Genomic DNA, 144179 nt, shown 5'->3' with positions numbered 1-144179 from the left:
AAAATAATTTGTTTAGAACTGCCTTGAAATAACTAGCCTTTAAACAAATGTTTTGATTTTCACAGCTTTGACTGAGGAACCACACCAATGACGGGCTCAACCAGAACACTCCTGGAGCAGTCACGGAGCAGAGACAAGCAGCCAACGCCACGGAGTGAACCCCGGCAGTGGATGGGCCATCAGCCAGGCCTCCTTTCCCCCTTCAGACCTGCAAGCAGAACTACAGGTAATTCGAGGGTGGTGGGAGAGCCCTGGGCAACAATAAGGGGCCCCATCTGCTGAGCTTGGCTCTGCCCATAATAGCTTGGTGGCCTGGGGTACCCTTACCTGACTATTAAATAAACTGTTTGATGACCTAATTAAGTCCCTTTGCAGCATGAAAACTTGATTTAGGAGAATGGTTTTCAAACTTTTTCAGTTGAAAGTTCAGTCTTAGGTCTCTGCAGATCTTCTTGGGCCATATCCAAGGGTATGATTTACATTTGAAATCCTAAGGGTTCCCAAGGAACACAGATTGAAAATTACTGTCTTTGGATAATCATGTAAGTAATTAAATTGACACAAGTAAAGGTAATTAACTTTTTTTTCCACTTTTTTCTGTTTTGGTAATTAACATTTTTAAAAGAAGGTTTTGCAAAAATGTTGTATTTAAATTGAATTTGGATGACCTAACAATTGTTTCCTATTGATTTAAACTGAGTGTACAATGAGGAGTCCCCGTTTCCTTTCCAACTGACAATGGATTAGTAGAGGCTCCTAATTTAGTATTTTGTTTTTTTTGCTTCCCCAGCTTGCCACATATCTTATGAAAACAAAGAACTAAAGACTACTGTGGAATAATTTGGCAACTTACGTAAAGAACTTCTTGATTTCTGTTTTTGTAAATTCATTGGTTTATTTAATAATATATTAAATATGCAAATTAAAACCATAATAAGATACCATCATATGCTTCTCAAAAGGGTCAAAATTAGAACTGATAATGCCGAGTATTGACGAGAATGTGGAGCAGCTAGAACTTTCATATATTCCTGGTCAGAGGGTAAATTGGTACAATCGCTTTGGAAAATTGGCAGTATGTTCTAAAACTAAAACTGTGTCTGCCCTTTGATCCAGCAATTCCACTCCTGAGTATATAATCAAGAGGAGTGAGTGCCTGTATTCACCAAAAAACATGTTTGAGAATGTTCATAGCAGCTTTATACATACTAGTCTCCAAACTGGCAACAACCCAAAAGGCTAGTAACAGCAGAGTGGATAAATCATGGTATATTCATAAATAGAATTTAGCAATGAAAAACACAAACTATTGCTACATATAACATGGATGAATCTCACAGCCATAATGCTAAATGAAAGAAGCCAGACACAGAAGAGTACATAGCGTGTGACTCCATGTACAGGGAGTTCAAGGACAGCCAGAGCTAACTCATGGCGATGGAAGACAATATAGTGGTTGCCCTTAGGGGGAGATTGACTGGGAGGGGGCACAAGGAGCTTCTGGCATGTTGGAAATTTCTATATCTTCTTCTGAATGGCAACTACAAGGGTATATACGTATATAAAGATGTATTCAGCTGCAGACTTAAGGTGTATGCACTTTGTGTAATTTATTAATCAAAAACAAAAAATAAAAATAAAATAATGTATAAAATCTATCAAGCTAATGGGTAGTAATTGTTCTGTGTCCTAGAAGTGTCAAGCATGGCTCGTCTAGTGTTCCCTTTTGGATGACGCTGGCCTGCTCAAAGAGTCTGCCCAGGGAAGCAATGAGGTACTGTCCTAGGTGGAGGTGGGTGTGGCATCTACAGCACCAGGCCTGTCAGGACCTCGGCCAATGCAACGGCCTCTACTGGCATTTAGGCTGCAGGGAAGGGAGGGATGGGCTAGTAAGGAGCAAGGAGAGAATGGGGCCAAGAGCAGCAGAGATTCTAGGAGGGTTGACCATTCGGCCTGAGAGGCACAGGGAAGGGGGAGGGAATAACCATCCCTACCCTTGCTTGGCCTGCAACAACTCTTCCACTCTGGATCTTGTCCAGATGTAGAGTGTTCTTGTAGCATCTGCTCATGACAACCTGACTATCTTTGATTTTTCAACCAGGAGCCTAATAACAGCACGCTTTCCCAAGTGAAGACAGCTACCTTAGTCAGGTTCTAGCAGGAAATCGGTGACTCTTTCAAACAAGGTAATGGAAGAGAATTGAATGAAAGGATTGTTTGTAGAGGTGTGGACAGCTTCCAGGGACATCTACAAGATGGCTCACCTCCACCTGCACCCCACCCAGGACTGGTCTGCCAGCTACCGCCTCCCTTTCTGTAAGTCATGACCAGCCCTTTCCCTCCTCCATCCCAGTCCAGGTGGCCCTCCCATAGTGCCTCTGAGGGTGATGATGTGAACTTTGCCAATGGTTCTCAATCCCAGATGGGGAACCTTTGAACACATCAATATCTGGACCTCACCCCTAAAATTTCAAATTTAATGGGTCTCAGGTGGGGGCCTTGGTGCTATTTACAAGTTCTCAGGTAATTCCATTGTGACCAGACCAATTAATTCAGAGTCTCTAGGGTGCAGGATCTGGGCATCTGTAGTTTTTTATATCTCCCTAGGGTTAAAGAGCTCTGTTCTGTTTCTGTTTTCTTTCAAAATCTATTATTTTGGCCTAAAGTCAGGCTGTTTTCCTCAGATCTTCCCTTTTAATTTTCAAAGCGTATTTTGGAATTTAAAAAATATAATTGAATTTTAAAACTGAACATTGATTGTTTTTACCCTAATAACATTACTTGAGGCAAAATGAGTGTTTCTGGCGAGGAGGAAGTCAACAACAAAGGAATAAAGAAAAGAAAAGCAGCTATATTTAAATAGTTCTAATTTTATCTTCTTACACAAGCATGACTAGAAAAAGTCCCTGTCTTTTCCCTTCCACATCCTTCTCCTGAAGTGAACAAGGGGAGAACAAATTTTTATATCTTCTTCTTCTCCTTAATTTGGACTGGTTGGAAGATATAGTTGGGTCTAAGATTATGAACTAGTAATGAAAAACAACTGTACTTTGCAAGTTTCTGCTAATTCTCCTTGTCGTTATGGAGGGTCCTGAGTGAAAGGGTTGGCTATTTGGAAAGGTGCTGGCAGAGGCTCCATCCCTGAGAGACAGGAAGACCTGGGACAGGTTTGGGAAATGGAGGAGCAGAAAAGCAGAAGTAAAACTTCTGTGTGAATAATGTAGATATTGTCCCCTTTCTGGGAAGAGGATTTTTTTTTCCAGTTATGCTGCTGTAGGAAAATACTCCTCTTCCTTAACATGGGTTTCCACTGTACCATCTCCGAAAAGTATTTATCCATGGAAGGTGTATGTGTGGGCTTCTGTCTAAGAGTTATGGGAGAGGAGGGTTGGGCTGGAAGATTGCAGGAAAAAGGAAGGACCTGGGTGAGAGATCTCCAAGGGAACCAGTCTTGGGGAGCCAAAGTCTACTTTGGACTTTTCTGTTGAAGCTCCTTGGTGATATGATTTTAACTAAACTCACACTTGGGAAAAGGGATTCCTGTGGATTACCATTGTGGAAATAAATGAAGAACACCCACATGAGAACATCCAAAGGCTATTTATTTGGAGCTAGCTATAGCAAGGAAGTCAGCCACCATCACTGGTGTTTGGCAGAGATGCAAAAGCGGGCAGAGGAGTGGAAAGCTTTATGTTAGAAATAAGGGAAGGCTCTGGTTATGCCCTGATTGGAGGCTGCTGGCATAGGAGAGCTGGAGGCAGGCTAACTAGAGGGGTGGCATTCTATGTGATTAGTTAGGGGAGCATATTTGGCTTTCTCTGGTTGGTCCTAAGTTGGAAGTGGGGACAAAAATTAGGGAAGCTGTCAGTTATCGATTAAGCCATGGCTATTTTAAGTTGCTTGTTGCAGGTAGTGGGCCAGACTTTGCTGGTTTGGTTATAGCTAATAGTGGGTGGGAGTTCCCTAGTCATTGTCCATTTGGTTATTCAGTCTCTCACCATACTCCTTTGCACTGTTCAGGATAGATGTACAGAGACTAGGGCAAGACCAGCCTCTCTGGGAAGATCATGTGGCTTCTCTAACAAAGTTTATGGGATTGAAGAGAAGGGTTGAATTTGAGAAACCCAAAGTGAAGCTAAAACTAATCATGCCCATTAACTAACCCTTATAAAAAGTTTTAATATCCCCCCACCCCTGTGCCAGTTTGGATGTATTAGGTCCCCCAACACGCCATGTTCTTTGATGTAGTCTTGTGGGGTAGACATATTAGTGTTGATTGGGTGGGAATCCTTTGATTGAGTGTTTCCATGAAGATGTAACTCAATCAACTGTGGGCAAGATCTTTGATTGGATAATTTCCATGGAGGTGTTACCCCACCCATTCAGGGTGGGTCTTAATTGATTCACTGGAGCCATATAAAAGAGTTGACAAACAGAAGGAACTCAGTGCTGCTGCAGCCGAGAGAGTCATTTTGGAGATGGCCATTGAAAGTAGACTTTTGCTAGTCTGGAGTTTGCCTGGAAGAGACTAAGAGAATACCCCCAGACACTTAGAGAGAAACATCCTGGGAGAAAGCTATCTTGAAACCTGAACCCTGGAGCAGATACCAGCCACATGCCTTCCCAGCTAACAGAGATTTTCCGGACACCATTGGCCATCCTCCAGTGAAGTTACCTATTATTGATGCTTTACCTTGGATACTTTATGGCCTTAAGACTGTAACTTTTTTAACTAAATAAATCCCCTTTATAAGAGCCAATCTATTTCTGGTATTTTGCATTCTGGCAGCATTAGCAAACTGGAATCCCCCCACCCCCACCCCCACTTCAATTCTGGAACTGAATTTATTGACCAGTTTAAAAGAATTTTATTTTACCTAACCTTCTGTATTTCACCCTGACAGTCTAGTGATGATGACGTTGTAGGAGCAAAAAGGGACAAGCAGCAAAAGGAAGTGCAGCCTTCTTTGTCTCTCTCCTCCCTCTGCTCAAGCCAGTGTGGCAACAGCAATCTCAGCACAACAGAGACCAAGGTTCAGAAGTTCCAGGCGTGAGCACTATCAAAGCTGAAAGCTGGGAGAAACGCTGACAATGGGGGAGCCACTGCCGTGTGGACCAACTCAGGGCCCTCAGTGAGGACAGCCCCTTTCCCCAAATACCTATGAAGAAGGGCTCTCTGAGGCAGACGTGTGTAAGTGTGTAAGTCCAAGTGTATCAGTGGAGCAAATACCCAGAAAGCCTAACAATTTTACAGAATACCTAATTATTCCTGACTTTTTATTTCAGAAATAGTTTGCCATTGAAAATTATTTGGATAAGCTGACATTTCCTAGCATTGAATCTGTAAATAGCTCCTTTGCTGCCCCTTCTCTGCCATCACCTGACCCCCAACTTGAAGTGTAGAAATCCTTTTCAACTTTTAAAGTCATCCATAGTATTTGGCTTACTATTCCCTTATAATTCTTTGCTTGCTGTATGTTTGATGATATTTGTATTTACTTCTCTAAACCTTCACCGGACTGTAGTCTCCTTTTTATCCCCGGCACTGCTGGCACACGCACTCAAAAAACATTCAGCTGATCAGAACATTCCTAGGACAGATGGCACATTCATTCACAAAATATTAACTGAGCAGCTTCTTTGTGCCAAACTAGAAAATAGGTGCTGGAGACACTGCCCCTGGCCTCAGGGTGAGAGAGAAGCAGCCAAACAATTACAGTGTGTTAAGTGCTACATGATAGAAGTACAGAGTGCTTTGGGAACACAAATAAGGTAGTGATTTAATTTGATATTCAAGTCAGGGAAGGTTCCAAAGGAGAGGTACAATAGGAAGGATAAATAGAAGTTTTCCTTGCAGGGAAGGGGTGAAAGAACATCCATGCAAAAAGAAGTACAGAGTTGGAACAGAATGTGAAATAGCTCAGGTGATATAGCACAAGGTGGGGTGGAGGCAATGCAGATGGAGATGTGGTTAGCCATGTCTACAGGAGCCAGTTTTGCACTTATTTTATTAAATTTATTCCTAAACATTTTGTTTCTTATGCTATTGTAGATGGAATTGTTTTCTTAACTTCATTTTTGGATTGTCCATTGTTGTGTATAGAAATACAATGGATATTCGTATATTGATCTTGTACCCTGAAACCTTGCTGAACTAGTTATTAGTTCTAAGAGTTTGTTCATGAATTCCTTAGGATTTTCTGTATACAAAATCATCTCATATGCAAATAGAGGTAGTTTTACTTATTCCTTTCCAATCTGGAGGCCTTCTGTGGTGGTTTGGAGCTGTTGGGATGTTATGAACAGAAAAACAACTCCCAAATGATTGTTAATAAAAGAACTTGAGTCAGCCCAGAACTAACTCACCCCGATTCCTAAACTATCTTACTAGACGAGGTTAGATCTAACCAAAATTGGCCTGCCTGACATGTGCATAATTTAAACTTCAACCAATAAGTGACTGATATCTCATTACAATACTAGAGATCACGTCCATCATCATGTTAAGGCTGCCATTTTCTTACATACTTTCTGTGGCTAGATATGTAATCAGTCTGCACATGCCCTATAATTAGATGATCTCTAACTTTGTCATCTTGAGCCATTATACTTATTATCCTAAAACCTGCCCATCTTTTGATACTATGAAACTATCAGAGTTACTGCAGTTTGGGAAGACTGATTTTAGGCCTGTAAGCCATCTGTTTCAGTTTGCTTAAAGCTGCCAGAAGGCAATATACCAGAAATGGATTGGCTTTTACAATGGGGGTTTATTAGTTCACAAATATACAGATCTAAGGCCATGAAAATGTCCCAATTAAGGCATCAACAGGACGATACCTTCTCTGAAGAATTGCCAGTCGCATCCAGGGTTCCTCTGTCCATGGGAAGGCACCTGGCTGGCTCTGCTGATCCTTCTTTCCTGGGTTTGGCTTCTGGTTTCAGTGGCTTTCTCCAAAATGTCTCTGGGCGTTTCTCTCTTAGCTTCTCTGTGGGTCCTTCTTGCCTCTTCCGGGGAATTTTCTTTCTAAACTCTTTTTCCATGAGCACTCTTAAAGGACTCCAGTAAAGGATCAAGACCCACCTTGAATGGGCGGGGTCACATCTCCATGGAAACAACCTAATCAAAAGGTCCCACCCACAATAGGTCTGCCTCCACAAAATTGGATTAAAAGAACATAGGCTTCTCTGGGGGGTGCGTAATAGATTCAAATCAACACACCATCTGATTTCCTTTCTTCACATAGCAATAAGCTCTTTCTCCTTTTGAACCCCCAGTGTCATAGACTGGCTGTTATGCGCATCAGGCAGAGAACCCTGTGTTGGAAGGGTATCGATATTGGAGAGTAGAAATTAATGAAATAGAGAATCAAAACAAGAGATTTTAAAAAAAACTGTAAATTGGTTCTTTGCAAAGATCAACAAAATTGACAAATCTTTAGCTAGACTGATCAAGAAAAAAAGAGAAGACTCAAGTTACTGACATCAGAAATGAAAAGGGGGCTATCACTTCTGACCTTGCAGAAATTAAAAAAGGATTATAAGGAGAGATTATGAACATCTTTATGCCAATAAATTCTGAGAAAATTCCTGAAACTGACTCAAGAAGACATAGAAAACCTGAATTATCCTATAGCAAGTAAAGAGATTGAATTAGTAATTTTTAAACTTCCCACAAAAATGAGCCCAGGACCATATAGCTTCACTGGTGAATTCTACCAAACATTTAAAGAAGAATTAATACCAATCCTTCCCAAACACTTCCAAAATATAGAAGAGAAGGCAACACTTCCCACCTTATTCTACAAGGCCAGTATTATTACCCTGATACCAGAACCAGACAAAGACATCACAAAGAAGGAAAACCACAGGCTAATATCTTTTAAGAACATGTTTGCAAAATCCTTAACAAACTGAATCTAGCAAATATAAAGTGAATTATATCCCTTGACCAAGTGGAATTTATCTTAGGAATGCAAGGTTTGTTTAACATCTGAAAATCAATAAATATAATATACTATGTCAATAGAATAAAAAACAAAACCACATGATCACCTCAATAATCACAGAAAAAGCATTTGACAAAATTCAACACCCTTTCATGATTAAAACAATCAATTAACTAGGAAAAGGAGGGAACTCATTCAACTGATAAAGGGCATCTATGGAAAACCCACAGCTAACATCATACTTAATGGTTAAAAAAAACAAAACAAAACTGGATGCCTTCCTCCTAAAACAAGGAGCAAGGCAAGGATATCTGCTCTTATCACTTCTATTCAGCATTGTACTGGAGATTCTAACCAGGGAAGTTAGGCAAGTAAATAAGATAGAAGGTGTTTTAGTTTTCTCGTTGCTAAAGCAAATACTATGCAATGGGTTGGCTTAAGCAATGGGGATTTATTGGCTCACAGTTTTATGGCTTGAAGTCTAAATCAAAGTGTCATCAAGGCAGCTGATGCTTGCTTCCCAAAGACTGGCATTCTGGGGCTGGCTACTGTAGTGCATATGGCAGGCTCTCCTGGCATCTCTCTTCTCTTCTGGGTTCTGTTGACTTTCAGCTTCTGGCTGCTCCCTCTGTCACATTTTTCTCTCTGTGTGACCTTGCCTATAAAGCCTTCAGTGATAGGATTAAGACCCATCCTGGGCCACTCCTTATCTGAAGTAACCCCATCGAAAGGCTCTATGTACAAGGGTTCACACCCACAAGAATAGGTTAAGTTTACAAATGAATAGGGGTGGCTTAGTTCTGGGCTGACTCAAGTTCTTTCGTTAATAAACATTAGGCTTGTGATCATAACACTCTAAAGTTGTAAAACAGGATAAGGGGTACAAGTGGGCCAATCACCAAGTTTTTACAATCACAAAATAAAGGTTATCGAAGATCAAGACATCTGGGTTACAGTTCAGTGGGTTTCAGTAATTTCAGATATATCCTTTTGGCTATTTTACAATATACTGGAAAGTAAGAAAATGGCATCTATCTAATGATTCAGACATCCTAATTATTTGTTAATTCTTAATTTCTCAGTTACAATATTTATTATTTCCTTCTTTGTTCTGGCTTTACATTAAGTTTGCCCTTCTTTTTCCAGTGTTGGGTTAGGTTATTACCTTGAGATCTTCCTTCATTTTAATAGAGGTGTTTACAGTAATGTTTTCCTCTAATCACTGACTTAGCTGCATCCCATAAGTTTTGGAATATTGTGTTTTCATTTTCATTCATCTCAAAATAGTTTCTAATTTCCCTTTCATTTCTTCTTTGACCCATTGATTTACATTGTTTAATTTCTGCATATTTGAGAATTTTCCAAATTTTTTCCTGCTGTTTATTTTTAATTTCATTCCATTGTGGTTGAAGAACATACTTAGTATGACTTCAGTCCTTTAAATTTTACTGAGGCATGTTTTATGGTTTAACTCTTTCTTGGAGAATATCCCATGTACATGAGAAGAACGTGTATTCTGCTGTTGTTTGGTGGAGTGTTCCATTGATGCCTGTTAGGTCTAGCTGATTTACAGCATTGTTCAAGTCTGTCTAATATGGTAATCACTTTCTTGCCTTTAGGCACCTATGACTTATGCTCTTATCTTTATACATGCTCACATCTCCTCTGATAACTTTTTTATTTTGCTTTTTCTAGATTCAAGCCCTAAATTCAAAAGTAATAAATTTGTTAAAATATCTTTAGCCATTTTGACACTCCTCAGATGACTACTGGGTAGCACCAAGATTTGCTTCCCCTTTTTAAGGTAAGATGCTAGGGATTACTTAGACATGTTTGTTTTTTCCATATTTTGCTTAGCTCAGTCACTGAATGAATCACTAAAACACATGCTCCAGAGCACCCCCCCTCCTTGGGATCCAGATGTTCAATAGGTCTTTTCTTTATTACAGAAACCCTTGACTTTGGGCAACCTAACATGCTAAACACTTTTCATTGCATGGAAAATGCAAGATTGTGTTTAGGAGTGCTTATATACAAACTGAATACTCATCACAAGCCTATTGCCTATTGCCTACCTCAGCAAGGTTTATCCTCTTTGCTTATTGCTATAGCAGAGGCAACTAAGCTAGCTGATGTCTCAGCGGGCATTATTCTAGCCCCACTTCTCACTCTCTGCCCTCTTGCTCTTTCAAGGATATTGCTTCAAAGCAATGCATTTCACCTATGACATTTGTTCATTGTATGTTTCCCATGTAATTGATAAGTACTACTACAACCTAAATAAATCTACCCCGCCTAAAAAAAAGTGAGTAACATGATTGTTGAGCAGCTCTTCAAACTCTCAACATTCCCTGTCCTGACATATTCCTTTGGATAAGGCTGATATACTACTTTTTGATGGTTCGTATCTTAAAAATAATCAAAGTACATTTTGTGTTGTATGGCTGTAACTTCTTAACATTCTGCCTCTTAACAAGAGCATGCTACCTTACCTTGTAAAGTTTCAGGAAATCATAATCACTGATAGTAGATGTGCCTTTGGGTTGTTTAAGATTTTGTCATGAAAGCAAATGGGTTTTCTAACTTCCTCAGGCATCTTAATCAAAAATGGAAAATTAACTTCTTATTAGAGATAATTCAACATTGGAAAGAAATATCATTTTTTAAAAATTGAAGCATATACTAGAAATAATACTTTTAGAGCTAAAGGAAATGCCTAGCTATCTACTATGCAAAACAAGCAGCCCTTACTGATTTACCCAAAATTGGTATTACAAGGATAGTTGCCTAATCTGAGTTCATCAGTCCAGAAGGATTTACTCAAATAAAAGATGCTGGCTGTATCAAACTCAGGCAGCACTTTGGACTTTGGTTTTCCAAAGATGGCCACTTGGTGGCTACCAAGTACATCTCCAGACCTTTATTGCAAAAATGAGGGTGAGGAAATTTTATCCAAGAGGCTCAACAGGTAACTGAAACTTCCCTTATCTATAAGTATCAAAATCCAGGAAAAATATAAAAGTAGCACAGGGTTCAGAAGCCCACCTCATGAATCACTTGAACATTTACAAATAGATTCACTCAACTGTCCAAAGGACAAAGCTTTAAATATGTTTCACTAATAGTTGACAGTTTTTCTGGTTGGAACAAAAGCTTTCTCTTGCTAAAAGGATAATGCTTTAACTTATACGAAAAAGCTTGGGATTTTGTTTTTCCTGCCTGAAGCTTACTTTCTCTGGTGATGGAAGAACTCACTTGACAAGTGAAATACTTAAGGAACTATGTAAGGATCTTCAAATAAAACAGAAACTTCATTTCCATATTAGCCCTCAAGTTCTAGAAAGGTAAAACAAACTAAAGATATTTTTAAATCAAAACTGTCTAAATTTTTAGAAGAGCTTAATTTTTCTTGGCCTAAATTTCTATGTTTAGTCCTAATAATGATGTTATATATACCATAAAACCTCAAACTCTCACCATAAAAATTTATGTAAGATCTGTGAGGCTCAATTGACTTGTTCTTCAGAAGACTCCACTTTGTTACATTCCAATCTTGTCAGGTATTGTCAAAACTGATATCATGTACACAGTCACGTGCACAACAGTTGAAAGCTGTACTTCAAGAGAGACACCATCGGATACAGTCCTACGTGATATAAAATAAGGATATTGAGTACACCGAAAAGGACACCAAGATGTCAGCCTTAAAACCACACTGGAAAGGTCATTTCAAGTACTTTTAAGCACAAATATTGCTCTTAATCTTTAAGGTATATACTCACGTATTCATGATTCCCAGTATAAATGTGCTAAGAATCCTAAAGCCTAGGCACCCAGTTCTACTGGTAATGTATAATCCTGGGCCTTAGTAAAAAGCTTTTAGAAGGATATAACTTTTGGAAATAGATAGCTACTGCAAGAATTCATGGATCAAGAAGATGGTATGAGATGTAGACAGTTTCCACAGGGGACTTTCAGATTAATATCCCTGATAAGGACTTGCATTTTATTATTTGTCTCCTTGTCTTACTTTTATTCTTTCCTTTATGTGGGTCAAGGTATTAGATTGTAAAATGACTTCCATAGTCCTTTCTGTCCTTCTCCTGGCTGTCTCCTTTCCTAAAAACTCTTTGAATTCCCTAGATCACCTACCTCAAATAATTGCAATGGATGACAGTTTTTCCAACCAATGGATCTGCCATCCAGCCTTAGGCCCCTCTGCAGAGACCCCCTAACATATCCATGCGTCTTGACTAAACTCTAGGATCCCAAACATTAGCTGCTGCTTGTGACATTTCCAAGATCCTCAAAAGAATTCAAGGAATATCAGAGATTTTTTAAAAAAGACATGAAACTTACCCTCTAGGTTAAGTGTAGGTCAACTAGAAAACTGGGTACAAAGTGTGTACCAAATATTTCTTATTATATTTGGGATTATCCTCGTATTTCTTGAGTTTTTCCATTGTCTGATATCCAGATGCTTAAATGTTACCATTAGCTATTATCTCAAGCCAATATCCAGAGGATAAAACTGCATCAAGAAGGTACTAAAGTCTTCATGGTCAACCTGATTCCTCTTGGAGCTGAGTTTGACCATGATGGGGGAAAGAGGAATTATTAAGAGGGAAATGGGGAAGTTCTGGCTTAAGTGAGGTATAGATGCCAAGGGAAGGACATCAGCAGCCAATACCAAAGGTGAGCATACTACCTAACCTACAACTGAAATCACAAGGTTTCTTGAAAAATCACTGGTAACTGAAATTGCCTTCCCTGATATTAATACAGTCTGCTTAGGTGCAAACTGCTCCCTTGATGGTTTTCAGCCAGTCAGCATACCCAAGGACAAAACAAAGCAAAAACTCTCATAGTTCTGCTGACTGACTGAGGTTTTTCCCCTTGTAGACCTACCTTGCCCATTTGGTGACTATCTACTTATGACTTATCTCCCTCATATATGAGTAAATGTCAGCTGTGCTTTAAACTTAATCAAATGTCTCTGAAATATTCTTTGATGATGATGTGAACATCCAAGATAGGGAATAAAAGCTGTGAGACTGGTCTATAAGAGAATTAATGTTTGGAACATGCAGAGTTTGTGGTACCTTAGGGCCCTCAGGAGAAGATGCCTTGGCACTTAATTGAAAGGAAAGGTGGAGGCTGGAGCAGAAATTAGGAGTTATCAAGATTGAAGTAGTATAGAAGATTTCATAGTATATTACCCAGGCAAAAAAGATGAATCACTGCCAAACTATCTACACCCCATCTGAGGGCTGTCTGAGGAGTAACTGAAGAAGACTGAGTAGAGCTACCAGAGAAGAAGAAGGAAGACCTGTCTACAAGGACAACTTTTCACAAGGTTGGAGAGTTTCCTGGAGAGGAAACTGAGCCATGGTATGAAATGCTGAAGAGAAGCCAAACATTTTATTTTATCAAATCTTAAGTGCCACTGATTGATTCTAAGACTTCCTGATCTCTGGAATGTTAAAGATTGCATGCCTTAGAATTGATAACATTTAACAGAATGTGAGCTGAAAAGAAAGCATTGGATTTGGAAATTAGGAAGTCATTGGTGACCCTACTTAAAGAAATCCATTTCACTAGACCAGTAAATACAGAACTAGATGGCTGTGAGTTGGGGCAAATGGGAGGTGTGGAAATAGGGATAGTATGCAGACCACTATTTCAAGAAGTTTGCAGTGTTGGGAAATTGTGATGAGTTTTGAGAGGAGGCAGGATTTAAAGGAAGGTAATTTTTGGATGAGGAAGATTTGAACCGTTTGATGGCTAAGGAGAAGCAGCTGATGGAGAGGTAGAGATTAAAGGTACATCTGGGGTTTGTAGAATAGATTAGTAGAGGCAGGGAACAAGCTATGGGGTCAGTTAAGACTGGGTTCAAATGATAACTTTTCTACTTATTAGTTGTGTAACAGTTTTCACACTTAAACCTTCTGAGCCCTGGTCTCCTTATTTGTAAAAGTATGATAATCTTACCCTACCTCTTGGACTTACTGTATGTATTAAATGAAATTATCCACATAAAGTGCTTGGCACAGGGGCCAAGATATATTAAATGTTCATTGAATGGGATCTGCTGGTGAGAGGGCATAATTGATTAGCCAAGTCCAGGTTGAAAAAAGAGGGGATCAAGCTCACAGGTGGAGGAATTAGCCCTGAAAAGGAAGAATGACCCTTCTCTGGTGATTCTAAAAGATGTCCACAAATTCTTTGATACATCTTCCTTCAAAGGATGGAGCATAATCCCCCTTCTATTGTGTGTGGGTGGCACTTAGTGACTTGCCTCCCACTAATAGAATATGGTAGAAGTGATAATACGCAACTTTTGAAAGTAGATTATAAAAGCCATTGTGGCTCCTTCCGTATCAATCGGAGGAACGCCAGCTCAAATTTCATGAGAACACTCAAGCAGCCCTACAGAGATGCCCATGGGTGAGGAGCTGAAGCCTCCAGCTAATGGCCCTGTGAGGGATTCATCTTAGAGCTTGATCCTCTAGTAGCCCTAGTCCAGCCTTCAGTTGACTGCAGCCTCACGAAAGACCCAGAGCCAGAACTACCCAGCAAAACAACTTCCAAATTCGTGACTAGAGAAACTGTGAGAGAATAAATTTTGTCCTTTAAATTGGCTAAATATTGGTGTAATTTGATACATAGCAATTGGTAACTAATACACTCTTTCTCTGAGACAAATCAGACAATGATATGTGAAGACATGCATAGTATGGAAAGGAGAGAAGGTAGAACAAGGCCTAAAGGTCTCTATTTTTCCTGTAAAATTAAAACAGGAGGCATGTTGTCTGTTGACAGTGAGGAAGATGGGGGAGGACACTTAAGATCTGAAAAGAATTGGGACCACCATGTAGAAAATAAGAAAGGGAATTGACTAGGAACACAAACAATCTTGATGATTTTCTTTTGAGACTACCTTCTTTTATGCCAAACCCAAGCACAGAAATCACAGTTGCTAATGGAACTAGATCAGACTCTAGTAATAAACTTTGGTCTCCAGTGTGCAATTCAGAGGCAGGGCAGCCTGTCTGAGCTAACCCCAGAGACTGTCTGTGTGGCAAACTGCTGATGAGTGAGTTCAGGGCTGATGATGGCTCAGCTTCATCCTGGAAAAGACTCCCTACTGTCAAAATGATTTGCAATAGCTATATGCAGTTGAACTCATTATTTATGAAGGGGGATAGAATATCAGAGGGAAGCATTAGACAAATCAACAAGTTTTAAGTATTCTGCAACAAACATATTGCAGTAAAAGGGAACCCCGCAGTCTTTCAAATGTCTCTAGCTTGCATTATTCTTTCCTCCTTGGCCCAATTCCCCCACAGCTCACTCTCTCCCTCTCTGCCCTCTGGTTGTCAGCAGGGGAGTCCCGGGAAATCTCCTGATTTGGTCAGCCCTCTAACTTTATCTCAGAACAGGTTGAACTCCAGCACATAAAAATGGACCAAGCCAGGGCTGCCCTTCTTAAAATTGCACTATCTATTTATAGCCCCAGTTTCTCTAAACCCTACAGGCCCACTAGGAATTCTTTGCAGAATGACAAATCCTGTTCTCTTTGGAGCTTAACTTCCTCTCTGAGTTGATTCTGGAAATTTAAACTTCACTGGATACTGATGCCCTCTCCACTTAAGACAATAGGTTCCATTCATTCATTCACTCACTCAGTTATTCCATTATTTAGAAACCCATTTTTGAGTGGCTAGTCAATAACGGGACAAGGATGTACTAAATGTTGGGAATAAAAACACTTTTTTAATCTTTATTTTCCTAAGACCGTAATAGTATGGTCTTAAGTAGTAGCAAAATACGCTACACAAAGTAAGCACTCAATAAATATTTGTTGAATGAATTCTTATCCACTATGGGCATCATAGTCTAATAGGGGAAGGAGACAAGTAAACAAATAATTTAAGTTAAAATTGTTTTAGTGTAATAGTATAGGAACCTATCAAATCCTATAGAAGACATACCTACCTAGAAGTTATGGAAGGTTTGACAAAGGAGATGATATTTGGTTGGTTCTTGAAGGATGAGTTAGAGTTTGACATAAAAGAAAGTAAGAAAGGTCTTTGAAGGTAAGTCAAGACTACTCACAGGTATTATTTCTAAAAGGATTCTTTTGTCACTCCAGTCTAATCCTGATTTGCTAATCTAAACATTTACCAATATTTTGCTAGGTTTCAATTCTACTGAGTTCATTTTTGCTTTCATTCCTAACAGTGATAACTTGGCTGAGTCAAATGCAAAACAGCTCTACAAAAAAGGTGATCATTTTGACAGAGTAGATGAAATTAATCCAAGAAAAAAAAAAAAAAAGATGTGTTCTGTTTCTTCCTGAAATAATTGTATAATTTCTTCTCATTTCTAAGCCACATAGAAGATATTCTTACATAAAATGGTCTTATTGCCCAAACTTCCTCCTTGATACCTGGCTAAGAAACTGGAAAACATGGCCCGGTTGCTGGCCGTACCAATACTGGGTGTTATTTTCTCACCTTGGAACAGTTCAGCGGATGATCTGATATTGTACCCACTAAACTAAGGACTTGGAACGGCCAAATGCAGTGCTCTAATTTGCCATCATCAATTCATTAGTGATTAAATATATTGAGAAAATTCTTAATTGCATGACAGCATAGAAAATCACATAACATCAGGGAGTAGAATTTGGTAAACTAACAAACTTCTCTAAATTGGAATTTAGAAAAACTTACTTGCATCAAGGAGCATAGATCAATACTGACACATACTAAAATGCTTTAATGTATAACCTCAAGCATTTCATTCCAAGAAGCTACTGAAATTAAAACATCTTCAGAAAACTAAAGCTACTGGCCTAAAACCTTCTCTCTATATAGAATATAGTGTTTTCCAGCTCATTTTTTATGAAAAAAATATATATAGAAGCCATTTTTGAGGACCATACAGTGGGACTGATGTCCCACAGATGATACTTCAGGAAATATTGCTGTTGAAGCGTAATTATTGTGTTGAACACCCGAAATGTTAATGGAGCAATGGACACTGTAAGAAGAAAACTCCAGAGGAGTTAAGACGCAACACGTTAGTAGTGATTGATTTTCTCTTCCAACAACATCCACTGAGGTACTACTATGGGCAAAGGTTTTCACACTGCTCCTTTCAAAATGTTAATGCCTCAATTACATGAATGCAGTGTAAACTGGGGGTGGGGGTGGGGGTGGTGATCACTTAGGCAGACACTTTTAAACAATTCATCCCCACATCAAATCAAAGGAACCTGCTGTCCAATTAGCTACTGTGAGCAACCTGCCATGACTTCTCACAACTATTGATCATAAGCCCTTGGAAAAAAGTTTTTTTTCTTTAGGTGAAATTCATATAACATAAAATTAACCATTTTAAAGTTAACAATTCAGTGGCATTTAGTACATTCACTATGTTGTGCAACCACCACCTCTGTTTAGTTACAAAACAGTTTCATCATCCCCAAATAAAACCCCAAACCCATTAAGCAATGACTTCCCACACTCCCCCTTCTCCCAGGCCCTGGCAACTACCAATCTGCTTTCTATTTCTATGGATTTACCTATTCTGAGTATTTTATATAACTGGAATCATACCAGGTGTGGTCTTTGGTGTCTGGCTTCTTTCACTTAGCATAATGTTTTCAAGGTTCATCCACATTGTGGCTTGTATCATTACTTCATTCCTTTTTATGGCTGAACCATATTTCATTGCATACCACAACTTGTTTATCAGTCCATCCATTGATGTACATTTGGGTTGTTTCCTCCTTTTGGCAGTTGTGAATAGTGCTGCTATGAACATCTGTGTGCAAGTATTTGTTTGAATACCTGTTTTCCATTCTTTTGGGTATATGCCTAGGAGTGGAATTGCTGGGCCTTGGAAAAAAAGTTTTGCACTATAATTTTGTGGCATCCCAAGGTAAATCAAATAGAACATATGATTTAGATAGCTTGAGACATAGTTTTTAAAGCATTTTAAAAAGATACATATAAAATGCGCTATTCTCAGGAAGCTTAGAGAATGATCCACTGAAGCGAATTTCTTCTTTACACACAAAACTTACCTATTCCTCCCGTAAATAATTGTTCATTTTTAGTCAGCTATTTGAGTTTCTGTTACTCAGCTATATAGAGTTTCTATTGTCTTCTCAACCAGTGAGAGCTTAACAAAGACAATAAGCAGAGATGCCTTTTGGGAGCTCTATCATTGGGAAGTGTTGTATTTGTGTGAAAGCAGAGAATACTGAAGGAAAAAAAGTTGACACCAGTGCTAGATCAGCTACTCTGGAAAGATTTTGAAACATCCAGAGTTGTTTTAAAGTTAATTAAAGCACTTCATCTGAGTGTATGTCTCTGAGAAGAGTTAATTATTGATTAAATATTGTTGAATATGCTGAAACCATGAAATCTAAATATATTAATTAAGCAGGGAACTCAAGCATAGGTCTTAGCTTTTAATAAATGTCTACTAATGCTTAAACTGGGCCTCATTCCAAAGCCATTCTTCTTATGGGGTCATTAAGAAAACTCTTGGTGCTCTTCTAATTATTATACATGATAATTAAGAATTTACTGAGTTTAAATTTCTTTCTAGAAAGAAAAGAATGAGGACTATAACCAAGGGAAATATTGGGATTTTCATTTAAATAAATCTACATTCACGTTTGAGATTTTGTTATTTATAGTACTGCTATTGTTAGCAAGAGATACATGCAGCAAAATTTTCTTTTACACTTCACTTTTTTTTTTAAATTCAGTTTTTTTGAGATATATTCCCATACCATACAATCATCCATGGTGCACAATCAACTGTTCACAGTACCATCATATAATTGTGCATTCATCAACCCAATCTATTTTTGAACATTTTCCTTACACCAGAAAGAATAAAAATAAGAGTAAAAAATAAAAGTAAAAAAGAACACCCAAATCACACACACACACACACCCGTCCCACCCTATTTTTCATTTAGGTTTTGTCCCCATTTTTCTACTCATCCATCCATACACTGGATAAAGGGAGTGCAATCCACAAGGTTTTCACAATCACACTGTCACCCCTTGTAATCTACAATGTTATACAATCATCTTCAAAAGTCAAGGCTATTGGGTTGGAGTTTGATAGTTTCAGGTCTTTACTTCTAGCTATTCCAACATATTAAAACCTAAAAAGTATTATCTATATAGTGCGTAAGAATGTCCACCATAGTGACCTCTCGACTCCATCTGAAATCTCTCAGCCACTGAAGCTTTTTTATGTTTCATTTCACATACCCCTTTTGGTCAAGAAGATGTTCTCAATCCCATGATATCGGGTCCAGATTCATCCCCCAGAGTCATATCCTGCATTGCCAGGGAGATTTGCACCCCTGTGAGTCAGGTCCCATGTAAGGGGGGAGGGCAGCGAGATCACCCACCAAGGTGGCTTAGAGAGAGAGGGCCACATCTGAGCAACAAAGAGGCACTCAGGGGGAGACCCTTAGGCACAATTATAAGTAGGTTTAGCCTCTCCTTGCAGCAACAATCTTCATAGGGGCCAGCCCCAAGACAGAGGGCTCAGCACATCAAGCCATCAGTCCCCAATGTTTGTAAGAACATCAGCAACAATCCAGGTGAGGAAGTCCAACATGTCTGCATTCTCCCCCAGCTCTTCAGGGGTGGCCCCGAATAAATGTTTTTATTCTCCACCCAAATTACTTTAGGATGTGTTGCTATTTCATTCTAATCTGTACAGACCTACCATAGCTCACTTCCTATTCAAAGTTCCATGTAATTGTAGTGTTTGAACAAACGGACTGTAGAAGTTATATTGTTTAGAAAATATAGATCCTACACCAAATAAACATCTCTTCCCTTGATCTCACGTGGAATTTGAAGTTTGAACACAGTCATACACTTCACTTTTAACTGAACTTAATGTGTTACAAATAACATGAACATATAAGCTGAGGAAATGAATATATTAACTAAGATGCAGTTTGTCAGACTTTAACATCAACAGTAGTAAATCATGGGATTAGTACATGTCAATCTAACATAGATGTGGCATAGAGATGCTTCCTGAATTGCTGTATGGCCAGGACCTTCAGGAAATGACTATTAAAATTGGCAGTGGAATATAGCAGGCCGTTCTCCCAGAACACATGCATGGCCTTCTCCTAAACCAGACGGGGCAAATATTCTGGTTATTGGTTCTTGTATGCACTGCCATTTTAAAAGGCAAAGAGGGAATATCCAGAGAGGCTTTGTGAGATTCTGCAGCTGCAGGTTTCATAGAATGAGATTGCATTCTTCCATACAGCGAGGGTGACTTGATGTGGCCTATTATTTGATTGATGTATTATTGGGAGGCAGACCTACTTGGGAATGTGTATGTTCCACCTATTTTGTCTTTGGACAATTTATTTAGTCCTTACCCTCTGTGCAAGTTTGGATGTGTTATGTCCCCCAAAACACCATGTTCTTTGATGCAGTCTTGTGGGGGCAGATGTATTAGTGTTGATTAGGTTGGAACCTATTGGTACAGTGTTTCCATAGAGATATGACTCAATCAACTGTGGGTGAGACCTTTCATTGGATTGTTTCCATGGAGGTGTTGCCCGACCCATTCAGGGTGGATCTTATTTGGATCATTGGAGTACTTTAACAAGAGTCACACAGGCCCAGATGCAGAGCAGCTGCAGCTAAGAGAGGACAAAATGCCCCGAGAGCAACACTTTAGAGAACGCCGTTTTGAAACGCAACCTGGGAGCAAGCGGATGCTAGCCACGGACTTTCCAAGTTAACAGAGGTTTTCCGGACACCAATGGCCATCCTTCAGTGAAGGTACCTTGTTGCTGATGCCTTACCTTGGACACTTTATGGCCTTAAGACGGTAACCGTGTAACCAAATAAACCTCCTTTACAAAAGCCAATCCATTTCTGGTGTTTTGCAAACCGCAGCACTAGCAAACAGGAATACCCTCTGTTTATCCTTCTGAGGTTAGATCTCTAGATGTTGAACTAAAATTCCATATATATGCATTTTTTCCTGATTTTAATAAATTTGTAAGCTATATGTATTTTAAACAATTAAAGTAATTCAATATAGGCTTAAAAATTCAAACACTGCAAAAGAATACAGAATAAAAAAAGAAAGCTTTTTTTTCGACTTGCTTCCCCACTCCCCATCTCCAATTGCATTTCCCTTCCCATAGGTAAACACTAATTGTAACAGTTTAGTGTATACCTTTCCAAAGTGTATAAATATAGATATGGCTATTAATATAGAGATAGACACATCAAAGGAGACTATTTACTAAGCACTAAATAATAAATTATATTGGAACTACTTTTCGTAGTTACTCTCAAAACAAGAATATAAATTATCTGTCAGATGTTCTGAGGAACTACTGCCCACTGGAATTTTAATATATTCTCTTTTTCCCCCAGAACATTTCTGATTTCATATATTCTGGCATATTTCCCCGCCACATGACAGACCATAAGTTGGAAGGAGATGTGAATAGAAATACCACTACAGCTAATATAATTTACTCAGAATCCCATATGCTAAAGCATTAGTATAATTTTTAAAACCTTAAATTGGGGCTAAAAGGACAAGTGTCTCTTAGTAAATCAAGGAAAGTTGGAAAAAATTATAGAGAAAAAAGGATTTGGGAGCCTATGTGAAGGGTACAGATTTTTGTCTCTGGTTCAATTAAATCAGCAAATATTTATTAACCATCTATGCTGTGGGAATCACTGTGGACAGACAGAAATTCAAGGTGTAGTCTCTACCTCCAAAGAGTTTACCATCTAGTGAGAAATCAGGCTAGTCAGACAGAATAGAATCAGATAATAAAGGGCTTGCACAATAGCTTGAAGTTGATAAAGTAATAACAATAAATAGCTTCTACAGGCTTTTGCACAAAAGAGTGATAAAATGAAAGCAAATTTTAAAAATGTCTTCACTCCCTTCCATGCCTTTGTGTCCATTCCATAACTAGCTCAGGCTTTTATGACCTTCCCTTTTTCAGCAAACTTGTATCCAGCACTCTGCCGACTCACCATTCTACCCCTTCACAGGCTATCTTGCACAGTCACAGGATTGATTTTCCAAAGGTGCAGGAGAGCCCCCTTCCCTGCTCAAAAGCCAAAACTCCCCGTTGACCACCAAATGAAGTCTGAGCTTTTTAGTGTGAAATGCAGGGCTTTCCCATAAACCATGCTAGCCTCCTTCCAGACTTGTCTCCCATTTCCTAATATGAACCCTTTGCTCTATTGAAACTGAACTACTCTCCATTTCCCAAACACACCCCAGCGTCATCTTTGGGTAATTCCCACCCTCTTCATGTCCTCTCCTGCCCGGTAATTGTAATAGTAAAAGGGTGTGATTTGATGACAACAGGGATAGGGTGGAGAGTGTGAGAACATAGAGGCTTAGATAACTAAGATACAAAGGGAGTATCAGCAGAGCTTATTGGCTGATTGTATATAGGCTTTGAGGAAGAGATGAGTCAAAGATAACTAACTCATTTTAGCTTTTAGGCAGCAAAAGAAGGCAGTAAAGAGAATTCTTTCTCCATAACTTATTCCATATCCTTGTAATTGTGGACGGTAATTTATTTCATACTGCCTGTGTAACCTGGGACCATAAATAGTTGATGACAATATTTCCATACTTTAGATGACTAATGTAAATTTATTTTAAATATACAGGTATAATAAAATACTTTAGGAGCTAGAAGTCTTTAAGACACTCTAAAATAATTTTGTGGGATTAAATTTAGTAAGAATCTTTTATTTCATTACCAGCATAACATGGAGTATAAAGCTATGAGAAGAGCATCCTGTGAAACCTAAAGTTAGAAATTCAGCTGGACCTTGGAACAGCTGGAACCAGGCACTTAAATGTCTCCCTGTCCCCTCTTTGCTTTAGCTGTGGTCTATTTTCTTTTCTGTTGCTCAGATCATCTTCTGCTGTTCCTCATTCCATCCTTCTAAATGTGGCCAAGGCGAGCTGAAGAGTTTTACAAGTTACGGTCTAGGTTCCCAGAAAAGAACGGACCCAGGCCTCTTAGACTTAGGTACAAATTCTCGGGATGAAAACTAGAACTAACAGGAAAACCTGTGTTCTCTGATCAGTGCTTCTTTCCCCAGAAGGAAAATCTATTTACCAGACAAATTAGAAGGTTGTTTGGTAAATGTGGAATCACACATCCAATCCCTTATCAAGTCTGATCTATTCTGCCGTAAATATGTATTCCAAATCAGTCTTTTCTCCAGCTTCACTCCCATTACCCTAGTACAAAGCCACCATGCTCTCTTGTCAAAACCTCAGCAACAGCTTCCTTATTCATCTCTTTACTACTGTTTTACCCCCTTAGAATCAGCTCTCCACTCAGCACCCAGATTTATCTGTTGAAATGTAACTCAGATCATAACCCTGCCTGATCTCTTAGAATATATATATAATTATATATACAATTATATATATTATATTATATATATATTATGTGCTCAAAATTTTTAATGACGACATATACAATTCAAAAACTTGAAAGACCACTGTATTAAAAGACGGCATTTTGAATAAATATAACCAATGCATTCACTATCTTTATTATCAAGTGACTGAAAGCTAGAATTATTTCATCATACTCTTAATAGATAAGATAGAGATTATACTTGAAAGTGGGTTATTAATAACCAGTTGTGCCTAGATCACCATGGTTTTACAATTGTGAGAAATTTAGGAACCAGTAATGGTTAAGAGCCAGACCCCTGGGTAAGACTGCTTGGTTGTTAATCTCTGCTTCTGTCATTGCTAACCACAACCTGGGGCAAATTAGTTAACCTATTGCACCTCAGTTTCCTCAACTGTCAAATGACAATAATATTAGTACTTTCTGCATAGGGCTATTTTCGGGATTCAATGAAAGATATAAGAGTTTAGACCAGCACCTGGCATTTAGTAAGCGCATAATGAATATTAACTATTAGTAACCTGACTGGTTAAATTTGAAGGGAAAAAAAAATAAAACTAACCTTGCTACCTACCTCTCACTGCTGGGGTCAGTACACTGCAGTCTACATGGAGAAGCTAAATAAATGTTTACGGAAGTAAGGAAAGATTTTCAGTGCTTGAGGAAACATCAATGCTTAACTTCAGAAAATTTTTGCAAAATGGTATTGAGCAAAATCAATCGCCATTAAATTAAGCAATTAGTGAGAAGCACAGGAAGAGAAAAGAAATCAAATATTTTAATTTTATTTAATTTTAAATATCTAAAAGCAATTTAAAATGCAGAAGGACATTTTAAATCGTAATGCTCTGAAGCAGAAAACTTGAGACTTCATGGTGCATGACCTTGCCAAGAAAAGCAACTTGCTCACCTAAATGACCAAGAACATATTTCAAGTTCTGCCCTGATGTTTGGGGGTTGGGAAGAGGAATGAACTTTCCTATTTACACATTATCCAATAATAATGTTACTGTTTTTTAAGTGCTTACTATATGCCAAATGTTATACATATATCACCATTGTTCTTTTTCTGACTATTTAACATGAAAATATTCAAAACTACAGAAAATAACAAATAGGATGATATCTTGAATATCGATATATACATCATCCAGTTTGTTAATATTTTCCATATTTTTATTTTTCTGAAATATTAAAAAATGTAGATATCATTTCACCCCTAAATATATCAGTATGCATGCCTAAAAAGTACATTTTTCTACACAAGCACAATACCATTATCACACCTAACAAAAAAACAATAATCGTCTAATATTGTCTAATACCTCAGTCTATTATCAAATTTTTCCAAATGTCTGTAAAATATCTTTTATGTCTGGTTTATTAAACCAGAATCAACTAAGAACATGATAACTGCACTTAGTTCTTACATTTCTTAAGTTTCTTTTATGCTGGAACAGTTCTCTTTCAGTCCTGCCTTTTTCTTTCCTTAATGACACCAACTTATCTAAGAGATTGACCATTTGTTCTGCAGATATCCCACCTTCTGAATTTTTCTGATTCTTTCCTCTTGGTGTCATTTTATTCTTCTATCCTTACAGTTCCTGAAACAGGAAGAGAGATTTAAGACTTGATAATAGTGAGGTTAAAGGTGTTTGGAAACATATTTCACAGATGATGCTGGTGCATGGTCAAGAGGCCCATAATGTCAGGGTAGGTGGTTAGGGCCAGACTTCTTCATTGTCAGGTTATGTTATTCCCAGATAATCGACAAGTACTTTGTTGGGAGGATAATTTGGCATCAAGTAAATATTGTGTTCCCTATCACCCTTTCACCAAATAGGTTCAGGATCCACTGATAATTCTGGCATGAATCATTTATTTCATTAGGGGCTGCAAAATGGTGATTTTCTAATTCTATCATTCATTTTACCTCATTTAGCTGGCATGCTTTTGTAAGAGGACTGTTTCCTCATCAATTGGGGCTATTTGGTTCCCTGAAATAGAACTGCTAACTAGAAAGGCAGGATCAATGTTTATTTTCATAAATTATCACTTTTCAAATAAAGAGTTGGTGTCATGGTAACCACCAATAGTGGAATATGAGATTTTTAACACTTGTTTTTGTTTATTTGGCTTTCTCTTTTTGGGGAATGACTTTTAGATGTAATTGTAATTGTTCTTTTTGATGCTCAAATCGTCCAAACTTTGGCCAGAGGGAGAAAGGACCTCATTTTTCTCAAGATACTTCCTCAATTTCTGGCACAACATAGTCCAAGCACTTCTTCATTCCCTGACCTGGCATCAGCCACTTCTCCAAGGACTCCTGATACTTCTTAGTGGGGAGTGGTATTTAGAGATCAAACTCTGGGTGCCAAGGATAGTTATTGCTTCTAGGCCAGGTTCATATTCATATTTTCAAGTCAAAGTTAACAATATAGGGTTTTTTTTTTTGAAACTTAATTTTGTCTTTTTACTTGTGTATCTTTTCTTTTACACTGTTTTCGCTCCTAATAACATTAACAAAGTTATTCGTTTAATTCTGACACCAACCTTCTTAGGTAGGTCTTTGTAATCACAACTTACGTTATGATCCCCATTTTTGAAAGGAGGAAATGGAGGCCAGAAGTGCCCAAGATTAAGTGGCCATAAATAGGAGCGTCAGAATTTGAATCAAGGCACGTTACTTCCATCAGGGAAGGGAGCACCAAGCATGCCGAGGAGCTCCTCCAGGGAGCGAAGCGTCCTTACAGAAAGTACCGGGGAGATGAACAGGAGTGGGAATGCGGGAACGAGCGGGTGAAGTGAACAGACCACTCCTGACCCGCTCCTCTAAGCCGGGAGCACGGAATTGCGGGGCAAGGGAACTGTCGGGGACGTGGCCAGGGCCCAATGTTTCAGATCTGACCAGGGCTCACTTAAGGCGCAGACACTTTTGGCCAAGGAACCACAACAGCAAAACCCCGAGGCGAGAAAACAGAGCACGGACGTGACCTTCCCCGAACACCCACTCTACCTGCCCACAGCGGCCCCGCGGCTCATGCCTCGCAGCCCCGTCTCCACGTAGTGCCCGCCCGCCCTCCAATCAGAGGAAGCTGTGAGCAAGGGGGCGGGACACCAGAGAAGCGTATCCACTGAGGAGCCAGCCCCGCGTCGCCTCAGGACCGGGCGTTTCAGAGTCCAGGTGGTTGGCGGAGAGATGGTAAGGCGGCATCCAATGAGGAGAGCGCTGGCCTCCGGATGCGCCCGCCCCACTCCTCCTTCCCTAGTCTCGGAAGCGGCTGCGTGGCGGCCAGCGGGCTCCGAGCGGCGCTCCTGTGTGCTTCTCACCCGTGCTCCGGAGCCCCGGGCCGTACCGGCGTCTGGAGGGACATGGCGAGCCCGGGATGCGGTAACTGCCCGGGAAACGAGGAGGAGAGTTTTCTGTACTTCGCCTACGGCAGCAACCTGCTCACGGAGAGGATCCACCTCCGAAACCCCTCGGCCGTCTTCTGCAGCGTGGCCCGCCTGCAGGTCAGTGCCCTCTGGCGCGTCGTGCCCTTTTTGCGGGCGAGGGAGCCAGAATTCAGAGGAGTCGCTTACTCAGGGACATGCTTCGGCAGAGCTGGGCCGGGAATCCAGTTCTATCGGATACGAGTTCAGCAAGGCCCTCTTAATGATCTGCCTTTGCCCTCACGGCAAATTCAGCCCTGCAGCCGTTCCCTGCTTTGCGCTTGACCCTACCATGCGACCCCAGCCACGGGCTGTCAGGCTGCCCTGAGCTTTCCCCATCTTCACGTTGACACCTGCTGCTTGTTCTCCACGGCTTTGGCCTCCTCTCTCTTGTCCTCTAACCCACGGGCATCCTCACAGAACCCATTCAGTTAGCACGTCTGAGAAGCCTTGTCCGACCCAAGTCAGGGGATTAACTGCTGTCTGTTATGTATACACCTTTGTCATAGGAGTCAGCTGGTATTTTAGAACTCTGTTTACCCGTCTTTTGTTCCTACTCTGGGAGGTCCTGAAATCTGGAAGCATATCTGATTCACAGTATTCCCTGTCCTCGGTTAAGTCAGGTGGATGAACATACCATCCATCCTCTGTAAATCATTGCTCTTCAGTACAGTACAGTCATTCGTTTAAAAGAACTTGTTGTTCCAGCACCTATCTGGAGATACAAAGATAACTAAATAAAGTTGCTGCTTCCAGGACCTCCCAGCCTGTAGGAGAGACCTACAAATGATTTGTGTACAGATCATCTTGACAATGTTGAACTAGACCAACGTGGCCTCTGGAACTCAGCAGGGTTCTTAGTGGCAAGCAACAGAAACTGGCTGATTTAAGCAGAAAGAGAATTGTGTAGAAAGGCTGTTGGAGAGCTCACAAAATGACCAGGAAGGCAGGAACACAAAGCTGACAAAACAGGCAGGCATAAAGGGAGAGGCAGCAACCATGTCACGGCCAGCGTCACATGACAGAACCAGTCCAGAGAGCCGCTGCTGCACCACTGCTGAACTCGGTAAAGGTGGAGGCGGCATCGTGCATCACCGACACTGCCTGCATGGTCCCTGCCTGCCACTGGCACTGTATCCCCTGTAGTCTGTGAAACACAGATGTGGCCACCAGTGGAGTCCCTACTGTCTGTCACTAACTTCTATTTCAAAGCCTCTGGTTGGTGTCCTGATTGGCTAAGTCTCAGCCATATGCCCATGCTCTGGCTGCAAGTGGAGCCAGGAGAAACAAATTCTGGTCTTTGGAGCACTTCTAAAGTGGGAGATGGGCTCTGACATTTCCTATCCCCCCAACTTATAAGGTAGGGAACTCTCCAAATGTAGAAGAGAGTTCAGATGTTTATGGTAATAGGGATGGTGGTGGTGGTAATGGGGACAGGGAGGAAGAGAAATCAAATGGATGACTATTCAGTTATAGATATGAGCAGTCTTAAAATGGAGACATGCAAGTTGCCATGGGAGTGTGTGACTGGGGATCCGACCTGAATGGGATACTCAAGAAAGCTTTCCCTGAAAGTGTGACTTTTAAACTGAGACCTTGAGTTCACTGGGAAGGAGAGGCATGAACAAAACAAAAGGAACAGCATGTGCTAAGGACCTGAGGAAGAAAAAAGCTGGATCTTCCAGCCAGTGTGGCTGGAGTTCATTGAGGGAGGGGGATGTGGCCTGGGGACTGGAAAGGGAGGGAAGGGCCAGATCTTACAGGACACAGAGGCCAAAGAAGACTTTGGACTTTGTCTCAAGAGCATGAGAAAGACCCATTGCAGAATTTAAACAAATGAAAGGTCAGATTTTCATCTTTGAAAGCTCTTTGTGGTTGTAGAAAATGGATTGGAAGGGGGCAAGAGTGCATTGGGAAGCTTTTGCAGCAGTCTATGCTAGATAAAGGCATCTTGAACTTAGGGTTGTGGCTTTGGAGGGTTGGTGGGTTTGAAAGAAATTTAGGAGATAATATTGTAGGGCTTGGTAATTGAGAGAGGAAGGGGGAGACTTGATCAAGGATGACTCAGGTTTTTGGTGTAATAGAATGGATTATGCTGATGTTTACTGAGAGAAGAGAAGAATCAGGTTTGGAAAGGAGTAACATAAGTTCAGTTTGAAATCTGAGTTTGAGATGCTTGCGAGACATTCAAGAGAAAAGAAAAAAATTAATGAACATTTATTAAGTACTTACTATGTGCTAGGCCCTGCTCTAAGCACTTTTGAAGCCCGGAAGATCTGAGATGGATCAGATTATTAGGTAGTATTTGATGGGGATGAAATTGTCTTGGGCAAATTCCTGAATGAACAGAGAAAAGGACCTAATCTGAGTCCTGAGAAACTCCAACATTTAAAGATCCAGTAGTGGATCTTTGTAATTTGTAATTACAAATTACAAACAAGTTTATAATTTTTACATGTTTTTATATAGCAAAGGGAATCGCGGAAAAGCCTGAAAGTCCCCAGAAGCTATTGAATAGATTAAGAAGAGGAATGACAGTTTCCATTGTGTTTAGCAATAGGCAACCTGTTCCTATTGTGGATCATAACTTTTATCCAATTTATTTCTATCTTGCCAGAGGATACTGATCCAAGGAAAACAGCCAATACGGCAACTGAAAGTACTATTGACTCTAGCCAACCTTTTTCCTGAAATATCTGACAAAGTTTTTGAGAAAATGAAGGTAACAGGGATGAAATATAAACCTGAAAGGGACTTTAGAGTTATCATCTAGTCTACCTTTTTTTATTTCACAAATAAGGAAACCAGGCTCTGTAAGATGGGATGAAATCTTACAAGATCAAAGAAGCCACATGAAGATTTTTAATCTTCCCTAGGATACTGTCCCCTGATTGCCCATCTCTGTTAGAGAAGAAGCTAAACTAGAAACCTGGCTCCATTACTAATTTGTTACAAGACTTTAAGCACATCGTTTTTCTTGTTGTAAAATGAATGCAATAAATTAAAGTTGTTGGCAGAATAAAATGAGATAGTCTCTGTAAAGCTCATAGGACCCTGTAATTTTTCAGTGTTAGTTCCTGTTATGATTATTGTAGATCTATTAGTACAACTCATGAATATTAGATGAATATTCATAAATATACAAATCACCCACAAATGCAAGCTTCCTTAGGGCAAATAGGGTACTATATGCTAGCAGGATACAGTCTACATACATAAGAGTAGAAATAATAGTGTAATAACCTCCATATATCCTTCACCGAGGTTCAATAGTAAAATAACCTCCATGTATCCTTCACCCAGATTCAATGATAAGGTATGCTCTGATAGTCTCTAAGTAAAATACATGTGTATGTGAGTAAATTGGAAAGCAGTTTGCAAAATGAAAACAGTTGTGTTAAAAATATGAAAAGAAAATAGTCCTTGAGATCTGGGTCCTTGTCTATTTTTTGTCTTTTCCACAGCATCTTATATATAGAAGGCACTCACAGTTTGTTAGATGTTTTAAAATTGTATTGAGTTCAAGATAAATCCTTTTTATTTTGAGGAGGGAAATTTGGGTTCAAGTGGGTATTGATCATATCACTTTGATTTCCTTTATAGGATTTTAAGCTTGACTTTGGCAATTCCCAAGGCAAAATAAGTCATACTTGGCATGGAGGAATAGCTACCATTTTTCAAAGTCCTGGAGATGAAGTATGGGGAGTAGTATGGAAAATGAACAAAAGCAATTTATGTTCTCTGGATGAGTAGGTGACTTCTAATTATAAGTTAAATAATTGCTAATTCAGAAAGTGGATCATATGCAAGGATGTGTGTGTGTGTGTGTGTGTATGTTAGTTTGTCAAAACAATTTACTATGGACATGTTCTTTATATTTCAAAGTCAACATAAAAGATATAATATGATTTTGCTAAAAAGCAAGGCATAAAAAAAAGAAAGGCGTAGAAGGTACACACTCTGGTTGAGATTTGGAGGGGTGTTTGTAATCACTTCTGTAAAAGATGAAAGCCATATTGTACTCTATTTATTTGTCTTGTATACAAATCTTTTTGTGGTTTCATATTATGAAAAGACTTAAGATTTTTGTAATGTCTACATATTTTTATTGATTTTTAAAATTATTTGTTCAGTTTTTAGTAGAGTGGTTTAAAAAAAAATAATTCTTTAAGATAGCAGTTGAATCAGTAAATAATATTAATTTTTAAAACCCTCAACAATATACTAGAAATGCTCTAATACCTTTTATAACTTGAACTTTCTGAGTTGTGTGGCAGAGCATTTTATACAAAGAAAGTCACCAGGAAAGAGGAGGACTTGAGAAGAGCAGATGATTTAGCGTGCCTGAAGCTTTACCTCTCTTGTCAATGAGAAAGAACCATCCACCCTACTTTTCTCAGGGTAGATATTGGTTTGCTGTCAGGACACATAGTCCATTCCTTTTTGGAGCCTAAAGAACAATATTTCACGGATATAGAGTACAATAACTACACTGACATGTTTTCAGATAGGATAAATGTAGAGAAGTTTGCTAGAAGTATACCAAGTAATATTAAGTCTTAGTTTTTCTAATTGAAATGCTGTTTACTTTTGATGTGATGGTATTTATAATATGTTCAACTATATCCCAAAACACATAGGGAGTAACAACTTCCATATTTAGTTAAATTTCTAATTCTATACCCTAACCTGACTAAAAGACCTTACCCAGAAAACCAAATTGTGTAAATCCAGTGGTTTTAAAATTTGGCTGTCTGGTTTCAGGCAAGAAGGAGTTGTAAGTGGAACATATGATCCAATAGAAGTTAATGTTCACACTCAAGAAGGAGAAAAAATAACCTGTCGAAGTTATCAGATGAAAAATTATGTGAGTGCTCCCCCATCACCACAGTATAAAAAGGTAAGCTACTTACAAAGTAAGCTACTTACAAAGATATTTGATGATTTCTTTTTAATTTTCACTAAGGAGATAGACTAAAAATATCTTGTTTTTAAAAGGCTCTATATATTTTAAATTCTACATGAACAACTTTTTTAAGTAGAACTGCTGTTTAATTAAAAAATGATAGTTATTTGCTTAAAGTGCAAATTCAGATATATTGTAAAGAATTATGTGTAATGGTAGAACTATGTTTCTAAAATTTTATTTATTAAAAAAAAATGAAAAAAATATGCAGAGCCCTCTTGAGGAGCTGGTGGAGAATGCAGGGGTGTTGGGCTTCCCTACCTTGATGGTTGCTGATGTGCTCACAGACATAGGGGACTGGTGGTTTGATGGGCTGAGCCCTCTACCACAGGACTTGCCCTTGGGAAGACGGTTGCTGCAAAGGAGAGTCTAGGCCTCCCTATAATTGTGCCTAAGAACCTCCTCCTGAATGCCTCTTTGTTGCTCCGATGTGGCCCTCTCTCTCTAGCTAAGCCAACTTGGCAGGTGAAATCACTGCCCTCCCCCCTTCCCTGGCACCGTGAAATATGACTCCTGGGGAGGAATGTAGACCCGGCATTATGGAATGGAGAACATGTTGACCAAAAGGGGGATGTGAAAGGAAAAGAAATAAGCTTCAGTGACAGAAAGATTCCAAAAAGAGCCAAGAGGTCACTCTGGTGGGCACTCTTATGCACAATATAGACAACCCTTTTAAGGTTCTAATGAATTGGAATGGCTAGCAGTAGATACCTGAGATTATCAAACTACAACCCAGAACCCATGAATCTTGAAAACGATTGTATAAAAATGTAGCTTATGAGGGGTGACAATGTGATTGGGAAAGCCATATGGACCACACTCCCCTTTGTCTAATGTATGGATGGATGAATAGAAAAATGGGGGCAAAAAAAAAAAAGGAGTCACCCAGTGTTCTTTTTTACTTTAGTTGTTCTTTTTCACTTTAATTTTTATTCTTATTATTTTTGTGTGTGTGCTAATGAAAAGGTTCAAAAATTAATTTTGGTTATGAACACACAACTATATAATGGTATTGTGAACAATTGAATGTATGCTTTGTATGAGTGCATGGTATGTGACTTTATCTCAATAAAAAAATAAAAATTAAAAAAAAAAGGCTTTTAGAAATTAGAAGGGAACTGTGAGCCATAATTGCAGCCATGTATTTCCTTTTTTGAAGTAGGAAATATTATGTATGAGTGTGTTTTTAATAGATTTATTCTTTACATACTCTTAGTCCTTTTTTCCCTCTAAGAAACAGTATTTCATGGACACCAAGATTCATTTTTATGAGGGAAAAATGTATTTCCTGTGCTGAAATGTTTTCCATCTATAGATGGAAAAAGAAAAGTCACACTGCCTATCAGAATCGAGGAAACCACGCCTGCAAATACAGAAAAGAGTGTGGGAAATCCAAACTGTAGGTATCCGTCGTCAGGCCCAATCAGGAAATGGCACCTAGGATCAGTGATCCAGTTCCTGGGCCTAATTTGGCATTTTCTAGTTAGGGGCCTAGCAGAATTAGCCTGGTATGGATCTTGGATGTGCCACCAAACATGCTGCATGTCTAATTCAGAACAAAAGTTTCTCCAGGATTGAAACCAAAACTGCTCCCTGTAAACTTTAAAATTTTTTTGCAGAATGATGTTTTTTTCTTAAAAGGTCATGCAAATTCTAGACCATAAGATGTATTTTTGTCTTACTATTAAAAGTTTTGAATTATTATTGAGTAAAATAGATATTCTATGAGAATGTATCATGTGACTGTGAAAAGCAATAAAACCTTCATGTTTGATCTTTTCACAAAAATCTGATAATCATGAAGAATTTCATATTTCCAGTTGTTTTCAGGGTAATACCACCAAATGTCATATGTAAGGGATTTCTGTTTCTGCCAGTGATTTTGGCCTCCTTGCCACAAAATGCTCAGTGTGAGAGGAATGGGTGTATCTCTATTTTGTGCTGTAAGTATTTATTCTCGAGTTATTCTAGAGTTATCTGAAAGCTAATGTTTCAAACTTTCACCATTCAAATACAGCTGTGGTATGCTAAATTAAATTATGTTTCTAACTAAAAGGATTTTTTGTTTTTTTGTTTAACCATTTCTAGGTCATTTGCATGGGTGCAAAAGAGAATGGTTTACCACTGGAGTATCAAAAGAAGTTAAAAGCAATAGAACCAAATGACTATAAAGGAAGGGTCTCAGAAGAAATTGAAGATATTATCAAAAAGGGAGAAACAAAATCTAATTAAAATATAGACTATATCTTAGGATATTCTCTCTGTATGCTAATATAAAATATTTTTGACATTTGAGAACACGGATCTTCGATGTTTAATATATTTTCAATGGTTCTCTGAAGGGATATCTCACTTGGGTGGGTCCTTGTTTTCAGACTATATACAGAAACTGGGTTAGGAATTATATGATTAAAAAGGGGGTTGTGAGGCCCTGGAATGCATAACAAATGGATGTGGGTACTCCTTCTCTGAATACTTGTATCTGTTTTCTTGAGTTGATTTTAAGTGTATTCCTGCTCTGTGGCAAAGGATAAATTCGCAACCTGCTTAATGATGACGCTACTGAATTGCTCTACTTGGACCAGAATTTTTTTATCCAGCTTAATAACAGCAAGCAAACTGTAGAGACAATTGCTAATGAAACTTAAAATGTGAAAGATGGTATAGTGTTCTTAAAGGTATAAATATATTTGTATTTTAACTCATTTTCCCCCACTAAAGTACTATATATCATTGTGTTGTTAGAGTGACTGAAACCATTGTGCATACCACATCTGGTCTTGGCCATATACTGTCTATACTAGGGAAATAATACCACAGACTCTGGAGCCAGACAGAATGAGATCAGTTGTTCCTTCTACCACTTTCCAGCTATGAGACTTTGGATTACCTGACTCTCTGTGCCTCAGTTTCCTCACATGTAGAGTGAGGATATTCAGAATACTTATGTTTAGGATTGTTGTGAGGAGTAAATGAGTAAATATTTCTCTGAGCATAGAAGAGAACCTGGCACATGGATTGGCAATCATTATTGTTCCTATTGAAAAATTAGGTTTGTACAGGGCTACCCTTGGAACAGGCTTTTAAAGTAGAAGGTCAAGATCATGAAGGGAAAAATAGTTTTTTGAAGCTAAAACGTCTTGGCTTATGAAAAAATTGTAACTTTCATAATTTACTGAATCAATGGAGAAAAGAATCATGAAGCATTCCTGTTTATCAAAAAAATCTCTTATGTCTCTGTGGAATGCAGTGAGCTATACCTTTGAAACAGGTCACTGGAATGAGAGTGAACTAGCTGCAGTAGGATAAAATAAAGGTTTATTTTTTCTCTAGGAAAAAGTGACAAAAGGAGTTTTCAGGTTAAAACTGCAATTCTGTAGTGAGGCTGAGGACTTAAGTACAGGTTTTATAGCTGTCACATCTCACAATTTCCATGTACATCCTCCAGTATTCTTGTTTTCTAATAGTTGTTATTTAACTCCTCCCGAGTTTGTCGGTGATCCAGAACTCAGTTATGGTCATGAGTGAGCAAAGCCTAGTTTTGCTGTAGATGTATTAGCTATTATTCTAATAATCTGTTTCACTTACTAAAAATGACATCTTTCATTAAGGAATTCAGAACAGAAGCAATAAAACCTTCATATTTGGTCTTTTAACAAAAATCTGGTAATCATGAGGAATACTATATCTCCAGTTGTTTTCAAGGTAGTACTACCAAATGTGATATGTAAGGTATTTCCGTTTCTACCAGTGCTTTTGGTCCTCTTGCCATCATACGACCAGATCCTGGGTAAATTATAATAAAGATAGCTTTTGCAAAGCATTGCCGGGCTTGCATAAAAGTAAGGAAAATTTTCAAGGTGTACCAACCCCAACCCTCTCCCCCACCCCGTCCCACACAAATTAAAAAAGAAGGAAGATGAACTCCGTGAGTTGAAATGGACAGATAGTACTAGTAAATAAATGACCCTGAAGTCCTTGAATACAATGGCAATAATAGCACTGGAATTAGACTTCTAACCCTGGTGTATTCCTGCTACAGGATAGGAAAACCTGACACTTCTGTATGAAGCCAGGACCTTTGAAGAGGACTAAAATTGTTTTAACTTGGTAACTCCTGTGACTTCCAGCAGAGGTAAATACAAATTCTTTATAGGGAAAGCAGTTCTAATATAGGTCTATTAAATAATTTGATAATAAGGAAAATAATACATCATGAGTGAGAACAGAAAAACCAAATTTAGAACCGTAAGGTTCTCAGATACTGACGTTATCAAAAACAAAATACAATAACTTTATGGAGACTTTGACTCCTAGGAAGATGAAGTAGACATACTTTTCCCTATTCCTCTTACTAAGTACAACTAAAAATCCCTGAATATTACATATAAACCAACAGAAGAAGACTCTGAAAGGTAGAGAGAAGAAGGCAGACCAGCCAGGGACCTCAGGACCCAAGGAACAACAGGGTGCTGAGTTCCCTGGGTTTTCTTTCGCCTCTTAAATCTCAGACTTCGAACTGAAGATGCCAGTGACCTGGAAGAACCAATGTATATGACAAAAAGCTTCAAGATAAAGTCTGATCTCTGTAGTCAAAGAGCCAGGAAAGGGCCAACCTAGCAAGTCAGAAAATTTTAGAGAGTAAACCATCTACTCCAGCCAAACATACTGAGGAACTGTGGCCCCCACCCTCATGCCAGCAAAGGCCAAGAGGGGACCCTAGATTTCCTCCTTCACAAGGCTGTAAAAAGGCACCACAAGCCCCCACTGGGGTGGTGTCAGAAAAGGCTGGTAGGGAGCTGAGACCTTCACTCCCACCTGGCAGTAATGAGGCTCCCTCTGCTCCTGTGGGGTAAGTAGTGACCATGTGGGGAGCCTGGATTTACTCCTCCATCTAGCAGTAACAAGGTGGCCCTTCTTTCTGGGGCAGTGTCAGGGAAGGCTAAGTGGAGGAGAGTCAGGACTTTCATCCCCTCTCCCAGGTGTCAGTGGAGACCCCATGGGGAGCAGTAATGAGGCACTCCTACTCCTCCCACCCAAGAAGGGTTAATAGAGGCCTGGTGGGGAGCTGAAACTCCTGCCCCCACTCAGCAGTAATAAGGTGCCCCCCACTTGGGTGAGAACAGAAGCTGAGTGGGAACCTGAATTTCTTCCTTCACCTGACATTAACAAGGCAGTGCCCCACCCCCTTCTCTTGTTGGAGTGGTGTTCTGGTATGCTAATGCTGGTGTTATGCAAAATAACAGAAATGGATTGGCTTTTATAAAGGGGGTTTATTTGGTTACAAATTTACAGTCTGAAGGCCATAGAAATGTCCAGTTTAAGGCATCTACACGCATGTACTTTCACCGGAGAAGGCCAATGGCTCTGAAAAACCTATTAGCTGGGAATGGATGTGGCTGGCATCTGCTGATCCCAGGTTGTGTTCCAGCTCCTCAGCTCCTGTGCATTCTTCAAAATGTTGCTCTTGGGGTGTTTTGTCCTTTCTTAGCTTCTCTGGAGCAAACTCTGGGCTAGCATTTCCAAAGCATCAGCAAAAGTCTGCTTTCAGCAGCCATCTCCAAAATGTCTTGCTCAGCTGCTCTGAGGTCCTTCTGTTTGTGAGCTTTTTTATAGGACTCCAGTGATTAAATCAGGACCCATCCTAAATGGGTGGGGTCCATATCTCCATGGAAATAATTCAGTCAAGTGTTTCACCCACAGTTGATTGGGTCACATCTCCATGGAAACAATCAAAGAATTTCAGTCCAATCAACACTAATATATCTGCCCCAACAAGATTACATTACAGAACATGGCATTTTGGGGGACATAATACATCCAAACCAGCACAAGTTGTTTCAGAGTAAAACAGAAGATTTAAATAAGATCCAGAGTCGCATATCAGAATCTCCAAAATGTCCAGGTTTCAATTAAAAATCATTTGTTATCCCAAGAACTAGGAAGATCTCAAACTAAATGAGAAAAGTCAATAAACAGATGCCAATACCATGCTGCCAGGTATGTTAGAATTATCTAACAAAGATTTTAAAGCCATCATAAAAATGCTTCAACATGCAGTGGGAGACACTTGAAACACATGAAAATATGGAAATTCTCAGCAAAGCACTAGAAGATAGAAGAACCAGATAGAAATATAAGAAGTAGAAAATACAATTACTGAAATGTTCAAAAAAAAAAAAATAGAGGGGCTGAAAAGCAGAATGGAAGGGACAGAGGAATCAGTAGAGCTGGAAGAGAGAACAATAGAAATTACCCAATCTGAACAACACAGAGAGAATAGACTAAGAAAGAATACTTAACAGAGTCTCAGAGACTTGTGAGACTTTAACAAAAGATCCAATATTCATGTCATGGGAATCATAGGAGAGGAGAAAGGGCAGGCTGAAAAAGTACCCAAAGTGATAATGGCCAAAATGGTCCAAATTTGGCAAAAGATGTAGATTCAAGAAACTGAATGAACTTCAAACAGGATAAAACCAAAGAAATCCACACAAAGACACATTCCAAATTTCTGAAAACTAAAGACAAAGAAAAAACCTTGTGAGCCAGGCTCAGCACCTGCTCCAGTGTGCCCGGCAGAGGAGGGGACAGTCCCATCCCCTGCTCTGCTTTCAGCCCTAGAGCCCTGGGGAGGGGGCTCTGGGCCCATGGGAGTCATGGAGCTGCCGTCTGTGGGCGGGAGTGGTGGCTGGAAAGTGGGGGGGGGGGGGTTCTATTTAGCAGCAAGAGAGCAAGGAACATTTCCTACAGGAAAAACATAATTTGAACAACACCAGATTTCTTATCACAAACCATGAGAGCTTGAAGATAGTGGCACAACATATTTCAAGTGCTTACAGAAGAACTGTCAACCCAGAATCCAGCAAAAATATCCTTTGGGAATGAAGGGGGAATCAAGACATTATCAGTTAAAGGAAAGCTAAGAAAACTTGTCACCAGTAGACCTACCCTAAAAGAATAGCTAAGGGAAGTTCTCTAAGCAGAAAGGATACGATAAGAGAAGGAACTTTAGAACATCAGAAGTGAAGGAAATACGGTGAGCAAAAATATGGATAAATGCATTATACTTTCCCCAGAGTTTCCTAAATTATATTCTATGTTTGAAGCAAAAATTATAAGATTGTCTGATGTGGTTCTAAATGCACATAAATGTAATAATTAAGACAACTATATAAGAAAAAGTAGAGGGTAAAGGGAGGTTAGTCTTCTATATTTCACTTAAAGTGGTAAAATGATGATACCAGAAGACTGTGATAAGTTATGTGTATATAATCTAATACCTAGAATGTTCAAGTAACCCACAGGAAGACAGGGAAAAGAAAACAAATGAAAAAACAAAGATCAAATAGAAAACAAAAAATAAACTGGCAGACTTAAGTCCTAATATAGCAATAATTACATCAAATGTAAATGGTCTAAATACACCAATTAAAAGACAGAAATTGGCAGGGTGAATTAAAAACATGCCCCAGCCTTATATTGTCTATAGGAAATTAACTTCAAGTATAATGATGTAAGTAATTTGACAGGAAAAGGATGGAAAAAGATAAACAATGCAAACATGAATCAAAGGAAAGAAGGAGTGGATATATTAATATTAAAAAAGTAGACTTCACAGCCAAGAAAATGACCAGAGATAGAGAGGGGTGTTATGGAAAACTTCCCAATTCATTTTATGAAGCTAGTATTACCCTGTATTAACAGGATGTGTGTGTGTGGGTGTGTGGGTGGGTGAGTGGATGTGTGTAAATATTAAGAGATTTACTATAAGAATTGGCTCACATGACCAATTGATTCATGTGGGGATTGGCAAGTCCAAATCCTGTAGGGCAGACCACTAGTTGGAAACTCCAATGAAAGTGACATTGAATTCCTCAGAAGCAGGAGGCTGAAATCCTCAGTTCTTGCTTTAAGGCCCCCAACTGATGGATGAGGAAACTCCTCTCATTGCTGAAGGCAATCTTTGTTGATTGTAGATGTAATCAGCTATAGATGGCAAGCAACTGACTAGTGATTTCAATCTATTTTTGAAATAACCCTCATAGTAACGATCAGGCCAGTACTTGTTTGACCAAACAACTGGATACTATAAGCAAACCAAATTGACACATGGGTTTAACCATCACATACCCTGATACCAAAACCAGAACAAGACAGTAACAAACAAACCCCACAATCTACAGAGCAATACCTCTCATGAATATAGGATGTAAAAATCCTTAACAAAATATTATCAAATAGAATTCAGACCTTTATAAAAAGAATTACACTGCATAACCACCTGGGGTTTGTTCCAGGGATGCAAGGCTGGTCCAATACTCAAAAATATGTAATCCACTATATTAAAAGGCTAAAGAAGAAAAGTCACATGATCATGTCAATTGATGCAGAAAAGCATTTGACAAAATTCAACACTCATCCATGATAAAAACTTTCAGAAAAATAGGAAGAGAGGAGAACTTCATCAACTTGATAAACAACATCTACAAAATACCCACATCTAGCATTATCTGTAATAGTAAAGGACTGTGTGTTTTTCCCTCCACAACTGGAGGGCAAGGATGTCTGTTCTCACCATTCTTAAGTGGAAAAAGGCATGACAAGGAAATAAAGGTTGTATCAGTCAGAAAGGAAGAATTAAAACTGACCCTGTTTACAGACGATGATATGATTATGTAGAAAATCAAGGAATCATGTGCATGTGTGCACGTGTGCACACACACACACACAAATCTAGAACCAATAAGCAAGTTCAGCAAGACTACAGGATACAAGATAAACATACAAAAATCAATTGTATTCCTATATACTAGCAGTGAACACAAGGACACTAGAATTAAAAATAAAATTCCATTTACAATTGTTTTTCTAAGATACGAAATTAGTATAAATCTTACAACACATATGCAGGACTTGTATGGTGAAAACTACAAAATAAAGATGAAGGAAATCAAAGATCTAAATATATGGAAAGATAATGTTAATGGATTGGAAGACTCAGCATAGCAAATACGCCACTTCTCCCCAAATTGATATACAGGTTTATCCCAATTCCTACCAAGATCCCAGTAAGACATTTTGTAGAAATAGACATGATTTTTCTAACATTTATATGAAAAGGGAAATAATCTAGATTGGGTTCAGCAACTTTGAAAAAGAACAAAATGGGAGAAATCATTTTACCAGATTTCAAGACTGTAGTATTGATGGAGGGATAGACACACAGATCAATGGAACAGAACTGAGAACCCAGAAAGAGACTCATGCAAATATGCCCAAGAAATTTTTGGCAAAGATGCAAAAGCAACTGAGGAGAACAAATGGTTCTAAGAGCAACAACTGGATATCCATGGGAAAAAAAATCCAATTAGACAACTAGGAAATGGGCAAGTGACATGAATAAGCAGGTGAAAAGATGTTCAACATCATTATTCATCAGGAAAATAGGAAAATGCAAATTAAAACCACAATGAGACATCATTACACATCTATCAGAATGGCTAGAATAAAAAATTGTGACAGCACAAAATCCTGGTGAGGATGCTGAGAAACTGGATCACTCATCCATTGCTGGTGGGAATGTAAAATGGTACAGCCACTCTGGAAAAGAGGTTGGCAGTTACTAAAAATTCAACAATCATATGGCCCAACAATTGCCCCCTGGGCATTTATCCTAGAGAGAGGAACATTTATGTTCACACAGAAACTGTACATGAATATTCATAGCAACTTTATTCAAAATAGCCCCAAACTAGAAATAACCTATATGTCCTTCAACGGGTAAGTAGTTAAACAAACTGTGGTAATCCATACCATGGAATACTATTCTGCCATGAAAAAGAAAGACCAATTGATACATACAGTGACCTGGATTAATCTCCAAAGAATTATGCTGAGTTAAAAAAAAATCCAATCCCAAAGTGCTACATACTGTAGGATTCCAAATATATAACATTCTTGAAATGACAAAATTATAGAAATGGAGAACAGATTAATGGTTGCCAGGGGTTAAGGAGAGGATGGGAGTGGGTAGAAAGTAGATGTGGCTATAAAGGACAACATGAGGGATCTCAGTGGTGATGGGGTGATGGAAATGTTCTGTATCTTTGCTGTATCAACGTCCATGTCCTGGTAGTGATACTGTGCTGTGGTTTTGCAAGATGTTACCATTAGGGGAAACTGGCAGAAGGGTTCACAGGATTTCTCTGCATTATTTCTCACAACTGCATGTGAATTTACAATTATCTCAAAATAAGAAGTTTAATTAAAACCAAACAAAAAATAGCTGAACTATTTTTAAAAAATAAAACAATGGAATCAGCAAACAACAAGAGACTATTAAAAATGACTAGGAATGGAGAACATCTTCTTGACCAAAAAGAGGATGTGAAAGGAAATGAAATAAGCTTCACTGGCAGAGAGATTCCAAAAGGAGCCAAGAGGTCATTCTGGTGGGCACTCTTACGCACAATATGGACAACCCTTTTTAGGTTCTACAGAATTGGAATAGCTAGAGTAAATACCTGAAACTATCAAACTACAATCCAGAACCCATGAATCTTGAAGATGATTGTATGAAAATGTAGCTTATGAGGGTGACAATGTGATTGGGAAAGCCATATGGACCACACTCCCCTTTGTCTAGGTTATGCTTGGATGAGTAGAAAAATGGGGGAAGGAAAAACAAACAAACAAAAAAAAACAATGACAAAACAACACAAAAGAAAAGGCACCCAGTGTTCTTTTTTACTTTAATTGTCTTTTTCACTTTAATTTTTATTGTTATTATTTTTTGTGTGTGGTAATGAAAGTGTCAAAAATTAATTTTGGTAATGAATGCACAACTATATAATGGTAGTGTAAACAATTGAATGTACGCTTTGTTTTGTATGACTGCATGGTATGTGAATATATCTCAATAAAATTAATTTAAAAAAAATGAGCAGGAATTGGTCCCTGGAGCTTTGGGTGCCTGTGTGGCACCTGGGCCTCAGAGCCAGAGTTCAGCAGCTGTGAGTGTTGGCATTGCCCCATGAATCAACTGCTAAAGAGGCTGAAAAGGAGATCAGACTTCGATTGGAGATATGAATGAAATGGACTTGATTGAGATTGGGGTAGATCCGACTAAAGGGTACAGGATGATACTAACCATGTTTTAAAACTTTGACTTCTGTGTGGGAGCAAAGGAAGAGATGGTTATATGGTGCAAAATCTATATTTTCTGTAGCACACTATATAATTTAACTTGTATGGTAAGTGTATTACTTAGGGCTCTCCTTGGAAACAGAAACAATGAGAGATGTCTCTTATTATCAAATTGTAAAAGTGACTCACGCAACTGCGGGAGGGCACGAGTCCAAATTCTGCAGAGCCGTCAACAAGCTGTCAACTCCAAGGAAGACGTCCGACGAACTCCTCGGGAAACGAACCGACAACTTTGACGAACTCCTCAGGAAACGAACCAGCAACTTTGACGAACTCCTCAGGAAACGAACCAGCAACTTTGACGAACTCCTCAGGAAACGAACTGGCAACTTCAACGAGCTCCCCAGGAAAAGCTTCACTGAGCAGCTGAAGAAGAAGTGAAGGTTTCTCTAACCGTCCGGCTTGTAAGCCTCCAACTGATCACCCGGACCAAATCCAGCCAATTGCATTCTCTCACTGTGGAAGCACGCCCCTTGATGAATCATCAGTCAGCTGCAGTCAATTGACTGATGATCCGACAAACCAGCCTGTTGGTTTATTAACCAGCCTCAAATAGCCTCACAGCAATCGTCAGGCCAGTGCCCGCTTGACCAGACAGCTAGGCCACCTAGCCAAGTTGACACATGAACCCAACCATCACAGTCAGTTTACTCAAATGTCATAATTACATGGAACCTTGACTCTAGGGAGTGAGACCTTGTTGTTTGTACAGGTTAGCTTGAAGCCCCAAAACAACCCAGAGTAATTTGGGCAGAGAATTAAAAGTACTTACAAAGCTCCCTTGAGGGACTGTGGAAAAATGTGGAGTTATTAAACTTACCCATCTGGGGAATTCCTGATATTCTTGCAAGCATTGGGGACCACCAGCTTAGTAGGCTGAGCCCTCAGTCTCTGGGCTGGCCCTTACAAAGCTTGATACTGCAAAGGAGAGGCTAACCCTACTCGTAATTGTGTCTAAGAGTCATCCCCAGAGGGCCTCTTTTATTGCTCAGATGTGGCCTCTCTCTCTAAGCCAACTTGGCAGGTAAACTCACTGCCCGCCCCACTACGTGGGACATGACTCCTGCAGGTATAAATCTCCCTGGCAATGTGGAATGTGACTCCAGGAATGAGCCTGGACCCTGCATCATGTGATTCAGAAAGCCTTTTGGACCAAAAAGGGGAAGAGAATTGAAACAAAATAAAGTTTCAATGGCTGAGAGATCTCAAATGGAGTTGAAAGGTCATTCTGGAGGTAACTCTTATGCATTCTATAAATATCCCTTTTTAGTTTTTAGTTTATTAGAATAGTTAGAAGGAAATATCTGAAATTGTTGAATTGCAATCCAGTATCCTTGATTTTTGAAGACGATAGTATAACTATATAGCTTATATGGTGTGACAGTGTGATTGTGAAAACCTTGTGGCTCATTCCCTTAACCCAGTGCATGGCAAATGAGTAGAAAAAATGGGGACAAAAAGTAAATGAATAATATGAAGGAGGGGAATATGGGATGTTTTGAGTGTTCTTTTTAATTTTATTTTTATTCTTATTTTTATTTTTGGAGAAATGAAAATGTTCAAAAATTGTGGTGATAAATGCACAAGTATATGATGATACTGTGAACAATTTTTTTATACTTGGATGGTTGCATGGTATGTGACTATATTTCAATTTAAAAAAAATGGGAGGAGGGGTATGGGATGCTTTGAGTATTCTCTTGTACTTTTATTTTGTTCCATTTTTATTTTTTGGAGCGATGAAAATGTTCAAAAATTGATTGTAGTGTTGAATGCACAACTATATGATGAAACTGTGAACAGTGGTACACTTTGGATGATTGTATGGTATGTGAATATATTTCAATAAAATTACATTAAAAAAGAATGACCAGGAAGAGCAAGCAGGACATCCAGTTTCTGAGCAGGGATCTTGGTGCACGAAGAGAGAGAAAATTCAAAATGGGAGAGGTTGAGAAGGGCAAGATTTATTCAGAAGCATGCCCAGTGCCACACTGCGGAAAAGGGAGGCAAGCACCAGAGTGGGCCAAATCAGCATGCTCTGTTTGGATGAAAGACAGGTAGGCCCTTGGATTCTCTTACACAGATGGGGAGAAGAGACACTGATGGAGTATTTGGAGAATCCCAAGAAGTCTATCCCTGCAACAAAAATGATCTTTGCTGGCATTAAGAAGGCAGAAAGGGCAGACTTGATAGCTTATCTCAAAAAATCTTCTAATGAGTAATAGTTGGCCACTGTATTATTTATTCCAAAACAGAAATGTCTTGACACTGTTTAACAAGTACCATATTTAAATTGCTCTCATACCAAAAATTCAGATCATGAATGGCTGATAGGATATTTTTGTTGGACAGCCCTGAGTTAAATAAGATTGGCTTATACTTAAATGAATATGATCAAGCTTTTTGAATTTTGACAGTAATTCTGGTTCGGCAAGTGTTATTACTTGTTCCCCCTTCTAAAGATTTAATTGGATTTGGAGGTTGAATTATTAATGTTCAACTTTTCACCAAGATGGTGAATGTCAACTCACAACCTATAGGAGATTGGTTTTATATTTAGATTTATGTAACTGGTTTTATGACTATATTTAAATACCAGGGAAAACCCTTCATTGTCTCATAGACTAGAACAAGTCTCACCTGTGTTTCAATTGGTGCTCCTCAGCCTGTTTAAAGGCAGGTGCTGAAAATAAGGTAGCCATGTCCACTTTATCTTTTTGGTCTTAACTGTGTCAGTCTAATTAAAATTCCCTGCATTTGAAATGTTGCCTTTTAATTAACAAAAAGTATTTTGGTGTGGTTTATGTATAATTCCAAATAAAGAATGCTGAACACTTCTCACATAAAAAAAAGTAATCAGGAAAACTAGAAATGGAACAAAAAAACTTTTAAAAAGTAAATACATTATTGTTGAAATTAAGAATTTAAATGAAAGGTATATTGTTTCCTATCGCTGCTGTAACAAATTACCACAAATTTAATGACAAAACAACACATTTATTATCTTGCAGTTCTGCAAGACAGAAGTCTGAAATGGGTTTCACTGGGCTAAAATCAAAATGTCGGCAGGCTGCGTTCCTTCTGAAATTTCTAGGGGAGACTTCTTCCTTTTCCAGCTTCTAGAGACCACCCTCAATTCTTGGCCGCTTCCTCTAACTTTAAAGCCAACAATGTTGGCAGAACCCTTCTCAGGCTGCCATCTCTCTGGGTTTCTCCTTCTGCCTCCCTCTTCCACTTAAAAGGATCCTTTTGATTACATTAGGCCCACCTGGATAACCTAGGGTATGTCCCCATCTCAAGGTCATCTGATTAGTGACCTAAATTCCCCTTTGCTGTGTTACCTAAATAGTCACGGGTGCCATGGTTAGGACATGGACATCTTGGGGGGTGGTGATTATCCTACTACAGATGGGTTAAACAGAAGATTAAAACCTCTAGAAAATAAATAGATGAATTGAAAAGCAGAACTGAAGAAATTACTCCAATGCAGCTAGGGAAACAAGGATAGGGAAAATATGAGAGATCAAATGACATGGAAGATAAAATTCAGAACCCTAGAAGAGAAAAATATTAAAAAAAATTTTTTTTAGCAGAGGTTCATATAAGGGTAATCTGGAGGAATTTGTATCTTAGATTCTTCATTTTGGTGTTTACAGGTTTGCACATTGCATCCCAACAATTTTATATTTGCCAAGTTTCACTTCTGAGTCATGGACATACTTTCACTTTCTCAGAAAGCTGTCTTTGATGGGAATTTTAATATTATGAGAGCATATGTGGTAATATGATTGAATATGAGGTAACACCTAACTTCTTAAGTGTGTTAAGTAACAACTTTTCAATGCCTTATGTAGACTTTCCCCATTTAAAACTTTAAAAAGTGTATTGGGAAATTCACTAGCACATTAAAAATTTCCTTTACGAGTCATTTCGGCATAATGTACAGAATATAAAATGAACGCTGTCAAGAACAAATTAAGAGGGGAAGAGACCCTTAGATTTTAAAAAGTATAAATTGAAGCATATGCTCTTAGTGAAAAGTTTGATTAACTCGAGCTCGTTTCCATCCGAGAATATCACGCTTTAACATTGGCTTTGGTTGCTGGCGCTGGGTTGGCACTTCTGAGGGGACGGGCCTGCGCTGACCCCTCGGCGAACTCTCGAGCCTGCCCACACGCCCCTGCGCGCCGCCTCCGCCGCGCGTACTCGGGCAGGGGGTGCCCTTTAGGGCCGCCGGAGGCAACTGTCTGCGCGCTCGCCGCGTCCCCGAGATTCCCCCACCCGGCCGGGACAGCGGGACCCGGTCTCATCCTCGCAACCGCCTCGGCCTCTCACCGCAGCTCGCCGAGGCTCGGGGGCGCGGCCCGAGAGGCGCGGCCGCGGCTGCCATCGGGACCAGTTCCCGTTCCGGGCCGGCCAGGCACCCGCTCAGGCCCTGCCCCTCGCGCAGCTGCGGGCGCGGCGTGCTCCCCGGCCACGGCGTTCCCGGGCCACGAAGCGCTCCTCGTCAGGTGCGCTTCCCGGCGCTGTCCCTTCCAGCTGCTGGTGTCCTGGAACCTGGTGGCCAAGTAAGTCCCAGCGACTGGGGGTTCGCGCGGAGCAGACGTTTCCCGGGGTCCCGGGGCGCTGGGAGCTAGGAGGCGCGGGGTTGGGGGGCGGGATGCTGCGAGCCCGCGGAACGCAACACTGCTGTGGAAGAGCTTGGGTGGAACGCGCCGGAGAAACCGCGGAGTTTTCGAAGTGCAGCGCAAGTTCAGGGAGATGAACTTCAGCGCAAGCGAATCTGTCTGCTCTTGTTTGAAGCACGGGTTCTCAGTCCTGGCGGCACCACCGTAGAATCACCTGGGGCGCGAGCCAGACCAATTCCATCAGTCTCTCCGGTGGGTCCCAGATCTCTGTACAGCTCGCTGCTGTTTCCACTGTGCAGCCAGGTGATCCAAGGGTGACCACCAAAAGAAGGTGGATATACAGGGCAGAGGCCTGCAGACGGGCCGGGCACTGCCAGAGATCTTAGTTCAAAGGGTTGGAGGATGGACTTCCCTCCGATTTCGTGAGACGCAGAGAAGGAATGAAGCGGTGCTTCGCGGCGTCCCCCGAAAATCGCTTTAGAAGAGCCTCGAATGTGCCCAGTCTTTAGGAACATTGTAAATAACGTCAAGAATGACGGATTACAATGCCACGTTGGTTCTACATTTTGAGAAGTGCCCCTGTCGGCTTTTGAAATTAGGTCGGGAGAAGCCAGTAAACCCCTGGCCTTGTGTCTGCTTCAAGCATGAAGCCAGAAGATTGGCATGCCAGAGCTGGGCTTTTCCCTCCTTCTAAAAGCCCCCTGTTTAGGATTTCCCATGTCCAGGGAACAGAACTCTACTGTGGATGTTAGAGAGGAGTGGGTTTCACAGGATGGCCCTGCTTCCTGCTGTTTTCACCAGAGGTGGATGCTGGGCAGGTAGCTGGGATCTGGGCAAGAGGGGCCACTGGGCTAGGGACAGATTGCTACTACATGTGCCAGGCAGCTATAAAACAAACAACAGCAGAGAGGTAGGAGAAGAGGGAACTTTTCAAAGGGTCTAAGAAGAGTAGTTTTTATTTTTGTGGAATGGAGAAATAAAGTCAAGCTTTGGAGCCTGTCAAACCTGGGCCCAAATGCTGACTCTGTCACATCTGTGATTAGTGCCTTGGGCAGGTGACTTGTCCTCTTTGAGCCCCTGTTTTCTTCCCTGTAAAATGGGAATGAAAATAGTAACTCTCTCTTGGTGCTAAGATGGTTAAAAGAATGTGTCAAATGGCTGGCAGGCCTAGGCTCCATCAGAGGTGGTTGTCAGCCATGCTAGTGGTGATGAATGTCTAAAGTTGTTCATTTCCTCAGCCACTGAGGGAGAGTGCTTGTTCAGAGCTCCACCTGCCTGCCCTTTCCTGCCCTGCTGCCCCGTAGGGGAGAGTTCCCTGCTCCTTCCCCCTCACTCCTCGGTGATGAGAGGTCTGGGATCTCAGGCCACTGGCTTTTTCTTTTCTCAGCCTTCAGAGGGCTGATTAATGGTTCTGGAATATGGTTTCACCCCATGTGACGGGATGGGTTTCTTGATGAAAGAAATTTGTATTTAAAAAAAAAAAAAATGGGTTCCAGGAATGCTGGGTTGTCTTTAGGGTCTCAGAGTTGATGTGGACACACACATGGGTCTCCTGTGGGCGGCATCTTCAAACCAGGCCCCTGCCATTCCTTCTTTGCTCCTGACTCTTAGAAGCGTGAGATTGTCCTTCTGCAGTGAGCAGGGACAGTCAGGAACCTGGGGCTGGGGTAACCCAAATCCTACAATTGCTGATGCTCCATCTCAGCTGACCCGCCTTCTGTGTAACCTGATCCGGAGTGGTGTTTTAATTTTTGTTGCTCAGCAGCAGATGGGTGTTCCGTGGTCACTGATGGTCAGTAAGGTGCTCGGTCATTTTGATCGTAATAGCAGCACTGTTTAGATTAGACAATATAAACAGTGAGGTAGTGTAGGTATAAAGATCAAGTGTTTTTAAAGTGATATTTGCTCAAATGAGAATATCGTCTTGTCTCTTACCAAAAGAAAAGTGTTCAATATTTGTTTAAAATCTAAACAAACCTAGAATTTGAGGTTTGTTATTAGCTTTTCCCATGATTTTTTTTTGGGGGGGGGAGTGGGGGTGGTTTAGGCAAGATGAAGGAATTGGAAAAGCTGAAATTTGTAATCGTGCTGAATTTGTGTCATTCAGAAGTTGTAAGTATTTCCTAAGTTTTGGGAGGTACTGTTATTTTCCTCCAAGTTTTCAGAAGCACTGTTTCCTTTTGGCTTTTGGAGAAAGTCAGTAGCATGTCACACAAAGGGCCCCCTTTCATCCTATCACTAAGGTCTGAACTTGTTTCTAGGAAACCCCATTTTGGCTCTTCAAATGCTCACTGAGGGCGTTTCTTCCAAACCTTGACTCCTTTAGTGAGAGTTAAGTAGTCACTTTCCATTTCAATTAATTATTTTTACCCAGTGCTACGAAGTTTGTCAAAGCAAGACTTCTTGGCTTGAATTCTTGTTGAAGCAGGTGTTTTCTTTACAACGGCCACAGGTTAACCTGTGGGCAGAGACTACGATGCAGGAATGTTCAAGGCAAGCTTGCCACCACCCGTGCCCTTCGCCATCCTTCCAGCCTGGGAGCCCCTGGACCAGCTTACACAGAGGGCTGGGGATGCTGTCCTGTGAGGCAATCTTACCTTGGCCCTCTGATGGGGCAGAGTTCCCTAGTGAATAACGCACATCTTCAGAGTCAGCAAGGCAATTTTCATTGTCTTACACTTTGTTAAAATCAACAGGTTACTCTCTAGTAAACTGCCTCTTTGGAATTTGTTTTGCTGAATAGTCATTTTCCTGTAAATTATAGAAAACTGTAGTTTAAAGGACTAAAAAGTAGCTCAGTGTAAGGATCCAGTAATTGCAAAGTTAGCGCCAGGTTTGGGTAGGTTGATATTTTAATAAAACATGAAATTCACCACACTTAAAGGTTTGTTTCAGAATGTTGATGGATAAACCTTCCCTTCCTGTTGTATCATGGCCTTGTATAAGTAAGCGTCAGAAGGATTGGGAGCATGTGGTGACTTCGTAGATATTTTCAGAGCCACATGGGAGACTGGGCAGGTCAGTCACATGTTGGTAACAAAAACCTTTACATGGTGGAGAAGCTGTAAGCAGATGATGATTTTCTTGGGAGGATATTTGTGATGTTATAATTCCCAAAAGGTTAAAGGTTTAATAACTAAGAACTTCCTGTGCTTCATTTGAACACATTTCCAAATTGCTGCCTATGACCCCCAAACCGAACCTCCTAGAAGAACTTGGGTGGAAAGTTAGGGTTTTCTTTGAGGACATCCTAACTCCTTACCAGTGATGAAAGTGGCCCTCTTCATTGAGAAGGCCGTTCATGAACTGTTTAATAAGACCACAGCTTTATCATTGGTATGAAATCAAGCATGTTGATTATTTTAAGTGGAGTTATGAGATCTAGATAAATACCAGACAGGCAGGACTTAAAAGGAAGAAACTTTGGGTTTCAGAGTCTGTCAGAACTAGGATCAAGCCCTTAGTCTGTTCCTTAACTTACTGTGTGACCTTGGTCAAGATATTTAACTTCTCTGAACCTTTGTTTCCTCCTTTGTAAAATAATTAAAATTATTTCCTTATAGGGTTATTTTAAGGATTTGATGAGCTAATGAACCAAAAGTGCTTAGCGCACTGTCAGGCTTTCAATAAATGGTAATCACTGTGATGATAATAATTATGATACTTATTTGGGTTGAGGGCCGGGCGTACTGTCTCCTAGCTGTGTGACTTTGGAGAAGTTCCTTAATCCTCAAGAGCCTCAGTTTTTGTATCTGTAAAATGGAGATAACTCTACCTATTTGGTTTGAGGCTTTAATTAGATTAAATGAAAAAAATGATTCACCTGGCCTGGTAGACCCTAGATAATAATAGCAAACACTTTCTGTGAACCGGCACTGGTCTAGATGCTTTAAGTACTTTTTAAGCTCATTTAATCTTTCTAGCAACCCTATGAGGTAGTTATCGTGTTCCCCATTTTGCAGATGAGACAGCTGAGGCTCAGTGAGATTAAATAACTGACTGAAAGTCAAACAGATGGTAAGGCTGTACCTAGGATTTGCATGGGATAAAGAGTTCCTAAGGCTGATGGGGCTGCTCAGTGAGTGCTCCTTCCTCCTCCCTCCTCCGTCTTCCCTCCTGCAATTGATGAGCTGATATGCTCACATTCTTTGCAGAGCTGTATTTCTGGAATCAGAGCTCCAGTTGAAAATGTTTAAACCTCATCAATGATTAGAGTGGTTGATCTAATATCAACTGAAAAAGGATAAACCCTGATACTGGTATTGACTGACATTGTTAGAGTAGAATATGTGTTTGTTTATTGTCATTCTTAGTGCACTGAGATTGTTGGCCGGGGTGTCATAAAACCTGCCAGGTGTGCGGGGTATTTGGGAAGACAGAAACCTTCCCTGGAAGTCCACAGAATTGGGGGTTCACATGTACAGCGACAGTATTTAAAACATTTTATTGAAAGTGGGGTGGCATGTCCAGGTGTGCCACCATTTCAGATCTTACTTGCCTGTCTCCCTCTCCCTTCCGCCCCTGGTGGCTTTTGCCTCTTCTGGTGCTCCGGCCATCTGCCAAAGAGAACTGGGCCAGTGGAACTCGGGGCCCAGAAAAGCAAATTCTCAACTGAGTGAGTTGTGGATGCTTTAACATTTCTGATAATAAGGTGGTAATTGTTTTCCTGGCTTTCCCAGGGGTGTGAAGTGCTTCGCTGGCTCCCCAGTCTGGTGTTGAAGGCTATTAGAAAGCTATGTGTAGTTCTTGGTTCCTTCTGGCTCTTTGGGGCTTCAATTCTTCAAAACAGTAGTTGGATAAATATTATCAGAAAACCTTCCTGGTGCCAGGTGTCTACTAAGTATTTGGGATACAGCATGAATGAAACAGACCCAGTCCCTGCCCAAATGGAGTTTGTAGGCCATGGGGGAGTGAGGTGGCAGATAAACACGCAAGTAAATACATAATTGTAAACTGTGGTAAGTGCTTCAAGTGACAGGACATAGATCATCAGAGGAGCTCAGTAGGATTGGGAGTCTCCGATTGCCTGTCCAAGAAAGAGACTTTCCAACTAGGACTTGGGAGATGAGGCTTTGGAGCACTCCAGACACAGGGAACAGTGTGTTTGAAGACCCAGAGGAGGCAGAGAACTGGGCATGGTGAGTGCTTGAGAGGCCAGAGTGGTGAATTCAGGGGGTGGGGTGGGGGCAGAGAAGAGAAGCTGGACAGTGTGCAGGGTGCAGACCAAGCAGAGCCTTCTGAGTGGGGTAGGGATTTGGAATTAAGTGGGAAGCCATTAAGTAGTTTTACCTTTATTTTCCCTTTCAGCGATTGTATTAGACAGCCCCTTAGGATCAAATTCCCAGGTATGTATGGCTGAACCCTGCAGTAGTTTCGCATCCCAGCCTCCTGCTGACTTTGCGTCGTACGTGTTCAAGTGGGGTTAGTAAGTCTCCAGCGAAGCCTGTTGGCCAGCAGTCAGCAGAGCATTTATTTGCTCAATGCCAAGTTTCAGCTCAAGCTTCTGTGGTGACTAATATTCTTTGTTCTTTTGAAGTGTCTCTCATTGGAGAAACCTCAAACACTCTCTGTGTCAGACCTAAATCCCATCTCTGTGTGTCTCTTAGCTTCTGAATCTGCTACCTATGTAGCACTTTCTTCTGCATAAGCACTTAAACCCACTTACCAAGTTCCTGAAACTGGGTTTCTGATGCAAGGCTCTGCTCTTTTCTGTTGGCTTTTTTTATTAAGGTGTTTTCATCAGCTGGCCCCTTCTATGTCAGATATGAATACCAAGCAGGGTGGTTTTGGAACTTTGTTTTTCAAAACATGGATAAACCAGGAAAATGTCCATCGACAATTGCTTATCAACCCCTTTGGCACTGTGGGGCATCATCACAAAGCAGCAGGTGTAATGCAAAGGCCCTGCTTTGGAAATTGAGGGTGGTGCCCTGGTTAAACTTTTTAAGGTAGTGGCTAATACTGCCTTAGGGCAATAGAAATGCTAGTGCCTGCAAATCTGAATTCAGTCACTAATAAATCTACCCACTGACATTCCCTGAGTCTTGAGTTGTGTAGATGCACATATTCATTCAGTGAGCACTATTTAAGTGCCTCTATTAAGCAGTAAGTTGTGCCAGAATCATGCACTCTGTAATTTTTTGCCTAGTGTCTCCTGTGTGCTGGGGATACAGGGACAAGCAAGATGGACCCCATTCCTTGTAGTCAAATGCAAGGCCTTGATGAGCCACACAGACCTAGACCCCATCTCCTTGGTCATGACAAGTGCGTGCTCTGTGACTTGTTTAGTTCTGAACACTGTGTATGTATTAAGTCATTTAATCCTCACAGCATTACTATGAGGTAGATGCTGTTGTTACCTGCATTTTACAGGTGAGGAAGCTGAAACACAGAGGGGTAGAGTTAATTTGTCCAAATCACACAGCTAATGATTGGAACGGTATAGCCTGGCTTTACAGTTTTTGCCCTTCACTGGCATCTCTGTGAAGGGAGAATAGTCAGTTTAGGGAAAAAAGCCCCCCATCCTTTGAGAGGTGGCAGTGCCTGCGTGGCTGGGGTTTAAACTAGATGGTACTTTTGCATGAGAGAGAAACATAGGAATAGGGATAGGGAGAGGCATAGACAGACAGACAAGAGTTATTGAGAGAGCCTGAGACAGACTGACTTTTGTATCTGTTTTGAAATTGTGAGAGATTAAGTAAGTGTTTTCAGAACCTTAAAATAAATGAGTGTTAATGGAGCTTAAAATCTTCAAATAATAGTTGTAGCTTTATCCATCTGCTAAGTTGTTTCCAGATGGGGCTGTCAGGGATTTTCTGGTGTGGCAGAAGCATTCAGGACTGGGCTTCTTTTCCAGGTTAAGTTTCTTAAGGAATTAAAAACAAACAAGAAGAACGAATATATATTTTTAAAAGCCCACATAAGATAGGGTTCCGTGTAGACCCGTTACAGAATGGTGGCTGGGACTTATCTAGTTTCTAAAGCCTGGAAGCAGAATTTAGCTGATGTTTTTGTGGGTCACACAGCAGCAAAAGTAGGACCCAGTTTGTTTTGACTAATTTTGTATGCTCTCTGTGCAGCTCTACCAAAATTGTATAAACGTGTGCTTGGTCATAGCTTCATGTTACTGTTGAGATAGGTTCATCTACCCACATCATTTGTGGGCACCTTGAAGAAGGGTGCACATCATCACTTTATCCCAGAATACCCATATGGTTCATATTAACAAATACGGTATAGTTATCTTCATCACTTGTAAAACTGGTCTGAGGAGGCTGTGGAGTATGCCCTCCAAAATGAATCTTATTCAAGAAAGAAGTAGTTTCCCAAAGGAGAATCCAGGTCTTGCCTCAGCATTCATGGAAGTTTGTTGTTCAGGTTCTCATGGGGTTTATGATCAGGGTTGGCAAAACCTATCCTGACATTTTGCAGTCTGGGTAATATCATCTCTGAGGTATGCAGATACCAACCTGAAGTAGGAAAGGAATGGTGGCTTAATTTTAACTTATCTTAAATCTTCATTCAGTAAATAAATACCAACTATCCACTCCTCCAGGACAGTGGTGGACAGAATGTTTTAGAAGCTCATGCTGTGTTTGGCAGGTTGTAGCTTTGCTAGAGGTGGGCACTGTATTTGCTGAGTTAGACTTTAGTGATAGGATGTGCTTTTAACATGAATGGGGAAATAATCTAAAATGATTTCTTTGGTAGTGATGACAGTTTGGGTGAGGACCAGATACTGCGTGGGAAACATCGCTTCAAGAACATCCATCTGCTGCTGAGCAATAAAAATTAAAACACCATTCTGGATCAGAATGTTACACAGAAGGCAGCTGAGCTGGTACTGTTTTAAAGGATTCAGGAAATTGTGTTACAGGAAAGGAAGGGGAAATACAAGAGAAAAGAAGTGATGAAACATTTGATAATTGTAGAGCATTTCCTAGATATTGTAATGCTCGAGGAATGTGATTTTAAAAACGTGCTTAAGTTTTGTTGACTCTCTTGCTCTGTACTGTTTTTACGGAGGTTGATTTTTTATGTTGAGCTCTTTATTGTCAAATCAACAACTCATGGTGTTTTGATGGCCTTCTACCAAATTGAAAACAAAATATAACTTTCCCCACCTATAGACTTATCAGATATACTAGTATATTGTATTAAACCAGGAAGAGCTTTTCATTTTTGTTCATGTTTGCAAAAAGAATCAACTTCTCACCTAATCTTGTTTGGTTTTAATGAACTCCGATTTACTTTAAAGGGGCATTGTCTTTGTCTCGTAAGCATTTTCTTTCTCGGGGGATGGACTCTTTGAATTGGAAGCTAGAGTTCCTTGGAACACGTTGTGTGCTGCGAATGTTGCATTGACTTGCCTCAAGATGTCCTGAGATGCTCAGGTGATTAAAAAGACTAAAATGAATTTTAGTTATGTAAGTATAAAGAATACATTCGTCCTGTAAAAAAATTAAGACATTACGGATAATGTACCACTCCAATCCTGTTGTCCTTCCCGTTCTTTCCAGAAATGATCTTTATATTCTCATATTGTGTGCTTTCTTCCAAATCATTTTCTTTGCATTTAGATCCATAGATATATGCCTGTGTAAACATAAAGAGAGATGTGTGTGTTAGTAGGGCAGATGGTATGGGCAATTTTTTAAATGATATTGTACTCTATTACTTTCTGCAACTTGCATTTTTCAAGTGATGATTTGTCTTGAAGATCTGCTTTATGGTAGTTCATATAGCTCCCTTGTGTTTGTTTTCATTGCTGATAATGTCTGTTTCACTTTAAATGATACTTACCTAATGATTCTGAGATAAATGAATGATGTGGACTGGGCTGAGATGGTTCTGGTTCTGGATGGGAGCCAGTAGCTGGATGGAATGAGGCAACAGGATCTGGGGTCTTGACCTAAGGGAGAGCAAGGAGATGCTGTAACCTCTGCACAAATCAAGGGTATGCATGGCTTAGTTGTCTGCCTGTACTTCTGCCTTTTTCCCCTTGGAGAAATTGGTATTTCCTTAACAGATTACTTCCAAGTTTGAGGTAGGCTGGGAATGATGCTTTACTTTAACTTATCTTAACTCTCAATTCAAAAAACTCTCAGTTTTATGATATCTGATTAAATTAAAGTGGTTTAACTTTGCTAAGAGTAGTTCTTTAATGCAGTTGGTTTCTGGCTTATAGAAACTGTGCTGTCTTTGGAAGGGAGGGAGAGGGCTGTGGGAGCATCCTGGACCAGGAATGTCGATAGTTCCTGCTCTGCTTCCGAGAACCTGTCAGGCCCTGACAGCTCCTGTCACCCCTCTAGGCCTCAATCCTAAGTGCTCAATGCTTTTCTCATCCAAAGTTATTGTATCAGTCAGGTTGGGGTTAAGTTGTGCCACAATAACAGATAATTCTGAAGCTGCAAGTATTTATTTCTTGCTCACACTCCATGTCCATCCTGACTTGGCAAGAAGCTGTGCTCGCTGTGGTTCACTCGTGGGTCCAGCCTGATGGAGCAGCTGCTGTCTTGAGTGTGGCTGATGATAGTGCCAGAAGGAAAAAAGAGAGTGATGAATTTGCAAGGATAAATTACGCATCATGCCTGAAGTTTCCAGCCGACAGCGACTTGTCTGCTTCTGTTCATATTTCATGAGCAAGAGCAAGTAATTTCAAGGAAGCAGGGAGAAGTTTAATTGTTCCAAGTACCAAGGAGAAGAATCCAAACTGTTTAATGAACAGCATACTTCTGCCGCTTTGTTTTTCGAGGAAAACCTATAGTCAATAAAGTCATACCCTTTAAGCCAACTCTTTCTGTTTATAAAATCATGACCTTTTCCTTTTGCCTCCAAGTTGGAGAGAGCAGCAACCTATTTGAATATCACATTTCAAGAAGTGAACAGAGCTGGGGGAGGGGAGGTCAACACAGGAGCAGTGGCCGGTGGTACTGGGCCAGATTCCATAGAACCTGGACGCCAGCAAAGCTTGTCTTTTTTGAGAGACTTATTTGTGTTTGTTTTCCACCTATATGCTGCAAGTAGCAGCAGCAGCAGCAATACTTGTAAAATGGCCTGATTGCATAGAGCTCCCTGCTTAAAAAACTTTGGGTTTTTAATTAAGTTAGCATTTACTACGTTGTTAAAGAATATTTTAAGGAAAAAGGCTCAGATTTGTTAGGAATCTTATCAACTGGTATTTCCACATCAATTTGCAACAGCTGTGCCATTTATTTTGAAACATACAAAGGAAGAGTGAATAATGATTGCCAACATTTCCAACAATCAGGTGGCTAAGAGAAGAGTGAAATCACGAGGCCAGTGTGGAGTATGGGAAATGATTTTCTTGTGGTTGCTGTTCTTGATCTAGCCTCCCATATGTTGGAATGGAGGCCGAATTCTGTCTCCTTGTCTTGGGATTAAATGTTCATATTCTAAATATTTCATATTCATACTGTCAGCAGGGTGACCTCTGAGCTCTGGCATGCCGGAATGATTTTTGCACAGAACAGACCTCCTGCTAATCAGACCGTGTTCGCTAGTTGTTTTGTTGTTTGTTTGTTTTTCAGTCTGCAGGAAACAGGGGCACATTAAAGTTACCTCTGTTCTTGGGCAGGATGGGGGGTATCGTAGGATACATGGGAAGGAGGGAGGAAACAGGGAAGCAACTTCCATGGCCACCCTGACCTATCACCCCCCAGCGGGGGGCAGCTCAAGCCCACAACTCACCTGGGGTGGATTATTGGGCCTCGATATCTCTGGCATCCCACAAACTCCCTAAGAGGGGGGCTGTGATCGGTTCTCCCTTCCCATTCCACTGTGGAGAGCTCCTCTGTGGCTGGGGAGACTGAATCCTAGGAAGCCCTCTGGAGAGCTACATACCCACCACACTTGTAATTTCTTGCCCCGTGTCTGCTCTGCTAGACTGTAAACTTTGTGAGGGTAGCAGGCTACTCCACCTCGGTGTGCCTCAGTTTCCCCACTGTAAATCGGCTTGTAACAATGACATTTGCCACTCACAGGCATACTGAAGATTAAGCGAGATAATACGGAAGGGTAAACGAGATGATGATTCTTGAGTATTTACTCTGTGCTAGCCCTGGTCTAGGCACTTGGCATATATTAACTCATTTAATCCTTAAAACACTGTCACTTTGAGGAAATAAGACCCAAGAGGGGTCGTAACTTTCAGGGAGTTGTGGAGTCAGGATTTGAACTCAGCCAGGCTGGCTCAGAGTCCACGTGTTTAACCCCCGTGTTATTCTGCCTCTCACAGTGTGTGTAAAGTAGTCAGACCAGTGCTGGTTCCCTGGAAAAGCACTTAATCTGTGTGAGCCATTACCCTCCTGTGCCCTGCTGGGACAAGTTCTCACAGAACCTCTGCGGAAGGAATGAGTCTGAGGCTGTGGCATCCTGTGCGCCTCCCAGCACTCCCTCCCCCACGCCCCCCTGGCTGCCACTCCTCGGGCTCACGGTGGTGGTAGGATGTTATTGTGTAACTTTTGGCAGCTGGTGAAGGCTGCTGGGCCAGGCATCCAGATTCGCCATGGTTGAGGCAAGGCAGGGCAGGTTCAAGGGCTGGTGTTGGCTCTTTATCAAGGAAGGTGCTACCGTGTGGCATTATCTTTGATTCTCTGATGGGTGCATGGAATTTCTCAGGTGCAGGGCTTTCAAATAGCAAAGAGGGGAGTAGGGTGCATTATTAGTTTTCTTTACAAAATAAAAGCCAGGTAAATCAAAGCATTCTGCTTTCCAGAAGCCAGGTCAGTCCAAAACAGCTTCTCCAGATCAAAAGAGCTTGGCAGATACAAAGAAACCTGAGAGAATGGTAAGGAATAGAAGCAGGGTCCAAAAGTGTACATACAGTGTAAAACCAAAATGTAAAATATTAGTATACTCATAAATTCCCATCGATAAAAGGGGAAAGGAAATACTCCAAAATGCTCATAGTGATTGTTGCATGGGGCAGGGTTCAGTTTGCTAAAGCTGCCGGAATGCAATATACCAGAAATGAGTTGACTTTTACAATGGGGATTTATTAGCTTACAAGTTTACAGTTCTAAGGCTGTGAAAATGTCCCAATTAAGGCATCAACAGGATGAGCGATACTTTCTTTGAAGAGCAGTTATCCTGAGCTGGTGCTCCTCTGACAGATAGCAAGGTACACAGCGACATCAGCTGGTCCTTCTCTCCCAGGTTTCATTGCTTCAGCTTCTCACTTCTCTGTGGCTTTTTCTCTAAACTTCTCTGGGTGTTTCTATTTCATCTCTCTTTCTCTATTTCTCTGGAGCATTTACCCTCTTATAAAGGACTCCAGTAAGAGGATGTGACCCACCCTGGAGCACTCTAACTGAAATAACCTAACCCAAAGGTCCCTTCTACAATAGGTCTACACCCACAGGAATGGATTAGCTGATCTTTTCTGAACATGGTCTTTTCTGGGGTACATACAACTTCAAACTACCACAGGGGGGATAGGTGACTTCATTGTTTTCTCTAAACTTTTTTCTCATTTCCCAAGTTTTCTACAGTGAGCATGTAGTGCTTTTATACTTAAGGGAAACATTGTTAAAACATAGAAAGGAATATCTGGAGAACCCCCTTATAAAGTGATTTTTTTTTTAATCTTAGCATCTTAATTATGAAGACTGCAGGTTTCCTCTCAGGATCTTTTGGTTTAGTAGAGAGGAAAGAAAGAGGTAGGGTGGGGATAGATCCCTTTTTAGAAAGTGAAACTGAGTGTGTCTGTGGTTTCTCCAGGGCCTCCCCATGCTTCTGGGTCAGAAATAGAAATAGAAGCCAGCCTCTGCCCAGGAGCCCCAGTTGCTCTCCAGGGGGCAAGACTTCTTAGTTAATCATTTCTTTTATTTGTCCCAGTTACCTCCTTGCATGAGGTGACACTGCATTCTGACATCCTGTTCAGGCCTCACCTCCCTTCTCCAAACTTCTGGCCTGCACAGACCATTCTAGGGCTCCACCTTCCTCCATTCAAGACCTCTTCGTTTCCTCCATTGTCAGCCCTTTTCTTTTCTTCTGCTGTTTTGGGTTGTTTTCTTTGCATTTGGTGGTCTTGTAAGATTTCTGTTGGTTACATTGTTTGTCTTGTTTTCCATGTCCCCTGAGGGCAGGGGTAAAGTCTGCTTTATTGACCCTGGTTGCTTGAAAATACATAATGAGTAAAAATGAACTAATGAATGAGTAACAGTGAACTAATGAATGAATTCCGAGGCCGTATCCTTTTTAGGAGGCCTGCTGACCTTCACCTTGCTCTCCTTCGGCTGTGAAAGCACCCGCTCTGACCTCTTCCTAAGTGGGACCACCTTTAAGTAGCTCTGTCCTTGGAAGGTGTGGCCTTCTACAAATCCAGATCTCCTTTCCCTCCAGCTTCTCTTGTGAGGACAGGCTCCTGGCAGCTGGCCAGCGTGGGAGAGTGCAGTTGCAGCCAGGGAACACAGGGACCTGCATTGTCTCTTGGGCTTGTCCTCATCTGCTTGCTGTTTCTTCTAAACAACTAAGCTGCTAGGATACAGAGCTGTTGAATAGCTATGGACTTGACTGCAGACTCAGAAACCAGTGAAATGTCTGCAGTGTTGTTCTTGATAATTAAACCCAAGTATCAAAATTACGGTATGGGGATAGATTAAAATATTAATTTTTTCTCATTTTAAAAACAAGACCAACCCCATTGAAGATAATTCAGAATTTACCCCCAAAATCGAAGTAATAAAAATTCTCTGTAATCCCATCACTCAGAAATCACAAAGTTTTGGTAGATGTCCTTCCAATCTTTTTTCTTAGCGTGTATATGCATATTTATATGATATGTATATATATATGCATATGTGTGTATGTGAACAAATTAGGATAATCTGTATGAACACTATGCATAAGATGAAATTTTATGTATCCTTTAAAAATGTTTTCAAAGAATGTTTATGAACAAGAGTAAATACCCATGGTATAACAATAAATTAAAAGCATGATGCAAAAGTACATGATTTAATTAGAGTGCTGGTTGCCAGGGGCAGGAAGCAAGGGGGATGAGGAATTAATGCAAAATGGGTGTAGGGTCTCTATTTGGGGAGATGGGAAAATTTTAGTAATGGAAGATGATGAGGGTCCCTCAATGTATGAATGTAAATAATCATACTGATTGGTGTGCTTGGGAGTGGGCAATGACAATTAAAGGCAATGCATGATCCTGGACAGGATATAACAAGGGAAGAGAGAAGGCTCAAAAGGACATTATTGGGACACATGAAAAAAATTGGAAAATAGATTGTAAACTTTGTTTGTATCAATGTTAAATTTCTTGAACTTGACAACTGCATTTAAAATGAATATAAAAATGAATATCCTTTTTCTTTGGAAATGTACATGGCAGTATTAAGTGTTCAAGGAGCATGATGTATGCAACCTACACTTGAAAATGAATAAATAGATAGAGGGACAGACAGATAGATACATAGATGGATTGATAGATTGATAGCTAGATGGAATGATACGGTCAATGTGGCATAGTGTTAACATTAGTGGATCTGGGTAGCTGGGGGATGGGGGTGTGGGATAGAGGTATATTGGAGTTCTCTGTATGGAGTTTGTGTTATTCTTGTAATTTGTCCTGTAAGTTTGAAATTATTTCAAATAAAAAGTTTTAAATTATTTTTAAAAACTACATGGTTTAATTGTCATTGGTTTTTTCTATTATATGCATACAAGACTATAAAAATCTATGACTTCTTTAATTGTATCCTACAGATTTTTATGTTGTATTTTCAATAACGTTAAGTTCAAAATGTATTCTAATTTCCATTTTGATTTCTTCTTTGACATATGGGTTTGGGGATTTTCTATTATTATTGATTTCTAGCTTAATTCCACCGTGGTCGAGAATATACTCATTAAGGTATAATTTCATACAGTAAAATCCACACAGTTTAAATATATAGGTTGATGATGACAAATCATGAGTGTGTGTGTGTGTGTGTGTGTGTGTGTTTCTATGTGTGTATCACTCTATTCAAGATACAGAACATTTTTATCACCCCAGAAATTTCCCCTGTTATTTCACAGTCAGCTTTTCCCCCACTCCCATCCACCCTGAGTCTTCGGAAACAATTGATTGGATTTCTCTACCAGGGTTTTAGAATTATATGAATGGAATCATGAAGTATGTACTCTTTTGTTACTGGCTTCTTTCATTCAGCCTAATATCTGTGATCTTCATTTATATCATTTAATTTGTATGTATTAGTATTTCATTCATATTTATTGTTCATCAGTACTCTTTTGTACAAATATACCTCTGTTTATCCAAGCACTTGTTGATGAACATTTGGGTTGTTCCTGGTTTTGGGAAGTTATGAATAATGCTGCTAAAACATTCTTGTAAAAGTCTTTTTTATTTTATTATTATTTTTTTTCTTTAATAGAGAAGTTGTGGATTTACAGAACAATCATGCATCAAATATAGGATACCCATACACCCTCTCCTTCACCAATACCTTGCATTGATGTGTACCATTTGTTACAATTGATGATAGGAAATTTTAATAATTGGCTTGTACAAGTCTTTTTAGGGACATATGTGGCATTGTATGATAAGTATGTGTTTAACTTATAAGAAATTTCCAGTTTTCCAAATGTTTTGGCATTTTATATTACCCCCAGAAATGTATGCGTTTTCGTTGTGCCACATTGTCAGACTTTTAAATTTTTAGCCATTTTTATGAGTGTGTAGGATTATCTCATTGTGGTTTTAATTTACATTTCCCTGATGATTAATTATATTGAGCATCTTTCAATTGCTTATTGACCATTGTATAGTTTCTTTTATAAAGCTCTGTTTATATCTTGGCCCTGTTTTTCTGCTGGGTTGTCTTATTATTGAGATGTAAGAGTTCTTTATATATTTTGGACAAAATTCTTTTGTCAGATCAGATGTAAGTATAGTGACTATATCTTCCAGTTTAAGACTTGATGGTGTCCCTTGAAGAACAGAATGTTTTGATTTTAATAAGGTTCAATATATCAGTTTTTTTTCTTTTACTATTAGTGACTTTTGTGTCCCATAAATGAAATCTTTGTCTACCCTAATGAAGCTTATGAATATTTTCTCCCATGTGTTCTACTAGCAGTTGTGTAGTTTTAGTTTTATATTTTGGTCTGTGATCCATTTGAATTATTTTTTATGTATGGTGTAATGTAGCCATCAAGGATAATGTTTTTTTTTTTCTAAGCAGAAATTCCAGCACAATTTGCAGAGAAGACTTTTCTTCCTCCATTGCTTTGGTACCTTTGTTGAAAACCAACTGGCTATATATGTTTGGACTGATTTCAAAGTTGTCTGGCTCTTCTAGGACCTTTATATTTCATATACATTTTAGAATTAATGGGTCAATTTTTACAAAAACGTCTGCTGAGATTTTTATTGGGATTGATTTGAATTTTCAGATAAATTTGAGAAGAATGTACATCTTAAAAATAATTGAGTTTCATTCCCTGAACTCATTCTGTATCTCTCCATTTACTCTTAATTGAGTTTCATTCCCTGAACTCATTCTGTATCTCTCCATTTATTTAGGTCTTCTTTGATTTCTCTCAGCAATGTTTTTTAGTTTTCGGTGGAGAGGCTGTATGCATTTTTCATTATATTTATTCCTGAGTATTTTTTGTTTTTCATTGTTCTTGTAAGTCATCTTGCTTTTGTCATTTCATTTTCCAATCATTTGTTGCTAAGATGTAGAAACACAATTGATTTTGTATATTGACCTTGTAGCCTCTGACTTTTGATAAATTCACTTGGTTTTAGTAGGGTTATTTTTGTTTTTGTAGATTCCTAAGGATTTTCTGATAATCATGTCTGCTGCAACAAGGCATTTATACTTCTTTCTGTCAATATTTATTTATTTTTCTTCTTTTTATCTTATTGAACTATTTTTACTTTTGAAAGATCTGTTTGCTGGTATAGAATTCTAGATTGGCGGTTATTTTCTTTCAGCGTTTCAAAGATGTTCTTCCAGTGTTTTCTGGCTTCCATCATTTCTGTGAAGAAATCAACCCTTTGTCTTATTGTAGTTCCTTTGAAGGTTATATATTTTTTTCATCTGACTGCACTGAGGATTTTTTCTTTGTGTTTGGTTTTACACCCATTTTGCTGTGATGTTCCTGGAAGTCTTACTGCTTTTATTTATCCTGATTGGGCATTTTAGGGTTTCTTGAATATGTGGGTGAATATCTTTCATCAGTTTTGAAAAATTCTTGGCCATTATCTTTTCATATTTTATTTCTGCCCACTTCTTTCTCTCTTCCACTTCTGAGATATCAATTACATGTATGTCATATCTTTTCACTGTGTCCCATATGTCTCAAGCTCTTTGCTATGTTCTGTTTCTTTTCCTCTCTGTGCTTCAGCCTGCATATTTTGTGTTAGACCTGTTGCTGAACCCGTCTATTGAGTTCTTACTTTCAATTATTGCATTTTTCAGTTCTGGGATTTCCTTTTGATTGTTTTTATATATTTTAATTTTTGGTGAATTTCTCCTTCTTGTCACATGTCTTATTGAATATATTAACCACAGTTATTTTAGCAGTTCATGTTTGAACACTCCAGTAACTGCATCATCTCTTGGTCTGTTTCTGTTGTCTCATTTTATTCTTGTTCTACTCTAGATACTTTTTGTTTAAATGCTAGACATTGTGTATGAAGAAATGTAGAGTCTCGTCCTCCAGAGGAGCTCATTTTAGACAGACTGAGTTGAGGCTGATCACCTTTACCCATGCAGGGACTGAGCTAAACTAAGACTGGGTCACAGCTTTTGTAAGGCTAGGGCTACTTTGGTTTGCCCTACTCTTGGGTGTAACTCTCCAGAAGCCCCACAGAGGGCCTGGTTTATTTATTTACTCTGGTCCTTTCTCCTGGTTGGTTTTTGTCTCCAGTTTTTGTCTTTTTAGTGCCTGAGACTTTCAAAACCTGCTCTTTTCTTTAGGAGCTTTCTGCGTAGTTTTGTAACCCCTTGCTCTAGGCAGTTTATGAATCTGGGAAATGTTCTAAGGGGGAAAACACCGAGATATCAGGCTCAGTTCTTGAAGTATTCCTTTTCTCTGGGATCTTGGCTCCTCACATCTTGGCTGTCTTAGAAGCCTCAAATTTCATTTTTTGTCTTTTCAGCTCTGTTAAAAAAGATCAGCTGGCTTTCTCCTCTTAGCTGCAGCCTTCTGCCCAGTTTCTGAGACCCTAATCCTGCATCATGAATTGGCAAATTCCCTAAGAGGGAAAGTGGCTTATGGAAGCCTGTAGCTTGCCTCTACAGTTTCCTTCTTTCTAGGATATTGGCCCCTCAAATTCTGGTTGCCTCAGCATCTGTCTAATACCTTAACAGGTGCGTGCATGTGTGTGTGTGTGTGTGTTTGTGTTTGTGTTTAATCTGGCTTTTAATATGTTCTCTGTTGAAACCTTTGTTTGTAACATAGCTAAAAGCAAAAATCCTTGTTGTTGTTTTTTTAAACTATCAGGATCTTGGATTCAGTTTTTTTGGAAGGCATATTTCTAGGGAAGTTACTCAATAGAAACTTTTCACAGCTATTGATAAGTGGGTTTCAGAAGCTTTCCACCAATTTATAGTCCCACCAGTGGTATATGAGGGTCCCTTTCTTACCATACTATCTATGGCATTTTTAAATCTTTTCACTTTGCAAATGTGCAGTGGTGCAAAATTACATCTAATAGTTGAAAGGAATTTTCCCTTGACTATAAACCAGTAGGTTACATAATTATTTTCTTTTAGTTTGCAGTTATTATCTCTTCTTCAACTGTACTTCTTACTGACTTTCTGATGAAACAAATCTGACAAGCCAATTCATGGTCATTGTTGTATCAGTATTTCAAATGGATGGGGTGGGGGAGGGTAGAAACTCAGATGACTCATCACCCCAGCCTTGAGTGATTGCTCTATAGCTGCACTGTCTCTAATACAGTAGTCATTGGCCTCATGGCTACTGAGCACTCAAAATGTGGCTGGTTCAAGTTAAGATGTGCTGTAAGTATAAAATACACACTGATTTTCAAGGACTTAGTATGAAAAAAATGGGGATGTGAAATACTTAATTGATAATCTTTATATTGATTACATATTGGAAAAACATTTTCAGTATATTGAGTTAAATACAAATAATATTAAAATAAATTTACTGTCTGTTTTTACTTTTATTAATGTAGCTACTGGAAACTTTAAATTACACATGTGGCTTGCATTTAATTTCTATAGATGCTGCTGTATAGTCTTACAGAATTACTCTTCTCTACGACTTTCTTCCTTTGAATGTTTGACCTCTAATCCCCACTCCATTTTCTTCAAAGAAACTTCCCCTGAATCTTTTCTTGGAGGCTTTGCGTGTTTTACATTTAGTCCAGGAGACCAAATTACAAGTTGGGAACTGGATACAGATTTCCATAAGGAGCCTGTGGTAGTTTGATCCTGGGCTTCCCTAACCTGGGAGTTAAACCTCCCTGAGGGCAGGCAGAACAGTGGGCTGGGGAGAAGAGGAGTAAGGTTGGGGGGATGCCTCCACAAACCCCTCAGCAAATTTAGGGGCTCCGTCTCTGCCAAGAGGCTCACCCCCACTTGTCCTTGTCTCAGGAGATGGCTTCAGGTAGTGACTCCCCCACCATACCTTTTTGCTTCCTTTTGCCTCTCAGTTTCATCTTTTATTCTGATAGAAGTCTTGTTTCCTAACCACCTCCGTTTGCTTGATTTTTTTCTTTGGTTGTTTCCTCCAGCTTCACACACTGGCCCTGGTACAGCTCCACTCATTCCTAGAGGAGGTCCAGGTCCCAGAAATCTGGTACTGGCCCGACTCGGGTCTCTATTTGCCTGGAAGGGCCCACCAGGAGCACCTGCCCTCCACCAGGTGAAGAAAGTGAAGGCTCTCCTCTCAGGGTGTTTCTGATAACAGGATGCCCATGAAATGTGAATTTCTCTACAGTGTCCCATGGTGCAGATTTCGTCTGCCCTGGGTTTCTGTTCACTAGGGCAGTGTTCAGCTTTTTTTTTTTTTTTTTTTTCCAGCCAGCTATACCTTGTAAATTCCTTCTTAAGTTCAGCTAACTCTGCAAACGTGATTAAATCTCAAGCCAGGGATTTGAAAATTACAAAACAACAGCTGCCTTTACAGCTCACTGACATAATGTATTGCTTTGTTGAGGCAGCCATGAATCAGGAGACTTTCCTTAAGTTGCTGCCTTTGACAGAATGAGGTAGAGATGTTTGTGTGGTTATTATGGGAAAAGGTTGGGAATATAAATCACTAAGTTACGGGAAGCCCATGCTTGGAAGAGACAGATGCAATGAATAAAATGGGACCCTCATTGCAGACAGAATAGGATTACAAAAGGAAGGAATGTAACACCAGTTACAGAACTTCCAAAGAATGGATTCATGCCTTCTGTGGAACCCAAGATGTGTTTCGCTGATTCAGTGACTTGGAATTAAAAAAAACAACACTGTATCACAAAGTGAAAAGGTGATTCCCTTTCTAATTCTCTCTCAGACTTATTATTATCTCAAAGACAAAGTCTGTTTTGTGCTAGTAAGCCTTTATCACTTCTCAAATGCTTTTTTTTTTAAAAAAACTTTATTTTGAAATAATTTCAAAATTAAGGGAAAAATGCAAAAATAATACAAAACAACCCAGAGAACCCCAGTATACTTCTCCAGATACCCAGATTTACCAAGTTTTAACATTTTCAACATTTGTTGTATTGTTCTTTCTATCTGTGTGTCTGTATCTATCTCCCTTTCTGTCTATCTTCTAAACATTTGAGAGTAGGTAGCATACATCAGTCTCCTTTGAAGCTTAATTCTTCCATGTATGTTTAGTAGGAACAGGAATTTAACCACATTAGGTACACTTATCAAGTTTAAGAAATTTAGTATTGCTATAAAGCATGCAATTGCTATTCCAATTTTTCCATTGCCCCAAAAGTGTCCATTGGGTACTTTCTCCTTCATTATTCAATCCAGTTCAGAATCATGTATTGCATTTAATTGTCATTGTCTCTTTAGTCTTGTTAAAAACTTGTGGTAACATATATACAACATAAAATTTCCTATCTCAACCACTCCCATGTATACAACTCAGTGGCATTAATCACATTCACGATGTTGTGGTACCCACACCAATCATCCATTACCAAAGCATTTCCAGTACCCCAAACAGAACCCTGCGCCCATTATGCATTAACTCTCCATTCCCACCCCCCAACCCCCATAGGAGTGGAATCATACAATATCTGTCCTTTTGTGTCTGGCTTATTTCACTTAACGTGATGTCTTCAAGATTCATCCATGTAGTAGCCCGTATCAGAACCTGACTCCTTTTTATGGCTGAATAATATTCGATTGTATGTATATACCATGTTTTGTCTATCTGTTGATGAACATTTGGCTTACTGCCACCTTTTAGCTATTGTGAATAATGCCACTATGAACACTGGTGTACAGATATCTGTTTGAATTTCTGCTTTCTGTTCTTTTGGATTTGTACCTAGAAGTGGGATTGCAAGGTCATAGGGTAGTTATATGTTTTAACCTTTTGAAGAACCACCAAACTGTTTTCCAGAGGGACTGTATCATTTTACATTCCCACCAAAAATGTACAAGGGTTCCTATATCTCTGTATTGTCACCAGCACTTGTTATTTTCCATTTTTAAAATAATGATCATTCTAGTGGGTGTGAGGTGGTATCTCGTTGTGGTTTTGATTTGCATTTCCCTAATAGCTAATGATATTGAGCATCTTTTCATGTGCTTATTGGCTGTTTGTATATCTGCTTTGGAAAATGTTTATTCAAGTCCTTGGCCCATTTTTTTTTTCAGGTAAATAAGTATTTCTTAAATACATACTGTGTGCCAGGTATTGTATCAGGGAAAAGCAGGCAATAGTTAAAGGCAGATGAGGGAAAGAAAGGTACATCTTGGAGGTCAGTGAATGTTAGTGTGAGCTTGCTGGAGCTTGCTGGGGCTGGGGTGAAAGCTCTGGAGCTGTGAGGGAGGAGACAGATGAGCAGCAGAAGCCCTGTGAGGGATCCATTGTAGATGAGCTGTGAAGCAGAAGGTCCAGGTCAGGGTGAAGGCAGTGGGAATGGAGAAGAAGGGAGGAATCCAGGAGACCTCAGGAAATTGAAATCGTAGCTCAATCACGAGAAGCATCAATCGAAGAAGGAGGATTTAGAGAGATTCCATTGAGAGCAGGGGTGATTTCCTTGGATATCTTCCAGACATTTTCTGTCTTATGTTCTCACAGTGTCTCCAACATGGCAAGTAATCAGTACTTTAGTTTGGGTGGATAATAATAACTAGAATATAGCTTTAGGCATTATGGAACATCTTTTTTGTTCTTTAAAATTTTTATTTTGAAATAATTCCAAACTTACAGGATAACTGCAAAAATAATACACCACCAGACAGAAAGCTCCAACCCCTCCCCACAGATACCCAGATCCACCAATTTTGCCACTTTTGCCATATCCTTTTATCAATCGTCATCTCTTACTCTCAGTCTCTCTCTCCCTCCCCCCCCCCATGTATAAATATCAGCCTCTGTTTTCTGAACATTTGAGAGCAGGTTGCACATATCACACTCCTTGACACATAATACTTCCATGTACTTTTCCTAAGAATAAGGATATTCACTTATGTAACCACCTTAAGTGCAGTTATCGAGTTCAAGAAATTTGATATAAGGCTTACATTCTGTATTCCAGTTTTTTCATATGTCCCAGTAATATCCTTTGATCCTTTGAGCCTTTTCTTCTCCGTTCCTAGATCTCATCCAGGATCATGTATTGCATTTACTTCTCATTAATCTCTTTGGTTGCTCTCTCTTTTTTTTTTCAATTATTGCAACACATAGAAAGTGTATATCTTCCCATCCCAACCCCTCCTAAGCATATCACTCAATGGGATTAGTCCTAGTCACAGTGTTGTAGTGCCCTCGCCGACATCCAATACTAGAACTTGCCCTTCACCACAAATAGAAACCCTATACCCATTTTGCATTAAGTCCCTATTACCCTGCTCCCCGCCCCTGGCAAACCACACTCGATTTCTGTCTCTAGGAATTTGCGTATTCTCCGATATTTTCTTTGCAGTTACTGTGGGCCTTAAATTTAACGTCCTAAATCTATAACAGGCTCGTTTGGTTCGGCACCAACTTCTTTTCAATAGCATACACAAACTATGTTGCTGTATGCCTCCATCCCCCCATATTTATGTAGTTCTTTAGTTCTTTCTCTGTGTTTTCCTTCATTTCATTGAGCATTTTTATGATCATTTTTAAAAAGCTTCAGTCAGGATGTCCAAATTCTTGTATTCTTCATTGGTGTTTTCTGGATTTTTGTCTTCTTCCTTTGGATGGGCCATCATTTTCTCTAGCTTTGTTTGTCTTGTACTCTTTTGTTGCATACTGTACATTTTCATATTTTAAAGTGTTAACTTTGAGATTTCTTCCCTGAGAAGTCTGTTTCTTGATTTTGTAACCAGCTGGTGACAAGTCAGAGATTTTCTTGAGCTTTGGTTTTCTTATCAGGAAGGTCTGCCCAAGGCGCATGCAGTGTGCAGTTTTCCCTTTCTTTCTGGGCCTGCGTTTTGTCCTGGGCTTTTGCTTATTAGGTGTTTTGGAGTTCCTCATTTTATAGGAGTTTGGTTGTTCCTCTGTTTCTCAGGAGACTGACCTCCCTCTCCTGGGTGTTTCAAGCTGACACACCTTTGTCCCAGGTTGTCTGCCGCTATAGTTTCTTACAGGCTTTTCGTTGACCCTAGCTGCTTTTGCCTAGAGGGCAGATTCAGGGAGAAGGGGCACCCAGGAGGACTTTCCCAAGTCAGTCTTTCCCAGCAGAAATAGGACCAGGGACCCATGCAGGGGGCGCAGACCAGCTCCAAGGTGTCCTGAGGAGGGGGTCGGGAGGGCTGCCAAGAGCTTCTTCCATGACTCCCCAAAGATGAGCTTTCTTGGCCTCCCAGCAGATGCAGCCCTTCAACTAACCATCCCCCACAGCCCTGAGGAAGCACAGCATCTTTGTCTCCTCTGCCCTGGCCTGTGTCTGGAGTGGATTGAAACAGTGGCTTCAGCCCTCAGAGCCAGGCTGCCCGGCAATCCAGAGTGGCTAACCAAAAGCTGGGATCAGTGATCAGCTGATTTTCTTGGGGAAGAGGGTTTTTTGGTCCCTTTCTGTCACTAGTGAGCTAGCCAGGAGCCAGGCCCCATGGAGGTCTGCCAGGAGAGTGGGGGATAGTACCCGCTGTACGGGGAGAGCAATTTACTGTTCTTTACTGTACTTTATCAGCCTCTTCCTCCTGCTCTTCCCTGGATGCTGTACAGTGTTCTTCTGGCTTCCTGAATTTCAAGATGGTTGTTTCAAACAGTTTGTGCCTAGTTTAATAGTTTGTTCTGTCAGAAGGACTGAGTCCTGGAGCCCCTACTCCATCATCTTTCCACAGTCCTTGCTTTTTTCTTGATTCAGCTCTCACCCTGTTACCATAAAAAAGATTCAGAATATATAAAAAGGTTCTGCAAATCAATAACAAAAAGACAAACAACCAAATTTAAAAACGGACCCAATCAAGCTGGCAAAATGAGATACTTCAGGGCTCCATCCCCCCACAGAAGCTTTGAACAACCGTTAAAAACTGGCAGAAACAGCTTTCTCAAAGCTCCAGAAAACAGTTTATTGATTTGTAGACTTTAAAAAATATATTCTGAATATTAAAACTTTATCAGATATATAGTTTCCAAATATTTTCTCCTATTCTGTTGGTTGTCTTTTCACTTTCTTGATGATATACTTTGTACAAAAGTTTTTAATTTTGATGAAGTCCAATTTATGTGTTTTTCTTTTGTTGCTTATGCTTTTGCTAAAAAGTCTAAGAATCCATTTCCTAATGGAAGATCAAAGATGATTCCCTATATTTTTGTCTAAGAGCTTTATGGGTTTTGCTCTTATATTTAGGATATTGATCCATTTTGAATTGTTTTGTGTATGGTGTAAGGTAGGGGTCCACTTTCATTCTTTTGCATGTGGAGTTACAGTTTTCCCAGCATCATTTGTTGAAAAGATTATTCTTTTCTCATTAAGTGGACTTGGCATACTTTTCAAAAGTCACTTGGCCATGTATATGTGGATTGATTTCTGAAACATCGATTCTATTCCATTGATCTATATGTCTGTCCTTGTGCCAGTGCCACACTGTTTTGACTACTGTAACTTTATAATAAGTTTTCAAATCTGTAGGTCCTCCAGCCTTGTTCTTTTTCAAGATTTTTTGGCTATTTGGGTCCCCTTACTGATCCATATGAATTAGATGATTAGCTTGTCCTTTTACACAAAGAAGGGTTTTGGAATTTTGATTGGGATTGTGTTGAATCTGTGTATTGCTTTGGGTAGTATTTACATCTTCATGATATAAAGTCTTCCAATTCATGAGCACAGGGTATCTTTCCATTTGTTTCGGTCTTCTTTAATTTCTTTCAGTGGTGTTTTGTAGTTTTACATGTACAAGTCCTTTACATCCCTGGTTAAATTCCTAGATTTTTATTCTTTAGTTGCTATTGTAAATAGAATTGTTTTCTTTATTTCCTTTTTGGGTTCTTCATTTCTGTTGCATAGAAACACCACTGATATTTGTTATTAATTTGTACTCTGTCACTTTGAAGAATTCATTTATTAGCTCTAGTAGCTTTCTTGTAAATTATTCAGGATTTTCTATATATATAGGGTCATGTCATCTGCAAATAGATAGTTTTACTTCTTCCTTTCCAGTGTAGATGCCTTTTATTTCCTGCCTAATTGCTCCAGCTAGAACTTCCAGTACAATGTTGAATACCAGTGGTGAAAGTGGGCATCCTTATCTTGTCCCTGATCTTAGAGGGAAAGCTTTCAGTTTTTCACCATTGAGTATGATGTTAGCTGTGGATTTTTCATATATGCCCTTTATTGGGGTGAGGAAGTTTCCTGTGATTCCTAGTTTTCTGAGTGTTTTTATCAAGAAAGAGTGCTGGATTTTTTCAGATGCCTTTTTGGCATCAATTGAGACAACCATGTGCCTTTTTTTCCATCATGCTGTTAATGTGGTGTATCACATTAGTTGATTTTGTTACATTGAGACATCCTTGCATTCCTGGGATAATTCTCACTTGATCATGGTGTATAATCCTTTTCATGTGCAACTGGATTTGGTTTGCCAGTGTTTTGTTGAGGATTTTTGCATCTATATTCATAAGAGATATTGATCTGTAATTTTCTTTTCTATGATATATTTATCTAGCTTTGTTATTAGGATGGCCCTGGCTTCATATTATGAGTTAGGAAGTATTCCGTCTTCTTCAATTTTTTGGGAAGAGTTTTAGTAGGATTGATGTTAATTCTTCTTGGAATGTTTGGTGAAATTCACCAGTAAAGCCATCTGGTCCTGGACTTTTCTTTTGGGTGAGGTTTTTGATTGTTGATTCAATCTTTTTGCTTGTTATTGGTCTATTGAAATCTTCTATATCTTCTTGAATCAGTTTAGGTAACTGGTGTTTTTTTAAGAAATTTGTCCATTTCATCTTGGTAATGTAATTTGTTGATGTGCAATGTTCACAGAACCATCTTATAATCCTTGTTATTTCTGTAAGGTTGGTAGTAATGTCCCTCCTTTCATTTTTGATTTTTGTTACTTGCTTCCTCTCTGTTGTTGTTTTGGATGTTATGTGGAAGTTGTTCAGGTGATGAGATGCAAACACAGAGAGCCAAGAATGCCTGAAAGGACTGTTCGAATTTGTTAGATCAGAGGTCCTGGAGGGGGAAAGGGGAGAATGAGGGCAGCGAAGTGGCCCAGGGCTTACCTAACCGAGGCTCCCACAAGGGTTGGTAGAGGGAGGGGAAGAAGGAAAATGTATGAGCCCCAGGTTCTTGCCTTTATTGTGACCCAGAGATGAGGGGTAGGGCTTTCCCACAAATGCTGGAGATCAGCAGCTTTAAACTATATGGCCCAAGAAAGCAGAAGTGGCAAGGGCTGTTTGGAGAAGCTGAGGGTGGCTCTTATTGTGCCAGTTTGAATATACTGTGTCCCCCAAACGACATTATCTTTGATGTAATCTTGTGTGGGCAGACATCATCAGTGTCAATTAGATTGTAATTCTTTGAGTGTTTCTGTGGAGATGCGCCCCACCCAACTGTGGATGATCACTCTAATTGGATAATTTCCATGGAGTGTTGGCCCACCCATTGGGTGGGCCTTGATCAGTGGAGCCATATAAATGAGCTGACAGGCAGAGGGAACCCAGTGCAGCTGTGAGTGATGTTTTGGAGAGGAGTTACAACCAAGAGGGACACTTTGAAGAAAGCACAGGAGCTGCAGATGAGAAAGCAGACTCTTGCTCCGGAGAAGCTGAGAGAGGACAAATATCCCAAGTGCAACTAAGAGTGACATTTTTGAGGAACTGCAGCCTAGAGAGGAACGTCCTCGGAGAAAGCCATTTTGAAACCAGAACTTTGGAGCAGACGCCAGCCACGTGCCCTCCCAGCTAACAGAGGTTTTCCGGATACCACTGGCCATCCTCCAGCGAAGGTACCCGATTGCTAATGTGTTACCTTGGATGCTTTATGGCCTTAAGACTGTAACTGTGTAACCAAATAAACCCCCTTTTATAAAAGCCAGTCCATCTCTGGTGTTTTGCATTCTGGCAGCATTAGCAAACTAGAATACTTATCATCCAAAAAATAAGGAGGTACAGGCTTTGCTAGTTGCATTTATGCACAGGGCAGGGCTAACTGGGGTGGGCACTTAGAAGGGAACTTATGACTAAGCTGGGCAAGATGACGAGGCACCAAATATAATTTCTTTTATGCCATTACAATCCACCCTCTAGTGTCTTGGCGTCAGTTTTTAAGATGACTATGGCCCAAGTAGTTGATATATTTAAGTACATGTTTAAGCTGTTCATACATGATGAAAGCTCCTTGCAGTCTCTTCTACCACGACTAAGGAAGAGGCCAGTCTTCAGGCAGATGCTTTTATTATCGCCTGGCTGCCCTTGGAAAAGTCTGCACATAAAGCCACTTGAGGGAGCTTCACTGATATTAAGCCATGGCCACCAAGAGAATGCCAGCTCCCATGCCATGGCCCTGACCTGCAAGGCCTCTATACCAAGGGTGCCAGGCCAGTGCTTGCTTCTTGGCGGAGAAGGTTTTTCAGGCGTTAAGGCACTGCATAGGCCTGCTGGGCAGGCAGTTGGCAGTCTCTGTGGGGTATACTTCCAAGTCTGACTCCAGGGCTGCAAGCAGCGCTGTAAGTCCTGTGCTCCAAGTCCTGTGGAGGATTCATCTGGAGGTGAGCTCATCTCCAGTGACAAGGTCGTGTGCTGAGGCGATGTCGCTGAGATGAAGTGGTGATTGCCAGGGCCAACCCTCCCAAGTAGCAGTCCATAAATTATGAGACATTTTCTCATAGGCTTTTAAATACCATTGGACAACTCTAGTCATGATTTTGTAAAATGGTTGTCATCACAGAGCACCATGACTTTTAGGGTTCATCTGGGACATGCCTAACAAAGGCTTTGGCTGCGTGTTCCCATGCAGACCATTGTGGTTTCCTTCAAAGGAAAAATATGGTTTGTCTACACTTGTATGCCAATTGGGTGTTGATTTTTTGTAGGCTTTCTTTGCAGTCTAAGCTCTTATTTTAGAATAGTATGTCTGGCAGGCTGGGGTGAAGGACAATTAGCCAAGCAGGCTTATTTGATTACACTTGTGTGGCCATTGGTGCAGTAGGAGAATCTCATTTATGTTACTCCTGGGTCAAGAATCATTTATGCATTGGTGCGTATATATTTGATCTATAGGTTGGATGCCTTTCGGTCCTCAGCTGTGCTCGATGGTATGTTGGGCACAGAGGGTTGAGAAGAGCAGCCAACCTTCTGCGCTATCCCATCCCTGGGTACAATTTTGGCATTAGCTGACTCTTGTGTGAGCTTCCCTGGGCCTGCCTAGGGAGGCCTTGTGGGTCGGTGAGGAAGCCCAGGACCCATGCAGCCAGCAGCAGTACTGAATCCCAGAGCCAGGGTGAGTACTGGCATCGCGCCAGTCGGCAAGGATCGGCTTGGGGGGCTGCTCTTTGAATCATGACAGCCATGCCTGGTGACTCTGCTCCCTTGCTGAGAGATTCTATAATACTTTCTCTGTGTGTCTGGTGTTTGTAATGGGCACTCATGGCAGGGAAAAGTAGGTCATTTTTCTATGTGACTGGCATCCACCAGATGTAGTTTTCTTCACCTTGAAAGGTGACCCAGACCATTCTGCTTGGCTTGGGAGCTTTAATCTCGACTTCCCGGTGTCTCCGGTAGTGATGGGAAGTGGTCCCATGTAATTAATATAGCAATGGGAGAAGGGTTTTTCCTGTCCCATGGAATGACCCCATTTGTGAGATGCCAATTTTTGGTTTTAGAGTACAAGTCACGGCCTTTGGTAGCTATTTGGGTCACTGATGGGATGGGAGGCCATCCCTGTTACATGGCCACTCCATCAGGACAGAGGAGCCTCTGAGCCTGAGGTGCTGTAGGACCGGATCGCCAGTTGGTAGAGGAAACTTGGAGGTGTGAGTGCGCAGTCTCTAAGGGGCCCACCAGATATGCTGTGTAAGAATGACTTTTAGGTGGTTTCTCGGTAGTGTCATTAAACAGTGACTTTGGTGTGGTGAGTGGAGCATGTGTGGAAATGGGTGAGGCTGTTAGCTGTTTCCAAATGTGGAGTTCCCCACAAGGGCCTTTTTCTTTATGAGTGGCCTGACACCCCTGCCAGCCCTTTGACCACTGCCCAAGGATAATTGAAGATTCAGTGATTGGGCAGCTGGCAGCTCAGAGCATCCTGGAGGGCTAACTGGACTGCTTCCAGCTCTGCCAGCTGTGCAGACCCCGAGCAGCCATCTCGGGCACGTGGGTGTTTAGGCCGGGTGACGTGCCGTGGCCCTCCAGTGAGCTGCGTTATGTACAATAATAGTGTTGCCAACGTGCGGCTTCCTCTCCATGTCAGACGGTTGGTCCCGAGGGGCGCCCTCTTGGCCAGAAGAGGGGGTGATGGGGTGCCATTGCCAGCATCTCAAGATCCGTGGGCCGGGGCTGAGCAGGGGGGAAGCCACATCCTCCTGTAATTTGGAAAGGCCTCATCAGGTTTAGCCCCCTACTGTAGGTGCCATTTCCATTTTACCAGTGAGGCCTCAGTGGCCGTGCTGAGCGCCTGCTGGGAGTGCCCTCGCCCCCATGGCATCACAGGAATCCGCGCTTGCAGGCTGACGGGTGTGGCCCCATGAACTCCCTGTTTCAGAAGAGTCCAGTGAGCAGCGGATTTGCCATCTTAATGAGTATATCAGGCAGCAGGCAAGGGGAACCTCTTAGTCTAAAAAATGCATAGAGAACCATTGTTTGCTGTGCTTAGTTCAAGGACTCCAAGAGCATATTTGGAGGTAGCCAAGGCCTCCAATCTAAAATCCGTTCCCAGTGGGACAAAAGGCAGGGTGTGGGAAATGGCCGAGTGTGCCAGTTCTACGGCACATTGTTGGGGCTCTCCCCAGTGGAAGGCAGCAGCTGTGCGTGTGATTTCATATATGGGTCATGAGAGTGGGAGATGTGGGGTGTGTCTTCTCTAGACCATGAATAACCCTAGTGGGTGTGCGCATCCCTTAGTGTCTGAGGGGGTGGGAATCTGTCCGTCCTTCGAGGACCAGATACTGCCCTGGAGTTTGGCAGTTTGATGGTCCTTGTATTTAACAGGGTGCTGCTGCCCAGCCTTGTTTCTGTAAATGATGTGAGTGTGGCTAGGTCCTTTCTGAAGAGAGTCACCCCTTAATCGGATGTCAGCTACATAGTGACAGGATTAAGAAGTTTTTGTTGTTGTTTTTTAAGACCATTTGTTAAGGTCTTGGCAGTAGTGGTTAGAAATTATTTTGTGTGGGTTTTTTGTTTGTTTGTTTTTTTATTTGCACTGAATGAAACAAGTTGGCCAAGTTAGTTATGGCAAAGCAATTGCCCGTGCTCCCGTGTCTATCTTTGATTAATTAGATGATTGAGGAATAGGAGCTCAGTGGGCAGGACTTGTGCATCAGGGTTAGTGTAATTGATGGTTAATCGCCCTTCATAGGTGGATGCTTTTAGAACTGGGGGCCTAGGGCTCCTGGAGGGGGAGATAGTGGATGTAATGAATGACTCCCTCCTTGAGATCCTGGATTACAGGCCAGAGCCCCCACAATAGCCTGTTTCAGGCAATTTTGTGCCGTTTGTCAGCTTGATTGGCAGGAGCAGTTCCACAGGGGTTCTGTTTGGCATGGCCACCAAGGGAGCCAAAGATTTTATCCTATTTCAGGTGATGTGTTAAAGCAAAAATCCCTGTGGTGGGGCAAGTAAGAACAAAAGTGTCACCACTTGGGGTAGCTGTTTAATAAGAATTTTTCCAATGATGGTAACTCACAGAAGGGCGGGGGACTGGGCCTTTGACATACGGGAGGAGGAGCCAGCCCTCCAGGGGTCTGATAAGCCAGGATTTGTGATCTTATATGCCCCCCTCAAGTCCAGCCAGTGTAGCTCATCCTGACCATAGCTTTACTGATATTATGAGTCCTGCCAATAAGGCTGAGCAAGCCTGCTTTTGGGAAGGGACTCCTTGTAAGAAAATGTTCCATGACTCATTGAAGGAGGCCTCTCGGACCAAAGACAAACTCTGGATCTCTTTGCGTGAATGTTCAAAGAAATGCCATGCCCACTGCTCCATCTCAACCTTCTAAGGAACAGTGGGTCCTTATCAGTTGTCTGCCAGTGGGCCTCTACATTGGGCGTGACACCTGCTATGGACACGTGTGTCTTTTTTTTCTTTTAATGTCAGTAGGGGAGGGGCTTGGCATCTGTTATGTAATTTGGAGTCCTTGGCAATGCCCCCTAATTGTCTCATCTCCTGGGGGGAAGGAGGGGATACTAATAATTCTGTCTATATTGAATACCATTAGCAACCAGTCAGCTGCTGTTTATTCCTCCTGCTGAAAAAAATCGTTAAGCATGGTTTGAATTTCTAGTCTGGTAAAATTTCTGGTTTGGGTTGCAGTTGACCTTGTAGGACATTACAGGAAAAATTTGGGGGGTGGGGGCTTCCCTGCACCCTGTCTCCTATTCTACCGCCTCTCTCTCCAGGGTGTCCCAGTTGACCTCAGAGGGGTTAGGGTTCACAGCAAGAATCGGATCCTCTTAACCCATGGAGTCGGGAGACAAAGAGTGACAGCAGCAAAGATGGAATCCTAGACCCTTGAGTCCCTTTGGCCAGTGGGGTGCCATGTTATCCTGATCGGGAGTATCCCCCTTCCTGTGTGCCCTGGCAGGGGAAATATTCCCTAAACCCAGAGGTGGTATAATGTTCTTGGACCAGGTCTGGCAAATGCAGCTCAGACAGGATGGGTGGTGAAGGGTCCGTCTCAACACAGTGCTGTCCTCATGCTTCTGGGTGATTTGGTAGAATAGTCAACGGTGCACCCACAAGTCCTTACCTGCAGGGTGGCCTAAAACACATAGACCAGGAAACAGCCCCTCCTGTATTTTTTGTGGGCCTCTATATTTTCACAGAACAATAGCAGATTAATCTATATCAAATTTTCTCTTGTCTTACTCCAGTCCTGTACTCTTTTGGAGGAGTGATATGGACTCTTGTCCACCCTTTTGTCCTACTAAGGCTGGTGGCCAAATTAAGTGGTTTTCAGGAAGCTGGCCTGTGCCTCTCTGCAGGTGCCCAGGCCTTTAATGGATGTGCATTTTGGGTGGTTAACCTAGGGAACACCTGACACACCTGAAGGGCAGCTGCACAAAGGCACGCCAGAGAATGCCAGCAAACAGTGGAGCCTTCCCAAATGGTGCCAGCCACTTGGGATAGCATGTTAATATGCCAAGAGTAACATAAAGGCATTCCCATCTGGCTGCTATCAGTCAGCATAAAATCACCCTGCTTGCTCTGCCAATTGTTTTGGATGCTATGTGGAAGTTCTTCAGGTGATAAGATGCAAACACAGATATCTAGATAACCAGGAGTACATGAAAGGACAGCTTTGTTAGATCAAAGGACCTGGAGACTTGAGGGGAGAATGAAGGTGGTGGAGGGGCCGAGAGCTTACCTAACCTAGGCTCCCAAAAGGGTCCCTGGAAGGGGGAAAAATAAGGTAAGAATCCTGGGCTCTTGCCTTTATTGTGACCTAGAGCGGGAGGAACAGGGCTTTCCCACAGATGCTGAGGATTGGCAACTTTAAACTATATGATTAAAAAATCAGAAGCAGCAAGGGTTTTTTGGAGAAGCTGAGGGCAAACAGCTCATGGCTCTTATCATGCAACCCTATGGAGGTACAGACCTTGCTAGTTACCATTACACCCAGGGCAAGGCTAACTGGAGTGGTCACTCAAAAGGGGGAATTTATGACTAAGCCACTGTGCTGGTTTGTATATATTATGTCCCCCAGAAAAAGCCATATTCTTTAATGCAGTCTTGTGTTGGCAGACTTATTAGTGTTGGTTAGGTTGGAATCCTTTGATTGAGTGTTTCCATGTAGATGTGACTCAGTCAACTGTGCGTGTTTGTTTGGATAATTTCCATGGAGGAGTTACCCCACCCATTCTGGGTGGGTGTTAATTGGATCACTGGAGTTGTATAAAGGGATTCACAGAAGAAGGACCTCAGACCAGCTAAGAGTGACATTTTAGCAACTGAGAGTGAGATTTTTGAAGAGGAGCTGCAGCTAAGAGGGGACAAAATGTCCCAAGAGCAACATTTTGGAGAATGCCATTTTGAAACGCAACCCGGGAGCAAGCAGACACTTTTATGGCCTTAAGACTGTAACTTTGTAACCAAATAAACCACCTTTATAAAAGACAATCCATTTTTGGTAATTTTGCATAACAGCAGCATTAGCAAACCAGAAGAGTCAGGCATAATAAGGCACCAAATATAATTTATTTCATGCCGTTACAATTGCATTGTCACTTTCATTATCTTAAGATATTTCCTGATTTCTCTTTGACCCATTGTTAGAGTGTTTTGTTTAATTTCCACATATTTGGGAGTTTTCCAGTTCTCCCTAGTTCATTGGTTTGTAGCTCCATTCCATTGTGATCAGAGAAGATATTTTTGATTTCAGTCTTTTTGTATTCATTGAGACTTGTTTTGTGACCTAACATATGGTGTCTCCTAGAAAATGATCCTTGTGTACTTGAGAAGAATGTGTATTCTGCTGTTGTTGGATTAAGTGTTCTATATGTGTGTTAGGTCTAATTAGTGTATCATGTTGTTCAAATCTTTTATTTTCATTTTGATCTTCTGTCTAGATATTGAATCCATTATTGAAAGTGGTATATTAAAGTCTCATACTATTAATATAGAACTGCCTATTGCTCCCTTTTGTCATTGCTTCATTTTATTTTAGTGCCCTTTTGTAAAGTGCATATTTGTTTATAACCATTATATCATTTTGATGAACTGACTCTTTTATCAATTTGTCCATTTTAACAGTTTTTGACAAAGTCTATTTTATCTTGTATTAGTATATCCATCCTTGTCTCTTTTCATTGCTGTTTGCATAGATAGAATATATTTTCCATCCTTTCATTTTTAACCTACTTGTATATCTGAATTTAAGGTGAATCTCTTATAAACAGTGTATGGTTGGATCATGCTTTTTTTTGATTTAATCAATTTCAACAATCCCTGTCTTTTGACTGGAGAGTTTAACCCATTTACATTTAAAGTAATTACTGATAATGCAGGACTTACTGCTACCATTTTGCTATTTGATTTTGTCGGTTTTATACCCTTTTTGCCCCTCAATTCTTCTATTACTGACTTATTTTTTATTTAGTCTATCTTTTGTAATGGGCCCTTTAGAATCTCTTCTCATTTACATGTGTATATTTTTTGTGGTTACAATGGGGTTTAAATTTACTCCTAAATCTATAATAATCTCCTTTGATTTGATACCAGTTAACTTCAGTAGCATATACAAACTATGTTCTATACCACTCCTCTTCCCCCACTTGTTTACAATGGTGTTTCAGTTGCTAAAGCTGCTCGAATGCAATGTACAAGAAATGGGCTGGCTTTTTCAATGGGGTTTTATTAGGTTACAAATTTACAGTTCTAAGGCCATGACAATGTCCAAATTAAGGCATCAAGAGAAAGATATCTTCTCTGAGGAAAGGCTGCTGGCATCTGGGGTTCCTCTGTCCCATGGGAAGGTACACATGGCAACATCTGCTGGTCCTTGTTTCCTGGTTCTGGTTTCAATGACAGTCTCCAAATGTCTCTGGGTGTTTATCTCACAGCTCTTTGCTCTAGTTGATGCCTTAATTGGGACATTTTCATGCCCTTAGAATTGTAACTTGTAACTTAAACATTTTAATAAATGTTAAAAGCCAACCCATTTCTGGTATATTGCATTCTGGCAGCTTTAGCAAACTGAAACAGATTGTGGTCCTAGAGAAGTGGAGTGCTGCAATTTGCAAATACCAGAAATGCTGGACCAGCTTTATAAATAGATAAGGGGAAGATTCTGGAAGAATTGTGAGATTCTTGAATAGAAAAGCCTAGATTGTTTTGAAGAGACTGTTGGTAGAAATATGGACACTAAAGGCACTTCCAAAGAAGCCTTAGATGGAAATGATGAATGTGTCATTGCCAACTGGAAAAAAGCCATCCTTGTTTTAAAGTAGCAGAGAATTTGGCAAAGTTGAGTCCTGGTGTTGGATGAAAGGCAGAATTTGAAAGTGATGAGCTCAGATATCTAACTGAGGAAATTTCCAAACTAAATGTAGGAAATGTAGCCAGGCCTCTCCTTGTAGCTTATAGTAAAATGTGAGAGGAAAGGGATAAGCCGAGAATAACTCTTGGGTACAAAGAAACAGAAATTAATGGTTTGGAAAATTCTGAGTTTCTGGGAAGTGAGTCCCCAGAGAAGAGAACCCCATGTGAGGATTTAACCAGCCAGCCATTTCAGTGCGAGACGGGCTTGCAGATGGAGTTATCCAGAAAGGATTTGTGGAAAGTCCTATTGTCTGACAGTTGGGACCTTGTGTGCTGCGTGCCATACTAAGTTTTTGTGAGCTCTGTGTGAATGGAACCACTGCCAGCCTGGACTAAAGGAGACAGAGAAAGGACAGATTGACGGAAAAATGACTTCAAAGGCAGAACCATGGGAGCTAAGGTCTGGAGTCAAGAAACCTTGGGCCTGGAGAGCGGACCCAGCTATGCATGGGGAGGGGGTGGGTTTAGCTTGGAATTTGTGGAGGGTGGGACTTCCTCCCCATTGTTCAGGAAGAATGTCACCATCCCAGGGCTCTCAGATGCCTGGGGAATTGAGGGGAACTAGGCTGCTCTGTTGTTCAGGATGAGGGTTGGTACCCCAGGCCTCAGAGAGGGTGGAACACATTCCCCAGGGGTTGGGGAGAGCCTGGCCACCACACCCCTGGTCTAAGCGGGTTGAGAGTGTGCCCCGGAGAGGGCAGAAAGTGCAGGTGCTGCCTCAGTGCTTGAAGAGGGTGGAGCCAAGAACATGGTGTTCTCCCCAAAGCTTGGAGATGTTGGGACCCTCACCCCAGTGTTTGGAGAGAGCAGGGCCATGCGTAAGCCCTTGGAGAGGGTGGGACTGCCGTTCTCTAAAGCCCTGAGGATGAAACATCTCTCAGACTTTAAAATCTAATGGGGTTTGCCCTGCAGGTTTTTGGAACTGTTTGGGTCCAATGACCCCTGTTTTCCTTTCAGTTTCTCCCTATGGCAATTGGAATGTTTACCCTATGACTTCCTTCCTTTGTATATTGGAAGCAGATAACTTGTTCTATGTTTCACAGGCCCACAGCCGGAGGGGAATTTTGCCTTAGGATAGACCACTCCTATAACTGATTTTGATGAGACTTTATATTTACTTATTGTTAATGAAATGATTTAAGTTTTTGTGATATTGTGATGGAATGAATGTATTTTGCATATGGAAAGAACATGTCTTTTTGAGTTCCAGATGGTGGAGTATGCTAGTTTGGGACTGTTATGTACCCCAGAAAACACCATGCTCTTTTAATCCATTCTTGCGGGTGCAGATGTATTGTGGGTGGGATCTTCTGGTTAGGTTGTTTCAATTGGAATGTGACCCACCCAATTCAAGATGGGTCTTAATCCTTAATGCTGGAGCCCTTTATGAGAGGATAAAAGGAGAAACACACAGAGAGGAGAGAGATGAGAAACACTCAGAGAAGCAAGAAGGACGCACAGGAGCTGAGAGAGAGCCATTGAAACCAGAACCCAGGAGAGAAGGACAAGCAGACGTCGCCATGTGCCTTCCCGTGTGACAGGAGAACCCCACATGCCAGCAGCCTTTCTACACAGACATCATCCTCTTGTTGATGCCTTAATTTGGACATTTTCACAGCTTTAGAATTGTAACTTGTAACTTAATAAATCCCCATTGTTAAAAGCCATCCCATATATTGCATTCTGGCAGCTTTAGCAAACTAAAACAAATGGTGATAAAATTTTCCTTTTAAATTAATGTATAGGGATTTTTAAATAAAGTTAATTTAAAGCAAAAATGTAAGTAATTAATATATATATGTATTAGCTGGGACTCAATTATACCCCCTTCCTGCAAAAAAAGTGACTCTGGGGCCTGAATGACTGACATTGGGAAAACACTGCCCTGTAAGGAGAATGTATAGAGAGTACTCGGAGATGCTAGAGTTCTGAATAAAACCTATCTGGTCTTTAACTTCATTCATTCATCATTCAACACAATAGAATTTTCAAAGAAACCTTTCTTTTCTTTGATTTTGCTGAGTCCAGAAAGAATCTGGAGTTGAAGGTTTAAGGAGTGAATATTGTTTTAAAGTATTCTGACATGCTTCATGGAACAATGCCAGAACCTTAAAATGGTATTATTAAGTACTAATTTAAATTTATTTTTATCAACTGGTATTTTTTAAGGAAACTGCTTTTCTAATATCATGGAACTTAAAGGGACAGTGGAATTGACTAAAATAAATAAGGCTTAATTAGCTTCCAAAAGATTACCATACGATTAGTGGAATTGAAACCTATTTTCATTCCTTTAAATTCTTTTTGCTAAGCATTGTTTACCCTTCTGTTGCTTAGAATGTTAAACTGTGCTGTTGGTTTCTCAATCATTTAGCTTAAAAAAAGAAAGCTGTGTGAGTTCCAGCTGAGAATCTCTGTAAGACTTGTGGTGTCTTGGCAATTTGAGATGTATAAGAAAATAAATGTACGTGTGTGAAAGAGCAGGAATCTCACATGGGACTTGGAAAAATTTGAGAACCACTGGTTTTGAATTTTAACTGACTTGGGCTCATGAACATCTAATGATGCTGACTGTGGTTAGAGGTCTTTGAAAACTTTTTTTGAGCTCAACAAAAGAAATTAGGAAGCTATCTGTCTGGAATGTGTGGGGTTTCCTGCCTTAGACAAAGGACTAAGTGGCCAGTTCAAAGTCTTTCCACTTTTGAGATTTTGATCCACTTAATATACACAAAGCTGGCTGGAAAGGAAGCACTGGAAGGATCTTTTGTTGTTATTTTAGTTACAAGAAAGCCAGTCAGTGCAATTTTGGGGCAACTCAGATGAACCCAAGTGTTTTGTTTTGTTTTGTTTTGTTACTCTTTATATTATTGCGATATTTTCACATACCACGCAGTCATACAAAACAAATCGTACATTCGATTGTTCATATACCATTACATAGTTGTACATTCGTCACCAAAATCAATCCCTGACACCTTCATTACCACACACACAAAAATAACAAGAATAATAATTAAAGTGAAAAAGAGCAATTAAAGTAAAAAAGAACAGTGGGTGCCTTTGTCCGTTTCTTTCCTTCCCCTATTTTTTCTACTCATCCATCCATAAACTAGACAAAGGGGAGTGTGGTCCTTATGGCTATCCCAATCCCATTGTCACCCTTCATAAACTATATTTTTATATAATTGTCTTCAAGATTCATGGGTTCTGGGTTGTAGTTTGATAGTTTCAGGTATTTACCACCAGCTATCCCAATTCATTAGAACCTAAAAAGGGTTGTCTATATTGTACATAAGAGTGCTCACCAGAGTGACCTCTCGGCTCCTTTTGGAATCTCTCTGCCACTGAAGCTTATTTCATTTCCTTTCACATCCCCCTTTTGGTCAAGAAGATATTCTCTATCCCATGATGCCGGGTCTACATTCCTCCCCGGGAGTCATATTCCACGTTGCCAGGGAGATTCACTCCCCTGGGTGTCTGATCCCCTGTAGGGGGGAGGGCAGTGATTCCACCTTTCAAGTTGGCTTAGCTAGAGAGAGAGGGCCACATCTGAGCAACAAAGAGGCATTCGGGAGGAGGCTCTTAGGCACAATTATAGGGAGGCCCAGCCTCTCCCCTGCAGCAACAGTCTTCCCAAGGGCAAATCCTGTGGTAGAGGGCTCAGCCCATCAAACCACCAGTCCCCTATGTCTGTGGGCATGTCAGCAACCATTGCGGTGGGGCAGGCCAACACCCCTGCATTCTCCACCAGCTCCTCAAGTTGGCTCTGCATATTTTTTGCCTCGTTTTTTTTTTTAACTTTTTTTTCTTTTAAATCAACAGTATGAAAAATAAAAAAAAAAATAAGAAATTTTAAAAAACATATAATAAAAGAACATTTCCAAGAGACCATCACAAGGGAGTGAGAAAAAGACAACTAACCTAAGATAACTACTTTACCTCCAACATGTTCCTACTCTACCCCAAGGAAGTAACCTAATATAGCAACATTTCTGTGAACTTGTTCCTACTATACCCTTCAGAAATTAACAGACCATAGTCATTCCTGAGCATTCCCAGAACATTAAATTTACCCACGATAGCTCATCTGTTCTTATTAGATTATTGTTCCCCCTTCCTTAATTACTCTCTATCGCTAGTTTCCCTACATTCTACATTATAAACCATTTGTTTTACATTTTTCAAAGTTCACATTAGTGGTAGCATATAATATTTATCTTTTTGTGCCTGGCTTATTTTGCTCAGCATTATGTCTTCAAGGTTCATCCATGTTGTCATATGTTTCACAACATCATTCCTTCTTACTGCTGTGTAGTATTCCATCGTGTGTATATACCACATTTTATTTATCCACTCATCTGTTGAAGGACATTTGGGTTGTTTCCATCTCTTGGCAATTGTGAATAATGCTGCTGTGAACATTGGCGTGCAGATATCTGTTTGTGTCTCTGCTTTCCGATCTTCCGGGTATATACCAAGAAGTGCAATCGCTGGAACGAACGGTAACTCTATATCTAGTTTTCTAAGGAACTGCCAAACTGACTTCCAGAGTTGCTGAACCATTATACAGTCCCACCAACAATAAATAAGAGTTCCAATTTCTCCACATCCCCTCCAGCATTTGTAGTTTCCTGTTTATTTAATGACAGCCATTCTAATTGGTGTGAGATGGTATCTCATTGTGGTCTTAATTTGCATCTCTCTAATAGCTAGTGAAGCTGAGCATTTTTTCATATGTTTCTTGGCCATTTGTATTTCCTGTTCAGAGAAGTGTGTTTTCATATCTTTTGCTCATTTTATAATTGGGCTGTCTGAACTATCGTCATTGAGTTGTAGGATTTCTTTATATATGCAAGATATCAGTCTTTTGTCAGATACATGGTTTCCAAAAATTTTTTCCCATTGAGTTGGCTGCGTCTTTACCTTTTTGAGAAATTCCTTTGAGGTACAGAAACTTCTAAGCTTGAGGAGTTCCCATTTATCTATTTTCTCTTTTGTTGCTTGTGCTTTGGGTGTAAAGTCTAGGAAGTGGCCGCCTAATACAAGGTCTTGAAGATGTTTTCCTACATTATCTTCTAGGAGTTTTGTGGTACTTTCTTTTATATTGAGGTCTTTGGTCCATTTTGAGTTAATTTTTGTGTAGGGTGTGAGGTAGGGGTCCTCTTTCATTCTTTTGGATATGGATATCCAACTCTCCCAGCCCCATTTCTTGAAAAGACCTGTATGACCCAGTTCAGTGACTTTGGGGGACTTATCAAAGATCAGTCAGCCATAGATCTGGGGGTCTATCTCCAAATTCTCAATTCGATTCCATTGATCTATATGTCTTATCTTTGTGCCAGTACAATGCTGTTTTGACAACTGTGGCTTTATAATAAGCTTCAAAGTCAGGGAGTGTAAGTCCTCCCACTTCGTTTTTCTTTTTTACAGTGTCTTTAGCAATTCGAGGCATCTTCTCTTTCCAAATAAATTTGATAACTAGCTTTTCCAAGTCTGCAAAGTAGGTTGTTGGAATTTTGATTGGGATTGCATTGAATCTGTAGATGAGTTTGGGTAGAAATGACATCTTAATGACATTTAGCCTTCCTATCCATGAACCTGGAATATTTTTCCATCTTTTAAGGTCCCCTTCTATTTCTTTTAGTAGAGTTATGTAGTTTTCTTTGTATAGGTCTTATACATCTTTGCTTAAGTTTATTCCTAGGTACTTGATTTTTTTAGTTGCTATTGAAAATGGTATCTTTTTCTTGAGTGTCTCTTCAGTTTGTTCATTTCTAGCATATAGAAACATTATTGACTTATGTACATTAATCTTGTATCCCGCTACTTTGCTAAATTTGTTTATTAGCTCTAGTAGCTGTATTGTCGATTTCTCAGGGTTTTCCAGATATAAGGTCATATCATCTGCACACAATGACAGTTTTACTTCTTCCTTTCCAGTTTGGATGCCTTTTATTTCTTTGTTTTGCCGGATTGCCCTGGCTAGCACTTCCAGCACAATGTTGAATAACAGTGGTGACAGCGGGCATTCTTGTCTTGTTCCTGATCTTAGAGGGAAGGCTTTCAGTCTCTCACCATTGAGTACTGTGCTGGCTGTCGGTTTTTCATATATGCTCTTTATAATATTGAGGAAGTTTCCTTCAATTCCTACCTCTTGAAGTGTTTTTATCAAAAAGGGATGTTGGATTTTGTCAAATGCTTTTTCAGCATCTATTGAGATGATCATTTGATTTTTCCCTTTTGATTTGTTAATGTGTTGTAATACATTGATTGATTTTCTTATGTTGAACCATCCTTGCATGCCTGGAATGAACCCCACTTGGTCATGGTTTATGATTTTTTTAATGTGTCTTTGGGTTTGATTTGCAAGTATTTTGTTGAGAATTTTTGCATCTGTATTCATTAGGGAGATTGGCCGGTAGTTTTCCTTTTTTGTAGCATCTTTGCCTGGTTTTGGTATTAGATTGATGTTAGCTTCATAAAATGAGTTAGGTAGTGTTCCATTTTCTTCGATGTTTTGAAAGAGTTTCAGTAAGATTGGTGTCAGTTCTTTCTGGAAAGTTTGGTAGAATTTCCCTGTGAAGCCATCTGGTCCTGGGCATTTATTTGTGGGAAGATTTTTGATGACTGAGTGGATCTCTTTGCTTGTGATGGGTTGATTGAGGTCTTCTATTTCTTCTCTGGTCAGTCTAGGTTGTTCATATGTTTCCAGGAAATTGTCCATTTCCTCTACATTATCCAGTTTATTGCCATACAGTTGTTCATAGTATCCTTTTATAATTCTTTTAATTTCTTCAGGATCTGCAGTAATGTCACCTTTCTCATTCATTATTTTGTTTATATGTGTCTTCTCTCTTTTTTGATTTTGTCAGTCTAGCTAGGGGCTTGTCAATCTTCTTGATCTTCTCAAAGAACCAACTTTTGGTGTCATTTATCCTCTCTTGTTTTTTTGTTCTCTATGTCATTTATTTCTGCTTTAATCCTTGTTATTTCTTTTCTTCTACTTGGTTTAGGATTGGTTTGCTGTTCATTTTCTAACTTCTTCAGTTGATCCATTAGTTCTTTGATTTTGGCTCTTTCTTCCTTTTTAATATATGCATTTAGTGCTATAAATTTCCCCCTCAGTACCACTTTTGCTGCATCCCATAGGTTTTGGTATGTTGTGTTCTCATTTTCATTCGTCTCTATATATTTAGTAATTTCCCTTGCTATTTCTTCTTTAACCCACTGATTGTTTAGGAGTGTGTTGTTTAACCTCCAGGTATTTGTGAATTTTCTAAGTCTCTGATGGTTATTGACTTCTAATTGTATTCCATTGTGGTCAGAGAATGTGCTTTGAATAATTTCAATCTTTTTAAATTTATTGAGCCTTGTTTTATGTCCCAGCATATGATCTATTCTGGAGAAATTTCCATGAGCATTAGAGAAGAATGTGTATCCTGGTGATCTGGGATGTAATGTTCTATATATGTCTGTTAAATCTAATTCATTTATCAGATTGTTTAGGTTTTCAGTTTCCTTATTGGTCTTTTGTCTGGTTGATCTATCTATAGGAGAGAGTGATGTGTTGAAGTCTCCCACAATTATTGTGGAAACATCAATTGTTTCCTTTAGTTTTGCCAGTGTTTCTCTCATATATTTTGTGGCACCTTGATTGGGTGCATAGACATTTATGATTGTTATTTCTTCTTGTTGAATTGCCCCTTTTATTAGTATGTAGTGGCCTTCTTTGTCTCTCAAAACATCCCTGCATTTAAAGTCTATTTTATCTGAGATTAATATTGCTACACCTGCTTTCTTTTGGCTGTAGCTGGCATGAAATATTTTTTTCCATCCTTTCACTTTCAATTTCTTTGTGTTCCTGTGTCTAAGATAAGTCTCTTGTATGCAGCATATTGATGGTCCATTTTTTTTTGATCCATTCTGCGAATCTATATCTTTTAATTGGGGAGTTTAATCCATTTACATTCAAAGTTATAACCATGAAGGCATTTCTTGAATCAGCCATCTTATCCTTTGGTTTATGTTTGTCATCTATATTTTTCCCTCTCTCTATTAATATCCTTTAATGTACCCATACCAAATCTCTTTAGTACTGAACCTTTCTCCTTGTGTCTCTTACCTTTCTTCGTTTCTCTGTCTGTAGGGCTCCCTTTAGTATCTCCAGTAGGGCAGGTCTCTTGTTAGCAAATTCTCTCAGCATTTGTTTGTCTGTGAAAAATTTAAGCTCTCCCTCAAATTTGAAGGAGAGCTCCGCTGGATAAAGTATTCTTGGTTAGAAACTTTTCTCACTCAGAATTTTAAATATGTTGTGCCACTACCTTCTCACTTCCATGATGGCTGCTGAGTAGTCACTACTTAGTCTTATGCTGTTTCCTTTGTATGTGGTGAATTGCTTTCCTCTTGCGGCTTTCAGAACTTGCTCCTTCTCTTCCGTGTTTGACAGTGTGATCAGAATATGTCTCGGAGTAGGTTTATTTGTATTTATTGTATTTGGAGTTCGCTGGGCATTTATGATTTGTATATTTATGGTGTTTAGAAGATTTGGGAAGTTTTCCCCAACAATTTCTTTGAATACTCTTCCTAGACCTTTACCCTTCTCTTCCGCTTCTGGAACACCAATGAGTCTTATATTTGGACGTTTTATGTTATCTATCATATCCCTGAGGTCCATTTCGATTTTTTCAAGTTTTTTCCCCATTCTTTCTTTTATGCTTTCATTTTCCATTCTTTCATCTTCCAGGTCACTGATTCATTGTTCAACTTCCTCTAGTCTTGTACTATGAGTATCCAGAATCTTTTAAATTTGGTCAACAGTTTCTTTAATTTCCATAAGATCATCTATTTTTTTATTTAGTCTTGCAATGTCTTCTTCATGTCCTTTATATCCCATGCCACAGTCTTGTCGTTCATCTTTAGTTCTTTGATTAGTTGCTCTAGGTACTGTGCCTCCTCTGATCTTTTGATTTGGGTGCTTGGGCTTAGATTATCCATATCGTCTGGTTTTTTCATATGCTTTAAAATTTTCTGTTGATTTTGGCCTCTTGGCATTTGCTTAACTTGATAGGGTTCTTTTAGGATTTGTAGACCAATTGAAGTCCTTATCTCTAATTTGTCAGCTCTACAGCTTCATGGAGTACAGTTTCTCTAACTAAGCAGCAGGTGGCGTCCACGAGCCACCTGTTCCCCTCAAGCCAGTTCTCCCCTGCTTTCCCTTTGTGGTGAGTGGGGGAGTGAGTCTTGTGGGGTCCAATTGTTGTACCAAGCTTGTGTGTATAGTTGGTATTGCCTGCCCTGTATATGGGGCATGTGTCTGAGTGGTCAGGGAGTGGGGGCAGCTCTAACAAGCAAATCTCCCTGGTGTTCCTGGAGTTTTAAAGCTGCTGCAATAGTCTAATCTTTCAGTTCAGTCCTGCCACAGTTTGTCTCTGCCACTGACCCACAAGTCCTTGGTATGGCCCCTGAGACTTGCGAGTGGGTCCCTCTTCCAGGCCATGCACCCCCTGGTCCTCTGTTGAGGGATGACTGTGCTATGTCACAGGTGAGTGCCATCCCCCCAGGGCGGTTCTGGGCTGCAGGGCTATGTAGGGAGGCTCCCAGTCTGCTGAGCGGAAGCCCCCCTTTTCTTGGGAGGTTGTGGTGTTTAGTGAATTTTCTCAGCCACTGGATTATTGCCTTTTGTCTCAGAGCTCTCTTATTTCTGCTCTTGTCTTGACCTGCCCAAATTGCAAGTCTTTGAGGCTTTCTGTATTGGGCTTCTTAGAGTAATTGTTTTAGAAAAAGAAAAAAGAAAAGATAAAAAAAAAAAAGGAAAGGACCCTCCTCGCAGATCTGATGGGTTATTGAAATGCTAAGAGACAAAGCAATTAGGGCCATTAAGGAAAAGTCCAGGGGGCAGAGAATTCAGTTTTTCTTAGGGATTTGCATATGAGCCTCAGGGCCTGAGCTCTGCCCTTCCCCTTTCTATGTTCACCAGAACTCCAAAAAGCCTCCACTTTTCTTTTTGGGCTTTTCTTGCTGTTTCTTGCTATCCCTATCTCCTCTCTGCTGGGCTGGCTGCTCTCGGATTCTCTGATATCTGGTCTCAGTCTATCTGTGGTTGGAGTTTGGATCAGTAGAATGAGTTTCCGATAAGAGCTGCCACTGCAGTTCTCCCTTCTCCTTTCCAGCGTTGATGGCCCCTCCTCCCACGGGACTGAGCCTGGCAGGGAGGGGCACGGGTCCCCTGGCCACAAAAACTTACAGATTTCGCTGATCTCAGCACTTTGACGTGTTCTTGAGTGTTGTATGAAGTATGCCCAAAGTCAAATTGCTCTGCAGTGTCCAGTCCATGCAGTTCCTGGCCTTCTACCTACTTCCCTGGAGGAGTAACTTCTTCTGATACCAGACTATGGTATCTGTGACTTTGGACGCCATTTATTCCACTGAAATCACACATTAGTGATTTTAGGCGTAGGAGCGGGCGCCGCGCCGCTAGGAGGCAGCTGGGGTGCACGTGGGAGACACTGGGGCGAGCGCCACTGTAGCCACGGGAGCCGGAGGAGTCACCCCAAGTGTTTTTAAATACCCAAATAAAGAAGCTTGGGCCCCCGTTCCTATCCAGACAGTAAAGTTCAGCACTTGCACATGGTTTTCACGATTTTCCGGGAGGTGGTTTCCCAGTCATCTATCACTCTGAACTCCCATGCCAATTCTCTGTCCTTTCTCCTGGGCCTTTGCCATCCCTCTGTCCCATGTCACTCCACAGGTGGTCACTGCTTCTCCTCCAGTCCCCAGGTTGTCATATAGAACAGATACTGCTGAGAGTATGACCACAGCGGGGCTTGGAGGAGGGCTATGATATACCACAGAATAAGTAATGACAAATGATAAGTCACCTTCCCAGGTTCCCTGGCTCTTGGTGGCTGTCTCTGCAGGCATTTTTTTGCTTAGATTTTTTCTCCCCTGCACCCCCCACAGTTCCTCTTCTCCAAAATTCTGGGCGCTCTCCCCTTTTGCAGCATGTGAAAACCTCCAGTTCCAGTTAACCTTATTACATAAAGCAATAAAACTTTGAACTCCATCCCAGTCTGGGATCTAGGCACACTTTGCCTTTAAAAAAAAAAAAAAAAAAAAAAATGAAGTTCTTCTAAACAAAAGGATTGGCTACCTCTGGTTGCCTCCTTTAGCAATGTAACCCACAAGTGGAAGCATTTAAATTAGAATTTTCTCTTAGTGCATCTCAGATACAATTCTTAAGCAGAGGAGGAATCCCAGAGCACTGCGAGGTGGGGGTGAGGGGTGGATCCTTGCCATGCCTTTGTTTTGATGGTGATTTGTTTTCTCAGGGGCTGTGCTGAGGGGCAGGGGCCCTGGATCCTCGTTGCCCTCTGCTAGGAAGACAGATGCCACCAAAGATGAACTTGGGAAGAGTAGCTGCTCGCTGCTTTAACCATGGAAAAGCAGGCCCACAGTGAGATGGAAATAATCCCATCTGAGTCGCACATTAAATTGTTGAGAATCAACCGGGAGCTTCTGGTCACTCACATCCGCAACACGCAGTGTCTGGTGGACAATTTGCTGAAGAATGACTACTTCTCGGCCGAGGACGCGGAGATCGTGTGTGCCTGCCCCACCCGGCCGGACAAGGTGCCCAGGCCCAGGCGGGTTGACCGGTCCCTCTTCACCTGAGCAGGGAGCTTTGGGAATTTAGTGTCTGGGGCAGCATTTCACTTTGGGGTCCCTATAGGCCCTAAATGCCTGAGCTCTCGGCTTATTCCATAACTTCTGTGTTTATGTGCTAGAGTAAACTCATATCTCAGCTCCAGCTGCTCATATCTCAGCCAACTGTGTTGGCTCCCAAACAATTCCTTTTTAAATTCACTTTAAACTACTAGGAGAGAAAGATAAAATGAGCATTAAACATTAGCAGGAATGATCATTCACCATTTTTAAATTTGGAGAACTGCTCATTGCAGGGTAAAACTCAGAATGGACATTGCATCAGATTCAGTAATGCCTACAGCCTAAGCTGGGTCACATAAAGACTTTTCTGCATTCCACTTGTGAGAAGTCTTAACAGCCCTTCGTTTCACTTTAGCTTTAGGTCATCTTCTGAAAAATATAATCGGCAAGACCAAAAAATCCTCCTTGGTAAGAGGAATAACCAAGTCCATTTGTAATGTAATTGCATTGGGGCTCAGAAGGGACAAGAAGGTGTTCTTGGGGGAAGGCTAGTAGCACCGTTGTGAACTTTGGTCTCCTCTTTGGATTTTTTGTCTGCCTTTTTTTTTTTTTTTTTTTTAATGACCAAAAAGCTTGTCATAACTGTATAACATACCGGGGTCTGTTATGCCCTTGCTCCCACCTCATTATCCCTGAGATGTGACTTCTTTCCTCTTCACATTCATTCCCGGACACTGAGTTCAGAGGGAAAAGGTGACAGAGTTGCGTGGGTGCATAGTGGCTCCAGTACAGAGGCCTACCTTTTTATTTTTAGGCTCACGGAAGCCTCTGCTCCCTTAGAGCTGTGAGGTTTGATTTCTTGATTAAGGTGGTTGGTCTATTTCACAGATTCTAGGCCTCCAACATGTTGACTCGCACACCAGCTGGGTGGAGGGCCAAGCAAGAGGTAGGAGCTCGGAGCTCTGCCATGTGCTCCTATGGGGCCTTTCCAGGAGGGGTTGACCCTAATGCCAGCTCGTGTGCCCCTGCCAGGTCCGTAAAATTCTGGACCTGGTCCAGAGCAAGGGTGAGGAGGTGTCCGAGTTCTTCCTCTTCGTGCTCCAGCAACTTGCAGATGCTTATGTGGACCTGAGGCCTTGGCTGCTGGAAATCGGCTTCTCCCCTTCCCAGCTCATTCAGAGCAGAGCTGTGGTCAACACTGACCCAGGTACGAGTCAGCCCCAGGGCAGTGCAGACACCAGTGCAGGCAAGGCCTGGGGGTTTGGGGATGATATTGATGCCGTATTTAGGCCCAGCAGAGCATAAACGCTTGGTCCACCAGGTAGCAGGTGGGAGGGGCTATATTTATTTTAGGAGACAGCTAGCCTGGGTCTCCAAGTGCAGCCCGGGCGACTAGGACTGAACCGGCCATGTGTGGCTGTCTGGTTTATAGAAGAGCCCATGGCAGTGTGGGAGTGGCCTCCATTCTGACCTGTTGCTTACTTCCTATTCTGACATATATAAAAGATTTTAATGGTTGCATAAATTTGAGGTTGTAGTTTTTTTTTTTTCCTTTTAAAATTCTTTCTGGGTTTGACTCTAGGCAAAGTATTCATCGATCACCCTGGGTACCAGTTCTTATTTCCAAAGCACCATGGAAACCTGTTAATTGACAAATTCAACAAGTACTTATGGGGCACCCACCATATGCCAAGGCACTGGGCCGATACCAGGGATACGGTGATGAACAGACCCAGGCTTCAGGGAGCTTAGAGTCTAATGCAGCAGACCAGCATTTGTTAACACGATCACTCAAATGTAGAAGTGCCCATGGTGACAAGGACAACAGGTGCCAGGAGAGGGTAGCATGAGAATATATTCTTGGGGCCATGAGCTGGTCTGGAGGGTCAGGGAGTCTTCTTTCCATCCTCTCGTTCTTTCCACTTTGACACAGTGCTTGGCAACATAGCAGCCCTAAGGTCCCAAACCCTGGTTTTTACAGAATCCAGCTTGACTTTGAAAACAGAAGCAAAGGACGGTGTCCCAGAAAGTCAGGTGCATGTTTTGGGCGAGCAAGGCCCCCAGCAGTCCAGGACCCAGTGTCTGCGTCTGGGCCCCCAGCAGGCCCAGGGAGGCACGCAGGGCAGCTGAGATGCCCACGGCCATCACCAGCTTCTGCCTCTTACTACTACACGTCCTTCCCCCACGAGAAAGGAAGGTTTTCCCGTGGTGAACAGTTCTCACAAAAGACTTCTGCATTGGTTCCTTTAAATAGCCAGAAGACTACATATTGTATGATTCTATTTTTATGAAGTGTCCACAAAAGGTAAATTTACAGTCAGAAAGCAGATCAACAGTTGCACGGGGCCAGGGTTGGGAGCAGGGTTTGGCTGCAAATGGGCTCGAGAGAATTTTAGGGGCACAGTGGAGGTGTTCTTAAATTGGATTGTGATGTCTGCACAACTTGGTAAGTTTACTAGAAATAACTGACTAGCATATAATACTTACAATGGGTGAATTATGGTATATAAATTATGCCTCAACAAAGCTATAGAAATATAATTTACTTAAAAAATTTTAAACAGGCAACCAAGTTGGACTAAGTTGATAGGAAAGGGTTAGAGATGAATTTCTGGAAATGTGCATATGTGTCCAGTTTTATTGAATTATAATTAAGATCCAAAACTACTTTAAAGGAAGTCATAGAACCCCCTTCTGTAGCGGGGAGCCCTCCCTTTGCAGGAGGTAGGCTTGCTCAGAGGCGGCGCCCATGCCCATCCCAGCCGAGGCCTGCTGCCCTCAGGACCCTCAGCTTCTGGAAGGCCAGCTGTTTGAGGCACTGGAGGGCCTGCACTTGAGGGATTGTTGCACTTGGTCGTGGGGTTCAGGCAGTGGCTTTCGTTTGTTTGTGCGTTGCTCCTCCTCCTTGGGCACCTCCCTGTTTGTTGCAGTTTCCGCCTGTCTCCCTCTCTCTGCCTGGACCTCTTACCCTGGCCCCTCACCTCCGTGGGCCCCTGTGCCCTTCCCCTCTCTTTCTCCAGTGAGCAGGTACACCCAGAAGCTGCGACATCAACTGGGCCAAGACTCCAAGTTCATCTTGTGCTACTCGCAGAAGGAGGAGCAGCTGCTGGAGGAGACGTACACAGACACTGTCATGGAGCTGGTTGGCTTTGCCAACGAGAGCCTGGGCAGCTTGGACAGCCTGGCCTCCCTCCTGGACCATACCACAGGCATCCTCAACGAGCAGGGTGAGACCATTTTCATCTTCGGTGATGCCGGGGTGGGCAAGTCAATGCTGCTGCAGCGGCTGCAGAGCCTCTGGACCATGGGGCAGCTGGACGTGGGGATCAAATTCTTCTTCCACTTCCGCTGCCGCATGTTCAGCTGCTTCAAGGAGAGCGACTCGCTGTGTCTGCACGACCTGCTCTTCAAGCACTACTGCTACCCGGAGCAGGAACCTGAGGAGGTGTTTGCCTTCCTGCTGCGCTTTCCCCACACGGCCCTCTTCACCTTCGATGGCCTGGATGAGCTCCACTCGGACTTCGACTTGAGCAGTGTGCCTGACAGCTGCTCCCCCTTGGAACCGGCGCACCCCCTCGTCCTCCTGGCCAGTTTGCTCAGTGGCAAGCTGCTCAAGGGGGCGAGCAAGCTGCTCACTGCCCGCACGGGCATCGAGATCCCACGCCAGCTCCTTCGGAAGAAGGTGCTGCTCCGCGGCTTCTCCCCCAGCCACCTGCGGGCCTACACCAGGAGGATGTTCCCCGACCGGGCAGTTCAGGACCGCCTGCTGGACCAGCTGGATGCCAACCCCAACCTCTGCAGCCTGTGCACTGTGCCCCTCTTTTGCTGGATCATTTTCCGGTGCTTCCAGCACTTCCACACTGCCTTTGACAGTGCTCCTGAGCTGCCTGACTGCACGATAACACTGACCGACATCTTCCTGCTGGTCACTGAGGTCCACTTGAACAGGATGCAGCCCACGAGCCTGGTGCAGCGCAACACTCGGAGCCAGACGGAGACCTTCTGCTCCGGCCGGGGCACCTTGCACTCGCTGGGGCAGGTGGCCCACTGGGGCATGGAGAAGAGCCTGTTTGTCTTCAGCCAAGAGGAAGTGCAGGCCTCCAAGATGCAGGAGGGAGACCTGCAGCTGGGTTTCCTGCGGACCGTGCAAGAGTTGGACCCTGGCGGGGATCAGCAGTCCTATGAGTTTTTCCACATCACCCTCCAGGCCTTCTTCACTGCCTTATTCCTTGTGGTGGACGACAAGGTGGGCATGCCAGAGCTGCTCAGGTTCTTCCAGGAGTGGGTGCCTCCTGGGGAGGCCTCACTGGCGTCCTGCTATCCTTCTTTACCTTTCCGGTGCCTGGGGGGCAGCAGCCTGGTGGGGGAAGACCCCTTCAAGAACAAGGATCACTTCCACTTTACCAACCTTTTCCTGTGTGGGCTGCTGTCCAAAGCCAAACAGAAACTCCTGCAGCACCTGGTGCCCGCGGCGGCCCTGAAGAGAAAGCGCAAGGCCCTGTGGGCGCACCTGTTTGCCAGTCTGCGGTCCCACCTGAAGAACCTGCCCCGGCTTCGGTCTGGGAGCTTCAACCAGGTGCAGGCCATGCCCACCTTCATCTGGATGCTGCGCTGCATCTACGAGACGCAGAGCGAGAAGGTGGGGCAGCTGGCAGCCAAGGGCATCTGCGCCAACTACCTCAAGCTGACCTTCTGCAACGCCTGCTCGGCCGACTGCAGTGCTCTCTCCTTCGTCCTGCACCACTTCCGCAAGCGGCTCGCCCTCGACCTGGACAACAACAATCTCAATGACTATGGTGTGCGGGAGCTGCAGCCCTGCTTCCGGCGCCTCACTGTCCTCAGGTGGGGCTGCCACGCGGCGGGGCAGGACTCAGGGACACTGGGGCTGGCATGGTGGGTCAGGGGCTCCTGGAGCCTCCTTCCCGGGGTCTTGGAGCATCCAGGCCTTGTCTCTCTCGGGCTGGCAGAGGGCGAGGAGCAGAGCTTTGAGGTCAGGTAGACCTGGGTCAGTGCCAGCTGGGTATCCTTGACCAAGGGGCTTAACCTCTGAGCTTCAGTGCCCTCATCTGGGAAAAGCAGATGATAATAGTCGCAGCAATTATAGTAACAGCAGCCACCGTTTATTGGCTGTGGGTGAAGTGCATGGCAAATATGACTCCATTTAATCCTCCTAACCCTATAAGGTGGGTACTATTATCCCCATTTCTGCAAATGAGGAAACAGAGGCCCAGAGAAGTTAATAACTTGCTCAAGATCCCACAGCTGGGGGTGGGGCGAGGTGGAGTCAGAGTGCGTAAAGATGCCTGCCCTTTAAGATTAATGTGAGGCTCAGAAGGAGTACATGAAAAGTTTCTGGCATGTCACAGCTTTTATTATTGCAGAAAATGCAGACTTTATGCTAACTGGCATGGGTTCCATGGTCAAAGCCAGCAGCCTGGGCTATCAGGGGTCTCAGTACAGAATGCTTACCCTGGATTATTTTCCTGTTTGTTGCTGTAGAGAAAAAAGAGGCAGACTATGTCCTTCTATTTGTGTTTCCTGTGTAAAATAAAACTTGTAAAGCTCTCTTGGGGTTTAAATTCTCTATGACCTGGCTCATGCATTTCTGAAGAGTAGCGAGGATCTAGAAATGATTCTCAGGTCTGCTGTGCTAATGCCAGAGTGTGAGCTGTGTAGGGACAGCGGGAGCCACTCAGTGCTGACCCTCCCTTGGCAGCCTCAGGCCGTCCCACCCCCAGTGCCTCCCCCTGCCCATATGACAGAACCAGACACTCCAAATCAGCTCTTCCCCATTGAAGTTTTCCTTCATGCCAGCAACAGAAAGAGCAACTCCCATGAAAGCAGAAGATGGGGAAACCATGGGGAAGCATTTCCAGCTCCCTAAGGGCATGGGTTAGAATTATTTTTGGTTGAAAGAGAGAGTAAACGTGTTACACTCTTGTACAAAAGTCTAGAGGTAGGCAGTCAGGGCTGGCGTGGTGCCCCACAGGCACCAGGAGCCCAGGCTTTCTTCTGCCTTGCTGCTCTGCCATCCTCACCACCTGTCTTCCACCTCTTGGCCCAGGAGGGTTGCTCAACTCCAGCCATCCCATATACATATACATTCTAGCCACTAGGAAGAAGGAAGGGCAAAGAAGTGCACACCCCATTCTTTCCAAAAGAAATTGCTAATGGCACTTCTGCTTAGATTTCACTGGACAGAACTGAGCCACATGTACCCAGCTAAAACAGGGGGATTCTATTTCTAAGAAAGCATAGATACTAGGGGTCTAATAGATTCTGCCCCCTGGGGTGGCAGCACCCTGGTCTTGCAGCGTATGCATGTACTATGCCCCAGCGCTGAGCCTGGTACTACGTGGGGAGGGGCCTGGCATGGCTGACGTGATCATTTTGATGCAGCCTAAAAATCAAACCTTTATACATTCAGCCCTTTACTTATTACAGAGGTCAACAAACTAGAGCCTGTGGGTCAGATTTGGCCCACCATTTATGTTTGTACATAAAGTTTTATTGGAACGCAGCCACACCCATTTGTTTTCATGTTGACTGCTTCATACTAGAGTTGAGTTGTTGTAACAGAGATCACATGGTTTGCTCCAAAACCTAAAATATTTACTCTCTCACCCTTTTCAGAAAAAAATTTACCCACCCCTGGGTCTGTCTCCTCCGCTGGTCCCTGACCTTCACCTCATCCCTTACTCCCATCCATGCCTGAGCCTTATTCTCTCCTTCAGCCCCACCTAATTAAAGGGGTGGAAGATTAAGACGATCAGGGTAGTTTACCATGGAGACTACGTGGCAATAAAAGAAATTGTTGTTCCACATTTTAGCCATGTCAAAATATCCTGCTAGTATAGGGATTTGCTAGAGAAATTCCAGCATGAGACTGCCCCTTGTCCAGGGCATATTCACAATCCTGAAGGCCCTCTTCTCCTGCCCTTCCCACTAAGCCTGGCCTATCCAGATGGCATTTGTGTTAAAGAGCAGAGAGTGTACTTGCCAAGATCCACCTCTTCTAGTGGTCCCTCTGTTTGCTTCTCCATCGCTACTGGCACTTTTCCCACACAGGACAGCACCACTTGAGCAGTCCCCCCGTGATAGCAGAACACCCAGCCTTTTCAGTTGGATTGTCAGGTTTAGCCCATGTGTTTCTGGAATGGGGTGCAGTTGGCATTTGGGGGTACAGTTCTTGTAGGGACTATCCTGTGCATTATAGGACATCTTACATCACTGGCTCCACTCAAGATGACAGGGTGTCCCTTTTCTCAGTATAAGCACTAAAAAGCAGCTCCACACATTTTCCAATACCACGGCTCCCACTTAGAGGGTCTCGCTGACATGCAAGCCACACATGAATGCAGGCTTTTAAGGGTGGCTGGTGACATTCCTTATGTGTCCTCTATGCCCTTGTGATGATCCAAGGGCTTGCTGTGGCCCTGCTGATGGGCTGGTGCTGGGTGGGCCTTAAGGGCTATTTGGCTGATGCTACTGCCATTCTCATAGTGTTTATAACTGGAAAAATTCAAGGTCCTTGTGGAATGGATGCTCTGATTTTTAATTTTCTTTCCCATTTTTTTTCAGACTTAGTGTAAACCAGATCACTGACAGTGGGGTAAAGGTGCTATGTGAAGAGCTGACCAAATACAAAATTCTGACATATTTAGGGTATGTATTTCTCAAGAACACTGGGCCAACCACCCAGTAGTGACAGGAAGCAGCAGCAGGGGCCTTGGTGAGGCGTGGGGCACTGGGTGGAGCCCTGGACTGGGAGTTGGGATCTAGGGGGCCGCTCTGGGCGTGGCCGGCAGCTCTCTGTTAGAGCAAGTCACCAACCGGGCTGAGCCCCAGCCTCCTCTCTTGTAAAAGTGGGATCAGAACATAAGCAGGTAGTGTTTGCACAACCGGTTTCACGGGGTTATTGGGGGAGGGAATGAGAGAATACATGGGGATATGTTTTATAAATGTTAAAGCACTGTTTGTGTTTTAAATTTTACTACTATGGACCCATAATTTCTCATTCAGAACCCTTGGGGCCAGATAGAATCTGTTCAGAGCTGTTTAGATTTAGGAAGGAGAAACAGTGCACAGACTACACCTATGGTGTAGGCCCAGGGGGATCTAGGACAGTACCCCACTTTCAAATATTCCTATTTCTGCAGCAGGATGTATGAAAATTCAAACAAAGCAGGATAAAGACCACTTACAGCTCTACATCAGTTGCCAAAAGAGTTTTCAAAAAATTTCAGGTTTTCCGAGCTTTGGAGTTTGAGATAAGGAATTGTGGGCCAGTATTCCCAGCCCCACAGTCACTGCTGACTGGGTAAGCTGGAGCTATCGTTCAGCTGCCTCAGGCCTCAGTTTCCTTAGCTGTAAATGAGGACACTGAAGCAAATGATTCCAGGCCTCCTTTCAGCTGTCATGTTCTGTGTGACTGCAATACTGGAAACGTCGGTTTAGTTACTACTTTCAGCTTTTTTCTGCCATATAGTTGGATTGGTATCAAGTGGTAAAATGACTACAAGGGAGTCAATGAGAAGGTTCCAGTATCCAGAGAGAAACCATTTTCCCCTCAAGATGCTGATTATAATCATACTCTAATAACACCCATCACTTGCCATTTACTGAGCACTTATGTGCCTAGGCTTTTCAATATCTTACATAAATCTCAAAACAACCCTGTCAGGAAGCTGCCAGGGAGCTATAAGTGTTACTACTATTTTACAAATGGAGAATCTGAGGCACAGTGAGGTTAGGCAACTTGTCCAAGGTCATAAAGCTGGGGAGAGTGGGGAGCTGGCATTTGAACCCAGGCTATGAGACTCAATATAAGCTCCAAACTCTGGTATCCATGTGCCCTTTCTCTTTCCAACACAGACTTTGGAAATCTAGTAGACAGCGCCTACTCACTTAAAAAAAAAAAGTGTCATAAAGTTTCATGCCTGTGCTTTTTTTTGCAGCTTATACAACAACCAGATCACTGATGTTGGAGCTCGGTATGTCGCCAAAATCCTGGATGAATGCAAAGGCCTCCAGTACCTTAAGTAAGTTGAGTTGCTGGGGCAGATTCCTCAGTAGCTTCTCTTCCCTGTTGCTTCTCTTGGTCACCCCTTTTGTTTGTTTTGTTCAAACAAAAACTAAATGTAACTGTAAAGAGCTTTCACCAGTAGCCATCTTCTGCTTGCCCCAGGGCCATACTGGTCAAGTCACAAAGGGACTGATGAGTGGAAAGCAGACGGGCCATGCGGAGGAATTATGACCCATGGGTGAGGCTTGGAGTTTGGAAAGGCCACCTGTCATTGTTGGTGGGAGTGCTTGGCATTTTGAGGTCATTAACTACTGACAGGAAGAAAGGCTGTAATTGTTACTCTCTCTATGGAGTACCAAAGAAAAAGGTCTTTCTACCCCTAGGAAGCTTCCCTTCCAGTTACAAGAGTTTGATCCTCTGGCCTGTCATAGAAATGCCCTGCAAAGGGTGACAGAGTGCCCAGGCTTGGAACCCCAGGGGTCTGCCCTGGTGAGAGCACACATTTTGACCATTTGCAATTCAAGAGGGAAAGTGCCTGACCTGCTTGTGGAAGTGAGTGATACTCCTGGGGTCATGTAGAGAGCCTCCAGGAGGGCTTTGTTCCCTGTTTCTCCAGAAATTATAGGCCATCTTCTGGGGAGGAACCTCCTCCAGGGCTTCAGGCCCTTCCTGACAGGAAGCCCAGGCTTCGCTGCCGGGGTTTGTTTAGTGGGAGAGAGAGCACACCTCCCAGGAGGGGCTCTGGTGCTGGGGAAGAGGGTGGCTTGGCCTTGGCGTCCCCTCACAGCTGGAGGTGGATCTGTCCACGACTCTCTCTGCAGACTGGGAAAAAACCAAATAACGAGTGAAGGAGGGAAGTGTGTTGCCTTGGCTGTGAAGAACAGCAAATCAATCTTTGAAATTGGGTGAGTAGAAGCATATGCACACATGTGAGTATAATACAGCCTGTTTTAGGTACATGGGATCCTGCTGATCTTTTTGTACATGAATATACCAAAAGATGGCTGGGTCGGGTTGTGGGAAAGTGGCTGCGGAGAGTTTTTAGCATGATGCTCTATGAGGCTCCACTGGTTCTGTAGGGGAAACTTTGTGGGAAGTCCCAGGATTGACTACAATTTAAATTGCATGGGCTTTAATTTAAAAAAAAATCAAGATTATCTCCACCAGCACATGGAGGAAGTTATTCTAGCCCTAAGTGGTATAGTGACAAGAGGGTTTCTACTCCTAAAATGTAGAACACAGGCAGATGTTCTAAATTTTAAGACTATGATGTATTTAATGTTTTGTAAATTTATATTTTAATAACTTTGATTATAAAAGTAACACCATTAATTTTATTTGGTAACTCTGGGAGATCTGAAGAATAAAATAAAAATCACCTTGTCAGAAATAATTGTTGCTAACATTTATCTCTCTTTGTACTGTTTTTTAAAAAAATACACTAGAGGTCAAACTATGTACAGAATTTTACCCTACCCTTTTCATTTAATCTCGTGGCATGAGTGGTTTTCCACATCATTAAAATTTGATTCCACTCAGTTCTATAGTACACACACTTTTTAAGCAGGACACTGAAAACTCCCCTCCTTGTCAGCACTCGCCGAGGGGTGAGCAGGCCGTGTGGAGCTAAGCAGGCAGGCCGCTGGCTTGGCGAGTGCCATGCTGCCGGAAGCCGTGGTTCCGCTGCGAGTGGGCCAGGCAGATTGCTTTGCGTTAGGTAGTCAGTGCCCCCTCATCCTATTAGGAATAGCTGACCCTTTTTATGAACCAGGCACTGGTCTAAGTGCTCTGCTGATAACAGCCCATTTAGTCCTCACAACTCTCTGAGAGGATACTCTCGTTGTCCCCATTTTACAGATGAGGAAATTGAAACCCAAGAGGTTCTGTAATTCACCCAAGGTCACACAGGTTACAGGGGGCAAAGATAAGCCATGAGTCCTGCAGACTCACTCTGGAGCCCCGTGTCTTACCGTGCAGGCCCTCACTTTAGCCAGATCCTCTCCGATTACCTGCTTGGGAGGAGAGAGCATGGCTTCATCATTGCAGCTTTCCACCGACACTGAAAGAATCGACACTGCATAGTTTGGCGACGTCCTCTTGCTGATAGGGTTTCTGAGTGTATTTCCTTACCTTTGCTTCATGAGATACTGTCTTCAAGAATGTCTGACTCTCCTCGCAGAGCTGAGGAGTTGAGCAGAGTGTGGGGAGTCTAGCACCTGCATAGACCTTTCACTCAGTAGATGATATTCAGGCAGTATTTTAGGACAGTCAGCAGCTTAGGCTCTCTGAAAACTCAGGGGTGACTAGGTCTCAATTGTTCACAGCACCCTGTTGCTCTGTAGTCTTACATTCCCTTTGAATGTGAAGGCCACAGCTCCAGGGACAGAGCCAAAACACCTGCTCACTGAGTATGCAGACATGCTGTGGCCTCTGGCAGAAAATAAGGATGAGAGAGGCTATTTGTTTCTTTTGGAGGAACTTTCATTGTTTTTCTCTGCCCTCAGGATGTGGGGCAATAAAATTGGTGATGAAGGAGCAAAGGCTTTCGCAGAGGCTCTGAGGAACCACCCCAGCTTGACTAATCTGAGGTAACTGCTGCCTTCCGAGACCAGGTAGCTGTCTGCAGGAGGCTCTCTCGAGCAGGGTGGCGAGTGCTGCCTTGCTGTGCTCTTCTTGGTTTGCCAGTGGAGGACCAAAGGGAAAGACCAGGACTGGCTTTCCTAAAGGGGAGGCATTTGTGTCTGTGTGGTTTTCTTTTTCTTAGCATTTTCTATTGACATGTAATATACATTCAACAGTAAATATGTTAATCTTAAGTACTCAGCTGAATGAATTTTACATATATTCATAATCAAGATAATCACCACCCAGATCAAGACATAGCATATTTCCAACCCCATGGCAGACTCCCCATGCCCTTTATTTTTTTTTTAATCTTCATTTTATTGAGATATTCACATACCACGCAGTCATACAAAACAAATTGTGTATTTGATTATTCACAGTACCATTACATAGTTGTACCTTCATCACCTAAATCAATCCCTGACACCTTCATTAGCACACACACAAAAATAATAAGAATAATAATTAAAGTGAAAAAGAGCAATTGAAGTAAAAAAGAACACTGGGTACCTTTGTCTGTTTGTTTGTTTCCTTCCCCTATTTTTCTACTCATCCATCCATAAACTAGACAAAGGGGAGTGTGGTCCTTATGGCTTTCCCAATCCCATTGTCACCCCTCATAAGCTACATTTTTATACAATTGTCTTCGAGATTCATGGGTTCTGGGTTGTAGTTTGATAGTTTCAGGTATCCACCACCAACTACCCCAATTCTTTAGAACCTAAAAAGGGTTGTCTAAATTGTGCGTAAGAGTGCCCACCAGAGTGACCTCTCGGCTCCTTTTGGAATCTCTCTGCCACTGAAGCTTATTTCATTTCCTTTCACATCCCCCTTTTGGTCAAGAAGATGTTCTCTGTCCCACGATGCCAGGTCTGCATTCCTCCCCGGGAGTCATATTCCACGTTGCCAGGGAGATTCACTCCCCTGGGTGTCTGATCCCACGTAGAGGGGAGGGCAGTGATTTCACCTTTCAAGTTGGCTTAGCTAGAGAGAGGGCCACATCTGAGCAACAAAGAGGCACTCGGGAGGAGGCTCTTAGGCATGATTATAGGGGGGCCTAGCCTCTCCTTTACAGCAACTGTCTTCCCAAGGGTAAAACCTATGGTAGAGGGCTCAACCCATCAAACCACCAGCCCCCTATGTCTGTGGTCATGTTAGCAACCATCGAGGTGGGGTAGGTGAATACCCCTGCATTCTCCACAGGCTCCTCAAGGGGGCACTACGTATTCTTAAGTACTCAGCTTAATGAATTTTACATATATTCATAATCAAGATAACCACCACCCAGATCAAGACATAGTATATTTCCAACCCCATGGCAGACTCCCCATGCCCTTTAAAGGGGAGGAATTCTCTAAATTCAGATAAGACTGGAAAGGGACCCTGGTCCTCAGGTTCCTGCCCTTTCCTCATTCTCAGAATGGTTGAGGGACAGATCTTAGAGCCTTGGTGTCTCCCTTTGCCCGTGTCCTTCCTGCCACTGAAAGAGAATCCAAGATTCTGGGGGAAAGAGGGCAGTTCCTTCTTTATGAGAAGGAACATCTCCAGGTATCATGGATGGGCAGCTTGAAAATGTCAGCCATCTGAAACAGAGCCTACCAGGCCTCCTGAGCCTTCAGCCTTTTGCTAATGTAAAAAGCTGCCGAGCAGAGGCCAGTCCACAGTTGTGTGATCAGGTCTTATAGTTCCATTTCCTGCTCTCTTTGAGCAGTCTTGTGCCTGTCCTCAAGTCCTGAGCATGGGCTCTGAAGCAACAAAGACCAGGCAGCTGCTGAGGAGGCCAAACATTTCTGCTTCCTACCGCAAGTCAGGAGGCACATCCAGGCAGTCTGTTTTGGTTGCTAAAGCCAAAGTTAAATGTAGATTTTCCAATAATTCACCTCAAGCATTTCTTTTCTAGTCTTGCATTCAATGGCATCTCCACAGAAGGAGGAAAGAGCCTCGCAGAAGCCCTGCAGTGGAACACATCCCTGAGAATATTCTGGTAATGTCCAGGGTCATTTTGAACGGTTGGGTCTTAGGAATTATTCCAGGGGCTGTACACAGTTCAGATTATACTTGAAAAGCTGCCTATCATTTGGAGGGGCTATAGCTAAGCTTTTCCTTGAAGTTAGGTTGATAAGTTACTTCTAAAGAAAATACAGGCATACCTCCTTTTATTGCACTTTGCTTTATTGTGCTTCCCAGATACTGCGTTTTTTACAAATTGAAGGTTTGTGGCAGCCCTGCGTCAAGCAAATCCATTGGTGCCATTTTTACAACAGCATGTGCTCACTTTGTGTCACATTTTGGTAATTCTCTCAATATTTCATACTTCATTATTATTCATATTATCATATCTGTGACCATTGATGGTACTACTTTAATTGTTTTGGGGTGCCATGAACCATGCCCATATAAGATGGCAAACTTAATAAATCTTGTATGTGTTCTGACTGCTCCACTGTCTCTCCCTCTCCTCAGGCCTCTCTATTCCCTGAGACACAACAATATTGAAATTGGCCAGTTAATAACCCTACAATAGCTTCTAAGTGTTCAAGTGAAAGGAAGAGTCCCAAGTCTCTCACTTCAAATCAAAAGCTAGAAATGATTAACCTTAGTGAGGAAAGAATGTCAGAAGCTGAGACAGGCAGAAAGCTAGGTCTCTTGTGCCAAATAGTTAGCCAAGTTGTGAATGCAAAGGGAACGTTCTTAAAGGAAATTAAAAGTGCTACAGTGAACACATGAATGATAAAGTGAAACAGCCTTATTGCTGATATGAAATTTTAGTGGTCTGGATAGAAGATCAAACCCACCACAATAGTCCCGTAAGCCTAATCCAGAGCAAACCCCTAACTCTGCAGTTCTGTGAAGGCTGAGAGAGGTGAGTGTGATGGTTTGGAGGCTTTGTGGACCCCGAAAATTTAATCCATTCCTGTGGGTGTGAACCTGTTGTAGGTGAGCATTTTTGACTGGGTTACTCCAGTTGGGGTGTGGCCCAGGGTTTCTCTTAATCCTTTTACTGGAGCCCTTTATAAATGGGATGAACAGAGAGAAAGATCCTTTGAGAAAGCCATGGAAACAAGAAGCTGGAAGCAATGAAACCCAGAAGAGAAGGGAGAGAAAGCGGATGTCACCGTGTGCCTTGCCATGTGACAGAGGAGTCCAGCATTGCCAGCAGCTGGTCTTTAGGAAGACCATCAATTGATGATGCCTTGATTTGGACATTTTCATGACTTCAGAACTGTAATCTTGTAAGCGAATATATTCCCACTGTTTAAAACCAACTCGTTTCTGGTATATTGCATTTTGGCAGCCTAGCAGACTGAAACAGTAAGGAAGAAAACTTTGAAGCTTGCAGAGGTTGGTAAATGAGGTTTAAGGAAAGAAGCCACCTCCATAACGTAAAAATGCAAGATGAAGTCGCAAGTACTGAAGTAAAAGCTGTAGCAAGTTATCCAGAAGCTCTGGCTGAGACAATTGATGAAGGTGGCTACACTAAACAACAGATGCCATCTAGGACTTTCATAGCAAGAGAGGAGAAGTCAGTGTCTGGCTTCAAAGGACAGGCTGTCTCTCTTGGTAGGGGCTAATGCAGCTGGTGACTTTAAGTAGAAACCAGTGCTCATTTACCATTCCACAAATCCTAGGGCCCTGGAGAATTATGATAAATCTGCTTTACCTGTGTTCTGTAAATGGAACAACAAAGCCTGGATGACGGCACATCTGTTTACAACATGACTTATTGAATATTTGAAGCCCATTGTTGAGACCAGCTCAGAAAAAAAGGTTCTTTCAAAATATGACTGCTCATTGACAATGCACCTGGTCACCCAAGAGTTCTGATGAAGACGGACAACGAGATGTACGTTGTTTTCATGTCTGCTGACACAGTGCCCATTCTGCAGCCCATGGATCAAGGAGTCATTTTGACATTTAAGTCTTATTACTGAAGAAATACATTCTATAAGCTGATAGCTGCCATAGATAGTGATTCCTCTGATGGGTCTGGCAAAGTACATTGAAAACCTTTTGGAAAGGACTCACCATTCTAGATGCCATTAAGAACACTCATGATTCACGGGAGGAGGTCAAAATATCAATATGAACCTGTTGTAGGTTTGGAAGAAGTTGATTCCAGCCCTCATGGAGGATTTGGAGGGGTTCAAGATTTCAGTGGAGGAAGTCACTGCAGATGTGGTGGAAACAGCAGGAGAACTGGAATTGGAAGTGGAGCTTGAAGATGTGACTGAATTGCTGCAATCTTATGATAAAACTTTAATGGATGAGGAGTTGCTTCTTATGGATAAACCAAAGAAAGTATCTTTTTTTTTTTTTTTACATTTTATTTTGAAATAAATTCAAAGTTATAGGAACAGTTGCAAAAACAATACAAACCCCACACACAGAACTCCAGCATTCCCTGACCCCCCCGATACCCTGATCCACTAACTTTAACATGTTGTCACACTGCTCTTTTCCTCCCTCCCTCCCTCCCTCTCTATCATCCATCATCTATTGCTCTGTCTTCTGAACCTATGAGAGCAAGCTGCACACATCCTTGAAAAAACACTATAATTCACATATACAATTCCCATGAGAAAGTGGTTTCTTGAGATGGGATTTACTCCTGGTGAAGATGATATGAACATTGTTGAAATGACAACAAAGGATATAGACTATCATATCAACTTAGCTGATAAAGCAGTGGCGGGGTTGAGAAGATTGACTCCAATTTTGAAAGAAGTTCTGTAGGTAAAATGCCATCAAACAGCATCACATGCTACAGAGAAATCTTTCGTGAAAGGAAGAGTCAGTCAATGTGGCAAACTTAGCTGTTGTCTTAATTGCCACAGCCACCCCAACTTTCGGCACCCCCCACCCTGAGCAGTCAGCAGCCATCAACATCAAGGCAAGACGGTCCACCAGCAAAAAGAATACAGCTCACTGAAGGGTCAGATGATGAGGGTAGCATTTTTTAGCAATAAAGTGTTTTTTTAAATTAGGTATGTACATAGTTTTTTAGACATGTTGTTACACATTTAATAGACTACAGTACAGTATAGCCATAACTTTTTTATGTACTAGGAAACAAAAAAAAATTCCTGTGACTTGCTTTATTGCAATATTCACTATTGTGGTCAGGAATATGAGCCCACAATATCTCCGAGACATGCCTGTAACCATTTCCAGAAGCATGAAATCTCTGAGACATGCCTGTGACCATTTCCAGAAGCACAAACAGGTACAGAAGGGAGAAGTGTGCCCCAGGAACATGGGTTCCAGGCTTTGAGTGTGTCAACCTGGGCCTTGGAAAACCAAAATTCTGGCTATTCTGTCAGGAGTATTCTCAGAACACCCTCAAATACACCTTGCAGAATCCAACTTTCATGTACTGGACACAATTTTCTCCCTTTCTCTTTTAAAGTGCCTTCCTCCCCCCAGTCCCTGCTTTCCCAGCTCAGGATCTGGCCTTCACACTCCAGCTCACCTGTCACCTGCAGGAAGCCCAGGCCCCACCTCCTCCCAGCATCCCAGGGGCACTTAAGTGTATATTGCCTCCTGACAGTGTTTTTTTTTGTTTGTTTATTGTCGTTTAACTTTTAATTTTATGTATTTGTATTTTATTTTCTTGTCTGTGCCATAAGTTCCTTAAGTGTCAGGAAGTTGTACTGTTACATATCTCTGTATCCTGCAGTCCTAGCTCATTAAATATTTGCTAAATTAGTTTTACTGAAAATAATGGAAATGTCATCTTTATGAAAGTTCTGATATCAGATCTGCTGGGCAGTAAACACATTTTTATTTTTTTTCCCCTTAAAAAAGTCTGTTATTTTTTAAAAGTAGTATTTTCTTTTTTTAAAAAAAACAAAGACATTGAAATCCAAAAAGTAAGAAATAAAAATATCTCCCTCATCATGTTTTCCAGATAGAATATTTGTATAGTCTTTTTTTCTAGGACTATTCAGATATATGCCTATATATAAAACCATTTTTTTTACAAAGTAGAACAATACAAATAGTATTTATGAAATGGCTTTAAAAAATCTTACCCATTTATTGTACATATTTTACATGTCCCGTTACATCAGAGCTCTCAGTCTCAGCACTGCTGACGTTTTGGTCCTCTTTGCTGGAGGACTGTCCTGTGCACTGTGGCAGCACCCTGACCTCTACCCATGGTGCCAGTAGTACCCTTCCTTTCCTGGGTGTGACAGTCAGAAACGTCTTTAGATATTGCCAAATGTTCCTTGGCAGTCAAAATCACCCGATTGAGAATCACTGCTTTAATTAATAATGTTAATATCTAGCATTCCTTGAGTGCTGACTGTACGCCATGCTCTATTCTAAGCATTTTACATAAACTCGCTTATTCTCATGAGTGCCCCATAAGGTCTTTACTATTACTATTCATAGTTCCAGATGAGAAAACTTAGGCTCAGAGATGTTAAATCATCTGCCTGAGGTCACCCTGCTAGTAAGTAATACACATCCAGGAAGGTCTGGTTCCAGAGCAATCTTAAACACCACACCTCTTTCTTTATACCACCTCCCTCTCTCTAAGGGCTGCAAATGTTCCACTGAATGGATGGTTAAAATTTGGCCAGTCGCCTCTATTGATCAATATTTAGGTTAAATTTTCCCATTATGACAGATAGATTATTCTGCATGCTTGTCCACTGTAGATTCCTAGGCATATAATTATTAGCTCAAAGTGTAACATTTAAAATTTGGATAAACACTATCAACTATGAGTTTTTGTTTGTTTGTTTTTGTTATTTCATCCACTGGCATAACAGGATTCAACACTATTACATCCAGGAGCTCCTAGCCCCCTATATTTTATACAGACCACTTCTAGTTGTAAGAACAGCTCAAGACTCCTAACTTTTCAATCACCAAACTCAGGTTCTTTTCTCCTGGCCTCAGAGCAAAGAACTCAATACATTTTCACATGTAGTCAGCAAGTCTTCAGAATTATTTTGATCTTACACTCTCTTGGTGATTTTCAAGGATTTGGGGGTTAGGAGGAGACTTAAAAAGCAGGCACTGGCCCTTTGTTTCATGTGGGCACCCCATCTTCTGTGAAATCTGAGGGCTCAGCAAGAATGGGACAGAATGTGTGGTCCCACTCCCTGCAGCAGGGTTAGGAAGTAGGAGCTTGGGTAAAGGATTTGCACTGGAAGTGAATCACCATTTATCAACTGGGAGGCTGGGAAGCTGGGCGTGGAGACTGGCTGTTTGCTGGATTCTCAGCAGTAAGCAGCAGCATAAGTTGATGGGATCCTGCTTCTGTGAATTCATTAAAAGATGTGTGCCAGGCAGGACTCTCCTGAGTAAATACTTCCTTCCTTTTTTAGGCTGACCCAAAATGAACTCAACGATGAAGTGGCAGAGAGCTTGGCAGAAATGTTGAAAGTCAACCAGACATTGAAGCATTTATGGTAACTTATAAAACTTTAGAATTTGAGTGCTTTTTAAATGTTTTGAGGTAAAATTCATAAACCTAAAAATGCACCTTTTTAAAATGTGCAATTCAGTGGTTTTCAGTGTATTCACAGTGCTGTGCAATCATCACCACTATCTAATTTCAGAACATTTTCATCACCCCAAAAGGACACCTTGTACCCATTTGCAGCCACTCATTTTCTCCTCTCTCCAGCCCCTGGCAACCACATATTTGCTATCTCTTTGGATTTGATTACTCTGGACATTTCAAAAAAGTAGAATCCTACAATATGTAGCCTTTTGTCTCACTTCTTTTACTTAGCATGATGTTTTCAAGGTTCATCAATGTTGTAGCATGTGTCAGTACATTCTGAATATTCCATTGTGTATATATACCATAATTTTTTATCCATTCAGTTGATAGACATTTGAGCTATTTTTATTTCTTGGCTATTGTGAATAATGCTGCTATAAACATTCATGTACACATTTGTGGACATGTTTTAATTTCTCTTGGGTAAATAGGAGTAGGATTGCTAGGTCATCTGATAACTTCACATTTAACTTTTTGAGCATTTGCCAAACTGTTTTCCAAAATGGCTGTACCATTTTACATTCACACCAGTAATATATGTAGGTTCCAATTTCTTCATACCCTTGCCAAAGCTTGTTATTGTTTGTGGGTTTGGTTCTATCCATTCTAATGCATATATAGTGGTATCTCATTGTGGTTTTGATTTGCATTTCCCTAGTGACTAATGATGTTGAGCACCTTTTCACGTATTTTTTGGTCATTTGTGTATTATCTTTGAGGAAATGTCTATTCAAATCATTTGGCTGTTTTTATCCTGGGTTATCTTTTTCTTATTGAGTTGTAAGAATTCCTTATATATTCTGGATACTAGACCCTTATCAGATATGATATGCAAATGTTTTCTCCCATTCTGTGGGTTATCTTTTTTGTTTGATACTAGACCCTTATCAGATATGATATGCAAATGTTTTCTCCCATTCTGTGGGTTATCTTTTTTGTTTTTATTTACTAAAACATTTATTAAGCACTTCTGTGTCAAACATGGAATTAGAACACAAATGAACAAGGCTCAGTTCTGGCCTTCAAAAAGACCCCAACACAGTTAGGAGGAAACCATCCTTGCTGATTTTCTCAGTCTCCACTGTTAATAAATAGCAGAGAAGCAGAATGCAGGTATAGCCCATTTCTACCCCCACCCCCATTTTCAAGTAAAATGGAGGTGTTTTTTTGAAGTGAAAATTTAAAGTCAAAAAGCTCCTATTCTTTTTCCATTACACAGTAGACTGTTTTCCAAATACAAGGTGATGAATACTTTTAATTTCTTTGATTCCTTCCTTGGCTTTACACAGTGAATAGTTTTAACTTTATTTTTGCGTAATCTTTCTTAGTGGAGAAGGTGTAGGTTTACAGAAAAATCATGCAGAAAATACAGAATTCCCATGTACTCCCCTCCCCTTATTACCATGCATTAGTGTGGTACCTTTGTTAAAACTGATGAAAGAATGTTATAATTGTACTATTAGCTGTATGCATTATTTTATATAAGGGTTCACTGTTTACGTGCAGTCCAGTTTTTTACAAAATTTTTATTCTAATAACATACATACTACCTAAAATTTCTTTTTAGCCATGTTCAAATATATAATTCAGTGATTTATTACACTTATGATGTGCTACCATCACCACCACCTTTTACCAAGTTTCCCATCATGCCAAAGAGAAGCTCAGCACCAATTAACCATAAACTCCCTATTCCCTTCTCCCACCCTGGCCTTGGTAACCCGTATTTTAGTTTCTGCCTCTATGAATTTGCTTAGTTATTTCCCATCACTGGGCTAATACAGTATTTGTCCTATTGTGTCTTATTTCACTCAACATAACGTCTTCCAGATTCATCTAAGTTGTCTCATGTATCAGAAAGTCATTTCTTTTTACAGCTGAATAACATATCATTGTACATGTATACCACATTTTGGTATCCATTCATCTGTTGATGGACACTTGGGTAGCTACCATCTTTTGGTCTGCAAATATCTGTTCAGTCCCCACTTTCAACTCCTTTGGGGATATACATAGAAGTATTATTGCTAGGTCAAATGGTAACTCTGTCCATTCTGAGGAATCACCAAACTGTCTTCCACAGCAGCTGCACCATTTTAAATTCCCACCAGCAGTGAATGAGTGTTCCTGTGTCTCCACATTCTCTTCTATGCTTGTTATTTTCATTTTTAAAAAATTAATAGTAGCCAATTTAGTGGGTGTGAAATGGTATCTTATTATGGTTTTGATTTGTATTTCCCTTATTACTAATGATGTTGAGCATATTTGCATGTGCTGTTTTGGCTATTTGCATAGCTTCTGTGGAGAAGTGTCTATTCATCTTTTGCCCATTTAAAAAAAAATGTGTTGTCTTTTTATTATTGAGTTGTAAGATTTCTTTGTATATTGTGGGTAAATCCTTATTGGATATGTGGTTTCCAAATATTTCCTCCCATACTGTAGGTTGTCTTGTTACTTTCATGATAAAGTCCTTTGATGCACAAAGCTTTTTAATTTTGTGAAGTCCCATTTATCTGTTTTTTCTTTTGTTGCTCTTGCTTTTGGTCTAAAGTATAGGAAACTATTGCCTAACACAAGGTCCTAAAGATGCTTCCCTTTAATTTCTTCTAGGAGTTTTACAGTTTTTTTTCTTATATTGAGATCACTGATCCATTTTGGGTTGATTTTTGTATATGGTTTGAAATAGGGGTCTACCTTCATTCTTTTGCATATGTATATCCAGTTTCCCCAGCATCATTTGTTGAAGAGACTATTCTTTCCCCATTGAGTGGACTTCACCTCCTTGTCAAAAATCAATTGGCCATAGATGCAAAGGTTTATTTCTGAACTCACAATTCAAATCTATTTGTCTATATATCTTTCCTTGTGTCAGTACCATCCTGCTTTGATTACTGTAGTTTTGTAATAAGTTTTAAAATTGACAAGTGTGAGTCCTCCAATTTTATTCTTCTTTTTCAAGATGTCTTTGGCTATTTGGGGCCCCTTACACTTCCATATAAATTTAATGACTTGCTTTTCTGTTTCTACAAAGAAAGTTGTTGGAATTTTGATTGGGATTGCATTGAATCTGTAAACAGTTTTGGGTAGAACTGATCTTAATATTTAGTTTTCTAATTCATGAGCATGGGCTCTCTTTAGGTTGTTTTTTTTTGTTTGTTTTTTGTTTTTTTTTTTAATTTCATTTAGTTTTGTCTCACAGTTTTCTTAGATATTTGATTCTTTTAGTTGCTATTGTAAATGGAATTTCTTTCCTGATTTCCTCTTCAGACTATTTATTACTAGTGTATAGAAACACTACAATTTTGTGTGATCCTGTACCCCACCACTTTGCTGAATTCATTTGTTGGCTCCAGTATGTTTGTTATGAATTTTTCAGGATTTGCAGTATAAAAGGATCATGCTGTCTGCAAAAAGAGAAAATTTTCTTTCTTTCCAATTTGGATGCCTTTTATTTCGTTTTCTTTCCTAAGTGCTCTGACAAGATCTTCCATGACTGTGTTGAACAACAGTGGTGACAATGGGCATCTTTGTCATGTTCCTGATCTCAGAGAGAAAGTGTTGTCTTTCACCATTGATGGGATATTAGCTGTGGGTTTTCTATATATGCCTTTTATCATATTGAGGTTTCCTTTTATTCCTAGTTTTCTGAGTGCTTTTCTCAAGAAGGGGGCTAGATTGTGTCAAATGTCTTTTCTGCATCAGTTGAGATGCTCATATGTGGGGTTTTTTCTTTGCTCTATTAACTTGGTATATTACATTAATTTTTTTATGTTGAAACATTTTGCACACCTGCAATAAGTCCCACTTGATCATGTAAATTATTCTAATGTGCTGCTGGATTTGGTTTGCCAGTGTTTTGTTGACGACTTTTGCATATACTCTCAAGAGGGATTTTAGTCTGTAATTTTCTTTTCTTGTGGTATCTTTATCTGGCTTTAGTATTAGAGTGATGCTGGCCTCACATAATGCATAAGGGAGTATTCCCACCTTTTCAACTTTTTGGAAGAAAATGAGTAGTATTCTTAGAATGTTTGAGTACAGTTCACCAGTAAAGCCATCTGGTTCCTGAACTTTTCTTTGTTGGGAGGTTTTTTGTTTGTTTGTTTGTTTTTAATTCAGTCTTATTGAAATATAATCACATACCATACAGTCATCCATGGTGTACAATCAACTGTTCACAGTATGATCATATAGTTATGCATTCATCACCACAATCTATTTCTGAACATTTTCCTTACATCAGAAAGAATCAGAACTTATTCTGATTCTTAAATACAAAATAAAAGTAAAAAAAGAACACCCAAACCATCCCCCCCATCCCACCCTATTTGTCATTTAGTTTTTGCCCCCACTTTTCTACCCATTCATCCACATACTATACAAAGGGAGTGTGATCCACAAGGCCTTCACAATCACACTGTTGCCCCTTATAATCTACATTATTAGACAGTCGTCTTCAGGAGTCCAGAGTACTGTGTTGGAGTTTGGTAGTTTCAGGTATTTACTTCTAGCTATTCCAATACATTAAAACCTAAGAGGTGTTATCTATACAGTGCATAAGAATCTCCACCAGAGTGACCTCTCAACTGCACTTGAAATCTCTCAGTCACTGAAAGTTTCTCATCTCATTCTGCTTCCCCCTTTTGGTCAAGAAGATGTTCTCAATCCCATGATGCTGGGTCTAGATTCATCCCCGGGAGTTATATCCTGCGTTGCCAGGGAGATTTACACCCCTGGGAGTCGGGTCCCACGTAGGGGGGAGGGCAGTGAGTTCACCTGCTGAGGTGGCTCAGAGAGAGAGAGAAAGGGCCACATCTGAGCAACAAAGAAGTACCTGGGGAGACTCTTAGGCACAATTATATGCAAGTTTAGCCTCTTCTTTGCAGTAACGAGCCCCACAAGGGCAAGTCCCATGATAGAGGGCTAGGCACATCAAACCACCAGTCCCAATGTCTGTGACAGCATCAGCACTAGTCCAGGTGAGGAAGTCCAACACTTCTGCACCTTCCCCCAGCTCCTCGGGGGGGGGGGGGGGGGGCGACTGTAAATATATTTTTTATTCTCTGCCCAAATTACTTTGGGATGTGTCACTATTTCACTCTAACCTATACCAACCCACCATATCTCACTTCGTATTCAAAGCTCTATGCAATCGTGGTGTTTGAACAAACCAACTGTAGAGTTATACTGTTTAGAAAATACAGATCCTGCACCAAATAGACATCTCTTCCCTTGGTCTCACATGGAAGGTGAAGTTTTAAAACACAGTCAGTTTCAACGTTTACCCTTTGGCCTGGTTTGCCCTAGTCTTAACCAGATCTGCTTCATTCATATCACTAATTGAAGTCTGGGCTCTTTTTCAGCTGCTTTTTTCACAGTTGCTGTATGCACTAATACTGCCATTCATATCTGCCAAGCTCTAGCTCCGAGTTTCAGGTGTCTCAGAGATACGCATTGTTCCAGAGACCAATCAGGTCATATACTAAGGGATCAGCATCTCAAAGTTTAGAGATAGGCATTACAATTCAGGAATAAAGTTGACTGCTGTAAGAGCTTACAATCTAGGGACCATTACAGTAATCAAGTCCACGTTAGGCTATGTCCATATTGGCGAGGCATTATAGAGCCTGCCTTTATTTCTGGTGTACTTCACTCAAATACCGTGTACGGGATCCATTCACCTCGTTGTGTGTCTCACAGCTTCACTCCTTCTTGTAGTTGCTCAATATTTCATTGTATGCATACGCCACAGTTCACCATTCTGTTCCTCAGTCTATGTACCCTTAGGTCACCTCCACCCATTGTAAATCATGATTGCTGCCTCCATGAACACCAGTTTGCAAATGTCCGTTCACGTCTCTGCGCTCAGATCTTCAAATGACATACTCCATAATGAGGTTGCAGGACCTTATGGTCCCCACATACTTAACTTTTGTGGAATCACCACACTAACCTTCAGGAAGGCTACACCATTCTACCTGCTTATCAACAGTAGATAGGTACATCCCTCTCACCATGTTTTCTCCAACACTTTTACTCCTATATATATTTTTTCCTACAATTTTATAGAGTTATATTCACATACCATATATTCATCCACAGTGCACAATCAGTTGTTCATGGTATCATCATAAAGTTGTACATTTATCACCACTGTCAGCACTTGAACATATTGATTACCACAAGAAAAATTGTTTTTTTTTTAGCAATAATAAAAAAGATGATAAAAAGAAAAATAACATGTCATACAATACAGTAGTAGGGACAGAAAATAACACCACTACCAAGAATCCCATATTCCTCCCCTGTATCCCCCTCTCATATACACTTAGCATTGGCATATTGCCCTTGTTACATTTAATGGAAGTATATTACAATGTTACTGTTGACCATAGACTCCAGTTTGCTTTGATTGTTTTTTTTCTCAAATACCATCCCTTTTTCAACACTCTACATGGTTGACATTCATTTGCTCTCCCACATGCAAAAACATTTTTATATTTGTATATTTAGTAACAGTCATTGGCCACTCCAGTTTTTGCTAAGTTATACAGTCCCAGTCTTTATCATTTATCTTTACCTCTGGTGTCATACATTCTCCTATCCCACCTCTTTCAGCTTTACTCACAGACATCATTGTTCGGTGTACTTACAATACTGTGCTACCATCACACAGTATTATGCTATCTATTTCTGGATCTATACAATCAATCCTGCTAAACATTCTGTAGCCCTCCAGCATCAAATGCCTGATCTCTACCCTCTTTCTATCTCCTGGTCACCTGTGCTGTCAGCTTTTGACTCCCAACGTTTGTTCATTAATGTCTGTTCATATTAGTGAGACCATACAGAATCTGTCCTTTTGTTTCTGGCTAACTTCACTCAATATAATGTCCTCAAGGTTCATCCACGTTATTATATGATCCATGTCTTTTTTCTGTCTTACAGCTGCATAATATTCCATCATGTGTATATACCACAGTTTATCCACTCGTCCTTTGATGGACATTTGGGCTGTTTCCATCTCTTGGCAATCATGAATAATGCTGCAGTAAACATCGGTTTACAAATGTCTGTGTCTTAAGTTTTCAGTTCCTCTGAGTATAGACCTAGTAATGGAATAGCTGGGTCATATGGCAAATCTATATTTAGCTTCCTGAGGAACCTCCACACTGTCTTCCAGAGTGGTGTTAGGAGGTTTTTGATTATTGATTCAATCTCTTTGTTAGTGGTCTGCTTAGATACTCTATTTCTTCTTGAAAAACTGTAGGTAGTTTCTAGGAAATTGTCCATTTCATCTAGGTCATCTTATTTGCTGGCATACTGTTGTTCACAGTATCCTCTTACAATCCTTTTTATTTCTGTAAGGTTGGTAGTAATGCCCCCCTGCCCCTTTCACTTCTGATTTTAATTGAGTCCTCTTTTTTTTCTGCTATTCTACCCAAAGGTTTGCCGATGTTATCTTTTCCAAGAACCTTTTGTTTTTGTTGATTCTTTCTATTGTTTTCTATTCTGTTTCATTTATCTCCACTATAATCTTTGTTATTTCCTTCCTTCTACTTGCTTTGGGTTTAGTTGCTCTTCTTTTTGTAGATTCTTCAGTTTTGTGAGGTTAGGTTGAGATCTTTCTTCCTTTCTTTAACATAAGCATTTGAGTTATAAGTTTCCCTATCAGCACTGCCTTAGCTGCATCTCATTGGTGTTGGTATGTTTTGTTTCATGCATCTCAAGATATTTCTTATTATTCCTTGGATTTCTTCAACCATCTGGTTAACTTCCCCATATGTGTAAATTGTTCAAGCCTACCTCTGTTATTGATTTCTAGCTTCATTCCATTATGGGTCATAGAAGAACAGTGTATGATTTCAGTATTATTGAATATTGAATTTGATTGCCCACCCCCATTCTCTAAAAAAAAAAAAAAAAAAGACTTTCACTTAGTATACTTTAATCCCTTCATCCACAGGTAGCACAGAATAAACAACTGCAAATGGAAGCTGTGATTTAAAGCAGGTAATCCTTTGCCCCAGGCAACTTTGGCTTAATTGTTTCTTACACTGCTGTAGCTGTCCACAAGCTACTTCTATCTGCAGGGGAAGTTGCAGAAGGGCAAACTTTCTGGTTCAGTCTTTCAGGCTGCCTGGAATTTGCCTGTCTTCACTATCTTGATGGTGCCCTTTGAAGCACAAAAGTTTTAATTTTGATAACATTGAATTTATGTAATTTTTCTTTGACCTTTTGATGTCATATCTAAATTTTTTGCTTAACCCAAGGTAACAAAGATTTACTCCTATATCTTCTTCTAAGAGTTTATTATAGTTTTGCTGTTACATTTGGTCTATGAACTATTTAGAGTTCATTTTTGTATATACATGGGGTAGGGTCCAACTGTGGATATCCAGTTGTCACCAAGCCATTTATTGAAAAGACTATACTGAATTTCTTGGCACTAACTTGTCAAAAATCAACTGACCATAAGTGTGTGGGTGCATTTCTGGCTTTCTATTCTATTCTATGCTATTGATTTATATGTCTATTCTTATGCCGGGACTACACTGTCTAGACTAATGTAACTTCGTAATAAGTTTTGAAATCATGAAGTATTGAGTCCTCTAACTTTGTTCTTTTTAAAGATTGCTTTGGCTATTCTGGTTCCCTTGCATTTCCATATGATTTTAGGGTCAGCTTATCACTTTCTGCAAAAAAGTCAGACAGTGCTACTTTATTATTTTTTTTTATGCTAAAAAAACACATTTAATAAGTTTCTTTCCACAACAAGCTGGATTTGGAACAAAAATTAGCCCCCTCAGGAGCCAGGCTCAGAGCCTAACCAACATGTAACAAAAAGCCACTGCAAGGAATAAGTTGAGACTCACTTGAATGGGGAGATGAATTTTTAGGAGGGAAAAAAGAGAAGGTGGGAGGCTCTAGAAATGGAATTTTGCGTGTGGATAAATTACATCCAATGCTGATTCTTTCCCAAAGCAGTTCACAGCTGGCTCCCTTTTTATCTTCCCTTTTTAAAAAGCAGTTTGAGATATATTCACATACCATACAATCCATCCAAAGTATACAACCAGTGGCTTTTAGTATATTCACAGAGTAGTGCATTCATCACAATTTTAGAACATTTTCAAAAAAGAAAAATCCTATACCCCTTAGCAGTCACCTCTCAACCCTCTGTCCTTCCCGAACCTTACATAACCACTACCCTATTTCTGTCTCTATAGATTTATATTTACATTTTGTATAAATGGAATGGTATAGTATGTAGTACTTTGTGTCTGGTTTCTTTCACTCAGCATAATGTTTCTTTAATTATTTTTAATTAGAGAAGTTGTAGGAATACAGAAAAGTCATGTAAAAAATAGTTTCCCCCTATACCCCTCTGTTGTTGACACTTTGCATGAGTGTGGTACCTTGTTACAGGTGATGAAGGAATATTAAAATAGTACTATTAACTATAGTCCATGGTTTACAGTAGGTGTTTTTTCTCCGATATATCACCCTATTATTAACACCCTACATTAGAGTTGCACATTTGCTGTAATTCATGAAAGAACATTCCTATTCTTGTATTATTAACCCCAGCCCATCATCCACAACAGGATTCACTGTGTTATACAGTCCAATGTTTTATCTTCTAACTTTCAGTATAGTAACATACATGACTCAAAACTTCCCCTGTCAACAACATTCACATACATGGCTTTTTAGCCATTTGTATTCCCTTTGGAGAAATGTCTGTTCAAATCTTTAGCCCATTTTAAAATTAGGGTTGTTCATCTTTTTATTGATGAGTTGTGGGATTTCTTTATATAGTCTGGATATTAAATATTTATCGGATATGTGGTTTTCAAAAATTCTCTCCCATTGAGTAGGTGTTCTTTTTACTTTTGTGACAAAGTTCTTTGCACAAAAGTTTGTAATTTTCAGGAGGTCCCATTTATCTATTTTTTTCCCTTCATCACTGGTGCTTTTGGTGTAAAGTGTAGGAAACCATTGCCTAACACAAGATCCTCAAGATGTTTCCCTACATTTTCTTATAGGAGTTTAATAGTACAGGCTCTTAACATTTAGGTCTTTGATCTATTTTGAGTTAATTTTTGTATATGATATGAAATAGGGTCCTTTTTCTTTCTTTTGCCTAAGATTATGCTCACCTGTGAAGCCACCTGGTCCTGGGGATTTTCTTTGTTGGGAGGTTTTTGATGACTTATTCAGTCTCCTTACTTGTTATTGGTCTGTTCAGGTCTTCTGTTTCTTCTACAGTCAAGGTAGGCTGTTTGTGTGTTTCTAGGAATTTGTCTGTTTCATCTCGGTCGTCTAATTTGTTGCCATATAGTTGTTCACAGTATTCTCTTATGAGCCTTTTTATTTCTGTGAAGTCAGTGGTAATGTCCCCCAACTCATTTCTGATTTTATTTATCTGTTGTCTTTCTTTTTCTTTCTTTCTTTTTTTTTTTTTGGTCAGTCTAGCTAAGTGTTTGCCAATTTTATTGATCTTTTCTACCAACTTAGTTTTGTTGATTCTTTTTTTCTTTTCTCAAATTCATTTATTTCTGCTCTAATCATTGTTATTTCTTTAAATCTGCTTGCTTTGGGACTAATGTGCTGTGCTTTTTCTAGTTCCTCCAGGTGTGCAGCTAGGTCTTTAATTGCGTTTTCTTCTTTTTTAATTTAGGACTATAAATTTCCCTCACAGCACTGCCTTTGCTGCACACCATAAGTTTTGATATGTTGTGTTCTTGTTTTCCTTGGTCTCAAGGTATCTACTGATTTCCCTTGCAATTTCTTCTCTGACCCACTGATTGTTTGGGAGTGCTATTTAACTTCCGTGTATTTGTAGATTTTTCAGTTCTCCACCTGGTATTGGTTCCCAGCTTCATCCCATTATGGTCAAAGAAGATGCTTTGTATGATTTCAATCTTTCTAAATTTATTTAGACTTGTTTTGTGACCCAGTAGGTTGTCTATCCTGGAGAATGATCCATGCATACTTGAGAAGAATGTGTTATCTAGCTGTTTGGGGGTGCAATGTTCTGTATATGTCTGTTAGTTCTATTTCATTTATCATATTATTCAAGTTCTCTGTTTCCTTTTGATCTTCCATCTAGATGTTCTGACTATTGATATTAGTGTATTGAGGTCTCCAAGTATTACTGTAGAGGCATCTATTTCTCCCTTCAGTTTTTCCAGTGTTTGCTCATGTATTATGGGACACCGTGCATAGGCATAAATATTTTTCATTATTTCTTCTTGGTGGATTGCCCCTTTTATTAATATATAGTGTCCTTATTTGTCTCTTATAACAGCTTTTGACTTAAAGTCTGTTTTGTCTGATATTATTATAGCTACCCCAGCTCTGTTTTGGTTACTACTTATATGGAATATATTTTTCCATCTTTTCACTTTCAACCTATTTGTGTCTTGGGGTCTATGGTGAGTCTCTTGTAAACAACATGTAGTTGGATCATGCTTTTTTATCCTTTCTGCCAAGGTATGTCTTTTGATTGGGGAGTCAATAACATTAACATTGAATGTTATTATGGTAAAAGGCACTACTTACTTCAGCCATGTTGTCCTTTGGTTTTTGTGTGTCATCTTTTTTTCTCTTTTCCTTTATTGCAACCTCCTTTATTGTATAAATTGATCTTTTGTGATGTATCTGAGTGATCCCTTTCTTATTTGTTTCGTGTTTTCTAAATACTTTCTTTGCAGTCACCGTGGGGTTTATATTACACAACCTACATCTGTAACCCACCTATCTGAAAACACCAACTTAGCTTCAGTAGCATCATTTACATTCTCTGCTCCCATGTATGTTTCCTCTCTTTATGTTGTCTGTCCCACTTCACCACTTTATATTTTGCAAGTTCATTATCAGTAAATGTCTTTTTCTTGTTCAAGTATATTCTGATTCTTATATGAATGAAAGAGTAGAGTTGTATATTGAGGATACAGTTTTGCATTTTTACTTTTAGTTACCCTTAATAATGACTATTTCTTCACACTACTTCAAACCACTCTCTCTTGTCTCTCCTTTCAAGCTGCAGAACTCCCTTTAGTAATTCTTGTGGGGCAGGTCTTTTGTGGTCAGACTCTCTCAGTTTTTGTTTACCTGTGAATATTTTAAACTGTCTCTTTTCTGAAGGACAGTTTTGGATAAAGAATTTTTGGGTGACAGTTTTTCTCTTTCACTACTTTAAATATATCATACCACTGCTTTCTCACTTCTATGGTTTCTGACGAGGACTCAACACTTAATCTTATTGCAGGTCCCTTGTATGGGACAAATCGGTTTTATCTTCTTTCAGAATTCTCTTTATATCTTTGGCATTTGACATTCTGATTAGTATATATCTGAGTAAGTCCACTAGGATTTATTCTGTTTGGAGTATACTGTGCTTCTCGGACATGTGTATTTATGTCTTTCTTAGAGTTGGGAAGTTTTTATTTCTGCAAATATTCTCTCAGCTCCTTTTTCCCTTCTTTATACTTCCAAATTCTTCTTTATGCTCATACATTGTTGTCTTAATATCCTTTGGTTCTTTATGCATATTTTCCTTAATATTCTTTAATTGATTTATGAGATTTGTTTGAAAGTCTTTGATCAGTTGTTCCAATTTCTCAGTGTCCTCTGAAGTTTTGTTTCCATGACTGAGCAGTATTTTCCTGTTTCTTAGTGTAGCTTGTAATTTTTTGCTCATATATAGATATCTGATTATCTTGAGTCCTGCTTGTCCAGTTCTCCCTTTTGTTTACGGTTTTGTCATTGATTGGCTTTGTGTTAAGGCTTTTCTTTTTGATGCTTGGTCTACTTTTGTAGACCTTTAGAATATCCCATGTTTAACTGCTCAGCTTTTCTCAGTTCTTCATCTGATTCTTGCCCTGCATATGTGGTGCAGTTTTTAAGATGACACTTTTTGTGCAATGGTTTCACCTCCAAGAGAGAGCTTCTTTCCTCTATTCCTTCTCTGGGAATCTTAATCTGTTCCATTTGCTTTTCTGCAGGATTTTCTCCCCAGGTCCTGTGATCTATTTAAATTTTCTCCCTCAGTGCCCTGTTTTCTGTAACTTTTCGGTTTGGGGACCTGTCCTATCTTACAGTAATTCAGTTTATCCCCTCCCCCCATTTTTTCTGCCTCCAGTTTCTTCCACATTAGGGTATCCTGCCCCAGGGAGCCATATGGGGTCAATTCAGAAAGGTGAGTCACTTCAGAAAAGTCTGTTTTGCCTTTGGGTAGTCTGGCTGACTGAGACTGGACTGAGTGAGGATACGCCAGTTCTTGCCATATCTATCGTGGTCTCTCCTCCCTCCCTGGGGCCCTTTTGTATGCAGCACTCTTCAGTGTCTTGTGTTCTGCCCTGGGTCTCTGGGGACTTCCATCCCTGTGCCTCGATATGCATAGAGCTCTAACTCACTGCTGTGAGTTATTCTACCAGCTATGTCCTTGGTGGGAGGGACCCGGGCCGTGCTGCCTCTGTGTTATTCCCAAGCTGTGAGAAACTGAGGGAAGGGAACAGGAACCAACCAGCAGTCAGGGATGGAATTTTCCTGATATGTTTGTTTCTTCAATTCAGTGTTCATGGAGTCCTTCTCCAGTCTCCGTTGTCTTTCAGGGCTCTTTTTTTTTTTTTTTTTTTTTTTTATTGTGAACTTTAACATATATACATAACAGTAATAACTTTCAGTGTACGATTTCACAAGTAGAGAACAAATCTCAAAGAATGTCATGGGTCACAGTTCCACAACTTCAGCCATTTCCACTACTGTAAAATATAACATACTTACAGAAAGGTGTCATCTCTTGATATATATCTCAACAAGCAGTCATATAGGCAATTTCAAAAATTGTTATGGGTTACAGTTCCACAATTTCAGTTCTTTCCTTATTATGCAATACAAGGTATATACAGAAAGGTGATGATCTTCAACAAGCAGCTATAGAGCAAATCCCAAGGGATGCTATAGACTACAGTTCCACCATGTAACATAATACATCCCAGACCTCTTACCAGCTGCTAATTATTCATCCCTAGTATTAGTGAAGAGTTGGTAAAATATTCCAATTAAATATAGTCATTAATATGTAATGGATAGTTTTTCCATATCACTCTGTTAACCCTCTGCAGCAGTGCCATTCCTTATTAGTATATCATGCTAACACTTAGGTTTGTGGTGCTACTCTGTGGGCTACTTGCCTCTAAACAACCACTTATGAACATGTTGACCTTCAATGTGTCACTGATACTTATAATCCCGTTAACATATCATATTCACTCCTGACCATTCCCATACCATTAAGATCACCCTCATTATCATATCACATTTGTACATATTAGATTATTCTTCCCCCTTCACTAGGTTCTATCTCTAGGTCCCCTATAGTCTACCTTTAAAGACACTTATTTTACAATTTTCTCAGAGTTCACATTAGTGGTAACACACACTGTCTCTCCTTTTGTGTCTGGCTTATTCCACTCAGCTTTATGTCTTCAACATTCATCCATGTTGTCATATGTTTCATGACCTTGTTCCTTCTTACTGCTGTATAGTATTCCATCGTATGTATATATCACATTTTGTTTACTAATCTATTGAAGGACATATGGATTGTTTCCATCTCTTGGCAATTGTGAACAATGCTGCTATGAACATCAGTGTGCAAATATCTGTTTGTGTCACTGCTTTCAGATCTTCTGGATCAAAGGGTAACTCGATATCTAGTTTTCTGAGGAACTGCCAAACTGTCCTCCAGAGTTGCTGTACATTATACAGTCCCACCAGCAATGAATAAGAATTCCAATTTCTCCACATCCTCTCCAGCATTTGTAGTTTTCTGATTGTTTAATGGCAGCCATTCTTATAGGTGTCAGATGATATCTCATTGTGGTCTTGATTTTCATCTTCCTAATAGCTAGTGAAGATGAACATTTTTTTCATGTGTTTTTTATCCATTTGTATTTCCTTTTCAGAAAAATGTCTTTTCATATCTTTTGCCCATTTTGTAATTGGGCTGTTTGTACTACTGTCGCTGAGTTGAGGATTTCTTTATATATGCAAGATATCAGTCTCTTATCAGATACATGGCTTCTAAATATTTTTTCCCATTGAGTTGACTGCCTCTTTACCTTTTGGACAAGTTCCTTTGAGGTACAGGAGTTTTTAAGTTTGAGGCATTCCCATTTATCTTTTTTCTTTAGTAGCTTGTGCTTTGAGTTTAAGGTCTAAGAAGCGATCTATTAATGAGGTCTTGAAGATGTTTCCCTACATTATCGTCTAGGAGTTTTATGGTACTGTCTATTATATTGAGGTCTTTGATCCATTTTGAGTTAATTTTTGTGTGGGATGTGAGGTAGGGATCCTCTTTCATTCTTCTGAATATGGATATCCAGTTCTCTCAGCCCCCATTTGTTGAAGAGACTGTTATGTTCCAGTTCAGTGGATTTGGGGGCCTTACCAAAAATCAGTCGACCATAGATCTGGGGTCTATTTCCAAATTCTCAGTTGGATTCCACTGATTAATGTCTATCTTTGTGCCAATACTGTGCTGTTTTTACTACTGTGACTTTATAGTGAGCTTGAAAGTCAGGAAGTGTAAGTCCTCCCACTTCATTTTTCTTTTTTAAAATGTTTTTAGCAATTCGAGGCACCCTTCCCTTCCAAATAAATTTGATTACTAGCTTTTCCAATTCTGCAAAGTAGGTTGTTGGAATTTGATTGGAATTGCCTTGGATCTGTACATCAATTTGGGTAGGATTGACATCTTATGATGTTCAGCCTTCCTATTGAGGAACATGGAATATTTTTCCATCTCTTTAGGTCCCCTTCTATGTCTTTTAGTAAAGATGTGTAATTTTCTGTGTAGAGGTCGTTTACTTCTGGTTAAGTTTATTCCTAGGTATTTGAATTTTTTAGTTGCTACTGAGAATGGAATCTTTTTCAAGAGTGACTCTTCAGCTAGGTAATTTCTGGTGTATAGGAACATTATTGACATCCATGCATTAATCTTGTATCGCACCACTTTGCTAAATTTATTAGCTCAAGTAGCTATGTCATCGATTTCTCAGGGTTTTCCAAATATAACATCATATCATCTGCAAAAAATGTCAGTTTTACTTCTTCCTTTCCAATTTGGATGCCTTTTATTTCTTTGTCTTGCCAGATTGCTCTGGCTAGAACTTCTAGCACAATGTTGAATAATAGTGGTGACAGCAGGTATCCTGTCCTTTAGAGTTCTAAGAAAGTGGGATTTGTCCTTTTATTCACTAAATCACTGGGGAGACTTTTTCAAGAGGATGTCTTACATTGCCATGTTGATGATGTCAGTCTCCTATGCTACTTTTACATCCTTTTTTTTTTTTTTTTCCTTTCAGTCTCCAGTCTGTTTTATGCTCTTCCTTAGGTCATGAGAGCTAGAACAGGGCTAGAGAGGTGTCCACTGCTTTGTGCATGCACAGGTCTTGATGGCTTTTCTAATCACCCAGCAGGTACATATGCCTGAGAACTGCTGTGCTTTTTATATACATTAAATGCTCTACACCTACCGGGCCCATGCCCAGTCTTGGCTGGAGGCTACCTATCGTGCCAACATGGTATAGGTGGTGGCAGTGACAGCAACCATAAAGGTGGTGACTAGAAAACAGGAGTTTGACTGCAGAACTCTGTGCCTACTTCCAGGTTCTACTTTTACTCTTTTTGCACACATGTACAAGCTGCACTTGTCGTCATGTTCACCAGAAGATCATCACCTCTGCCACTGAGCACAGGCGTTTCAGCCTTTGGGAGGTCTAGGTAGGAACACCGGGTCCCAGCTACAGCACAGCCACCAGTGGACCTGTGCTCTTCTACTGATCATGTTGCCAGAGACTGTGAGAACATTTCATATGCATCCTCCCTTTAAACCTTCACATCCATCCTGGGAGAGGTACTCTTATAATTATTTCTGTTTCACTGAAGCAACTGAGGTGTAGTTAGCTTAAATTTCTACAAATTGGGGTTTGGGGCTTCTAACCACTATGCAATACTGCCTTTCTAAGCAGTAGGCTCCTTCATGCTTAATTTCTATAACCTCACAAATCAGGCCAGCATAGGCCCTCCTCTTCCTGGGAGATCACCTTCTTGGGTCAGGGCTCAGTCTGTTTCTCAGGGTGAAGTGTAGCAGTAGCTGTGATGAATTGCAAACACATCACTACCTCTTGCTGCATTTTCCTTTTTGGGTTGGGAGCATTTCAGAAACTGCCAGCTATATCTGAAATCATTGTTTCATTTCGGTTGTGGCTACCCAACATAATGGCACACGCTGGGCTTTGGATAAATTTGAAAACAAATTGATACTTCTCCACTGGGCCCCATGAGTGGTAACATTTGAGAACTGTTTTTTCTTCCTCCTCAGATATTGGAGAGGACATTGTACCATCTGAGAAGCCTTTGTGTCCCCCAAAAGCAGAGAACTATCAGCTGGTAGCTAGCACCTGGAACAGAGGTCAGACTGCCAGTTCCCCTGATGTGTTTCTTAGAATTTGTTGCTTTCAGGCTGGCGGTCTCCAAACAGTTTTGACTGGCCACCCCTACAATGAAAAATGTCAAGCACAGCACACATACCCATATAACATATATGCTCATGTATTACACTATACTCTGTACATATGAATGAATATATAGGTGTTAAGAATGTTCTTTATTCTAGGGGATTTGATCTAGACCATTTAGCTAGATTGAAAGTCATGTGAATTCAGTTCTTCTGTGATCTCATCTCTTATCCCATTAGAACCTTACACTCCCTAATGAAGGGGGCAGAATGAATCTGGTATTATATATTTAACACAAGACATGTTATTCTTTCAGGCTTATCCAGAACCAGATCACAACCAAGGGAATTGCCCAGCTGGCAGATGCATTACAGAGGAACACTGGCATAATGGAGATTTGGTAAGACCCATCTACCACTTGTTAAAACAACAGTAACAGAAATGATTACTTACTCAACACTACTTCTTAAGTGTCAGGCACCTTGTAGGGCAATTTCCATTTATTCCTCATCTTTCCAATGACCCTGCAAGGTACGTAATATTATCTCCCTTTCATGGATATGGAAACTGAGGCTCAGAATGGTGAATATAACTTGTCTAAGGTTACAAATAGAACAGAGGCTGAAATTCAGCCCATACGGCCAACACCACAGTCTGTGCCCTCCTCCCTTGTGCCACCCTGTCCTCATGTGCCTTTGTGTGCCTGGATGGGGGAAAATAGCCTGTGAACGGAATTCCTATTGAAAGTGAAGAACTCTTGGCAACTTAGGAGACTGAGGGTGGGATGTGCTGACCAGGAGTTTGGAGCTCCTTTTTCCCCTTTTCTGGGTTTCCTAGGATTCAGGACACACTTCCAGGCAAGTTTTGAGCTGACTTATGCTTTTCTCTTTGCTTCCTGGTTTGAGAGTTTTGAGAAGCTGCTTATGTTTGTGGAAAAAAACTCACCTCATTTGCTTTAATACCACATTGAGCCCCATTGCACTTCATTGCCTCCCACAAGACACACACACTCCCATTGTCAGCCCCCTTAAAATTTAATTACCTGGGTGAGGCAGGACTGTGTGAATATTGGGAGAATGGCGATGGGCCTGTCAAATGTAGGGTGTTTTTCCAAAAGTAACAGTAGTTATATCTTTTGTGTACCTACTTGATGCCAGGCACCATGCTAGGTGCTGGGGATACAGCAGTTAACATGACAGGAGGGGCCCCACCTGCTTCAAAGTATTGGTTTTACTGAGCTGAGAAAGAGTCTTTGTATGGACCTGTACCCAAACATACTTTTAAGTGTGCTTGAAATTTGCTCTTGACCCAGCTTGAGACAGCTCTTCAGGGTGTGAGGCTCAGGCCCCCATGGAGGACCTCACCGGGGGTAGTGCCAGGTTCCAATGAGAGGACACAGACAGCAGGGGTTTATGCTCCCGGTAGGGCTCCTCTGAGATTTCTAAAGCTCCTTACTGTAAACTCAAATCCCAAGCTCAGGGGGTAGTTACTCATTAACTACTTTCTTCATGAATGGGGAGAAGAATTTCAGAGTCAAAAATACACACACACACACACATACAATTCCCTAGCCTCAGCTTCTAGAGCAGTGGTTTTGAAACTTTGTTTTGGAACTCATTAATTGGTCATAACATCAGTTTGGTGGGCTGCAACCATTATTTTAAAAATGAAATAGAAAATATTAGAGTGCACAGTAAATCGTATGAAGTATTATATTGTTCAGCTTTTATTTCCAGCGTCCATGTGGATGTGGTTCAGAATGTAAAATGTAATGTGTATTATGGGTCACAGTTAAAAAAAACAAAAAAACAAAAAAAACTTTTGAAAACCCCTGTCAGAAAGAACAGAGACCAAATTAAACAAGACTGATGGAGGACTCTGTGGCATATGTCTGCTAAGCTGAGTACATTCCTCAACCTAGAAGACATTTCAGAGCTAACAGACTGTGGTGGTTTGGAGCTATGTACCCCAGGAAAACATGCTCTTAAATTTAATCCATTGTTGTGGGTGTGAATGTTTGTAAATAGGACCTTTTGATGAGGCTACTTCAGCTAGGGTATGGCCTAGTGTATCAGGATGGGTTTTAATCCTATTATTGAAGGCCCTATAGGAAAGGTCACAGAACGAAAGCCAGAGGGAGAAGCCAGAACCCATAAGAGAAAGGAGAAGTCAGCAAAGGCTGCCGTGTGCATAGCCACGTGACAGAGGAGCCAAGGGATCAAAGGCCGCGGGCAGCCAGCCATACCACCACAGTCTTCTTCAAGAAAACATCACCTTGATGAGGCCTTGATTTTGGACTTCTCCTAACCTAAAAACCATAAGCCAAAAAATCCCCATTGTTTAAGCCAATCCATCGCATGGCATTTACTTTAGGAACAGAAAAACTAAAACATGGATTCTAGTCTGTATTAGTCTCTAGCTGCCTTATGCATATAATCTATTCCCTGGTATCATCCCATTTCCTGGATAGTCCTGTTTGAGTAGGACAGGCAGAGAGGAGGAAGAAGGCAGCAAGCCAGGCTGAAAACAATTTGCAGATGACGGCTGGCCTTCACTTGCCTTAGAAGCTGGTTAGGCTAGTTGTATGGATGTAAATGTTCTTTAATTCTGTCAAGCTTTAAAGTACGCATTTGCTGATTCTCACAGACCACTGTTCCTACATAAGGTACTGTTTGCATAGGGCCAGGTGTCTTGAGCTTTAAGGTGTACTATATAGAACTTAAAAAGGGCATGTATTGGGGATGGGAAGAAATCTGCCACAGGTTGTGAAAGAGGGCAAGATAGAGGGCTTGAGTGCCAGCCTTGAGAGCATCTTCAGTTCCGTTCCTGGCTTGTCCTGTAAGCTGCTCAGTGTGTTCCCATATGTGTGATTTCAGATTTGGTTCTGCAAAGACCGTGGAACACTGGCATTGTCCAGGTGCTGCCATGCCAGACAGAGGGCCATGGTCAAGCTGGCAGAGGAGCTGTGATTCAGGCAGCAGCTCTGCTCATAGATATCACTGACAGATGAACGGGTTCCTTGTATTCATTATCTGTACTTAGATTTACTTGTATCTCATCCCTGTCCAAAAAGAATTTGAAGTTTCAAGTCCCTTGGTGAGTTCTGCTTTGAAAGACAGAAGTTGGAAATGTTCAATGCCCTGAATGTTGTATATTATATTCATTACATTCTGTTATAAAAAGCTTTTCATGATGTCTCCTCCTCAGACTATGAGCTCCTTGAGGGCAGGGATGATGTTACAGTCTCTGGTATGGCTCCTGGTACTAGTTCATTCATTTGTTGAAAAGCTAAGTGTTTGAATGTGCGAGGCACTGTGCTAACACCAAGATTGCAGTGGTGAAAAAATGGAACTACCCTCATGGGTTTACCATCTAGCGAGGAGACACATGGTAAAGAAAACAAATTATTAAAATAATTGTTTAACTATAATTATGATTAGTGCTATAAAGCTAATGGCTGGTGAGGGAGCCTAATACAGGATGAAGTTTCAGAGAAGGTCTCCCTAAGAAAGTAGCATTTGAACCAAGCCATGAAAGGATGAGCAGGGGGTTACTCACTGAGGCAGGCGTGCTCCAGATTGGGATGATGGTGGAAGACGAAGCTCCAAGAATCAGACCCTCAACCAAAACAACTATTTGCACTGACAAGAATCCACTGTTTCGAAATTCCAGAGTCTCATGGAACACCGTACAGCATCCAGGGAGGAGCAGGAGGCGGCTAGTACATTGTGCTAAACACTGGAGAGTTGCACTCTCCACACAGTGGCTATGATCTCCCATCATAAAACAAACTGACAGGAAACAGTGCATCCAAAGGAACAAATAAAAATCCCAGAAATCACCAATAAAGAGGCCCAGACTTTGGACTTACTAGACAAAAACTTTAAAAAAAATATTCAGTATGCTCAAGGATAAAGGAAAACATGGAGAAAGAACTAAATGTAGGTAAATAATGAACAGTATGGGAATCTCTTTGAAATTCTCAATAGGAACACAGAGAAATAACTGGAGTTGAAGAACACAGTAACGGAAATGGAAACTTCTGGATGGTTTCAGTAGCACATTGGAGGTGGCAAAAGAAAGATTAGTGATTGTGAAGACTGCTGAGGTGTTTCAGGCTAAGGAGCAGAAAGGAAAAGAATAAGAGTAATCAGAGACTAACAGACATGTGGGACACCATCAAGCATACCAGTATACCCATTATGGGATTCGCAGAGGGAGAGAAAGGGGCAGAAGGAACATTCAAAGAAATAATGGCAAAAATTATTCCAAATTTAACAAAAGACATGAATATGCACATTCAAGAAGCCCAGTGTTCCAGTCTGCTGATGCTGCTGTTAGGCAAAATACCAGAAATGGATTGGCTTTTTAAGGGGGTTTATTTGGTTACAAAGCTATAGCCTGAAGGCCATGAAAATGTCCAAAATAAGTCATCAACACAAGTATACCTTCTCTGAAGGAAGGCCAATGGCATCTGAAAAACCTGTTAGCTGGGAAGGCACATGGCTGGCATCTGCTGATAACAGGTTATATTCCAGCTCCTCTCTCAGTTCCTGTAAGTTCTTCAAAATGTTGCTCTTGGGGCATTTTGTCCTCTCTTAGCTTCTTCAGAGCAAACTATGGGCTAGCATAAATCTGCTTTCAATGTCCATCTCTAAAATGTCTCTCTCAGTTGCTCTGAGGTCCCTCTGTTAGTGAGCTCTTTTTAAAGGACTCCAGTTAACAAATCAAGACCCACCCTGAATGGGCAGGGCCACTTTTTCATGGAAACATTCAATTAAGAGGTCACACCCTAAACAAAGGTGTCACTCACAGTTGGGTGGGTCACATCTCCATGGAAACAGCCTAATCCAAAGATTCCAACCTAATCAACCTTAATACATCTGCCCCCACAAGACTGCATTACAGAATATGTTTTTTTACTAGGGGATATAATATATGCAAACCAGCACACCTAATGAACCCCAAACAGGACAAACTCAAAAAGAACCATGACCAGACACATAGTAATCAAACTATCCAGTGCCAAGAACAAGAAAGAGTTCTGAAAGCTGCAACAGGAAAACTAACAAGTTATGTATAAGAGAATTCCAGTAAGTTTAAGTGCTGATTTTTCACCAGAAACCATGGAGGCATGAAGGGAGTGGTATCTAATATATAAAGTGCTAAAAGAAAATAATTGCCAACCAAGAGTTTTATATCCAGCAAGACTTTGTTTTAGAAATCAGGGGGACATTAAGACATTCCCAGATAAGACCTGTTCTACAAGCAGTGCTTAAGAGAGTTCTTCAGGACATGAGACAGTAGACCAAGGCAGCATAAAGTAATAAATACCTCCAGTAAAGGTAACCATTTGAGTATTTATAATTGTCAGTACTATTGTATTGTATTTTTTGACATGTAATTCCGCTTTTTACAGGTACTAAAATGCAGATGCATAACAAGTAATGATAAAATCTATGGTTTGGACCTACAATGCATAAAGACACAATTTGTAAATAAGTATTAAAATAAGGTGGAGGGGGGCGCTGGAGGTTATAGGAAAAGGGTAGGTGTATGCTATTGAAGTTAAGTTGGTATCAAATCAAATGACTGTTTTAAATTTATGATGTTAAATTTTAACCCCATGGTAACCACAAAGAAAATATCTGAAAAACATATGCAGAAAGAAATGACAAGGATGTAAAGAACTTGTAAACAGAAAACTATAAAACACTGTAAAAGATTTCAAAGTTTAAAACCTAAATAAATGGGAAGACATTCCGGGTTCATGGATTGGAAGACTAAATATTAAAATTAATTCTACCCAAAGCAATTTACAAATTCAACCCAATCCCAATCAAAATTCCAACAGCCTTCTTGGCAAAAATGGAAAAGCTAAAACCTGAAGGGTAAGAGGACTTAAATACACAAAGCCATCTTAAAAAAGAACAACAAAATTGGAGGACTCGCACTTCCCAATCTTAAAAATTATCATAAAGCCACAGTAATCAAAACAGCATGGTAATGGCACAAGGACAACCAATGGACTCTTGGTTTAGAGTCCAGAAATCAACCTGATATTTATGCACAACTATTTTGACAAGGGTGCCATATCCACTCAAATGGTGCTGGGAAAACTGGATATCCATAAGCAAAAGAATGCTGGTGGACCACTACTTCAAAGATAACGAAAAAATCAATTCAAAATGGGTCAACGACTTAAATATAAGAATCAGAACTATGAAACTTAAAAAGGAAAACACAGGAAGCATCTTCAGGACCTTGTGTTAGGCCATGGTTTTCTAGACTTTACAACAAAAGCACAAAGAACAAAAGAAAAAATAGATAAATGGGATCTCATCAAAATAAAAAACTTTGGGGCATCAGAGGACTACATGTTGAAAGGAAAAAGAAAAATACAGAATGGGAGAAAACATTTGCAAACTACATCTCTTTAAGAGTTTAATATCTAGAATATATAAAGAAATCCTTCAACACAACAAACAATACAAACAACCCAATTAAAAAATGGGCAAAAGACCTGAATAGACAGTTCTCCAGAGAAGATATACAAATGGCCAAAAACCACATGAAAACATGCTAAACATCTTAGCTACTAGGGAAATGCAAATTAAAACCACAGTGAGATACCATTTCACACCTACTACAATGGCTACTACTAAAAAAAAAAAAAAAATTACAAGTATTTGAGAAAATTTGGAGGAATAATGGTGCAGTTGCTGTGGAAAACTTGTGGTTCCTCAGAAAGTTAAGTATAAAATTACTATATACCAGCAATCCCATTTCTAGGTGTACACCCAAAAGAATTGAAAGCAGGGACATACCAGTGTTCTTAGGGCATTATTCATAATTGCTAAAAGATGGAAGCAACCTAAGTATCCATCGACAGATAAATGGATAAATAAAATGTGGTGTATACACACAATGGAATATTATTCAGCCATAAAAAGGAATGAGGTTCTGATACATGTGACAACATAGATGAACTTGGAAGATTTCAAGTCAAAATAAGTAAGACACGTAAGGACAAAATATTGCATGATCTCACTTATATAAAATAATTAGAATAAGCAAACTCATAAACTAGAATATAGTTTACCAGGAGCCGTGGGGGTCAGGAATAAGTAGTTAATGCTTAAATTGTACAGTTTTTATTTGGGGTGACTGAGGAGTTTTGGTAATGGATGGTGGTGATGGTAGGATAACAGTGTGAAAGTAATGAACAGCAGTGAATTGTATTTTTTAATGTGCTTAAAGAGGATATTTAGGTTGTATATATGTTACTAGAAAAAAAATTTAACAAAACAAAACCATAGGATTGTATAACACAAACAATGGACCCTAATGTAAACCATGGACTATAGTTAATAGTAAAATTATAAAAATGTCCTTCTATGAATCTAAAAAATATACCACAGTAATGCAAGGTGTTAATAATAGGGTGGTATATGGGAACTCTGTATTTTATGCATGATTTTTTCCGTAAACCCCTAATTTCTAGGGTCCAGACGCTTATGGAATAAGGAGGCAATGGGAGGCTGCTAAGGTAGACAGACTAGACCATAAAAGATTTTTGGAGCATAGTACATGTTTTGGTCCTCATCCTAAAGGCAATGGAGAGTCATTGAAGGGTTTTCATTGGAAGAGGGATGTGATCAGACGTGCACTGTAAATATACCACTCTGGTTCTTCTAGGAAAATGAATTTGAGGAGGCCAGAGTGCATGGAAATGGCTAGTCAGAAGAATATGACAGTGATCCAGAGAAAAGATGATGGGTGCTCAGACCAGGAAATTATAGAGAGGCTCAAGGGAGACATTCTAAGGTTGTTTAGGAAATAGAATAGACTGATTATGAGAATGAGGAGGAAGGTATCAAAGTTGATCTCTACATTACTAACTTGTACAACTAAATGTGTAGTGGTACCACTCACTGAGTTAGGGAATCCTGGGTTATTGTGGGCATGTTGATGGGACTGTGACACAGCCAAGTAAAGATACCAAGTAGGTAAATGGCTAAACAGAACAGATGTTCGGGCTTCAGGTTGCTGACATTTGAATGAAGCAATGGTACAGATGCGATCACCTGCAGAAAGCTTTCAGTGGGAGGGAGAAAAGGGCTTAGCCTCAAGCCTGAAGTAAACCCATGACTTAGAGGTCACATGAAGGACAACATGGGAAAGGACTCAGAGATAGAGTAAACAGATATAGGAAAGTACTCAGAGATAGAGTAAATGGATATAGGAGGAAAACAAGAGAGCACATTATCAAGCCAAGGGAAGGTAGGACGAGGGAGAGAGGTCAGGATAGCCAAATGCCTATAAAGGTCAAGTCAGTCAAGGCCTGAACTGAAGTATATCATTGAATGGCTTATGGAAGCTATTGGTGACTTTAGTGAGACCCAGTTAATGGTAATAGTACCTGCAAGGGATTAATATTGATATCACAGAGCTATATGAATTGTTTTCCTTAATTTCAGGGTTGTGTGATACATAAGAATGTATTAGGAATACATATTGGGAAGGAGTATGAAATAGTCCCTAACATTTTACTTGTGTTGTTTTTCTCAACTTTTCAATAGCCTAAATGGAAACTTGATAAAGCCAGAGGAGGCCAAAGTCTTTGAAGATGAGAAGCGGATCATCTGTTTTTGAGAGGATTTTTTTCCATACATGGGTCTTTGTCCTGAGAGTCTCCTCCGCAGCAAGCAGAACCCATTCTGTGCAGTCGGAAGGGTCCACTGCCTTGATGCAAATCGATGTCCTTGTGCAGATGCTTTTATTGACGGACTTGCTAAATAGCTGTTACAATTTTACAGAAAATACAGGAAATGAGTGTGCCTTGACCTGTTTTAGTTACTGTAAACATACTATGTAGAGCCTTTAATGTATGACCATCATTATTTTTATCTGAAACTAAAGGAAAAAGAATTTGAGAACAGAGGGGGACCAGCCTCACCTTATCCAAATAGTTGTCCTAAGGGCCAATGAGAGTAAATTGGTCATTGCTGTCTTCATTGAAGAGTTGAGGACTTTGCACAAAGTTGGTGCCAAGTTTCTTGAGAAAAAGGTGGTCAATGACTAAGAAGTGTTTTACCTGAAATATTCCCTTCCTCCTCAGTACTCCATCATGGAATATTATTATTCCTACTTCACTGCTGTAGATACTGAGGTATGTATGGTGTGGGAATGTGACTCATTCAAGGTCTTGTGGGGACCTGGTGCCAAAAGGATTTATCACAGACTTTTGTTTAAGTCCTAGAGTCTCAGTATCTGCTGACAAAGGTCACAGAATGCCCTCTTAGCCTTTGTAACGCTGAGCTTCTACTCAGCGCCTTCACGTGGCCGAGGTGCCCTGCCTTAGGAAGGAGTAGGAATCAATTCCTATTCTTCAAAAGGAACAAGGCATAGCTGAGCTGTCCTTTGTGGCCCTGGCAGCCAAATGGAAGCTTCTCTGTCTCTTATCCTCTTGAGTAAGGGAACTCTCTTCCTGTCCCCTGAGTAGCTGGGAGGGTGAATGAGTTGGATCTGTGCCTCAGGGAGCTGCCTGAGAACCCGGCTAGCAGAACATGCTAGTCAGACACCTACCACCATGGCAGGCACGTGCTGGATGCTCAATTGACATGGAAGGGTGATAGTACAAGATATATTTGGCCAATTCATGTGTTAATAAAATACAAAAACACTATTTCTAATGGCTTGAGTTTGGTATTTTCAAAAGGGCCTCAGCCTGGTAATCCCTGTAAACCTTTGAACTCCAGGCCTGACTCCATTCAGAGGTACCCCACTACATTAGGTAGGGCTTGGGGCGATGTTCTGTGAGGAGAGGTAAGATGAAAAAAGGTCATAGGTGTCATCAGTTTGATCCTTTGCAGGCATGTCTATGTACAAAAGGATAAAAAATAAAAAAAAGAGGATGAGGCAATACCCAGAGGTCTCTCCATTTGCCGTCTGAATCCATAAAGGGGCTCTCAGAGGAAATGACTTGCAAATCAAGAGAGGCTGGGCATAGGGTATGCTGAATGGAACAGGTTTCTCAGCCCTAATTATTGTGCCATGGCAGGCCAAGTTCAACATCCACTACCTTCTTCAGCTGTTCACTGCTGAGTAGATAACCCAGGGAGCCTGCCAGGTGCTTTCTCCTCCCCCAAGGGCACCACCCACTAGGGAAGAGGCCACAAGTTGGTAAGGGCAGCAAGTGAGAGGGAAAGAAGTACAGTGGCCCTCTGACAGCACCTTTGAGTTCTCAGAGTTCAAGCCCAGCTTTGTACAAAGGCTCCAATTCAGGAAGTTAGCCAGGGAAGTTATGGGGGAAATCCTGTACAGTCATGTGGTAATAGTTTCTCTAAAGGCATTACCCTTGGTGGTTCCTAACACTCCCCACCTCCCCCCAAAAAACCCTAGGGGTGTTCAACTAATAGTCACCCCAATAGCAACAACTATCTCCCTACCACAGAATCCAAAAGCTGAGAACTCCCATATACCAGACTGAATGAAAACTTGGGGTAGGCTTGAATGGAAAAAGTCATGAAAGGACAGCCTGAGAAGTGTGGGAAAGGGAGAAGAGGCTGGCTTGCCTTAATATTTGTAGGCTAAGGAGAAGTAAGAGACTGAGTCTCTAGGATTTGGTAAGCACCTACCAAGTGCCAGGTGCTGGACATAGTTCTTTCAATCTGAATGCTCCTATAAGAGTATAACCCTATTTTATAGATTCTTAGAGCTGGCAAATAGAGAGGCCCTGATTTACAACCAGGTCTGACTCTAAACTCGACATCACTTCTGGGGAGCTCCCTCACCCCAAGTCTTCTTGTCTTTTCTACTGTTGACTCCCCACAACACACAAAGCTCTGCAGTCCTCCCAAATTCATACTCCCCAGCCTACTGCAGGGCCAGAGTCACGTAAATCTGCATTCTGCCCATCCCTGATGAAGCCAGCCACTCCGTGGAGACTTTCTAATGATTTTGCATTTAGGGAAACAGGAACTAGTTAACACAATAGATGCAGGGAGCTACCAAGATGCCAGAAGTCTTTAAAGCCTACAATTTCTATTGTCCCTGGACTTCACTGACATAAAGAGGCAGCCTAAGAGTCAACAGAATACCAGGCTTCTCCTCTCCCCTTGCCTGGGCTCAGCAGCCCCCACTACTTCCTACTCTGTATTCGCTCCAGTTTCAAACCTAATAATAAGACAGACACAAGTGTCAACTTAGGCCATTCTGGAATGCAAAGAACTTCCACTAAGGGCCTTGAGTTCATTTAAACCTTAGAGAAAACTGCATTTTTCCATCTATTACAGCATCTCCCTTCATACAATCCTGACCATTAACGACCCATCCATTCAAACACTCATGATAACTGCAACCCATGGTGTGACCCTGGAGTCAGCCACTGGACTACTGTACTACATGTTGTTACATTTAATCTTCAGAGAAACCTGTCTGGGACAAATTCTAACTCCATTTTAGATGAGGAAGCTGGTTCAGAGAGGCTAAGTAACTTGCCCAAGGTCACTTAGCTAGTCAATGACAGAGCTGGGCTGGCCTGAACCCAGAACTTAAGCATTTAATTTTCCTCTCCCTGCATTGACTAAGCCCTGTGTGCCAGGCACTGTGCTACATGGTGGTGATAATTAAGTTACAGACTCTTCCAGTTCAACTTGGGAGAGACAGAGAAATAAATCATTACAAGCCAGTAAGGTAAGTGCCAACAGAGACATGTGCTCAGTGTTTTGGGTTTACCAAAGAGATAGTAACACTCATGCAGTGGCATTCTTCTAGGGCCTAATCTTCTGATCAATAGCAGAGTTAAAAACAGTTAATGAGTTACAGGAGAGAGTTCTACATTTGAATCCCCTACCTGGAAACAACCAGTGAAAGAGCATGGCCCCCCAGCTGCCTCCCTATCAGTGTTCAGGTGGTGGGCAGTGGCAGCAAACTTGCCCAGAAAGCACAAGGGCATGCGCTGTGACATCTGAAAGTAAGTTATACACATCATTCAACTTTACCTCAATATTTTGGCACACATCCACTAAGAATAAAGACAATGTCCTACAAAACCACAAGACTACCACACTTTAAAAGCAGTTAAAATTTCCCAGGGACCATAGCTATTACCTATAGCTAATAAGCAACAGAGACAGGATTTGTACCTGGGGATTCTAGCTCCAGCGCTCAGGCCTTTAACCAGTATATTGTTTCTCAAATCAGTGCCATTGCAAAGGTAAAGCATTCTGGTATAACATTACATTGCCCTGAGCAATGGAGGAAAGCAATCTCTTCTTACCTGGGATTCAG

The 144179-nt window shown here is 40.9% G+C and overlaps 2 protein-coding genes across 9 annotated transcripts; both read left to right on the top strand.

Annotated features, from left to right (window-relative positions):
- Positions 1 to 26708: 26708 nt before the first annotated feature.
- Positions 26709 to 35671, top strand: GGCT (gamma-glutamylcyclotransferase). 2 transcript variants are annotated; one of them, XM_037836992.1, is made up of 4 exons: positions 26709 to 26961; positions 30484 to 30629; positions 31645 to 31780; positions 33935 to 35671. In XM_037836992.1, exons 1-4 carry the CDS (start codon positions 26821 to 26823, stop codon positions 34076 to 34078), a joined length of 567 nt encoding a protein of 188 aa, XP_037692920.1. In that variant the 5' UTR covers positions 26709 to 26820; the 3' UTR covers positions 34079 to 35671. The 2 variants fall into 2 exon arrangements, with proteins under 2 accessions (XP_037692920.1, XP_037692921.1); XM_037836993.1 differs by lacking the exon at positions 31645 to 31780.
- Positions 35672 to 47276: 11605 nt separating this feature from the next.
- On the top strand, positions 47277 to 141575 carry NOD1 (nucleotide binding oligomerization domain containing 1). 7 transcript variants are annotated; one of them, XR_005217047.1, is made up of 14 exons: positions 47277 to 47625; positions 94843 to 95143; positions 96212 to 96386; positions 98200 to 100021; positions 102761 to 102844; positions 104137 to 104220; positions 105026 to 105109; positions 106709 to 106792; positions 108730 to 108813; positions 114170 to 114253; positions 131035 to 131281; positions 131750 to 131839; positions 132202 to 132285; positions 140468 to 140526. XR_005217047.1 is itself a non-coding variant. In XM_037836984.1 (12 exons), the coding sequence occupies exons 2-12, from the start codon at positions 94949 to 94951 to the stop codon at positions 140538 to 140540; spliced, it is 2853 nt and encodes a 950-aa protein (XP_037692912.1). In that variant the 5' UTR covers positions 47277 to 47625; positions 94843 to 94948; the 3' UTR covers positions 140541 to 141575. The 7 variants fall into 7 exon arrangements, 4 of the variants coding, with proteins under 4 accessions (XP_037692912.1, XP_037692914.1, XP_037692913.1 ...); XR_005217048.1 differs by lacking the exon at positions 140468 to 140526 and adding an exon at positions 134762 to 134807; XR_005217049.1 differs by lacking the exon at positions 131035 to 131281.
- Positions 141576 to 144179: the final 2604 nt, after the last annotated feature.

This window comes from Choloepus didactylus, chromosome 5 (assembly GCF_015220235.1).
Source record: "Choloepus didactylus isolate mChoDid1 chromosome 5, mChoDid1.pri, whole genome shotgun sequence".
Classification (NCBI taxonomy): Eukaryota; Metazoa; Chordata; class Mammalia; order Pilosa; family Megalonychidae; genus Choloepus; species Choloepus didactylus.
This window is presented reverse-complemented; position numbering and strand designations above follow the sequence as displayed.

Bases quoted from the DNA above. Each gene is read 5' to 3' on its own strand.
- NOD1 (XM_037836984.1), top strand. From the start codon at position 94,949: ATGGAAAAGCAGGCCCACAGTGAGATGGAAATAATCCCATCTGAGTCG. The intron at 95,144-96,211 runs GTGCCCAGGCCC...TGCCCCTGCCAG, and splicing joins GCCCCACCCGGCCGGACAAG to GTCCGTAAAATTCTGGACCT. The intron at 114,254-132,201 runs GTAACTTATAAA...TTATTCTTTCAG, and splicing joins CAGACATTGAAGCATTTATG to GCTTATCCAGAACCAGATCA.
- GGCT (XM_037836992.1), top strand. From the start codon at position 26,821: ATGGCGAGCCCGGGATGCGGTAACTGCCCGGGAAACGAGGAGGAGAGT. The intron at 26,962-30,483 runs GTCAGTGCCCTC...TTTCCTTTATAG, and splicing joins GCAGCGTGGCCCGCCTGCAG to GATTTTAAGCTTGACTTTGG. The intron at 31,781-33,934 runs GTAAGCTACTTA...AACCATTTCTAG, and splicing joins CATCACCACAGTATAAAAAG to GTCATTTGCATGGGTGCAAA.